This window comes from Genypterus blacodes, unplaced genomic scaffold (genome assembly GCF_046128005.1).
Source record: "Genypterus blacodes isolate CSIRO-AG114 ecotype Tasmania unplaced genomic scaffold, CSIRO-AGI_Gbla_v1 ptg000021l_1, whole genome shotgun sequence".
Lineage (NCBI taxonomy): Eukaryota > Metazoa > Chordata > Actinopteri > Ophidiiformes > Ophidiidae > Genypterus > Genypterus blacodes.
In genome coordinates, this window is record NW_027466834.1 from 9,629,156 (window position 1) to 9,773,334 (window position 144,179).

The 144,179-nt window shown below is 39.9% G+C and overlaps 4 protein-coding genes across 7 annotated transcripts in view; 2 read left to right on the forward strand and 2 right to left on the reverse strand.

Annotated features, from left to right (window-relative positions):
- Positions 1-3,194: 3,194 nt before the first annotated feature.
- On the forward strand, positions 3,195-43,535 carry LOC142991723 (NT-3 growth factor receptor-like). The gene is made up of 18 exons (XM_076141808.1): positions 3,195-3,730; positions 11,696-11,770; positions 13,858-13,929; positions 17,920-17,991; positions 22,657-22,811; positions 22,921-23,063; positions 23,566-23,707; positions 24,743-24,855; positions 25,519-25,702; positions 26,002-26,019; positions 26,345-26,391; positions 27,042-27,144; positions 31,023-31,205; positions 35,189-35,319; positions 35,532-35,704; positions 36,743-36,986; positions 38,103-38,261; positions 38,483-43,535. The coding sequence occupies exons 1-18, from the start codon at positions 3,474-3,476 to the stop codon at positions 38,666-38,668; spliced, it is 2,457 nt and encodes an 818-aa protein (XP_075997923.1). The 5' UTR covers positions 3,195-3,473; the 3' UTR covers positions 38,669-43,535.
- A 12,933-nt stretch (positions 43,536-56,468) lies between these two features.
- On the reverse strand, positions 56,469-107,937 carry agbl1 (AGBL carboxypeptidase 1). The gene is made up of 27 exons (XM_076142054.1): positions 107,884-107,937; positions 101,275-101,338; positions 100,794-100,940; positions 100,469-100,600; positions 99,230-99,323; positions 96,861-96,898; positions 96,362-96,570; positions 95,346-95,511; positions 95,041-95,114; positions 94,494-94,610; positions 77,981-78,170; positions 77,630-77,720; positions 76,993-76,998; positions 75,995-76,255; positions 75,780-75,863; positions 75,593-75,685; positions 75,367-75,515; positions 74,812-74,899; positions 74,450-74,582; positions 74,075-74,228; positions 73,699-73,879; positions 69,088-69,217; positions 63,108-63,239; positions 62,863-62,925; positions 61,938-62,051; positions 61,620-61,774; positions 56,469-56,964 (listed from the first exon to the last, which is right to left on the reverse strand). Exons 1-27 carry the CDS (start codon positions 107,935-107,937, stop codon positions 56,679-56,681), a joined length of 3,405 nt encoding a protein of 1,134 aa, XP_075998169.1. The 3' UTR covers positions 56,469-56,678.
- A 12,669-nt stretch (positions 107,938-120,606) lies between these two features.
- Positions 120,607-123,116, forward strand: ska1 (spindle and kinetochore associated complex subunit 1). Its single transcript, XM_076142385.1, has 7 exons — positions 120,607-120,678; positions 121,081-121,172; positions 121,410-121,525; positions 121,665-121,759; positions 121,879-122,016; positions 122,519-122,688; positions 122,775-123,116. The coding sequence occupies exons 2-7, from the start codon at positions 121,091-121,093 to the stop codon at positions 122,921-122,923; spliced, it is 750 nt and encodes a 249-aa protein (XP_075998500.1). The 5' UTR covers positions 120,607-120,678; positions 121,081-121,090; the 3' UTR covers positions 122,924-123,116.
- Positions 123,117-124,486: 1,370 nt separating this feature from the next.
- Positions 124,487-144,179, reverse strand: part of ppp6r3 (protein phosphatase 6, regulatory subunit 3) — a 24,739-nt gene continuing 5,046 nt past the window's right edge. The window contains exons 5-24 of one of the 4 annotated variants that reach the window (XM_076142231.1): positions 142,024-142,089; positions 141,707-141,819; positions 141,369-141,482; positions 140,813-140,939; positions 140,397-140,549; positions 140,051-140,200; positions 139,455-139,519; positions 139,086-139,201; positions 137,803-137,888; positions 137,433-137,519; positions 136,545-136,642; positions 133,368-133,422; positions 132,953-133,083; positions 132,744-132,859; positions 131,626-131,719; positions 130,725-130,822; positions 130,162-130,369; positions 127,429-127,458; positions 126,941-127,015; positions 124,487-126,786 (exon numbers count right to left, since the gene is read on the reverse strand). In XM_076142231.1, coding sequence (XP_075998346.1) covers positions 126,735-126,786; positions 126,941-127,015; positions 127,429-127,458; positions 130,162-130,369; positions 130,725-130,822; positions 131,626-131,719; positions 132,744-132,859; positions 132,953-133,083; positions 133,368-133,422; positions 136,545-136,642; positions 137,433-137,519; positions 137,803-137,888; positions 139,086-139,201; positions 139,455-139,519; positions 140,051-140,200; positions 140,397-140,549; positions 140,813-140,939; positions 141,369-141,482; positions 141,707-141,819; positions 142,024-142,089 — 2,034 coding nt within the window. In that variant the 3' untranslated portion in view covers positions 124,487-126,734. Of the gene's footprint in view, positions 126,787-126,940; positions 127,016-127,428; positions 127,459-130,161; positions 130,370-130,724; positions 130,823-131,625; positions 131,837-132,743; positions 132,860-132,952; positions 133,084-133,367; positions 133,423-136,544; positions 136,643-137,432; positions 137,520-137,802; positions 137,889-139,085; positions 139,202-139,454; positions 139,520-140,050; positions 140,201-140,396; positions 140,550-140,812; positions 140,940-141,368; positions 141,483-141,706; positions 141,820-142,023; positions 142,090-144,179 lie in introns of all 4 variants that reach the window. The other 3 variants (XM_076142230.1, XM_076142229.1, XM_076142228.1) reach the window with 3 other exon arrangements.

Sequence of the window (144,179 nt, forward strand, 5' to 3'; positions counted from 1 at the left end):
ACGGTACAACATCCACACTCTTTTGTGTGGCTGATAACACAATCTGTACTACAGCTGCAGTGGTTGTAGGGCATTTTGTCTTCTGTGCTTGTGTATTACATAAAGCTAGATTTAACCCTGTCCGCACTTAAACCATAGCCAGAAAGAGCTGTTCCTGTATCCTTGTTAGTGCGGCTGGGGCCTCTGATGTCAGAGATATGATGTTTCTACAGCACTATGAAGGCTCTGGTGTCACTGGGCTCATTCACTTAACACAGGCAGGTTGAATGTGTCAGTCAGGGCCGGGAGCGTCATCCAACCATGTTTCCTTATTTATAAACATCTGTTACCAGCCAGCATTTGAATTAAAAGAGGGTTACCATGGTATTCTGTAAGTTATAGCTGTATGAATCTTTCTTTTACATCTCTTTTTTTGCCTTATTGAGAAATGATGTAGTGTCTGTGTACGTGTGTACGGCCCATTTCCTGTCAGGAGTTTCCTGTCTTCCAGAGAATTTGACGCAGTCTAAAACTAAATATTTGTTACACAATAACAACAGTGTTTATAGCAGCGGTCAGTCTCTTCACTCTGCTCTTATCAATAAAGTACTGCTGGCCGCACCCCTGACCAAATGGCATTGTCCGCCACAAACAGAGCAGGGACAGAGGCTCCAACCTCAACCATACAACGCCACATTCTCCAGATTTGCACAATGTTTTTGCCCTTAATCCAAGAAGAAGACTATGAAAATCTGGTGCCTTGTTTAATGAATTATTCCCAAAATGTCAAACTTACAAGCTGTGGTAAATGCTGTACATTGTTTATGTTATAAACAATTCTAACCTCCACATTGAGCTCTGCTGTATAAGAAATCCAGTATGCAGAGGACTGAAGTGGTTACATGTAAGCAGCAGTTAAAGGGTGTGTGGGTCCACTGATACTGCATGGGTGTGTTTTGTGTGTGTACTATCTAGAGCAGTGCAACAGAGCAGTTGCTGACCAAACAGAGTTTTAAGTCAGCACATGGAGTGGGCAAGATTGATTCATCTGGATATACATCTGGAATAAGATTGGTGCTGGAGGGAAACTAGACACAGTTGACGTACAGAAATAAAAACAATTTCAAGAAATGCAACCTGTTTTCACGGTAATCATTTTAAATCTGCGTCCATTTAGTTTATAAATCCATTTAATTCTCGTGGTCATGGCTCTTCCTCAAGCATCATCCCCTTGCACGCACGCACGCACACTAAATGTACTAAAAACAAACACAAAACATATGCATCCCTCAAAACGTCAGAGGAATGTTATGAACAGTGGCAAAGCTTTCCTTACATACAAACATAAACACAAATAACTAATAATAATCAGGCCTTACTGATATAGTTTACTGCTGTTTATTGTGAAAAAAGAGGGCATCCAATCCTCGGTGTCAACATTCTCAATATTTTCAGTCAGTAAAAAGTAAATGTAATATTCCTGTCAATTTGTAAAATGATGCCCACTTCACTTTCAAGGGAAAAGTTTCAGTTGAATGTGCAGAGCTTAGAATGAAGTGAGAGACATGAAAGTGCTGAGAAAGGGAAAAGAGGAGCAAAGAGAACACACACACACACACACACACACACACACACACACACACACACACACACACACACACACACAACGTGAGCTGAACAGGGGGAGGAGCTGACAGGAATAAGATGGGAAGAGGGAACAAACACAATCTTGGCCTTTACTGTGAGGCAGTCCAGTGTGAAGATGGTGGTCAGTATGATGGAGCACGTCTCACTCACAGCTGTGATCAATCACCAGACTGTACCATGTAGGCATGAGCACACCCAGGCACATAAGCAGGGAGATGATTGGCTGTACAGGAGTGACCTCATCTCCTCTGACAGCCAGAGCGTGACCCCATGTGTGTCACTCTGGCCACCCTGTCCAACCTCAAATCATCTATCCACTCTGCTGCCATGTTTTCCGCAAAATCAGTAGAAAATGTCATTTAAGTTTGGACAGAAGGCCTAAACTGATAAGACATATAAGAACACACGCCATCTGCTGGTGAATGCTGTCCCTGCACATTATTCCAGGCTTTCTTTCAGGTTTAGACAGCTATCACTTCATTCCTTATGCAGGAAAAACCCTGATTATTGATCTTTACACCATTGGCCAATATGCACTCAGTTTGCAATTTCATGCTCTAATATCTAGCTAACACTAAGGTACGTAGTCAGAATCATTAAAAATATGTTTTTTTCTCTCTGGGATTAATCACTGGAAGCGTGACAGAAAACTATCATGGAGGATCTCTGACAAAACTGTATCACATACTCAATATACATTTTCCCTCTGTTAGTTCAAGAACCAAACTCACATTTACTCGACATGCTTACTGTAATATCCCATGAAGTGATGACAGAGATCTAGTTTGATATGGTAAAGACGGTTGTCATAGTCACCAAGGTGCAACATTTTGCTGTTGTGCACAAATGTCAGGCTTTTTAATTTTAATGTTGAATGTCATTGTTGTAATTTTAATATTGTAGCTGGGAATGATGAAAATTGTACAGATTAAGTGTGATATATTGGTAAAACATTAGCAGATCCAGGTTAAGGCGTTAGTGGATCACTGTGATTACCAACTGTTCAACTGATTGGACGCGCGCGCACCTGTGTCACCTCCCACTCTGGCCAGTAGGTGGAACCTGAAGCCAAGTGGATGGAGTTCTCTCTCTCTCTCTCTCTCTCTCTCTCTCTCTCTCTCTCTCTCTCTCTCTCTCTCTCTCTCTCTCTCTCTCTCTCTCTCTCTCTCTCTCTCTCTCTCTCTCTCTCTCTCTCTGCCCCCCATCCTTCTCCCTCTCCCTCTCCCTCTCGCTGTCCCCCCCTCTCTCCCTCTTGCTGTCTCTCTCTCTCCCTCCCTCTCTCTCTGCACCTCCCCCCCGCCCCCCCATCTCTGCCTCCTCTCTCCCTGTCGCCTCGCAGCAGCAACAGGGCGAGAGAGAAGCAGAGAGAGAGAGAGAGAGAGACAGAGGGAGGGAGAGAGGCAGCGAGAGAGTGAGAAAGCTCGATTGAAGGATGATATAAACGATGGAGCGAGATTAAAGAGGGACATCAGACGGGCTATGTGCATGCAGAGCATCCGTGTCACACTCTGGGACTCTGTGGGGACATTTTCTTCCTTTCTTCCTTACGTCGTTTTTATTAGCTTAAAGCGGTGACTGGCATCACTAAAACCTTTCTCTCTCACACACACACACACACACACACACACACACACACACACACACACACACACACAGTATATACCTTCCCAGCCACGGCACGCGGGGGGGACAGACGGCTTGAGTGGTCACGCAGCAGCGCGCGGATCCATGCACGGACAGCCAGCAGGAGCGCGCGCGCGGAGCGGCCGCTGACTAACCGGATTTCAGTCTTCCTCTTCTTCTGCTGTAAAGTTGCTTCTATCTGAGGGAGTCGACCCTGGATCATTATGAACGAGGCTGATGTCCGCCGTCCTCCCCCGTCGTGGTGCTGCTGGAGGCTCGTCCTGCTCCTCAGCGTTTTCTTTCATAACTACCTGAGCTCCGTGCTGGACTGCCCGCCCACCTGCACCTGCTCACCCAGCGACATCTTCTGTAACAAGTCCGACGACGGCAAGTTCTTCCCCCTGCTCACCTTCCAGGGCACCGGGAACGTCGGGAACAGCAGCGGGAGCATCGAGGACCTTTTCCAGAACATCTCCTCCATGTAAGTGCCCCTGTTAGCGGAGACCAAAGCTCCACAGGCTCTCGGTCTGCTGCGGAGACCAACGAAGACTGTTGCGGCGGGGAAATTACATTTAATATGGTTGTATTGCGTCTTTCAGTAGCATCATTCAGATATCTGCATTAGGCTGGAACACCTAAACACCATTTGCTTCGCTTCATGTGTTCTTCTCCCTTTGAATCTGGCTGAGATGGGAGAAATGCACAAGTAGCCTACAAGTGTCTGAGTGTTTACATATACAACAACTAAATCCATCTTCTAGACCCAAAATGTCTCCTATCGAAACGAAGAAATGACTCAATGTTGTGATAACATTCTGTCATCTTAATTAACCGCATTCTAGTGTTGATTATGTCATTATATTACAAATGAAATGCTTGGGGAAGATTTAACGCATTATTAATTTATGTAACGAAAATACAGTGATGATCAACAATTAGAAGACCCTCCTTGTTTATAAATATATTTAAAAGAATATAAATTGGATATTTAAAAGCAGTGATCATCTTTGAATTGATGAATAAAGCTCTTCTGTGGCTTCGCGACAGGCTACTGGAGCTATCAGGGCCCAAACTAAAGCAGCATTAGAGACAATCAGCACCTTTATTTAGTTTTTAGGTGTTTGTGATTGTAGGTTTTTTGGGGATTAAACCTGATTGTGTTCCATATTTGTAGTCCAGAGTCATTAAGAAACATCTAAGAGGAGACATTATGCTTCTGCAAAAAAAAAAAAAATGTTAGGAACCTTGCTGAAAGCTGCAGTTGTAGCTAACGAATCTGGATGAAATCGGGGGAATAAAGTAAAGTCTGAAAGATGGAACTGATGAGATGGAATACAGGCATTATTAGAATCTGATATTATGAATTTCTGATCTAATCTCATATTTATTCATATTTACTTTGTACAGACAAAAGCTGAATAAAGCAGACAACATTGGTATAATACGCACATCAATAGAAATAGATTATAGGGAGATGAAAAATGTCGTGGGAAAACAATCGTCTGATGTAAATGTATATTCCGACAGTAAAATTTATATCTGCGTTCTTTTGAGCTGGTGGTGAGTATCAGCTTCAGCGTATCACACTACAGTCTGACCGTGTCTCGCTCACATTCACTTCACTCACTTCAACATCAAGCTAGTTGTAGTTGTTGAGACTAAAAATGAAATCCTTTTGCGTCATTGCTTTAGTGAGTGTGTGAGTGTGTGAACAACTTTTGCGTTTGTGCATGATAGAGTTTCAAGTCTCTCCCCGTCGGTCTTGAGCTAATGTTTGTAGAAAGGCGTTGGGTTCTTCCCATGCTGTCTGCTGAGCCTCCCACATGTTCTGCGCTCCCAGGGAAGCCTGGCTGAGATGTGGGTGGCGACATCACGGGTCACTTAGTCAGCGAGTGGCTGTGTGTACCACACACTCGCTGGACAGTGGGGTCCTAGCATTGACAAGGGGAATTCGGCATTCCGACACAGAATGAGAAAGAAAGCCAATCAAAAGGAGCGCGTTAATGAGCTGCTAGGCCACATGTGATAACCGCTGATAAAAAAATAAAAGCTACATTCTCTGCGTTTGTTTGTGTGGATGTGCATGAATCCATTTGTGTGGCTTTGCCAGCTTGACACTTGTGGCAGAGGGAATGAGGGAACATTGCCCGGCCTCGGAAATATAAGGTCTGAAGGTTTTTCTTTGTACGCCCTCTCAAGTCCGACTTTGTCCTGTTGGATATCGTAGAAAGTGCAAACAACTCCCCTCCTCTCCACAAGGAGGCGCTGAGTGAGAGTTGATGTGTTAATCATGATTATAACTGATTGCACCCTAGTGTCCTGGTGGTTCGGGTCTTCAGTTAGAATCTCAAATCTGTACCGGTTAGGTTTTCTTGCCAGTTTACAATGCATGTTCTTGTCTTTGGGAGGCAGACGACTGGAAAGAGGAGCTGTAAATATAAAACAGCGCAAATAGAGGATCAAAATATCGGCGTCTACTACATGGAAAAAGACAACAACAAGTGAAAACAACGCCCACATTTGTATGCGATGATGTCAGGATGGGTTACATCATTTTTGTCAACATATTTCTTTCGTTCGCACTTCTCTCATTCTTTTCTTCAGTCTTTCGCGCAAATATAATACAGGTGTCCACAGAGATGTCATACAGTATATGATGAATCTGATAATGTTCATTCAATGTTGTGTCCTACCCAGTCACCTTGGTAGATTAAAGTAAACACAGTAGTGTGTCTGTCTTCTCTCTTTTGCCCCTCAGGCATGTAGGCACTGGGAATGAGCCACTTTGCTTATGCTCTTAAATGATCCAATAACATTAGTGACCATTATGCAGCGCGTTAATGTGACACATCCTGTCATCTGTGTGTGTGAGTGTATGTGTGTGTGTGTCAATGACTCTGCCATCATGAAAAGCCTAGAAAAGTCATGGGTCTGAAAAATGGGTTTTCCAGACCAGATATGTTCATCTCACACATTTTTTGGAAAAGTAATGGAAAGCTCACCTGGAAAAGTCAAGTTAAAACACATTTTTGATATTCCTTCTCATATGATCTTAGGACACTAGTCTGTGGTTATAAGGCGTCGCTTGTGATTCATTATTCTGACATCATGAGTGATTTAGGTAACCCATGATACACTGGAGATATGCGACACCTGGATATCTACCAAAAACATCAAACAAAGAAGTTGCTATAGAAACATATATAGAAAATATCCAATCACAATTAGATTTCCACAGATATTTATTGATTTATGTTCTGCACCTTTATTGCAGAAGAATATCTGACAAAATCCCCAAATAAATGTCTCAATTCACTCATGCCAGTGTAAATGCAAAAATTCTTACAAACACTGATATTATTTTGTGTGTAATTAATCAAAACTCATGTGAGTGTCATATTTTGCCACAGTCCAAAGCCACCCATGTGTTAGTGCAGCATCAAACTGGACACTTACTCAGGGTGTGAGGCTGCATGCGCCCCACAACGCATCAATGCATCTGCTCTAACCAACGCTCTCTGAATGAGGCCAACGCAGACAAAGCCTCCATTCAACAGAGCTGCTTTTGAAATACATTATGACAGAATGTCAATGGCTGAGCGTTAATGCTGTCCGTATGTCAATATTAAAATGCTGGCAATCATATTATTATGGAAATGAAAAAAAAAAGCCAATATTTTCTAATCCAATGTGGTGAGAGCGTCAATAATTTCCAGAATTATGGATTGTAAATAGGGCAGAGAGATATTTAATGAAAAGTATTAGTGTTTGAAAGGTCACGGTCTGCAAAATGTAGTATTATTTCTGTCCACGAAAGAAGAAAACTAAACTGTACATCACATTGTGTTGTAGTTGATCTATATGTTGTATTTGATATGAATTGGTTAACGTGAGCTACATACTACAGATATTTGAGGTAAAGGACCAGTTTTTGCCCAATCCAATGGCAGTGGCAGAGTCTGTTCATGGGCTTGGATTTCCTTAGAAATGCTTGATTATAGACTTGTGAATGGTTGTTTGTTGGTGTGTGTGTGTGTTTGTGTGAGTGTGTTTAAAAGAGCTCGAGTGAGGAAGGTTTAATGTTTTCTCGGATTGCAATAAACGTATCAAGTGTGTGTGGAGGGTTATGATGTGTGGTTTATAGTATTTCAGTATGCTGCACAAGTCTTAATTGTGTGTGTGGGTGCGCGTGTGTGTGACAGTGAATCACTTCCCTCTGCAATCCACACATTGTAATGTCTCTCACCTCTCTCTCCCTCTCTACCCCTCTGTCTCTTCTGTTTCTTTTCTCTCTCTATCTCTCTCTCTTACACACACACAGACACACACGTGCGCACACACACACACATACTCAACAAATAGGCATTGGATTGCAGTGTTCCATTCCAGTGACAAGGATATAATGTGAAGCATATCATAAACCTCCATTATCAGCCTCTGCTTGTGTGTTATTTGTTGGTGTTGTGTTCCTGAACACTCCAACCCTCCCCGAGTGTTTACACATCGAGTGCTGGTGAAACAAATGTGATGTCGAAGCAAACATTGCATATTGTGAAGCATTCAGGTAGATAAAGTGTATTTTGGTTGTGAGATAAATTGGTGTGTGTGTGTGTGTATTCAGAGGTTGTCAGTGGTGTTGCTCATTAACAAACAACTCACATTTACTCCAGCTTTATATCAGCTACAGTCTGTCTCCACCATGTTTTGGTCGGATGGATGGATGGATGGATGGATGGATGGATGGATAGTGAAATGAATGTATTTCATGGGAAGCTGCCTGTCCGTAGAAAACAGAGGAATTGAACCCTTGTGGCGTAGAGAGAGTTGACAGTTGAATAGAATGAGGGATGGTTTGACTGCGTGTCATGTTTCTTATGGCTCTGTACCGTCGAACATCGCCACCCTGCCAAATGTCACAATGCTTTTGTACTTTGTTTAATTCAAAGTCACAACTGGCTGTGGACTGCAGTAACAGAGAAACCTCATGCATACACACATGATTCCAGCTGCTGCATGTGTGCATGAGACAAAGACAGAGAGGAACACATGCATAAGGAGATGACTCTGCCCGTGTTGCTTGTTTGTGCTCTTCATTAGAATATTAATTTAGCACTTTAGTCTCACTCTATTGGTTGTACACTTTCCTCCATTTTGGATTGACAAAATATCATAAAAGACAGATTCACATATAGTATATAAAATTACACTATATGCTTTTTGGACACACCTTGTAATAATTGAATTATCAATACATCAATAGAAAACAATAACATGTTAAAATGAGGAAACACTTTAGGAAACTAATGAAAACAGAAAACAGAGGGTAAGCAAAGATAGAACTCTGGCGCAACATCTGGGTATGAAAATGGTCTAAAGTAGAGACTGAATCTATTTATTGTTACAGGAAACTTTATAAGATGCTTTAACCTGATTAACAGATGATACTCCTCTGCAAGAAGTCACCAGTTGAAAGAGCACTCGGAGGTTAACTGATCAACTCCTTTACAGTTTACAGCATTGCGGCCAACTGCACACACAACTACACACATATACACAAGCATCCTCAAATACACGCACACGAACACACACACACTGCCCTTGAGTGACCGTTCTCAACGGAAGAAATGAGGCTAGAAATGTTGCAGCAATTACCAGTCACTGATTGCCAACATATCTGTGTGTAGGGGTGAGTGTTGGTGGGTGGTGTGTGTCTGTGGGTGCATCGGTTGCAGTCTAATCACAGTGAAGAGAGAAGGCAATTTGTTCAGCCAGAGCCCCTGTTGTGTTGATAAGGCAGTCACACAAATCTCTCTCTCTTTCTCGCTCTCTCTCTCTCTCTCTCTCTCACACCTTCTCTTCTCCTCTGTTCCCTTTCTCTCTCTCTAACTGGCACCCAGCCCATCTTGGTTTCCAGTGTGTTTAGACCCAGGCTTCATAACCACAATGGCCACAATCTCCCACATGAAGCATTCATGCTTGATGATAGTGAAGAGAATCATTTCCTTTTCAAAACATTGATTTGAATGACTGCGACATGAAACTTCTTAATGTGACACAGAGATTCTTCACTTTAATCCGGACTGCTGCATTGTAAAAAAAACAAACAATATATTGCTGACACCACTAACCTCATTATACTCAATAAAATGGGTATGAACATTAGCAGCATACTTCGTAAGTAGCATTAATGCCAAGAACAACAGCAAGTTGGGTTGTGGCTGTGTCCTGAACAGAACCGGTCCTGGAGACAAGGCAAGGCAAGGCAGGTTTATTTATAGAGCACATTGCAGCAACAATGCGATTCAAAGTGCTTTACAAAAGAATATTAAAAAATATATCAAAAAATAAAAAAAATCAAGAAAATTTAAACAAACTAAAACTGAATAAAACAGGTAAAAAAAATCACGTTTAGGCTAAAGCAGACGTCTAGCAGATTAAGCCGTATAAATGAACAGAGCTCAGAGCAGAACAGGAAGCTCTTGGCCGCTTGTTCATACTGGATTGTGTTTACATGAAAGTGGTATCTCAAAACATCAAACTGTCTATAATCGCAGATTTTCAGACTCTGAAATGCATCTGACCTGATGTAAAAACGTCTGCAAAAGTCACCTGCAAGACACCAACATCTCCAAATGGACTGAGACCAGCCAGCCAATCAAGTCAGCATCGACTTAGAAATATAATAAATTGAGCAACTAAATGGCTTCTCTCAAATTTGTATGTGAATCTTCAGTTTCCCATTTTCAATCAAGCTTTGAGCACAAACTGAGCAACTGAATGGCTTCTCTCTTGTGGGGGTTCTGAGGTGTGCTGTCAGGGTTCCATTTTCAGTGAAGTGTTTACCTCCGAGCAACTAAATAGTTTCTCTCCTGTATGGGTTGTCATATGTCGTTTCAGATGATGATTTTGAGTGAACTTTTTACCACATACAGAGCAACTAAATGGCTTCTGATTTGTGTGGGTTGTCATGTGAATCTTCAGTTTCCCATTTTGAGTAAACCGTTTACCACAAACTGAGCAACTAAATGGCTTCTCTCCTGTGTGGATTCTCATGTGAATCTTCAGATTCCCATTTTGAAGAAAGTATCTACCACAAACTGAGCATCTAAATGGCTCCTCTCCTGTGTGGATTTTCATATGGAGCTTCAGATAGGAATTTTGAACAAAGCTTCTACCACACACCAAGCAACTAAATGTCTTCAACCTGATTTTCAAATTATCCTTCAGGCAGGAACTACTGGCTGGTTGTAAATTACTTTCTGGACCAATGTTATTAGACTGTTTTACAAGGTCCTTTCCACCAGCTTCTGTTCTTATGCTCGTAGTTGTGATACTGGATGGAAGCTCTGCCTCTGTGTTGCTCTGCTCTGCCTCCTGGACCAGACTCAGGGTCCACTTTTGCTGCACCTTCAGCTTCTGGATGTCTTCAGGTAATGCTGGATCAGAGTCCCTAGTCATGTCCGGCTGTCCACCGTCCTCTCCACCAGCTTCTGTCTCCATCTGTTCCACTGAGCTGCTTGAAAGAAGCTCTGTCTCTGTGTTCTCCTCAGTTTGGTTTTGATGAAGCTGTATGGACTGAACTTCCCTTTCATCGTCTTTACTCTTCACAGGGCCCCTCGTGATCTCAGCCTCCTCCGCACCATGAAGCTGCTCCCCTTCTTCACTTGTCCAGAGTTCCCTCTGTTCCTCTTTAGTGTGTGGGGGCTCTGGCTCCTCCTGGTCAAAACTGGGTCTGCGCTCCTGCTCCACCAACAGCTGCTGGACGTCTGCTCTGTGTAATCGACCTTCCGGGTTGAGAGCAGCACGCAGTTTTTTGTTTTGGTAATCGATTCGTTGTTGTGATCGACCAAATTCCTCCTCGTACTCTACTATCGTTCTTTCAAACAGTCCGAGGATCTCACCAACAGCCGCAGCGAGCCGCTCATTCACCTGTACTCTCAGCATTTGGAGTTTAGACATTTTCACTCGACGACGGGAACCTTTCCTCCAGACAAACTCCTCTGTGTTGACGAGCTAAACTCCACGGACTGCTGCAGGTGTTAGCTTAGCTTCAGTGGTTACCGGTAGACGAGACGAGCAGCACGCAGGCAGATCGATCTATTTATCGTGTTCCTGCGTTTGACACCAGGGATGAGTCGACATTGTTAGATGTTCCTTCTTGAGTAGGTTATACATCAGATTATTGCTTTTGTAGATACATATGATATACGTGATGTTTATCATTTGTAGTCACCTTGGATTAAATTAATCCTTCATTAAATTATGTAGTAAAGAAGAATAACTGTGTTGTGAAACGGTACATCCCAGTGGGTGTATACAGTATGTAATTTATACTTAAACTACTCTGAATTCACTTACAAGTTACGAAATAGTTTTCATCGGTGTGAGAACAAACACCTATAGTTGCCATTTGTACACTAATGTCCATGTCTGTCTTCCTTACCAGACACATTGAGAACTGGACTGGTCTGCAGACGTTGAAGGATGTGGATATGGAGCTCTACACCGGTCTGCAGAGGCTGTAAGTATCATGAGATGCTCTACAAAGATATTTACATGTAGTGAGTTTTTGTTTGTGCTGTGATGTTTTGCATGGTAAAACCTACTAGAGCAACTAAATATCTGAGACACAATGCCAATTATTATTGTTATTATTATAAGAGCAATTGTTAATACTCAGGCGCTGTTCTCATCACCTTGGATGAAAGCTTTCAGGCTGTTGGCTCTCTTTCCCCCTGGAGCAGGCTGTAGAGTTGGCAATTTGCAAACACTGAGGAAGGAGATGCCAACCTGCTCATTTTCTTGACCTCCCTGACCTTTGTTAATGGTTACTGCCAAAGCCAGCCTGTCAGGGAATTGCGGCCTGACAAAGGTGAAGGCAAGCTTATGATCTGTCTGTGTCTGTGTGGCTTCTTGCCGACAGTGACGATTGTTGGAAGCGATTGTAGGAACGGAGCTCAACACAACTCCACAGAAACAAACCACAAACAGACACATGCTGTCAATTGTGCTTGCTCCTTGATATTTCGTCCTTTTCCCCCCCGGCCGAACCCAAACAAGAAAAAGGGATGATTATCAAATTCATTATAACAATCGTTTGTATATTGCAGGTATACGAGAGGAGATAAGTCAAGTGCAATGCGTTTATTATTATTCATAAGGACGGCTTCTAAACAATGCAATAAACATTACAACCACACCTAATACCACAGTGTTCCATCCATCCAACTATACCTGCTTATCCTTTTGTTTTTGTAAATTTATTTTAAGAACGCAGAGTAATGAAGACACACAGAGTTGCTGGGCAGCTTCAGGTGTGTTGAATATGTGGATAGATCCTCAGATTATGTGCCGTGTGCTGTATCTGGTGTTGTCCATTGTAAAACTTGAAGAGACATGGTGACCTATCATATTCTAGTCTCAGAATATTAATGTGATAATAGTTGGTAGCAGGTAGCATTTTCCTTTTTTCGCATTCAGGTACTTAGATTGGGAAGAGTTGGTGAACACTTTGAGTAGTCTTGGTTTTCAACACCTGAAATATAACACCAGCACAAGCAGTTTTCTTCTTGGGCAAGGATGGATACTTTCTTATGGGGACGAGTCATTTGTTGTTGCTGCTCCTTCGTTGCACCATCTGCTGGGTCAGGGGTCGCCGACCCTTTGCCATCTGGAGTGGCTCCCTGTGGCGTTGACATCATGGAAATAAAATGGAAATTCTATGGACATACACAGTTTTAAAATTTTTGTGTGTTGTTGTTGGATACATGTGTATCTTATACACGGAATTATGTAAGTAAAGTTTTGGCAACTAAAATGTGCATAATAGCGTACGCCTGCCATCTGTGACTTTTTCATCTGGGGTGGAGAGAAAGAGAGCGACTTCAGCTGCGGAAAACAGAACAGAGCAAATATAGTTTAAAGAATCGGATCAAAACTCCAAACTCCTCTACTGCTGCTTGATGCTCAGGAGATAGTGAGGCTGAAAGGCTCACAGATAGTTCATACATGAAAGTGTCCTTCATACAAATATCACTATACATCTAGTCTCAGACAAAAACTAAGAGAAGGAGTTCTTGAGAACAAAGAGGTTAGGTTGATGAAGAAGAGAGGGGAGTGACACAGAATATGCTACAAGGAGTGTTAAAAACATTTAACTGATTGGCATTATTTTCACGTATTTTGTCAATATATTTAACTAGGCCCACACAAAGTAGTTAGTCAGAGGAGCAGACTAACAGAGGCCCTAGTTGAGCATCATAATGTTTATTGGTGGACCAGATGAAGAGCAAAAGAGGGGAAAGTTGGGCTGATATGTGACTGTGTCTCTAAAATTAAATGGGGTGTTTGCCTCTAAAGGCCTTTTTCAGCAAGGGAAATCAGTCTTAATGTGCTGTGGAACGCTTTGGTACATGGTCATCTTTCCTGTTTAAGGGAATGAAAAAGTGTCTCTGTTCTTCCAAACCTGAATATATTTTTTCTCACATTGTATTTGCTTTATTTTTCTTCTTTCATATGTTCCTTATGTTTCTGACCATCTCAACCATCTCAAATATTATTCAGTCACTGACCTGAAGACTTTTCTCTTGTCTTTTCATGTCTGAATAGGACGATTACAAAGAGCAACCTGCATACAATCCAGCCTCGTGTTTTCTCCAAGAACCCCTACCTGCGTTATATGTGAGTACACACACACACACACACACACACACACACACACACACACACACACACACACACACACACACAGAATGTGGCAAGTGAGGCACTGTTGTTGCAGTACAGCTGGCTGTAGGCTACAAACATACTTCAAGCAACTAGAAGCAATAGGATGCACAGGGGGTACATGTAAGCCGGGTAAGCTTCACTTTACTACTCACACTGGAGAAAGTAAAACCGACACCAACTGAATATAAAATACATAAATAAATGATATTGAACAGCATAGTATGAACTTAGAATGCTCAGAAGCTTGTTGGAAGCAAAGAACACCTTCAAAAAGGTTGAAACAAAGGTACGCCATTACATCAGCTACACTTTTCCAGCTGACATACAGAAAAATAGAATGAAAGACCCAACAGCACATGGGGTCTGTACTATGAAGGAGGCTCAACAGACCTTGGCGTTGTCTGTGTGAGGTGGCTTGACAAAATCTAACCCTGAATTCAGCTTTAATCATCATCATGATGCAGGTAATTTTTTTTGATTGGTGGAGAGGTGGTGCTTTATCCAGACTAAGCTCTAACAAATTCAGCTCCAGGCCACAATTGCCGTGGAGCGGTGTAAGAGTGCAATCAGAAGTGAGTCAGCATCGAAAAATCAGACTTGAGCCTCAATTTAGCCAAATAATCCCTTAATCATGCTTTGTAGTAGTAGTTTAGAGGTTCAAACTGATCGTGATTTCTCTCTCAGATGGAAGAGCGAAAAACTTCTGATCTATAAAAGGGGGGCGCGAAAGAAAAAGTTTGGGAACCATTGCCTTAAGCCAATGAAAATCAGCATGTTAATGGGCTGCTGTATATTTGAAAGCTTCCTCTGGTACAGAAGCAAATGGATATAAATCAGCAAAGGAAACTTAAATTCTCCTGTTCAGAGCTCAGTGCTTTCAGAGAGGTCTGTCTCTATTGTGTGTGTTGTACGTGTGCGAGCCAGATGCAGAGCACAGATGCTTGAAGAAGAGGCACAGCTCCACCAGAATGAGTGAGAAATAAGATCAAAGCCTTCTGTTTAAAATGAACATGCCATTAATTTATACTGCGCTGTAATGTTGTTTGTACCGTTTACTAACTTGTGAATGAAATACAGTTTACAACATGAGCCAGAATTCATATGAGAAACATTTACTGTCGAACTGAACAATTAAAATGTATGATTTTATTATAGTAAAATATTATATTTAATCATTTGAAATGCTTGAATAAAAATAAAAAAAGTGCAGTTATAGGCATTTATGAATGAGGGAACATGCTGCATAATTCTTGAATGAACAAATTGCTCACTCAGTCCTTCTACTTATTATTACATCTGTAGAGTGAACATGGACCAGGCTAATGAAACAATTAAAAGGCTATCTATTGATCTATCGAATGATCTATACTGACTATAGATCAGTAGATAGCCTTGTAATGATACTAGAGAGGTTTAGATGTGCATGCTTTACATTCAATGAGCTGTGTGTAAGATTGTGTAGTGGGTGGAATCCAGTCAACTCCCTCTGCCCCTTTATTATGTGCTGCACCCGAGTCCTGCCTCCACAACTCCTCCCTTTGAGAAAATGAGAAATTATTAACAACTGAAGTGTTGATCAACCTACGACCAATGGTGGTATTTTTGGGCATTTTGCCCAATGTGTTCAGTGTGAAACTAAACAAATGTATAAAGCTGAAGGAAAGGAAACAAACATCCTTTATACGTCCGTAATATTCAATAATAAATACCAAAACATGGGCAAAAGCAAAGTGCTAAAGCAAAAGACCAAAAATATCTGTGCTCTTGCACATAGCATGAAGAAATTAAACGTTTGTCTGATTGTCTCTTGTTTATTTCTTTTCTCTCCTGATCTGTGCTGAGAGGAATACTGATGAAGGCCATAATCTCAGTCGCAATGAATAATAAACACTGTTACAGCTGAAAGGAGAGTGTGGACACAGATTAAGTTTGAGGCGTGATGGAGAGAGAGAGAGAGAGAGAGAGAGAGAGAGAGAGAGTTATGATGGAGGCGTGGCTTAGGAAGATAGAGCGGTCGTCTTGGATCGGAAGTGTTGAGCAAGTTGGCCCCTTGCATGGTTTGCCCCTGCCTGAGAGAGAGAGAGAGAGAGTTGGGTTACCTGTTCCCTGTACCCACCGTCTTATCCACACATCTGTTGCTCATCAGCCATTTCATTACTCAGCTGCCTCCATTTAAGCACCAGATCATCGAGCCATCCTTTGCCAGATTGTTCCGTCAGCTTGTGCAGTACTTGTGTCGGGCCTTATTAGCCCTAACCCTTGAAATGCATGTTTTGGTGTTATGGCAAATTAGAGAGAAACGTTGAGCCTTGGCAGATGCTTACGCTGTTACAGTGCCAATGAAACGTGTTCTGTTTGACTTGTTTAGCTGTGAGTGAAGGAATAGTAATTATTCTTACCAAAGTGGGGAACTGGGAGCTATTGCGCTGTCCGTGGTGCTGATCTTTGTGCTAGCAGTACTGACAATGTTGCCTGTTAAATAATTTAGGTATAAGCCGTGTATAAGGTGTGTATTTGCATTAGATGGGAGAACACTTTGCACTAGGGCAAACGTGTTATGCTGTTATGTACAGTATAAACTGAAAGACACTGTGAATGTTACTACAATATTCATGCAAACATATGGAAGAGTAGAAGATGTGGGAAAAGAGAAACGCCTCAGTGAGTAAAATCTCTGTAAATCTCCTCTCTCTCACATACACACACACACACACACACACACACAGGCACAGGCACACACAGTATATCACTTATGGTGTGTGTTGTTTTAAATATGAGGCTGTCTTTTCTGTGTTATTGCAGCTAGTTTGACCTTTCCAGAGGACACCTCCTGCATGTTGAAAGAATTGAATTTGAAAGAGAAAGCAGTAAGCTCTAAGTGAACTCCTCCACACTCGCTGCGGGCTCCTGTAGAATACCCAATATGTGCCAAAGTGAACACTTCCCCTCAAAGTGCCTTCCAGTACTATTAGTATGCACATTTTTAATACCGTGGGCCAGAGGGGATTATAAAGTGTAGTTAGTTCTTTGCTCTAGCTGATGACCTTCTTTCAATTAGGAGAACACCATCTACAATGATTCACTCATGCTGTGCCGGGGTCATTTTTGAAACGAAGCCTAAGAAATAAGAACAGACTACTAACTAAAACACCATCATAACTACAGCTGTCAAAATTATACAGACGAATGAACTTTGTAAGCTTCATAAAGCAGAACTAAAGGCTACAGTACGTTTGATCTGATCTCACCCATCTAACTGTCACCTATCTACCAAGGTTATACATTTTCCGGTTGTGAGATGAGATGAACAGGGAGGTAGTGGCTCAGTGGGTAGTGCTTCCGCTTGGGAACCGGAAGATCACCGGTTCAAGCCCCTGCTGAGGTGCCCCTGAGCAAGGCACCGAACCCTCTGCGAAGGGTGGTAATGTAATGTAAGTCGCTTTGGATAAAAGCGTCTGCCAAATGATCGTAATGTAAGGTAAAGGTAAAAAAAATCTATGTGTGTGTGTGTGTCAGGCGCTGTGGTGCCATTATTATGAAGTGTTATGCAAATACTGCCCTCATTTGTAACACTGCAACAATAACAAGTCATCATGGAGAAGGTTTGACACGATGTGGTAGCGTTAATCGTCATAACATCAAATCTGTCCATGTTTCTCTTGAGAGTGAAAAGGGAATGAAATGACCGCCAAGCCGAACATTGATCATGTCAGTGTTTCCTGAAGTGTCCATAATAGAGCTCTGAGTCAATTAGCAACTAAAACCTAACCTTTTATATTTCTCTCCACTGATCTGTCAATACAACTTATCACAATGCACGACAAAAGCAATACTATAATACAACACAAACAATAAAAAAGTATTGAATTATGTCTCTCTCTCTCTCTCTCTCTCTCTCTCTCTCTCTCTCTCTCTCTCTCTCTCTCTCTCCCCCCCTCGCAGAAACCTGTCCAAGAACCCGATGTTGACCAAGTTGTCCTGGCAGGTCTTCGAGCAACTGCAGCTCTTCGAACTGTAAGTTGTATCTTTTTTTTAAGCGTAACCTGGCCGTTATAGAGGCCACTGAAGAAGTTAAAAAGATCCTCAGTGGCACGCTGCCGAGAATGGATCCCTGAGATGCTGAGGCTGTGTATTTTCTAAGGATGTTTTGATTGACAAGCCTTTCAGTATTGCAGTCGGAACTTGTTTTTATAATCTTCACAAAGGCATGGTTACCCTACACCGAGTGTATGAAGTCTTGAATGAGCAGTTTGTTGTGTGATTTATCTGATATTGGGCAACACAAATAAACCTGACTTGACTTGATCGACCAAGATTACAGTTTTACAGTATGTGCAGCTAAAGTGAACAAGTGTTAGTGTGTGTTGAGGATTTGGATGGCCGGAGAAACTCCTCTTCAATCTTTCAGTTTGGCCCTGTGATTGCAGAGGCGTCTGCATAACCTCAGCAGTCTGAGCAGTCCATTGTTCGGGTGTGAAGTGTCCTTCATGATATTTTGGGCTATCATCCTCACTTTCCTGGTGTAGGTGTCCTGCAGGGTGGGGAGCGGTGTTCTGGTGGTAAGTTCAGCTGAAGGTGAATGAAACCTTTCAATTCCGTAGCTGTCGGAGGAAGTAGAGCCTCTGCCTGGATGTTTTCTCGTCTTTTCTTGGCGTTTGCCTGGTTCAGGGGATCAGGCCTACTAACACTGTGTGACCTGGAATTTGATGAGGAGGCGGAGCTGTCAGTGACTTTGCAGTTGTGGGTGTAGATGTGACACGGCGGGGGGCTCTAGACGCAGCCTTGTGGAGCCCCTGTGCTTAGGGTCAGTGAGCCGGAGGTCAGTCCGCTTACCCAAACCACCTGAGGCCGGTTGATGAGGAGGTTGTGGACCCAAATGCACAGACTGATGCTTAGTCCCAGGGCATGACAGGCTGTTGTTCTTTGATATGGGGACGATGGATGATACACAAATAATGTGCATCACAAAAAGACAACATTTGAGTAATAGGTCATGCTTTCAAGATACTCATAGACTTTCAGAAACTATAAGCCAACACTGATCTGTTAAGAATGATCCAGGATTTATTGAAAATGTTATATTCTCTATCATTACATCATTTAAGTGTATCGCCATGAAACTTACTTGCCTGCCTAAAATGGATGTGGATGTTGTAGCCACTGTAAGCAGACTGTTTATTCATATGTGTCATGTGGGCTGCGGGTCAAGGTACGAGCTAAATGTGAAATTCTTCATGCTTTTGATTTCATTCAGTTGCAGCGATTAAAGGGTATATTTATATCGTGCCACTGTTTTGTTGAAATTTCAACTGTGAGTACTCAATCTTGATCATTCAAAAGATACACCATGAACTTTAACACTTTGTGGAGGTGTATGTTGTTCTGTAAGCATGTTGAGACTCTGAATGTATTCTGTTTGGAATGCTTCCAGCATAGCGGCTTAGATCCTAATTGTGTGATATTTAACGTAAGAGCTTGTTTATGGTTTTGGGGCTATCGAGAGTTCAGTGTGGGAAATGCTGACAAACATTTCTTTTTTGAAACACGCACAAGCGCAGATTTTAGGTGAAACACATTGTCCATTCATCCTATCCCAGTGGTCACTGGACGAGAGGATCGGGGCAAACACACAGAGACAGACAACTCAGTCACACAGTTACGTGTGGGAGTATTACAAAATTCATAGCCTCACAACAGATAATTAATAGTCATCACATGTTGTCAAATATCACCAAGTGCAAGTCCTAAGTGCTCCCTATTAAAATAATCCCGATTTTGAATGTCATTTCCTGATATTTTATAAGCGAGAGAGACACTGGCAAGTGGCAACTAGAGCTAGATTTGATTTGATTTGATTTGATTTGATTTGACTTGATTTGATTTCTTGATTGAACAGGAATAATGGGTACTGTTATGGGCCTTATTCAAGTACTCTGCAATCATTGTAAAGGACTTTGGAGAAAAGTGTCATATAAGTACAGTCCATTATACACAGTCCCCCATAAAGTTGGAATGATTTTTTGTTGCGTCTTTATGGGCGACCATGTAGTTTACAGCATCACGTAAACGTAACCTTTGCAGCAGTAGTAGCAGCATGTTGCCCACAGTTCCTTTGCAGTCAGGCAGCTTGCAGGCCAAGGCTCACCAATAATCTGGTCAGTTAACAAAATTGGTCCTGGTGCAAGACTAAGCTGCATAAATTACTAGAAATACGCAACATTTTTTAATTAAAGTATTGATTCTTCATCTATGCAATGATTCAAAAATCATTTATCTTAAGAGTAAGGATTTTTAACAGGATCAATATTTTTTCACACCCCTGATTGTCTTTTGCTGAATGGACAGATGATTCCCATCTCTATTGAGTTCCCTCAGACTCCAACATTTGTAATGTTTTGGCATTTACACTCAGTGTTTTCCTAGTTCACACTAATTCGTGCTAAATTTGTCGATAGAAACTTTTCTGTGCAAACGAGAGTGAAATGATGTGAGTACCAGAGGGGGTATTTTAGTCTTTTGGAAGCAGGACAGCTCCTCAGAGAAGAATATATGCCATCCTCTGTGTATCTGAGATGGACACAAACAATTTAAAAATCTTTCCCCACTGCACACCCATCCACACACAAACACACACAACCACAACACAAACTGTGTCAATAACATCTCACTGGCAAAGTAGAGTATACAGAATAGAGAACACAGACAAGGCACCCTATGCAAATGCAAATGCTGGACCCCCCTATAGACACCTGAACAATGTTTTTGGTAAGTTTGTGCGAATGGTCGAACGGTGCCCGCTGCAACTCACGAGTCATGTGGCAGATCAAAGGTGGGTGCCAAGTCAGTCAGCTTGGATGCAGACACTGAGTGAGTCAAGTCAGTCTATAGTGAACGACTTAGCTGCAGGATCAGGGGCTGGCGTTTTAGAAGCTGAAACATTTTGTTGTTTACTTTATTTATACTAATAGACAACGTCTAGCTTTATGTAAATGTGTTTGATGAAACCTTTGCTGCGTTTTATTTGTTTGATTCAGTGTAGCTTAGGCTGTTTTTCTTCTGCAGTCTCTTGCAGTCAAATCCTGTTTGTATTTATTTAAGCTGTGTTTAATTTGTAACCCTGTCTGTAATCATGCACGTATTGATCTCAAAGTTGGGAATAAGCAAGGGAGTTAATGTATTACTGTGTGCACATACAGGCACAATTGGCTTGGGGTTCCGATCAACAATTGTTCATCACTGTTGCCCTTAAACACACGCACACGCACACACACACACACACACACACACACACACGCACACACTAGATAGCTAACATTCATCACACCATGCCTGTAGGGTGGTGCTGCTCCACCTATCCCTTCTGTGTGTGTGTGTGTGTGTGTGTGTGTGTGTGTGTGTGTTATATTAACACTACAAATGTGCACAGAAAAGTGTGTGTATTTTGTATGGATATGTTTCTGTATGTATTGTTTTGTGTGTGTGGTTACGTTGAGTTCAGATCAAAATCAAATCAGATGTATCTGTGTAGTCCAATATCATGTAAAATGTGTCAGAGAGCTTTTCAGGCCCACAACAGCAGAGGAATACTGACCTTGCACAGAGAACTCAAGGAAAACGAGGAAACACTTCCAAAAGTTAGATTCTCTTCCCCTGCTGTGTCTGCTGTTGCCACAAAACCCATAAAGTCTTACTGTCTTACACTCTGTATCTTTTGTAAGCTACTAAACCACCTACTGACTTATTTTGTATACCACACAACAGCAATTATCTCTACAATGGCTTTCAACCCAGACTTTGCACGCTCCATTCTGTGCCTGTGTCCATTGTTTCACTAATTGACTGTCGAGTGTCATCACACACAAGTAGCACATTTGCTGCATGTTTCTGTGCACTCACATGCATTAGTGACGATAAGTGCTTTGACACAACCTTTTTTTTTTTAATCGTTCCAGTCCACAAGTGGCTTGGTCCTTAGAACTATGTCACCAGAAGAAAACAAAATACATCACCCTTTGCTTTACTGTAGCTCAGAGTAGAGGATAGTGCCTCGTTAACAAATCCTATGGGACACTTGGTTGAGTTCTGAATAAGCAGGGTTTAAGAGCGCGCCAGGCTCTATTTGGTTTGAATGTATTTCTGAGGACTTTCACTGCATCTGACGCAGTTTTGGGTACCTATATTGTGTGTGTGTGTGTGTGTGTGTGTGTGTGCTGTTACTTGTGAGTGTGTGTGTGTGTGTGTGCTGTTACTTATCTCATCCTCGCCTAGGGTGGTTAGATCTTCAGCAGCATAAGTTATGGGATTCATGGCTGGGGTGCTTAACTCATCCTTGGCACCGTGCCCCCTAGCATTGTGTTATTGTAAACGCTTCCATTTAGTCTGTTTCTCCCAGTTTAACGTTTGTTTTTATCCCAAACTTGTTCTTTCCACGGAGCTCCATCCTCTAACACAGTGACTACCACCCCTACAGAAACCTGCAAGACAGCTTAGATATGTTTATATGTCTGAATTTGGCACACAAGATGCCCATAACGTCAAACAGTTACATATTGTAGTGTTACCGTACCAACTCTGAATACAGACCTACTGCTTACTCATGTAAAGGTGACTTTTGGTGTATTGCTTAACTATTAGTGCGTTTGCTTATATTGTCTCTCTCTCTTTGTGTCTTTTTTCCAGTCATTTGGAAGATGTGCTGTTTAAGTGTGGCTGTGGGATCCGCTGGCTGCAGCTATGGCAACAGAGAGGAGAGGCGGGGCTAAGTAGCCAACAGTTGTACTGCGAGGATGGCGACAGGAAGATCCTGCTGCGGGATATGAATATCACTAATTGTGGTGAGGTTGTGCTGTATGCAAACGAGTTATCGCACACACATTTATATCAGTTATAAATGGTGTTTCTTCAGTGTTTTAATCATTTTCTGTCTCTCCCTCTATGTCGTAGACCTCCCAGATATCAGCGTGAGCCATAGCAACCTCACAGTTGTTGAGGGTGGTCAAGTAACAGCAACCTGTAATGGCTCTGGATCCCCGTTACCAGAAGTAGACTGGCCTCTTAATGGCCTGCGCTCCATCGGCACACAACACGTATGGAGGACACACATACACACACACACACATCACACACTCACAGCAAAACTGAGGGACAGAGAGAGAGAGAGAGAGAGAGAGAGAGAGAGAGAGCCATAACGGCGTAATGCACACACAAGGGTATACAACCACTGCTCTATTTAACAGGAAAACTGAAACACACCTACAAAACTCCAACCTTTTATAACATAACCTTCATACCTGCTGCAGGTGATTGATGATTAGAAAAACCACATAGCTTCCATTAGAAGTAGATATTTTCAAAGAAAGAACGTGGAGTGAAGAAAAAGGTTAAATGTTCCTTCAGAAGAGCACGGCTGGCAGTATTTTATCTTCGACTTTGTCAACAAATCCCATGAACAAAACATCATCAATGAATGTATATTGTTTACCTCAGTGCGGTGTGTCTCCTAGGCAACGGTGAAGAGCCATACTGGAGGTCTTCAGCTCCTGTGAAATATATTTGACCACCTTATAGTTTGTCTTACTGTCTCACTAGGCTGCCGTCTACGAAAAAATAACTCACTTCATCAACCTGACTCTGGTCAACGTGAGCAGAGATGACAACAACTTCCTGCTTACCTGCACTGCCACCAACATCGTGGGCATGACCAATGCTTCTGTCCAGCTAACTGTTCACTGTAAGTAAGTTTACAATAGAAAGCATTTTGTTTCATCATATTTGTGCTTCTGCAGCTCTATTCAGAGTTTGTGACTTAAGTAGGTGTCCCAAGTATGACTGCTTAAGTCCAAAGATCTGCTGGGGAAGTTACACATATTTAGTAGATAGGCTATTAACTTCATATCTGGGTGGAATATTAAGATGATTCAAATCTAACAAGTCCAGTCCACGCTTCTGAGGCTGTCAGGATCCGAAAAGATTCAGTCTGTAAAGGGACATTACATCAATACCAGTCAACGGTTTTGCATCTGCACCTATGCCTGCAATCATACAGGCTCACTAGTATGAATATTGCAGAGTTTGAGCAGAAAGTGTGAAAGAAAGAGTGTGATATGGATTCAGTCACAGTGCACATGTCAGGCTACAGCTCCCATTGATCCAGCTGGATCATGGATAGCTGTAGACGTGCTTTTTTGGGGAAACGCCACCCAATTCATTCACCTCAGGGATAGAATTGGACGTCGGAGTTCATCTTCTTCTGGCTTACAGGCAGAAACTCAGATCTGAGCCTGTGGTCAAGACTGTGAAGAGATGGAACAATGCATATATCTATGCTTGATATGGACTCCTGTGACATATTGTTTACTGATGCCATGGTGCTCAGCATCACACACAGCTCTCGTCAGAATGTTGTGTCATCATTGTTAGTTAAGCATGTTGCTCAGTCCAACCCCCTCCCCCCACCCTCATGCACAAACACACACAGCACCCCAGCCCCACTCTTCCTTTCAGCATCCCATGCAAATTGTGCTTTTATTTTGATCAGGTTTTGTCTCCTCTATGTGTCTTCTCCTCCTCCTTCCCTGTCCTCTCATTGTCTCTGTCTCTTTATTCTTCGGCTCCTTTTGTTGTCATGCTGTGCATAGTAACAATACATCAGCTGCAATGACTATATAAGCTTTGTTGTATGGCAAGTACATGTGGCAGAATAGGACAATTAAATGCTTCTATGCTGTCAAATACAGTGCTCATCTCTCTCTCTCTTCTGTTTCAGTCCCTCCCACTATTGTGAAACTAAAGGAGCCTGAGCGTCGCCATGATACTTGCATTGAGTTCACGGTTCGAGGTTCACCCCACCCAACATTGCGGTGGTTCTACAAAGAAAAGGTGCTTTTGCTTCATTTGTCAGTCACAGTTCATATATAAACAATCTGCTTGTGTTACTCTGTTTGTAATATACTGTGGCGAGTGTTGGATCCATACTTTTGGCACAAACCTGAGGAGATGTTGATCTTATCTGCAGAACTCTTGTATTGGGGTATAAAACTAGGTAAAGAAAAAAGAAAATACTCCAGTTATCCCCTCCGTGCTCCAACTCCGAGAAGGGTCTGCTTTACAACACTGGCCCCCACCCAAGCTGTCCTGGCGACCCAACAGTGAGATTGACAGCACTGGTCTATTTGGGAAGCACTAGTGTCTTTGATGGCCTTCTGTGAGGCAGCACGCCCCCTCCTTTCCATGGCTGCAGACACCACAGGCTTAATTATAACTAATATAATGATGCTTTATTAAGAAACATTTTATTTCGATGTTTATTTCGGTCATGGAAGTCTTCTGAAAAATAATTAAATATCCTTATGTTTAAGAAACACCATTGAAGTTTCCAATGAAGGTTTTAATCTCAAAGAGTCAAGCTAGACCGAAACACTAAAAACAAGATATCTCGGTCCAAACTGGTGCTTTTGTGACACATTTTTCTGTTAAATGTAGAAACCCTGTGTTTTTGCTGTTTTGGTGACTATGTTTGAATGCTCTGCTGTCTCTCTTCAGGAAATTTCGCATTCTGAGTACGTGCGTCCAGATATGGCTATTTACCAGGACTACTTAGAGGGATGCTTGACTTTTAAAAACCCAACACACCACAACAATGGCAACTACACTTTGGAGGCTAGCAACTTCCTCGGTGTGGCCACCAAGATGATTTATGGGCACTTCCTGGACAATCCCTTTGATGGTTAGTTGCAGTGTTTAGTTGATGTCAGATGGAAAGATTGACTGAAAACACACTAAAATCCGTGAGCTTGTCTTAAGGAATTCATTTTTCCAATGTGTGACTGATCCCATGAATTGGAGAGAAGTAAGATAAAGGGGGGAAGAGGCTAAATCAGCGGGTTGAAATGAAGAATGGAGGAAGGTATATAAGAAGGGATGGAAGAAAGACCTGGATGTATTTAACACGTTCTCATGTTGCTCATGTGTGTCTCTGCTCCTGCCTGGTCCTAAAAGTCTTTCTCTTTCTCTTCCCCATTTCAGATTTGGATTATGATTACAGTAAGTTATTTTTTCTCTTGGTTGAAACAAATATAAGCCTCATCATAGTTTCAACAACATCAAATGCATTTTAATTATTGAATCTTGCAGGCAATTATTTAGTTCTGCTTCAATGTTTTGCTACTAAAGTATTGAACCATGTTTCGAAATGTCTCTGCAAAATGGAGAGTTTTAGGAGGAAACAACAGAATATGGTTCTTTTGGAGTGTTGGATAGTGAAGTTATAATATTTCAATAAAGTCTGATCTGACTGCTGCTGTACTTTATTGTTAAACTGATATTATCATTTAAAACATACCTGTATCCTTTTGTGTCTTACTACCAGTGACCCCAACTCCAGGAACTCACAGACCTGATGAAGATCATTTTGGGGTGAGTGATTACAACGCTGAACATGAAGCTGATCAGAGTGGCTTGTAGCTGAGCTTTGGACATGCTCCAGTTGTCCTTGTCCTCCAAATGGAGAAGCATATCGTTAATCTGAAATCAATTTAAACAACAGCAAGTAGAGCAAATTGTATGGCGTACAGATTCATGCTGTTGTAAAGAATATTTGGCTTGAAAGAATGAACAAAACCCCACACACACAGATTACAATGAAGCCTGCAGAGATCATAGCAGTGGGATTTCACATATGGGAAAAATCTTTCACATGGCTTAACTTTACTTGAATCTTCAATTGTCATAAACTGAGTATATCAGCGTAACATACTTAGATTAAGCAATTGTAAATGGATCTATCTGGGAATGTAAATATTCGAGAGACCTCCACATTTGGCAAACTGTGGGATCCGATCCGGGCAGACTAAGATTTAAAATGGGAATATTGACGGCATGCGCCATGCCAGAGACATGACACCTACAGTATGTACCTGTATGTGAAGAGTTAAAAGAACAGAGTTGTCTGTTCAAAGGCAAATGTCTCTATCCCCTTTGACACCAAAACAGAAATAGAGACATGGTGATTGTTTCCAGTTACAGGTTCTACCTTACTCTATTTATGTTCTTCCTCTTCTCTCCAGGTGTCCATAGCAGTTGGGCTGGCAGTGTTTGCCTGTGTGATGCTGGTGGTTCTCTACCTGCTCATCAACAAGTATGGAAGACGCTCCAAGTTTGGAATGAAAGGTAGGAATCCTGCATCCATATATTCACTGCAACACTCATACAATGCTTCTATTGTTTCATTGTGAAATGTTTGTGCCGTTACCATACAACAGCTTACATTTAGCTCAAGAGAGCATTCAGCACCACGGACAGCTGCCGTTAAGTAGCTCCTAACACCGCAGGTGCAGCCCAGCAGTCTGTCAGCGGCCCCAACATGTGGACTGGGACATCATGCACAAACCCACACACTCCATGTCTTTAGGGCACAAAAATAGAAACACCATATCAACCATCTCTTGATTACATTCATCTGCTCATTTTAGTGCTGCCTAAGAGCCAAGCCTGTAGGACACCTGGACACACACATACACATATATACACACAGCCCTAATACTGATATTTGACTTCAGGCACACATGAAGATGAAGAGGGGTGATATGAAGTCCCAGACACTGAAATGGATGCTTTTAAAATATCATGGAACAGAGCAAAAACTTGTGATTCCATTAAGTCTCTGTAAATCCATTTCTTCTGAGGGGAAATTGTATATCTGTTTTCCCCTCTGAAGAAATATTGTCATCTTTATCACAATACAGTCTCCTTTTAGATCTAATGGTCTGGTAATTTCCAATAATGACGTCGAGATGTCCATCTGTCTGTGTCTCTCTGTCCCGAGCTCTTTCAAGGCTTGATTGACATGATAACATCTTTCTTACATATCAGAAATGTCAGTGTTTATAAGAGAGATCCTTCTGGTGCATCTCAGCTTTGGTTAAATGTCAAAACAAAAGCAAAAACAACCCCAAACGAACCCAACACAGAGAATGGATGATGAATGTTTGCTGGATCTTTCTCTGTAATTGCAGCATTTCATATTTGCCTGTTCTACACTTTGCTGCATAGGTGGATATATGTAATAGTTAACCCCAAAGATATCCTAAGATATCACATTGAGGTAACAGGTAACAGTGCCATGCAACCATAAGGAAAGTATTTAGATGCTATAAATACAATAGCCAGTCAGTATTGCTGTGATCCAATAGCTGACTGTAAGTGAGTTACAACCTTTTCTCCTGATGCGAACCCTGAATCATTCAGATGAAATGAGTTGATACATATCAACTTTAACAGCTTCCTGGTCCTGAATTGTCTGAATCCCAAGACCGACCCTTTTACCTTTCCCACCAGCAAATACTTTGGCACACAATTTTTCCCCAGGGTAGCATCAGCTCGATTTTTACCAAACTCCTAGATCAAATTTAGAATGATCAAAAAAGCTGGAAGAACTCACCACTCATCCTGATTGAATAACTATTTATAAAATATATGAAAATCTACTTCAAATCAAATACCTTCTTACAATGACCCCAATTCAACCCACATCCAAATGGCTTCAGTCTGCCCTTGGCCACTTCTATAGAAAAATAAAACCGCCTCTCCACACTACAGAAAAATAAACTTAAAAAATAAACCCAACTAAACCTAAACATGCAGCTACAACATGCCTCCGTGCTTCTTTGCCACGCATGCAAGTAGTGTGACATGAGCACATCGAAGCACCGAGTGATCTATACAGAGCTATCAGTGAGGAACAGGTGACGGACCGATTTTTAAAGACAGAAAATCTCTACTCAGTGTCAGCTGTAGTGATGAATAGCCAGCATGTACCTATATAATGATTTGACATACTGTATGTGCAGGTTTTGTTTGTCTGAATGGGTATTCAGGACCAGTAATGCAAATCTTGATCTTTACAGTTTTCAGTATGTTCAGCTATTGGGAGCATTGCATTTTCTTTGATCAAACTAGCATTTGAATGTTCCAACAGTAGGGGGCAGCCCGGGTGATTTTTATGCAAATAATAGAGGTCATGGTTTGCAAAAATGTTTAATTGAGTTTGGGTAGAAACATATTTGTGCTGCATCTTTGTTATAGTTGTACCAATCATGTCTCTAAAATCAACACATACATGGGAGCACTAGATTGGAACAAAATGCTACTCCACATGAGTAAATGTATGAAGGTATTCATCCTCTATACGGTCCCTAAAGGAAAGCTCTCTGTTCATTACCATTTAAACAGGACCATCAAACATGTACTGTATATAAAACGTAATTACAGTCTTAGCTTCTTTCCTGCACACTAATGTAGATTTAAATATTGGATTCTTACACTAGGCACAGTTTCAGCCCCTATAGTTTTCACACAGACGGACTCCCATGAGAGAGGTTTCATTGGCTAATGGTCTCTGTAGTGAAAGCCTATGGGAAAAGACACTGGCTCAGTACAATTAGAATTAAGTGTTATTATCTAGCCTCATGACTGACTCAAGGGGAAATTAGCATAATTCAGTCAGATGGAATATAGAATAATTTTGCTACAACCCAGAGCATCTTGAAGAAAGAAAACTTTACAAGTGAAAGAGAAGTGATGGCTTAGATCTACAGTTCTTTAGTTGTGTGTGATTTCTTTAGTAACACCAGAGGTACAATTACATTTCAATGAAGAGACCATTTGACCAGTTGATTAGGTGCTGTCACTCTGTTTGCCATCCTCTCATCTCACGAAACCAGTGTGAGTCTATTTGTGTCAATCTACATTTTTAATTAATTAGATGATGCACAATGAAAACAATGTAAACGTGTAAATGCTGTCTAAGCTACAGTTTCTTTTTGCAATATTTATAATATTTGATTGGATTTTATTCAAAACCTGGATGACAACAGCCAACATTGGGTCTGTCTGGGTCCACCACATTTTGTAATGGGTTAGGGTTAGGGTTAGGGTTAGCCAAACTCATAGCCTAACTCAACCCTAACTCATACCAGCTGTATGATAGTGAATCCCTCTGCCAAGGTAGACACATGATTAGTATACCTATTTAAAGAGCATATGTTGCAAGTGCATCTTGGAAAGTAAGTTAGTCAATTAAAAGCATGAATTCTGTAAAAGTATGAATTGTAAAACACATTCAAAGTGTATAGAGAAGGACCAACATCTGCAAGTTTTTTTTAAAATTCCCAGTTATCAAAATGCCAGATGCTTCAGGTTAGGGACCAAACAGTAAGGAGAAATAATAAAAAAAATAGTAACTTATTAAAAGTATCAGTACAATTCTGTCCTGAGTTTTGATGACATCATTGCTGTAAGGACATCACCATTGTTATGGTATCACTTGTAACTTTACTGTCATCATTGTTGTTAGTTCAACGGCTTCACCTTGTTATTTTGATGTCACCAATGACCTGATACTGGTGTAAGCGACGTTGGAAAATATATTTGACTTCATAATTTGGTGCTTTCTAGTCTCTGTATGTGTTTAACAAACGCTGTTTACAAAGCTTACCCAAGAAGTGACACGTCTAGGCTGAAGAAGGGGCAACAACGTGCCACTACACCACTTAAAGTGGAATATATGGCTTGAACAGTATGTGCAGACATAGCTTCTTTTTTCTCTGCCCTGTTAGCTTTATCTCTCTCTCCCAGACATTCAGATCAATATTTCAAAGCGTCGCCTTGTGATTAAACAACTATTACCCGTGCTGTGGTGAAAAATTAAAACTCTCACTCATCAAACATTGACTGCACTTCCTCTCATTACAAACTTGGCCTGGAGGGAGAAAGGGGATAGGGAGATAAAGGAAGAAGGATGAAGAATGAAAATGGGGAAGCTTTGGTTTCTAGAAACAGCTATCCTTCTTGTCAAAGTGTCTGTGAACAGGACAGCAGACTCAGCTGCTAGCTCAGACTGTGTGGCCCATTGCTTTAAAATGCAATTTCACTACCCTGTCATGTTAACTGGATATTGGCATCTGATGACTGAGGAATTCTACTTACACTTATTCCTATCTCTTACAGTAAAGACTTATTTATTACTCTATATTCCTTTTCCTTTTTAGGTCCAGTAACAGTGATGAGTGGTGAGGAGGACTCTGCTAGCCCCCTTCATCATGTCAACCATGGGATTATCAGCCCCTGCACATTGGATGCGGGGTCAGATGCTGTGGTCATTGGAATGACCAGGATCCCCATCATAGAGAACCCACAGTACTTCAGACACAACTGTAACAAACCTGCCACCTGTGAGTACACAATCAATGCACCCACACATCATACTTTAAATATGAGTTTGCATTGTGCTTTGACATGTTAGCCAACCTTATTTTGCAATTATCCAACTACAGTGGATGGCAGTGTGTGTTGTGTTGTGTTTTATCAAATAACACAGCAACGCTTGAGTAGCTCTGTGTGTTCATACCGCCTCATCTACTCTCAGAGTGAGGGGTACATTAGGGGAGAAGCTGTCATTACAGGATTTAACGGGTACCATCTTTAAGTCATCAATAACACATTTATGCACAAGGTATTGGCATATACTGGAATCCATCTAATCAAGTTCCTCCCTTGAAGTGAAATGGTTTGGGCCACAAGAGTTGCACGTTTGAACCACACATGGATGGAAGGAGTTGCTTTGGAGTGTTGTGTTGTGTGAAACTTCAGACATTCTGACATAAAAACACATTTACGCTGTTTGATCTGTCATTTCCTTAGCCTTTCTTCCCTCCCTCGTTCTCGCTGATTGCAATAGTCCCTCAACCCGCTCTGTTTCTATTGAACACACACACTATTCTGCTGCACGGGTATAGCACATCGCTTCTTGCCTTTACAGCCACATAAATCTCTGCAAATCGCTTGGGAGACAACACACACAAGCAGACACACACCCATACATAAACACAGCTCCCTCCTCTACACACAGGATTACACACTCCCACCTACACAGTACTGATGTCTTTGCCAATAGCGATACTGATCCATCACAAGAGTCACCTTGTGTGATTATCACAGCAATATTTCTACTGGTACTCTGTGTGTGTGTGTGTGTGTGTGAGTGTGTGTGTGTGTGTGTGTGTGTGTGTGTGTGTGCGTGTGTGTGTGTGTGTGTGTGTGTGGTGAGAGAGGGAGAGAGAGAGAGAACTGTATTACTTTGGCTTGTGTGGTTGTGATTGTAAATCCATCATCATTGTCTTCATTGTGTGAGCTGATTTGCAATTTGCACACATGTGGCCATGCTGTCATGCATGCACACACAAGCACACACACGGACACATGCACATACTTTATTGTTCAGATAAGCTCTATCAATCTGACTGGTCTCAACCATGTGTTGAAATAGTGTTCCTTGTTAGAGCAGAACAGAATGTATGAATCCCCTGCTTCTGACCACCTGGGGGCAGCATGGCTCGGGATGGTCAAGCGGTCATCTAGGGATCTGAAGGTTCCTGGTTCAATTCTGGGATCCTCCTAGAGCCTTTCAGTGTTGAGCAAGACACTGAACCCCTATCTGCTCCTGACGTACAGGTTGGCTCCTTGCATGGTGTGAACCTGCATCAGTGTTTCAATGGTTGTGAGCTTCCTGGGTGGCTCTTTTGTCGAGAGCCTCAACACATTAAATAAAACGTGTTGAGGCCATCCCGAAGGGAGCCGTTGATGTATGTTGCTGCTCCACTGCTGCCTTTGTAGTCTGTGATGTATTGTTTTCCTTGTCACATTGGTTTGGTGCCTGGTTAGTCTGTGCCTTTATTGTCTCTTGGCCTCTCTGATACCTTTCCTGAGGTTGCATCTTGCTGTTCTGTATGCATCTTCACAAGGTCTTTAGTAAGGATATGTCATTTATCTGCTTGGCAGGCACTATGCTCTCAACACAGAGCTGATGGAACCTGTCACATCTTCTGCATCATCTTTTGGGTTTGTTTTTTATGTTCTAAGTGGTCAACCCGTGTGGCTGCAGTTTTGAATACCTCCGAGTTTGTGCGTTCAAAACAGCCTTGCAGGGCCTCAACAGCATCAGCAGACCACAGGAGCGGAGTGCTTCAAGTGTTTTCTGCAGGTCGGGTCTAGAAACAGGGAGATGTGGTCTGAGTGTCCAAAGTGAGGGCGGGGTGCAGCTCTGTGGGCCTCTCAGATATTGGTGTACACGTGATCCAGCGTGTTTGAATGGTTCTTGGTTCTGTCTCCTTTAGCTGGTTACCTAATGGTTTGGGCCTCTACAGTGTTGGTGCAGCTTAATAATTGTGATACTAAAATGGTCACAAATCATTCTCCAGTGCAGTTTGCCCCCTGCCCTTGCTGCTTGTGGACCTCAGTACCAGCCTTATGTATGTCGCTGGATACTGTGAGTCCCAGAGCTCATTACTGACTCGCTAATTGCAACCTCATGGTGGAACGGTCAACTCCTTCAGCTAAATAGTGTGTGGGTGTTTGTGAGTGTATAGCAGAGGATGCATGCTTACTGTGTGTTTGCTTGCATACACATATGTACACTGGCTTGTATGAAAGTGTGTATGTGAGATCTATCGTCCGGATTTCACTTCACACTAAAGAGTAATCTCAGTCTGTGCTTAGACGAAGTTAAGGACCATTCTTGAGAGCTACTGACACGTTTTACACATGCTATATTGTTTTCTACCTGCTTGTTCAAAATGAGGCTCCCTCTCATGCATGCTGCAGTGGGTCTGTAACCATTCTAGCATGCACCCAGGTTGTGTTGTCTCTCACTAGGCTCACACATTAGATCTATGTAATGCTATGCCACTCAAGTACTCACACCACAAACTGTTGTGTTCCGTTTTCCCTGAACAGTCAACAAGATATCACAGTTTCAAACTCATTGTTGTGCTTCACATAGCAAAATGACACTGAAGATAAATATTTCAACATAATGTGTTCAGGGTTTTGCTTTTTCAGCAGCAATTATTCATTATGAATTTTGAGGGCTCCAATGCCTGAATGCCCACGCTGACAGCTCGTCCCCTGGGTCATTATTTCATTATGGCAGCCCCATTGGTAAGGATAGTAATCAACCCATCCGTCTCTATCATACATGATCACTTTACACGCTCCGAGATCATGGCTACAGTCACTCATTGTTTCTTCAGATTTACGCTTTGTTTTACAAAAAGAGATTTCCATTTTGTTGTATATTGACTAAACAGAATAAATGTTACCTAATCTAATGGGAACATCTCAGTGTTCTTACCAAATGGATGTTTCAGCATAAATATGTATGAGCTAAAGCACAGTGCTAAAAACAATAAGAGTCTTCATTTGTCTTTTTAGGTTTGGGACAATAAAGGACTTTTGACATCCAGTTTAATGAATAACATGGGAACAGGATGATTAGAGATCTTCAGGACATCATGGACATTGATTTGCTTATTTTGATATATTTTAAAGTAGGAATGACATACAAAGATAAGACTAGAGGGGCACTTCTGCAAAGGCCAAACGCTCCTCCAGTTCGGACTCTGGCAAAAATGAGAGTCCCCACCTGTAACCTCTGTTCTTCTATTACATTACATTACATCACGATCATTTGGCAGACGCTTTTATCCAAAGCGACTTACATTACATTACCACCATTCGCAGAGGGGGGAGCAATTGAGGGTTCGGTGCCTTGCTCAGGGGCACCTCGGCAGGGGCTCGAACTGGCGACCCTCTTGTTCCCAAGCAGAAGCACTACCTACTGAGCTACTGCTACCCCTGTGTTAATGTGAGTAATTATATATTCTGATAGTACAGGAGCCTCTTACCAGTGCTGCTGCACCAGCACCTTAAATGCGTGATCAAACAGCGCGAGAGAGGCTGTCACACATGTTGTGTCGATCTGGAAAGGGCTTTTCTGTCACCATCTGACACTTTGGATGAATCACACTTTGGGCTTTAAAAGGGTTGGTTTGAAAAGGATGATTGTTGTTGGCAGGAAGCTGTTGTCGCTGCCACCGGAGCAGCTCTCAGAGAGTGGGACAGCTCATGTTGTTGCGTGGAAAGGTTGGTGCTTCACAAGGAGGTATAGGCATAGATTCACTCCATCCATCACAGCCAGCTTTAGGATTGAAAGCACACAATCCTTCACAGAGACGTACGCACACATTTATAAAGACCGCTTTCACACACATGATGACAAATCTACTCAAGCTTGGTCACAGTGGACACCAACTGCACTAACTGTATTTCATAATGTATATTACCAACCCCCCCCTTGCTTTGTGTTTGTGTGTCTCAGATGTTCAGCATATTAAACGGCGGGACATTATTTTGAAGAGGGAACTCGGAGAAGGAGCCTTTGGCAAGGTCTTCCTGGCTGAATGTTACAACCTGATTCCTATAAAAGACAAGATGCTGGTGGCTGTCAAAGTAAGATACGCACACACACACACACACTCTAGAGAGAGAAAAATGGCTATGCAGATTAAATCACAGTATGTCTTCCCATGTGGAAATGTCCATCTGCACATACTCAAAGTCTGTCTCAAAGGCCTATAAGCCCACACTACAAACAGTTCCTGACCCAGCCCAAAGTTATCTAAGAAAATTAATAAATTAAAACTCAATCTGCCTCATTTCAGACCCTAAAGGACCCAACGCTTGCAGCTAGGAAGGATTTCCAGCGCGAGGCTGAGCTTCTGACCAACCTCCAGCATGAGCATATAGTTAAATTCTACGGAGTGTGTGTGGACGGAGACCCTCTCATCATGGTCTTCGAGTACATGAAGCATGGAGACCTGAATAAATTTCTCAGGTTAGTAAAGCAGACAAGGTGTTTTGTTGTTGTATTGTTGATAAGTTATTCATTATTCTTTCTCTTAAAAACTATTGGAGTTGGAGATTTTATAGTTTCTTTTTCTGATGTAATTTTTAAAGACCACAGGTTTAAATTTGTGTATGTGAGCACTACATTTTGTCATGCTTGCTCCCCCAGTGAAAGCTCCTCTTGACTCTTGACCCTTCACCACAAGCACAAGAAAAATTGTACCTAAATTGTAAATTGTGGTTGCTAAGCTAATGAGCTGCATTATGTCTGCTGTGATGTTATTTGCTCCCAGGATACTTTGCTCTGCAGAACAGCCCATTGGTACTTAGTCGACCGCTAGGAAGGGAAATCTGTCTGTGCTTATGTATGGGTTTGTGTATGCATGCTGGTATGGGACGATGTTTCTGGGTGTCTCTGACTTAGATGCTAATTTCAGCTCCGTAATTGTGTTTCCATTAAAGTGCTAGCATCAATTCCTCCAGGACACGCAGCTAATTTAACCAGCACCCTTTGCCCTCTAAACAACCCTGCCCCCCCTACCTACTTACACACACACACACACACACACACACACACACACACACACACACACAAGCTGCCACATCACTAGCATGACATCCTCTATTAGACACTTAAGTTGGTGAAGCTAAAAAAGACACAAACTGAGCCAGTGAGCATTTATCTAACTACACAGCTTTGCTTAGATACTATTTTACCTCCTCTCACTCCTCTCTTAACCTCTGGAAACAACACTGACACAGTATGCTGCACTGCATCAATAAAGCTGAGTCACACTGATGGCTCTGTCACAGCTGTAATGGAGAGAGAGTTACAACCTAGTATATCATCATAAAGTGGACATTTTGTGAATAAATGCAAATTCATTGGACATGTAGGACATTTTGTTATGGGAGATTACAACGGAAGGATGACAGGGAGGCTGAAGCACCCACTTAGCTTACATATGCACATGGGTCTATTTAATGAATTCACTCTCTAACTTGTCATGACTTTTTTTTCCTTTAGAGCCCATGGACCAGACGCAATGATTCTGGTGGATGGACTACCTTTGCAGACCAACGGGGAACTGGGTTTGTCACAGATGCTGCAGATAGCAAGTCAGATCGCAGCTGGGATGATCTATCTGGCATCTCAACACTTTGTGCACCGCGATTTGGCAACCAGAAACTGCCTGGTGGGCAACGGCCTTCTGGTGAAAATTGGAGACTTTGGCATGTCCCGAGACATTTATAGCACAGATTATTACAGGGTAAGTCAATTCAAGATTAGAGTAGTGCAGTTGTTGTTGTTCCTTTTGTTATGCAAAGCCAATTCCAAGGAGGACTTTAACCCCATGATAAGCTGATTGAGAGTTCAAGCAATGAGGAAGAAAATGTAAAGGATAGTTACGTGTAGGATAATTACAGGATATGATGTTGGCAACTGTTGCAGAGAGGGATTTTTAGCCAACTCTCTCAAACACTGTTACTGGCACGGTGGGAAATCATTTGTATTTGGCTGTGAATGTCAATGACTCCATCGAGTCCCATCCTCTGAAGTAGCTTAGATGGACTGTTTCCTGTTTAATGCTTCCAATGTCCCAGTAGACCTGCTGTTAGACAGTTGCAGAAAAAGCCGAGTAGCTCTTTTAATTTACGCCTTAACAGTTTCAGTGTTCATCTTATAGAAGTTATAAAGGCCTTAATAGCTCAAAGGTTATGGTAGCTGATGTTGCTCTGACCACTTTTGTGTTTTCTTTGAGATGACTATCACTGCTTAAAACCCATCTGACCTCCGATATGATCGCCACACAACGCATCACTGGGAACATCTGGGAATTACTATATGTAATCAGGTGCATGTTAATGGTTGACTCCATCTCAGTCTCTGTCATTGACCCTGTAGCTGATTCCAATCCCAAAATCACAAATATTAATGACGCCATTGCTCCTACAAGGATTAAAACCATTTACAAAGAGGCTTGACGTCTACAATCTAGAATTAATTAATTATTTAATTAATTTCTCTGATATTACCAAAAACTTACAAAAGAATTCTTAGTCTGTCACCAATAAACCCCTCTAAACGCTCAGAAACTAGAAAACCTGTGACGGAGGTAAGTATCTGCAGTTTGTGGTATTAATAAAAAAAAGTAATAACAATATTAAAGCTATTTTTGACTGTATAACCTTGGTGGAGTATGCCCTCTATGTCCTTCAAGTTTTCATTTCATGTCATTTCCACTCTTCTTCCATAGTTTGTTTTACCTTCACTCCTTCCTGTCCACCTGTTCTGATCTTCCCTAAAGGCCAGTGAAAGTGTACCAATGTCATCGTGCAGATTTCATTAAACATGTGTTTGTTTGTGTGTGTATGCGTGTGCACAGGTGGGTGGACACACCATGCTGCCCATCCGCTGGATGCCCCCGGAGAGCATCATGTACAGGAAGTTCACCACAGAGAGCGACGTGTGGAGCTTTGCCGTCATTTTATGGGAGATCTTTACTTACGGCAAACAACCATGGTTCCAGCTGGCTAATAATGAGGTAGAATCACTTATGTGGGGATACTGTATATGTGTGTGTGTATTTATATGGGAGTAGGTTTGTGCCATGCATGACCTGATTCCTGATGACCTGATTGTCACAGATTATTATGTACAGATAATGCAAATGTAAATTCAGTTCATTACACAGTACAGAGAAACTTCCCTTTGGGTTCTTGAAACTTTCTGCCAGCCTAATTTATTGATCTTGTGTCTTCACAGGTGATAGATTGCATTACTCAGGGCAGAGTGCTGGAGCGGCCTCGGCTATGCCCTAAGGAGGTCTACGATATGATGCTGGGCTGCTGGCAGAGGGAGCCGCAACAACGACTCAACATTAAAGACATCCAGAAGATGCTGTTTGTTCTGATGAAAGCTACACCTGTTTATCTGGATATACTGGGATAGAGATGAAAACAAGAGGAAAGGAGGAAATCTCAATTTTTCGGTTGGATTGGATCATCACTAGAACAGAAATGAGTGAAGTGGATCAGAGGATAATGGATTGGCATGGAGGAATGGTCTGTAATGGAATTATTAGCACTGAAAGTGGGGATAGGACTGTATTTAGTTTGCAACTGCCTGTTGAGCAAGGATTTGATTGATCTAAATTGTCTTCAGATAGGAATGGTTTGGAATTGATTGCATTGTTCTTTATAATCAAATGGATTGCCTTGGGCCAAATTGGTCAGACCTGGCCTTGTTTGCTCCAGTATTGCTTCTTTTAAGATGACATGGCTACAAAGAAGGATTGTGACCAACATCAGATGGATTGGGTCAACATGATTGTATTGGTCTGGCCTGGTTTGGTAGGTTAGTAGGTTTGGTTTCCTTGTCCTACAAATGTGGGTAGCACCATGCCACAGCCTATGCTTCACTCTCTGCAGAACAGTGAAGATTGGTTTAGTCCATGTCCTGCTAAAGCTTGTCTCATTTAGGCTTTATCTTATTTAAAATACCCTGATCTGGATTAGAGTATACTTAAAACATCAAGGTATGATTTCATCTGGGTCTTAACACGACTTGGTAAGACTAGGTGGAGCTAAAGTAAAGTTCCACAGTAATTTGAGTTAGTTATTCGGCTGATTTGATTCATGCCTGTTCAAGCACATAGCTATCCTAAAGTAATAAGTGATTTTAACTCTCTGAGGTTGGCCTCGTTGTCCCAATTGTAGACTGGATCATGAATGTATTAATGGGAATATTGTCTCTGCCATGTCACTAGAACTTGAATGTATTGATGGCAACCATTCAAGGATGTCCTCCGTGATAATAGCGGAGATGTCTCCCTCAATATGGAAAACACAAAAACACACCTGTTGCTTCAATCTGCTTTTCATCACAGACTTATCCGTTGTAATACACATGTATCTATTTTACATACACTGAATCAAATACCCCAAATGTAGTAAGTTCCCACCACTGATTGCGTTATTCTAAATAAGCTAGTGCTATGTCTGAGCTCTTCTAGTTCTTCTAGCCTTTGCAAATCTAGGAGGAAAGAGACTGAACCATTGCATTGCGGAGGCTTTGGGCTGAAACCAGGATTTCAAAAATGCCAACGACAGAATTCACCAGTCAGTATCATAACATTTACACAAAATTTACACAACCATCTGCTGAATCAGATTTCCTTTACGGCACCTGTTTATTCAGCAATCCAGGAAACGGGTCATCAATGGACACAGAGCAACTTTGTCGTCTAGGCCGCCCATGGTGAACCCTTTATTGTTCACACCTGCAAATCCTTTGTGGATCCACATTGGTATCCGCAGTCTTGGACTCCTGTCAGCCCACTGAGATATTCCCTTTCTGACTAACACTAACACTAACACTTGACCAGACCTTCCAATCCTGATCCTGTATCTGTGGCCTGAGTGACAGTCCGTCACCAAAGAGATGGACCCAAGTGCCTCCTACTTCTTTCTAAACACTGGAAAATATTCTTTCAAAACAAAAAGCACTTTTACATTTTGTTAACCTGCTTAAGATGTACACAAGCTGTAAACGTCCCTCTTTTTTCTTACAAACAACGTAGTTTCACTGGCTGTATTGCAAAAGAATATAACACAGGAATGAAATGAAGACAAAATAAATTCTTGTGGGCGAAGAAAATGTTTTTATACCCTTTACAGCTTAACGGGAACATGAAACTACCCACAGTGACGTTAAAGATTCAGTTTCTTTTCTAAGAAATATATATTCTATATATTTTTTATTTTTTTTTATTTAAAATCAAATGCTCCAAAGCCATTGGAATATTCTGCCACTGCAACGAAGCTTTGATGGATTGCTAAAAGGAAGTCTTGGAGCAGGATCCACTCTGGACAAGGTCAAGCAAAACCAAGCTTTATGGCAACAGAAAAGCTGAAACTGAAAGGAAATCAAAGGAGTTAGCAGTCAATGAATAATTGTATTATTTAAAAAATGTATATAATGTAAATCTCCACATCTTGAGATACTTGAGTTAAATTATTTCATTTTCCTGGTTTTGATTGTTTTTAGCTTATTGATGTGTTTGAATGTTGACAATGTTTCATTCCAGCTGTACTTTTATAATTTACTTCATGTAGCCATAGAATGTCTTTATCACATAATCTCCATTCAAATCATTATAATTTGAGGTTGTAGAAGTTTAAGTTGATCATGTGATAACAATGTATAAGTCAGGACAGTAGATAAACGATGTAAAGTGAAGTCAGCCTGTCACACATGTACATGTACTATACTTGATCAAAAGATGCCTTCCATTGTACGCCAAGCAAACACTGTATGGTTTCAGTCCACTATGTCAATTCAAACTGCATGTTTTTATCACCCATACTTAACTTACCCATACCAAACTTTGCAGTTTGATAGCCCAGTTGACACACGCTGTGGGGGGTAATTCATAAAACATCACAGTAAATACAGAGCTTCTCTGACTTCTCTGTTAATGAGTACAATGGTGTCCCATTACCAGCCGGTAATAAGTAAACCGGCATGTAAGTGAGCTGCTGCTGTTGCTGCTGCTGCATATTTAAGAACCACACTGTGTACTGCTTACTCTGGTGTTAAAGCTAAATGGATGTCAAACCAGCAAAGGAAACTTTCATCCTCTCCTTTAGAGTGTTACATATTAAGAGAGATGGTCTGTGTCGCTCCTTGCATCACAAAGCTCTAAAGTTGTTTTCATTTTTCTCTCACTTCTTTTCCTTGTCTTAGTGTCGCCTACTAAGTACACAGTAAAAGATTTGAGGAGAAGACTCAAGGTCAGAGATTTTCCTTAATATTACAAGTATCCACATATAAGCCACACTCTGACTGTAAGCTGCAGCTCAAACTTGAATTCAATATCCAAGTATCTTTCCGGTTCACACAGTTTAACTCTTCTTATATCGCCACAATCCCCAGTATTGATCTATTTAATAAGACATCCTGATTGGGAAAGGACCACTAATAAATGGTTGTGCGGATAATGAATAAAATCAGGATCATGTGTTAGAGGAGTGAGAAATGGTCTGGACCTTTGGGATGTGTGAGAGATCAGATCAGTTCAGGTCAGATCATTTAAATGAACTACATAATTGAGTTGGCTCAGATATCAGATCTATAGATCAATAACGTGTAAACCAAATACAGTTACAGTATGAATAGCTGATCTTACACACAAATAAGGAGCAACACCTCCTTCAGGGCAAATGCTAAGAAAAGCTTTTGTGTGATGACTATTACATCTATAAATCTGATGTCGTGTTTTATGAATTTCCCCCGATATGTCAATATTCAAGGGTAGCTAAGCTATGAATTTTGTGAAAGCTGGTCATGACTTGAAAACTGCAAGAGTACACAGATATTTCAGGAATCCATTTGATTGTCAATAATCACCCGACCAAAACTGAAACAGGCATGCACTGTGGTTTATCAAGAAAATTGTGTCTTTACTGTGTTAATACTGGGTCAAAATGTACCATGCACCATCACTGTACAATGAATTGTTCAGGGCTGGAAATGTGAGCTTGTTGTTAGAAGTGATAGTTAATTATACTGTTATATTTATGACCAAACTTATGTATGGTTAACCTCACTCTGAGCACCCTGTCTGTCTGTCTGTCTGTCTCCATCCTTACATTCTTATTCTTGATTCACTCACACAGTAGCATGAGTGCTGATCATTCTGAAAGGAAATGTGCTCACTTGCTTGAGTTGCCTTGACAACAAATCAATTTCAATGGATGGTTACCTAGACATGCTATAATCTAGACGTTTGATATACTACCACTCACAATGTCAGGTAGTCATGGATGGTAATTATTGGGTCACTTATCCCATTTTCACCTTGGGTCAGTTGGTAAAAGCTGTGTGCGTCTTTTTTTAGGGTATACCTTAAATCAAAAGATGCCATTGTGTCTCTCCCATGAGGTGTTGAACCTGTAACAAATCAGACCAACAGCAATGTCTCAATTGTGGCTCCAAATGAAAGCCATAAGCCTTTCCATCTATTCACAGGTAAAGACAGGACCACAGTGTGTCTGCTCTTCAAGGTAAAACAATTGAGAATGGGTTAGCATAGTCTGAAAGCTGTGCGATATCTACATGTAGCCCACTGTCATATTATTCCACTGTACTGCTGTTTGAATGTCATCTATCTGGTGTTGTCTCTGACCTAGTTTCTCACAAGTACCTTTGACTTAATTATACCAACCATTGCTACAGTTGCTTGATCAACTCTTGCACAAAAGATAGCCTTAACATTTAGATCAGCGTGCTTTCTACAGGCCTAGGCTTTAAAGTTATGATGATGTGAAATTTCAAAGATTCATTGATTGATTGGTTCTATTTTGGTTTGTAGATAGGTGGTGGGTTTTTTAGGTTTGTGGATTGTGGCTGCACTTGTGTTCCAAAGCATCATTATCACTAAAAGGATTCTGAGGTTTAATAGAACATATCAACAACACGGACACAATTCTCTTGTGGGACAGCTCCATGGTTGATGTATACAAATTGAGTGTATGCAAATTAAAAAAAACAAGGGAACAAATTTGTGGGAACAAGTGAATGATACAAGTTCTAATTGGTTAACTGTATTTCCTCCTGATTAGTCCCCTGCCAGGCTCTGTATTGATTTACTGTACATTACAAGGACAAAGCAAAGATTGAAAATGTCCAAATTATCTTACAGGTGCTTGTGTGGAACTTTGCCCAGAGTGTGAACTTTTCCTACCTTCCTCTTTCTAATACATACTGTATGACATCATTCCTGCTGTAATTATCAGTATAAGTTTTCAGATTTTGCAGTAACAACAATTAAAGGTTATTGATTTCAATGTATGAATATTTACTTTCTGAAGACAACAGTATATCAGTCATAGAGTACAAAAATAACAAATAGGGCGCAAAACTCAATGGTCAACTAAGAAATAAAGAAAACTCAAACTTATCACAACATAACTAAACAGTCTCAAATGAGGGTCACAGGGAATTATATACAAACAGACTGGTCCAAGACAAACACACAAATATCAAAGAAACTTAAATTTATCTAAACATAAAGTGTGGGAAGAAATGTTGGTCACCATTTTCAGCCATCAGGCCAGGTAACGGAAACAAAAAAGGTAAGTATTAACTACAAATTAAAGGACCATATGACAGAAAGTTAACTCAATTATGTGCACCCAACTCAGCAAATGTCATGATCCTGTTTTGTTGTTATTGTGTGAATTTCCTGTTTAATTCGTCTACCGTTATGTTTCCTGTTTACCTCCTGCCCTTGTGTTCCTTAATTGTTAAGCATTGGTTTCACCTGTGTCTGTTCAGATTCCTTTTGTCCCTTGTTCCCCTCACTGATCCACATTTCCATGTTACTCGTAGTGTATTTATACTTGTTTTTCGTTGTCCCTTGCCAGTGCATTGCGTCTCCCTCCCTATTCCACGTCTCTTGGTTCCTGGTTCTGGTCTGTAATAGTGATATACTCCTTGTTGTTCTGGTCCCTGCTCTGGTTTGTTCCTGTCTTCCATGTCACACTTGTTTTGTCACCTGTTCAATGTTTTATGTGTTTACCTTTGTTAGTTTGGTCACCCTTGTCTCTGTTTCCCCCGTTACCTTGTTCATCTGTATTTCAGTGTTTTCTGTATTTATTTCCCTGTTTACCCTGAGAAGATCACACTCAAGCATCTGTGTTTCCCTTTGCAGTAGCCTTATGCTTATTTTTCCCCCTTTTCGTCCCGCGTTTTGTATTCTGTTCCCATGTGTTTCCCGTTTCCCAGTATATGTCTTGCCATCAAGCTGTCTTACAGTTATCCTTGTCTGGCCCTGCAATGGAGTCCTCAACCTTTGTTTTCCGAGTAATCCTAGACTGCCCTCGTGATAGCAAACCAAACTATCAAATAAAGTGTGTAATATATGAACATAAAAGACATTTTATGGGAAAAGTCTCAATGTAAAATGAGACATTTTCCCAATCAAGAATAATCAGGATTCCAAAATAATTTCCCTTTTTGGAAAAAGATTATGATGTGATTAAAGTGATGAAAATTAATTAAATAATACCAAGAACAGTCATTGCATGATATGTTTTCCCTTTTTATATTGTGCCACACACACGCAGATATCTTCCCCAGAACTAGCTGGCTTGCCTCTCTGTCTCCATGTGAGACCTCTGACAACGTCGTAAATTTCAACAAATTCCTGAAGAGTGAACACACTCCCTTTTTCTCTCACGCTCATGTTCAATCAAAGTTGAACATGTTCAACATTTTATTATTCAGGAAATCATGCACATATAAATAGTCCAACTCTGATCTCTCTGCAACAGAAATGACTCAAAATATGATTTGAACAAATTTGGGTGAAACTTACCATAGATCATCACTGCCCCCCTTGGGATGTTTCATGTCATACCATGTTCTCCATTGCCATCTTCACTAATTAAATATTTGTATATGCATGTAGATAAATTAGTTTGTGTTGCAAATAAATGTTTACAGAAATGGAGTGAATGACATCCAATAGTCAATTCAAACATTTCAATGGGTGAATGGTGACTTTTGGATATGCAAGATTTGATCATGCAGCGTTTTTTAACCGTCATAAATCAAGGACAGGACAAAGGACTGAAATGGTTTTGTTGCCAAAAGACCCGCAGTCCAGTCCCTCAACCCCCCTCGTGTGAGAGCAGATAAAATAGACAAGATCTCCTCTTCTTGTCTCATTTCAACTTCTTTTTCAGCTCAGTTTTCTGTTCATCTTTCCGTTTTACTCAGTTTTTCATGTCCCTTTACGCAATCTTCTTTTACCTTGTTTTTGGCCGGTAAAATAATTTTTCATGTTAAATAATTTAATTTCCAGTAACTCAGATCCTGAATCAAAGACCTTCTGAGATCTCAAATTGTCTGCTGCACAATAATCCTGCCACAAGGATTACCAACTAAATTCTATCAACCAACTCTGCTGGACAGTGGTGAAGAAAAAAAATCACTGAAACCTGCCATCATTACTCTCAGCGCTCTCAAGCAGGGATCATCCTTGTTGGGTGCATTGAGAGAGTAAGAGAGACCTGCTGACCCCCCCTCACCTGCTACGCTGTGGTCAGAGAAGGACAACATCCCAGCAAAACAGGTACATATGCACCCTGAAGACAGATATGCAGTGTTCTCCTGTCCCTCCATACATAATCAATTATCTTCTTTGCTCTCGCTGTCCTTCACTCTTATCACAGTCATGTACTCACAATGGTGTTCCGTCAAGTGCTCACACTTTTCTATTTTCTATCTTCTTTGTCTTGTTGTCATATCCTTCTGTATCCACACATCATTTCTCATACATTTGCACAATGTTCTAAGTTATGATTACACAAGTAAAATTACTTTTTACAGATAATGGACTTGTCAGGGAAAATGTTGAGGGATAAAATGGTACGTCAACATTTTCCCTTACAAGTCCTTGATGGCTAGTGTCAGTTTCAGTTGTTCAGTGGTCAGTGATTTGCCAAAGTCATGAGGATTCATTTAGAGGTCTGGGTGGGACTGATTTGTAAGCCCCTATCCTGCCCAGTTCCACAAAGAATTTATCCTCTTTAGTGTTGCTCCTGTCTGCATTTTATGAGCCTGCAGTTATCAGGGATGATCAATAAACCAATTTCAGTTTCTAAATCCAGCTGTGAGTTTGTAAACATGCAGCCTTATTTGTTTCTCCATTATCAGAAGTGGCGCATCACAGGCTGCTGAATTGGACATTGTAACGTAGTGACAGTGTTGATGCATATGTATTATGTTGTGAAACATGTCAAACATGACTTTCAGACTTTTCTATGCACAACAAGAGCATTTACACCTACTTGAAAGGCACCAATTTCTGTCCCCATGGTTAGATTGCATTATGTGAGGTTTAATTCCAGTTCATTCTTTGTCTCTTTTTGTGTTTGTTACTTTGTTTCTCTGCAGAGATTTTGTTCTGAACCAGTGGGACAGATTGACAGACTGAGATGCACGTCCCTTCCTCAGAGAGTGTACAGTGCACCTGTGTTTGCCTGTGTGCTTCTATTGTCTCGTTTGTGTGTTTCTGTCTTATTGGCCAGATGTCAGTGAGACGTGACCTCTGGGAAATGAATCTCTGTCAAGGCAGGTTGGTCAATTTGCTCAGGAGAGACCAGGGTGTGTTTCGGTAAGAGTGTGTGTGTGTGTGTGTGTGTGCAAAAACCCTTATTTGTCCAGAGAATAACAACTAAGCCACATGCTATTTTCAGCCATGTCCTCAGGCAGTCTCACAGACTGATAACAGGAAGTTGCCAGGTAGTAGCACTCTTCTCTAAATGGTCAGTGTGTTATAGTGATGAAAAAAAGGTTTCTTTGTTGCAAATATATGAATAAATATATATATATATATATATATTATAGCATTCTAATGGGACAAAAAACTTTTTCAAAGTAGTCCCTGGATTTTTGACTTAGAGACATGTAATTGGTGTCAAATGATTCTTTGGAATGACTTGTTAAAATTAAAAATAAGCAAAAAAAAATGTATGACATATTATGACGTAGAATATGTAGATCCAAGTGGGATACAGCACAGATGTGGAAGTATGTTTCAGCTTTAATGTTTTGACTGTTAAATTCATATGCAATCGGCTATATATGTATTTGTGGTGTTGGGGTTCTCATTTGCCAACCAACCAATATAACTGTGTCATGGAAATTAAACTTGTTGCAGTTAATATGAAGCCACCTATTCTTGTGTCAGTCCTTACCATACTTATTTCTATAGCCCAATATCAATGTCAGTGATACAGATATTTAGCTCACATATCACGTTTTTCTATATTTTTTCTATGATCAGCTAGCACCATTGTTTAATAACTTGAAGTATAGTAGAATGATTGTATAGTCTCTTGTGGAGGGATGAGAGAACAGCATTGTATGAGGGTGACAGGTGACGTCATAGACCTCCTCCTCTGTTCAGAGATGGTTTATCTATCTTTAAATAGATTGCCTCTTTTGCTCTTCTTTCAAACCATCTGTCTTCCCTGTCCAGGATGTGTACATTGTTGTCCTCAAAGATGTGTCCCTCGTCCTTCAAGGGAAACACCTCCCCCTTTCCATATAACCGCTATATTGGATGGTTAGCAACACCGATACTACAAATACAAATATATCCCTCATGTGCGCTGTATCCCGTCGATAAAGTTTCCTGTTTAAGTTCCATTATGTTGTCATAAAGTTCCATTGTGCTGTGGCTCGCTGCCATTGTGTTTCTTTGAATTGCAGCTATTCAGCTACTGTTGCTTGTGTGTCGTCAAATTGATGTACTTGTGGCGTTGGTTTTCTACTGTTGCATATGGTGAGCTCTCTGTAGATACTTGAGGGGCTATGAAATATTAATTCCCCATAGTTACCCACAATGATTGACGTGGTTGTGTTCAGGGCATCTGTGACTACACACTGACACAAAATCAAATCTTTAACTGTAGCATTTTTGAGAATTTCAAAGTAAAAGTCCTTGAAATGGCTTGATGTCTGATATTTCAGGGGCTATAAAATATTATTTGTCCATTGTTACTCAAAATGACTGACAATGACTATTGATTACCTCAATATGATTTCAGACAGAAAAGTCATGAGTTCTTTTGGTGCAGATGTCTGAAGTTCCATGCAGATGCATAACAGAGAGATATGAAAAACATAGGGCAGAGATACACTTTGTGGCTCTTTGCCAGACAACTGGCTGTTATTGACGATGACTGTTATTGTGAAAACGATACAGCTGAAAACTTGATGAAACCTGAGAAACTAGAGAATGACTCAATCTTGGAAAAGGGTTAGAGAACATAATAGCTGAGGTCCTTACAGCGGGGGTCAGGTGGGTTACAATAGTGGAAAGTAATATGTACACAGAGACTTAGAGGAATCTCCTCTTTGTAGTAACACACACACACACACAAACAAACACACACACACACACACACACACACGAGGGGCGAGACAGAATACAATCCATATAAATGTAGCACTGGTAGAAGTTATGTGTTTTTGTCCATGGCTGTTAGTTGCATTGTTGTGAATGAAGGATTTACAGTAAATTGACTTCTGCCTTCATTTTGGATAACACTGCACTTAGCCACCTCCCAGCCATCAAATATTTACTGGACACACATTAAATATTCATGATATCAAATCTAAAGTCTCCTCCCTCATTGGTGCTGATAGAGTCACTACAAGTCCATACAGTATGTTCACCGTACAGACCTGCATTTACCCTGCAACAATATAAAGAATTACATAATCCATATAAGAGTTCCTTCGTAACAAATGTATTTCTTAGTTTGCATTCATTATTGTAGACATTTAAAATCGTCACTGGTGAAAATGAGAAATTCTGCCACAAATGTCTTCACATTCCTATACTGAAGCCAAAAATATTAAAGGCTCTTTCAATTATTATTTTGCTCCATCTGTTATATCTAACTTTGATATTCCCTCTCAACACCAACCATTTTGTTTCTTCTACATCCAACTAGTTATCTAAACATTGTATTCATTGTAATCATGACGTGTTTGTTGTGTTAGTGGCAGAGGGATTAAGTAAAGCAAATGATTGTTTTTTGTGTGTGTACTAGGAACTATATGCATGTTTTTTTAAATGATTGTTTTGTTTTGTTTTGTCTTTTTCCAGAAAAATGCAGAAAAAACATATACTGCCAATAGCGAAGGAGACGTTTCAAACATTACTGCATCTAACACTAGATCCAGATCAAGTGCACCAGAATCTAATGGGTAATTCCCCGTACGGTGTAGATTGTAGGGCAACCTAAGACCTAGGCATCAATTAAGATCATCTGATAAACAAACATCATTCCTCACATGAAACGGCATCAACACTGCCCTTCCACTATGCACACAAACAAGCATGATTTGCAATCAAACCCAGAACAAAAGTAACTTTGGGCATATCATGGTGTATAGTGAGTTCCAGTTGGCAACATCATGCCAGTTGTTGGACTTTTCTGAAAAAAAACACTAAAAGAATCCCTTTTAGAATCATGAATACGTTGAACTTTAAATAATAACCAGGGGTGTAATGATTCTGACAGAGGATTGGGGCCAAACTTATCTTTGCCTGACTTTGACGTGTTGTTTCAGTATGATTCTGCCTTACACAGAGTGGCTGTTGGTCTTTGACAAAAGACAGGATGGATCTTATCGTAGATTTCCTTTGATCCATTCCAAACTAAAACAAATGAATCTGTCAAGGGTTGAGGAATAAACTGTGTGATTCACTCGTGCTGATTGACAGGCGTCTGGAAAAGAAAACCGTTAACATTCAGCAGATAAGGTGGTCTTTGTGAACAGTGAGGGCAGACTTGATCACCATGAACATTCTGACTTCATACACCCCATCAGTTCAGTGTCTCAGCCAGAGGGGTTATTATATTTACATGACTCACATTGCCTCTTGGCAATAGGCCTTACCGTAGGTAGAGGGGCTTTCAGACTACTAAATAATTCAATAATCACAAATCATTGTACAGATTTCAGACCACATGCTCCAGTTTCATATTTTGTTTGTTAAAAACCTGATATAGGTGATATGAGGCCTCCAAGGAGCATCTTCCTAACCCCATGTCTGCCCCCATGTCTCTCTCTCCTGTCTCTCGTTCATCTTCCTCTCTGTCTCCTCCTCTTTTACTATCTGCTCCCTTTTTTCCCCTCCCTGTAGACTTTATGGCCTGGGTAATGTGATGCAGGGTGTTATCTAGATTTGAGCGTCTATATGACACACACACACTTACTGACAGACTGCTGAAATTAACACCAACACTGTGAAACATTCATTTGATGCTGTTTTATTTTCAAACGCAATATACAAACAGCTACTGACAAGCCACAGCTTTCATTTGGTTTATTTTCACAAACATCACATGCTAAATTGTGTGATGAAAGCAATGCAGAAAGAGCCTAGACAAAGTAGGGATGGAGGGACCTTTATTCACTTGTGCCCAGAAGAGAAAAGGACAAAGCCACACCTATCCAGAGTTTATCATGGGACTGTTTTATTAAGATGTGTGTATTACTTTGAAGTAATTGACAAAAATAGAAAAGCAAATGGAAAATACCTGAATCTCTCAATTTAATCTCCCTTGATTCAGATCAGCATAACATGTTATGAATGGTGGGGCCATGCTCTATCTTTCCACCATTCCAGTTTCACTAAATCGGTTCAGAACATGTTGATTCATCCTGTTGACAAATAAACAAATGAATGGATACAGGCGGAGGTAATGAAGATGAATATTCACACTCTGTAAAGCTGCATGAGGCTGTTCATTGTGGGGCCATTGTGGTTTTTGTGCATACCTATACTGTCACACATTTACACACACACACTGAAACAGTAGCTGTGTTGGTGAATGGGCCAGTGGGATTGGAGAGTTAAACGACCAATTAACTGAGTCGATCAATAAAGCTCCCCTCTGACCAACCTAATTAACTGCTACTGTAACAAGAGAGCTGTAACGGCTCTGAGCAAGCAACACTGCGCTGCACTGAACAGAAGGTACAAAGCCCTCAAATACTTGCAACTATAATTATTATACTCATACATTACAATCAGTTTCACTCACTTTTGCCAGATCCTTATTTCAATTCCTCTTGCAATTCTCTTTGTGTATGATTTCTTGATTTCTTGTGTATTACCTTGGACTGTTGATTGTTCCCTTTTCCTTTTGACTACATGGCTTTCTTGCTTGTGTTAGATTGTTTGGACTCTTTTCTGTATTTTCTCTCTGTCTGTTCTGGCTGCCTCGCTGACGGATGACCTGTGTGTGACCACTGCCTGCTTCATTAAACTCTGGATCGGGGATTAGACCTTGACGTCCGATCCTGCTTTTGGGTTTCTTCTGGTCTGTTGGCTATTTCAACTCCTCTAGCTTTGGGCCTGCAAGCGGGAAAGAAATGAAAGCCGGAGCTGGAGTTGATTGGTCTGTGTTGGGCTGATCAAACCAATCAGGGAGCAGCTCGACAGGGTCAGAATGTCATTAATGAGACCATTACAAAGGTATTTTGGGTATGGTTAGGGTTAGTGTCAAACAAAGATCTACTGGAATTTCTCATTTCCTCTCCGGCCATTTTGTAACTACTTTAGCATGAGTGTCTCCAAGCTGTAGTCGCTGCTGTCCTTCTTTGTAGACGACTTTCAGAAGTAATCAACAACATACATGGAGCCCATTCAAACAAAGCTGAGTCCTGCTGTGACATTGAGGAAAGGAAGCTTGGTATACCCATTGTTCTTCATTCTGAAAGCTTATGTACACAGATAACACATAGTTCACTTATTATGCTAACGTGTGCTACGTTCCCAATGCATTTTGTTTACACACACTCAAACACAATTGAAGGGGATTGTTCTTCGTACAGCTTACATCTATACTATCATTCACATACACACAAATAATTCATAGACACAAGAAGTGGACATGCACATGTACCACACTGCACACATTTACATATACACCAGTTCATACACGGACAGTCACATGAACACACAAACACACACACACACACACAATAGCCTAATCTATAATTCAATGCATTAATAATTAAAGAGGTTGTCCAGAGTTATTGATGTCTATGGCTCGCAAGCCGGCTCCCTGAATACAGAGTTGTACCACAGTGCATTAACCGTGCGTGTGTACTGTACATGTGTTGGGTTGGGGGTGGCAGTGTGTGCGTCTGTATCATGATTTAGAAGAGAAAATGACTGTACCGCATAGATGTGTGTGTTCACATAAACATCATCAGGAGAACAACACAACATATTTAAACTGAAATGTGCTAAAGCAGGTTAACACAGATAACAGGAAACTCAGGGAAGGGAGTAAAGTTAGTGAAATGCAGTAATGATGCAATGACATGGATATGCAGCTAGAGAAGAGAGAAGAGAGAAGCTCAGAGCATCATGGAAAGTCCCCCGGCCTATGGCAGCATAACTAGGGACTTTCAGTCACAGGGGCGATGTGGTGATAACAATAGAAGCCTCCTTTTACTAATCACCTGCCCCAGATTGTGCTAGACCCCTGGGACTGCACAGTAATGTTGGGTGGAGCTAAGCTGACAGGTGTGGGTGCTGACTGAAAACACTCTAGCAAACACCGTGAGCTCCACTGGGTGTGCTCAAATCAATCTATGGATTATGAGCCTCAAGCCGAGGGTTGCTTAACACATTGGAGACACTGGGAGAACAAATAATATTCAGACTAATGAGCTTGATGTGGTTAACAGATGCTAGAAGTGAGGGTCAGTGTGGGATCTAGCCAGATAAGGCCATGATCATCTGGTGCAAACAGTAAACTTAATGCTGCCACAGCAGTATTTTGAAATAAATTTTGGAGCAAATTGAATTGAATTGGTGTTCAAATGTTCTAGTCCTTGTTAGAAGTTTAGCCGAAGCATTCTGAACAGCTGTGAAAGACTTTTCAATGGTCTTACCTGCTAGTATAAAGACATGAACAAGTTTTCTCAGTCTTGTATGAATGTGAGTGCTCTGAGTCTTGCTATGTTTTCAAGGTGATTTTCTTAGTGATTTGTTTTCCCTGTTAAAATTTAAGTTGAAACTATGAATATGTGCTAATGTGGGTTATCTAACATCTTATTTTGTTTATCATCCTTCTCTCAAACCACTGATTGATACTGACGTGATTGTCTGATAGGGTAAATATGAATGTGCAGCTGGGTGTGATGGTGACATGTTTTACACATGTATTTTCTTGAGGTGTAAAGGTTTGTGTGGGACAGATGGACGGTGCATGAGAATGATGAAGGGCACATACAATGATACAGAGAAAGTGAGAAAGAAGGGTGTGAAAAATAGAGTGAAAGGCATGAAGTGGAGACACCAACTGTGACCATAGCCAAAGATGCAGGGAAGGAAGAGAAGAAAGAGCAAAGAAACCAAAGAGTGAAAGAAGAGTGGGCTGAGACAGAGGGAGAGGAGAGGGAGGATCGCACTCCTCAGGCAGTGGGATGCCATAGTTTATTTTCTGAGTGGCCATCGGCTGAGCCAGTGGAACATGAAATTGAATCATCTTCTCTATAAGTTACAAAGTCAACAGAGCTGAGAGGGGCTCAGAATGGAGAGAGTGAGGGAATGGAGAAACTGAGAAAGTAATAGGAGGGTAGAGAAGGAACAATGAGTTAAGACGGAGGAGGGAAAGAGAAAGGAAAAGGATATCGCCTCTACAACACTGTTAATCTGCTTGCTAACTTCAGCTGCCTGACTTGGTTCTAAATAATATATATTGTGTAATAGGGATTTTCAGAGTCGCTTAAGGTCTCAGGTGTCCAAGGAAACAATAATCCAAAAGGAGCAGGCGACATATTTATTATTTTGATACATGTAAATCAGCTAAAGGAACAAACAAGGAATTCGGGAACATGACAGGAATCAAGGGAAAAGGAAGCAAAAACAAGAAAACAACAAGCTGTGAACAACACCCTGCCCTCCAAGAGTGTGCAAGCTCACAGAATTGACATTGCTTTCCAGCACCATCTGAAAGAACAGCTGGCTCTGGGACTTTACTGTAAGACTCTCATGTTGTGTACAGTGTGAACGGGAAGGGAGCCAGTGTTGTTGTAGCAGTGGTGGGTGCCTTATTGTTTAGATTAGATTATCTTTAATGTTTTCTTTATTGTTAAACTTAAATTTTTTCTGTCCAAACCTTTCTATGAGATTTGGACACAGTTTGCTGGTGAGTCTTAATTTTGGCGTATTTTTGCTTTTGTATGGTCACAAATGGAGGGGGCCGTTCTAGGCTACAGAAAACATATACTGGCCATCTATTGATCAAACAGTATCTGTTTTCAGAGAAGGGCCATTATCAGGGTAAAGAGATAAGCTAGGCCCCAGAGAACAAGATCAATTTCCAAGAATAAAAGCCTAGGGACAGTGTAGGGGTAAGATGTTACTACGTAACGTTTTAATCACATAACCCTACAAATAAAGTATTATCATATTCCCTTCTTATTGTTTGATTGAAGTCACCTGTGCTACCAATTAAAGATCAATCAATCAACCCAATTATTTATCAGCACTTCTAATAAGTAGCAATAATTTTGTCAAGTATATTTGAATTTGTTCTATTAGCTAAAAAAATATTTGTATATGATGAAACATTCATTGCATCATTCTGTGCTTAATAAAGCTGCAGATTTGGTTCCTTTTCATTCTGCTTTCATCCACATTTGTTCCTCCCTCTTACTTTATGGCGGAATAATGATCACATTTAGTAAAGAGCGCTGTAATTAATCACAGTATATTGAAAGAATACTTAACGGTAAAAACTGTATCCCTCTATGAAGTACACATTTAATGACAATGCTTCAACTAGCAATGTGCAGCTTGACTGGACTGACCTGCCTCCCATAACCCCATAATCCCATAAATTTCACAAATATAATAACATATAGATTATCAGCTCTTCTAAATCAGGATTTAACACTCCACTGTGCTGTGTCAAAGTAAACAACACAACCTTTAATTTGGAACCAGAGTGAGTTTGAAATTATGAAAAGGAAAAGGAAATTCTGTTAAGGTAGGAAAATGTTTGAGGGATTAAATGTATGCCAATGGACGGCTGTGTCATCATACGGTAAGGTTTAGAAAACATCAGAGAAATGTTTGTGGCTTGTTTGGGTTTTGCATTCTTCCATTCCAAACCTGCCCACCAAATATCATGGAAATTGGTTCGCATATCTTCAAGTAATCCTTCTAACAGACAAACCAAAAAAACTATTTGGCTTAACAGACACCACTCTGCACAAATTTAACCAAAATGGTGATAATCCTTCATTTCACTGAGTATTATAGTGTACAGAAGGACAGGCTGCTATCTTGTTGTGTTTATATATGCAAAAAATCTTTCACAAGCAGAATATTTGACTCTGATGTCTGTCAGCAAATCTGTCAATAAAAAGAAAGTAGATAAGAGAGTTACACACATCAAATAGAGTTTAATAAGCTAAATAAGCTAATGTTTTATCATTTTAATTTGTTTCCTCATATGAGAGAGAAGCTGTTATAATGGTTAGTTAAGCCAGACAGGAAATTCTAAACTTTTAAGCAGTTGGAACATGACAAGCTACCAAACAACAGTCCAATCCTGGGAGTCTAGGTTTCTGGGGGGTTGGGCTTTGGAGGGGTCGACCATTCAGTGACACAAGTTCAATGTCAGTAGCTATGTGTCCATCCACGCTTAGAGTAAAATTCAATAAACTACGAATACTGCAAATGTAGCTTTCTCTCAGCAGCGTACATGTGAATAATACAGTGTACAAGCAAAACACAGAAATTGAACATTTGGCATTTGGCAGGCAATTCCTTTTGCATCTCATATTATGGTTATGTTCTTCTCATTCTCAATCTCACTCTACTGATGCCTGTCTCACATCCAAAACAGAAACAGCTGGGATATCGAACATCATCAACAACAACATTTTATTCAGCAAATGTATTTCCATTAGAGAATCAACACATTTCATTTGATCAAACAAAATATTCCATCTAGCACACAAAAAATAACAAAAAATATTTGGGAACATTGCAAATTATGTTATATGACGACAACTAAATAATTTGGGAACTCAGCAGGAAATTGTATATACATATACACAACATGCGTTTCTTTTTTTTTTATATGTACTGTACTCTGCATTTAGCTTTAATAAAGTAAAGTCTCGCACAAGCAACGCAATCGGGAGCAATCATAATGCACGAGCGGTATACAGTTATGTTCTCATCTGGTATAAAAGCTTTCTCCATGTGGGAACTCATGTGGCTTATGCACCTGTTTATTTTGTGTTTCCTTATGTTTCAATTAGGGACACTTATAATTCTTAGAAGATGATTGGAGAACAACTGAAGGAGAAGTATATTTATTACAACTTTTTAACTTTAGTTCATGAATTGTCCATTGGTGTTGCTCACACCGTTACATGTGTTTTTCTTCTCTATGGAGCCCTGATTAATCAGCTGAGGGAACATGTGGGTCTTGATGGTTGAATGACGGAATCTGGCTTGTGGATGTTTCACTCCCTTATGTCCATCTTCCTCCTCCTCGTCATCCTTTCTGGTTGTGTTGGCATCGACATCTGAATCCAGCTCAGTTACTGTAAGTCCAGGGTAGTCTGTGGAGTATTCGATCTCCTCAACACATGGAGGTTCGTCATCGTCAAAACAACTACAAGAAGAGAAGGATTAGGGATCAGGGTTATTTTAGAATCTGGACATTTTAAACAGACCCAAAATGAAGCACTGCCCCGGGAATAACGGGACATATGGTCGCCCTGCCCACCATTATACAGTATATGCCTTTGTCTTTAGTCTCCAGTGTTTCATACCTCACGGAACGTGTAGTGTGTGTGTAGCATCCCTCAGCTCTCTCAGGGCAAAGACAGTACTTGGGCAATGAATTTTTGCAGACGGAAATCATTTGTTTTACGATGTAGCTTCCCGTCGCCACTCGCCAAATAAAGGGAAGTCGCCTCACTTACACTCAAGACAAGCTTTGGTTTTCTTTCTTTGCTACATGCTCACAAAGGCAGATCATGTAGAGATACAGTACATAGTGACTCTACAATCATAAGCAGGATGTGGCTTGCACACTGATCTTCATGTTACTCTGCCTGATGCCAGAAAGGAAGGAACCAGATTGAGGGAGGAATCAGCAAGAGGGATGAATAGAGAAAAGGAGTAGAGGAGTAGTGAGCAAGAACGAGGAGAGATGGTTGTCAGATGGAGGCGAGGTTGAAAGGGAAAAGAGAAAAGAGACAGAATAAGCAGGAGTGAATGAGAGAAGGGCTACGTCTAGCATACTGATGACCAGACCCCTCTCTCTCTCTCTCTCTCTCTCTCTCTCTCTCTCTCTCTCTCTCTCTCTCTCTCTCTCTCTCTCTCTCTCTCTCTCTCTCTCTCTCTCTCTCTCTCTCTCTCTTTCTCTCTCTCTCTCTCTCTCTCTCTCTCGATGTGTGTGTGTGTCGTGAATTGCAATGAAGCAAAACAGCTTGTCTATCGGGTGCAGTTAATATCCTACAAATGCTGAAGGGCCTGATGTGTGTCTGTACAGCACCTGTCTGCCACTGAAACACCACCAGCTTTGTGTACACTGGGATTTATTTGATGGGATTTAATTCGGACAATTTTGAAATCAAGAAAACTGTGTGTAACCCTTGGCTGAATATTTGATGTGTGTTAATTAAGGAGGTCAAAACTGGAGGATACTTAAGTGGTGCGTTCTCTCTCTCTCTCTCTCTCTCTCTCTCTCTCTCTCTCTCTCTCTCTCTCTCTCTCTCTCTCTCTCTCTCTCTCTCTCTCTCTCTCTCTCTCTCTCTCTCTCTCTCTCTCTCTCTCTCTCGTGTTTAACTGGCAATAAAGATTTGAGAGGCAATATAAAAATAAAAATAAATGTTTTGAAGGATGGTCAATGGACACTGGCTGATGATACCCATGGTTTTTGGACAATACATATATAATGTTTGATAATATTAAGGAACACAAGGTTATTTCAATAGCCAGAGCCCTGTGATGCCCCGTCACCATCCCACTGATCTCTGAGAGGAGAACAATCATGAGCCCGGGCGGAGATTGCAGGGAGGCTGTACAGTGAATGTAATTAAAGCCCTTTGCACTCTCTCACACTGGAGGCACACACACACATACATCAACCACACACACGCACACACACACACAGCCCATCAACCGCATCACAGCATGATTCATGTAGCTAATGCATTAATCGGGACCTCACAATTAAATGTGTTTGGATTGATTATCAAACATGAACACATTAGTAGTGTCATAGTCTAAGCAGCCCGGCGGTCTCCATCAGCTAAATGTGCAGAGACAATGAGCTAACTGCATGCCAGCGGGGCATATGCATTACACAGGCAGAGGGACAGATAATGACACAGGAAATGTCAACCTCTAAAGCGTGCATGATCATACTAAGCCTGCTTATGAGCCAGGGGCAACAGGCACAAAGACATGAAGGCCCAGATGTACTGAGCCTTTTGCAGATATGATATATTCTGCTCTAATAACATGCCTGCTACATATCAGGCACAAGGGCTTGGAAGCGCAAGGGAGGATCCGAACAATAACGAGTTATAAGGAGGAGTTAAAAGTCTGTTTAATTACCTAATCTGTTGAATTTACTAATGAAACTACCACTATTGAATTGTCTGTGGCCCTCGAGGAATGGGTGCAAATTAGAGAAGGTGTATTAAAGTCTGCATTTTGTGGTACGCTGTCCCGGGTGCTCATTACTCTGTTACGGCACACAGGCAGATAAATCAAATTCTCCACATGCAACTCAAACATTCTCTGTTGTAGGGGAGTCCACTGGCTGAAGAGGCTTGGGATTTATTACATAAAACCTTTTCTTTTCTTTGGCCTTTTTATGTCATGCCACCTTCTGTGCTGTAATATAAATAAGTTGTTACATAAGTACAATGTTCCACATACATGTTACACTGAATATCAAGAGCAAAGTGTCAGTTCTATTAAATATGGACAAATGCCTGCCTTATTTTTCAGTTTCATCCTATTTCAGAGAAAATTGTGTGGTTTTTATGTTTATTTTAAAGGCGCAAACACAGAGAGAGAGAGAGAGTGAGAGAGAGAGAGAGAGAGAGAGAGAGAGAGAGAGAGAGAGAGAGAGAGAGAGAGAGAGAGAGATACATATACATAGATGAAAGAAGGATATAATAAAGGAACAAAGTAAAGTCTGAAGAAAGCAAGAAGGAGCTAAAGCGCCTCGTGGTGTGGTGTGTGTGTGTGTTCAGATGAGAGGACCTCCCCACATCATCTGCTGTCAGTCACTGGGGAGATTGAATAGCCACCAGGAAATCAATAGATTCATTCTACTCCACTTTGGCTCAAGATATCAATCAGAGATAAAAGATCTGCACTGACTAAGTTCATATGCACTCAATACTTATTTGTCTGTGCAGCGATTAACACAGAAATGTGATGAAGCCTTCTATAGGGACAAAATGAAGAGGATTCTGAGGGGGTTTGAGTATAGTGTGTGTATTCCTTGAGCAAAATGCATGTGGAGGTGATTTATAATTATAATTGCATAATATAGCTGTTGTTTGGAGGAAGCAAATTTTGATTTGATTTTTCTTAAAATATTTATTGCCTTGATATCATTATAAGCACACATTTAACTTGATTGTAAACTGTAATACTGATTGTGTGTGTGTAATGGTGATCACCCATAGTGTCCATGTGCCTGCGATGATAGGAGGTAAGAAACTGATTCTAAAATTGAAGCGAAGAGCAATCTGTGTTTTCGAATCTTAAAAAACTATTTAAGATTTTAATGAAATCTGGTGAAAGTTCGTGTATTAAAATAATTTTTTCTCTTTTTTATGTTAAATTTCGTTTTTATTGAAGAAAGCACTTGACATGTCAACACACACACACACACACACACACACACACACACACACACACACACAGAGGCTGGGGTGAACCAGAGGTAAACACACTGACTGTTTCTCATTCATTTGCGATCTGATAAAACTGGGTGAAAACAGCTGGGAGCAAAGGCAAAGGCTGGTATGTTACCATGACAACACAAACACTGTATACTGGTCCTCTTGGTCACATTGATGCAAAGTTAGCTAACTTAAAACACATATTACAAGAAGTACACACGTTAACACACCATTCAGCCCATTATTAGATTCCTCTCTGTATCGTCACATTAACCATTTGAGCCTCTTCAAAACAACATTGTTCCTTCTTTAAAAGGGAGGGACTGCATCCACATTGGTTTGCTGTGCCCATACTTAGAACAATTCTTCATGCTTTCTCAGTTTACGCATGTATTTCAAACTATGAAACCTATTTGTGACTCTCAGCCTATAGCTGCATGTAGCTCTGACGCCCCCCACAGGTATGAACAGTATACGACATTGACTGACCGACCCGCTCTCTCCGACCTCCATGAGATCCTCCTTACCTTTCTCAGCGTACAGCACTCGTGTACTTTCCAATTCCTTCTATGTCACATATATCATTTGTGCCAGAACTTCCTGACTGAGACCAAGTTGAAGTATGAAGAGGGCCTCTCAGGCTGTTTCATGAACTTATTACACTTTTACAATGAAGAATAAATGCTGTGCCTAAATGTCCTTAAGTTGTTAGAGTTGGTCCCAGTTTCTAAATTATTGAAGTGTGCTCAGGTCCGTTAGGAGTTTTGAGACAGTGTTGCATGCACAGGCAGAGACCTCGCCAACAAAGATACACTGTGGCCTGCATTCTGGAATCATAAGTGCATTCTGTGAGCATTTACACTTTGCATTAACATAAATTGTATCTTTATGAAGTTGCCAGAATTCTACCATCATAGAGACAGATCAACAGAGTCAGGGTTTTTCCTGCATAGTGAATTCTTTGGCTGATGCCAAAACCTTCTCGCCTGAACCAAAGTCACATATTTGTTGTTTTGTTTTTCCACTTTTAATTGGAGCGTGCAACCAGCAGATGGCTGGCATCAAAGAAAGAAATCCTGTAACTTCATTCCTTCACTGAAGCCCACTGCTCATGCTGTCATTCTTCCAGTATATGAATAAACAAACAACTCTCTTCAAGAAATCCTTGCCTGGTTCTTGCCTCCCAAGAAATCCACAATAGATTTTACTTTAGTTATAATGTTGTTGAGCTAATACTTGGAAGTTGTGGTAGAGAATAACATCAAGTCAGTCCTTAATGTCCATCTCAGTCATCTAAGAGTCACTTATCTAATATTTAAGTTCTTATATATATTCAGGTGATTGACACACACACAAACACACACACACTGAAGCTCTCATCAGAGTATCTTACTTGTGTGAGTTGTGATCTATGACGTTGTGGTCCAGGGTGATGTGGTTGATGAGTTTCTTGCTGTAAACTTCTGTCACATCTTTTGCTACAGACAGCAGACTGTGGCAGAAGTTGACTCCCATCTCGTCCATCTCCCTGGTCCCTATCTGTAAACCCTGGACACAAAGAGCAACACACACACTGGACATACAGAACTTCTAGATTGATTCCTAACAAATATTTAAAGAGTCTCTTTATGATGGCAAAAAGTCTCACACTCACACACTGCTGCTATTTCGTGTCATCATTATGAATCTATATTTACTGATTCACACTAACCTTATATATTCCCTGGTTACAGCCATTGTAAGAAGTCTCCATGGTATAACTTCTCAGTACGCCCATCTCCCTCCAGACGACCACCCGGGCTGTGGCAGAACGAGACTTCTCCACCTGGCAAGTTACAATTACAAATCAATGTATAGTTCAAAATGGAAGAAACTCTAAAAGTGTCATCTTATTTCATAGACTGTATGTTGTGTTATGGTTGTATTATCTGATGTGATAAAGTAGCAGATTGGATTATAGAGAGGATAATTACAATGATGATGTAGAGGATAATAAAGACAGAGTTCCACTCTTATTTACTAGTTAAACTCAGTCAAAAACTTTTCCAAAGTGCATAAACAGGCCCCAAGGTCCCCACTGTGTTCTATTGACTTGTATTGCTTTTGACATTTTGTCATTTCAGTCTGCATAGAAATTAAATTGTCCCACATTGATGTGTGGTGTAAAAGGATAAACAAAACAGAACTGAGTTTGTTGGATCGTTCTCCAATATGTAGGTAAGGAGAAGGGAAACATATTCCGCAGTGCAATAAGTAAAGCGAACCTTACAACACACCCTGCCTTCACCTTTTTTGCCTTTGTCACAATGACTAGAAGAGCAAACTAGGGCATCACCAGCAATCATGATGATCATCAACAGAAATCACAAGACATTAGGGGGAAATTAAAACGAGAGATAACTACTCAATGCCACAAGAACTAATTGAAGCACATTCAAAAAGTATGCCTTACTATTATGAGTGCACTGCTGTACCATTACTGAGACAGTGTTCTTAAAGGTGGCCAAAGATAAAGGCCAATATATATAGACAGATATATTTATAGACAGATTATTATAATGATTAACTTCATGATTACGATGATAGTGTGACTATCCTCCTCCAATGATGATGATAAATTATTCTTGTTGTGTTACCAGATAGTTGCAGCTGTTGAAAGAGAATGTTGGTGCAATACGATCAAGGGCCTTTGGGATGGTCTGGACAGAGAGAGAGAGAGAAAAAACGATGAGCCACAGTATAAGGTTGAGCAGATATTTGTTCAGTGGTTTTATGGCTTCAGAGCTTTAATTGCAAGTGGACTAAGAGTGCCATGGGGTGCAGGTAGGGAGCAATAGAGAATGTGTGTGTGTGTGTGTGTGTGTGTGTGAGTGTGTCTTGCCCTGTATCCAGGGTCCTCTTTCAATCCCACTGTATCAACAGTGGAACCAGACTGCCACAGAGTTTCCTTCACACTGCAGCCATAGAGGAAAACATTCTTCTTCCTTGAATGGCCATGGTAGTCACAAAACACCTGGAGAGAGAGAGAGAGAGAGAGAGAGACAGAGAGAGAGAGAGAGAGAGAGAGAGAGAGAGAGAGAGAGAGAGAGAGATTCACGCTCATTCAGAAAACTTCCAATCTGTTAGGTTGCAGATCAGTGTCCCTTTTACTATGTTGTTTTAAGGGGTGGTCCTGGTAATGGTAATGGTAATGTCACATTTAAAAGCCCTGATTTATACTGCCCTCTTTGGTGTCGAAGGAAAGTTGACATGTTGAATCAGCATAAATTCTTTTATTCAACAATATCTATTGTTTATTGATGGGTACATTTATACCTGGTGTATTGTGACAACTAAAAGGTCTTCATTAACAGTATATCAGTGTTATTTCAATCATTATATTTCCAGTTAAATTCATCGTTTTCATGATTTGATTCACTTCTTGAATATATGCAAATTACATTTCTTGAATATACAGTTTATTGATATATTTCCTAAACCACATGCCATTATATATACTGTATATACAGTGTATACATATTATATATACACAGTATAATTATATAACATATCTGGGCCAAATACACTTAACATAACCTAGATAACCTATTTAGCATACAGAAGAAATTTATTGTTACACTAAAACAGGTCTTGCATTATATGTGATGTTGTGTTTTATAACTATCTTACCCAATATGCAAATAAAAACAAAGTGTAGTAAAACATCATGTAAGAAAAACAGTAAAAGTGGCAGGTAACAGACATTATTGAATAAGGGAACGTGATTGTGATGTTATTTTCCCTCACCCCCATTGGTTCCAACTGCCATATTATGTGCAATTTCCCCCATTTCTTGTACCAATTCCTCTCTTTCAGAATAAGTTCTTGCAGCTGTGACCACAAAGCCCTCAGCTTGTTTCACGCTCAAGCCAAACTGAAAATGTCATCTTACTGCTCATTAGGGTGCAATACATCGATCCTGTTTGAGTATTCTTCTCAAGTGTAAAATACCCTGGATGTGAAAACGTCATTATGTGCTTTTTTCGCACAGCTATTAAATAAAGAACAGTTGGTAGTTAATTTTGTCAGTTACGCTGCAACGACAACATTGCTACTCTAATTTAGAACAATAAAATAAGGTAATAAATCCATTATGGGTTTTTCTTGTTGGCTTGGAGGCTCATTAGCCTACATTCCTGCTCCACAAAGACATTTACCAACTCACTCAAAAGGCACCGTACACCTACACTGCCACTCATGGACAGACAACATTCAATAAAAAATTTCTCCTCTTGCTGTAAATATGTAATTGTATACATATTCCCCTCCACAGCGCTGAAACGAGAGCCCTCATGTCTGTGGCCTTCCCTCACTTTAGTATTGTACAGTCTGCACTAGACTAACATGAAGCACTCTCCTGCCTCTTATTAATGAATCCATTGATGACACTCAGATCTCCTAATCAACCCACGTCAAAAGCTCAGGCTTCATCCTCAACAGCACTTTCAACATGGAACCCAACATAAAACATCTCATTCGCACAGCTGACGTTCACCTCTGGGAAGTGACTGAGGTGTGGATCAGGGTCCCTTTATGTGAGTGGGAGATGGAGCAACAGGATGTTAAAGATGTTTCCAAATGGTCTATTGCAACGCCCTGCTGCCCTAATCATCACTCACTCCTACCATCATGAACACATCACCCACAGCTTCCCTGACCTTCACCAGCTGCCAATAAAACGATGGGTTAATTTCGAAATACTCCTACTGGTTCATCTCCGGTTGTCCTCTTTATATCTATAAGCCATCATGCAGCCCCGGCTTCGGAACGTTCTCAAAACCCAACTCTCCATCCCATTCTCACACAAATTAGATGACTCAAAAACCACCTGTTTACATCCACCCACCAGTAACTTCAATCATCTTTCCCACCTGACAACAATTTGGAATGTTTTTGCGTTATTTGCAAGTTTGTGCAACATTTCAGTTTTTCCTTTTCATTTGGAAACTGTATTACCCCTGTGTTGGCTGTTAAAAATGAAACTGGTTCCTGTAATGTGACCCAGGGGTCTGGAATTATTATTAGGACACTTCATTCCCAAAAGGTTAATACATTTTGAGGGTAATGGTTAGAGTTAGGGGTAGGAGTTGAGCAGGGGTATAGGTTGTGTTTTATAGCTTACATTCCAACCATAAAAAAACCCAGAGAGCAATATATTTAATTTGAGGTTTGATTGTATTTTTATTGAAGACAGCATTTGAAGACATAACAATGAGCATGCAGTTACCAAACATTTTGGAGACTGATTTTACACATAGAGAGGGAAAAACAATGATCATTTGTAGTCATACACATGAAAATGGGTGAAAAAGGAAACACAACAACAGAGAAAATACAGCCAGTTATGATGACGTCAATGTGGACCTGGTATTTTAAATGACATTACTGCTGTTAGTGTGATGATATCATTGGTGTAAGTTTCTTGGATTTACCATTCCAGATCAAATCGGGTGATACGTAAAATGGACATGCAGTTATACCTAAAAAAAAAGGAACCTCTCCCTTCCCCCAGGCAGCCACAGAAAGAATCATGGACACAAAGCTATTAAAAAGCTGTTCGCCTCTCAATGCAGAAGGACAGTTACATGTTAGTGTTAACTGACCGCTTTAGTCATTGAGTTGAAGCAACACCATCAAAAGATCTAAGGTTACAGAAAGTGTTGTCAAGTTCTGAATGAGAGAGTGATTCCACGTTTTGGTATCCCCTCAGAGATAAGGTCAGATAATTGGTCAGCATTTGTGCAAAAAGTATCTACAGTAATCTTACAACACTAAAGAATCAAACAAAGGTTGGAATGTGTTCATCGTCCTTAGTCTCATTGGATGGTGGAACGAGTTAATGGGACTCTCAAAGCCAAACTCAACTAAATCTGTGCAAGCACAAAGCTCAATTGGGTTGCAAACTAACAGAAGCACACATTTAACCCAGCATGAGATGCTATCAGGTCGACCCATGCCAGCACCACCTTTGAGAGAACTCTATAACAGAGCCCAGCTTGAGAGTTTGCAAATGGAGTTTAAGGAATATATTAAACAATATACATCTATTTACAGGAAAAGGGAAAGGTTAAGGATTCTCGTTCAGTAGCAGAGAGCCCAGGGATGCCAGGGGACCAGGTCTACATGGACAGGTCTTCTGGAAAAAGTGGAACGAGCCAACATGAGAGAAGCCGTATACAGTCGTCCAGGCAACGCCAACTGCTGTCCAATTGATGGAAGGAAGGAGGCGTGACGCAGTAACATCTGAACCACTGCACCAAGACCGGACCCAGCAACGACAGAGTACGAGTCGGATCAGAAAGCCAGTAAATTGGAGGAACGATATGAAGGAAAAGTCTCTGATCCACTTGCTAAGGCAAGTCTTGGATCCATTTCCTCCAGAGCTTGATTTCCAACAGTCGGAGAGGTATGTGTTGAGGATCAAGGTGCCACCCAGACACTGAACCAGCCGTGTCAGAATGAAGCCAAAAGACATGAATCTGATGAGTATGATGCAACTACAAATGACGTCCGATTTTGTGCTGTAAGATTTTTGGGAAAGATAAAAGGGGAGATAGCGTATTGAACAAAAAGACATTGTGGAAACAAAATGACAACTTGATGACATCACTTTTCACTTCCCACTCTCATATTATAGTCTCTTTCCAAAAAGGGGAATTATTCAGTAAAATGATTATCTTGATTGGTAAAATGTCTGCAAAGGTGTCATGAATCCAGGTTTCTTGGCACATGGAGGTGAAAGTAAGATAGATAGAGATTTTGACGAGAGATGAGGTGGGAGCTTTTATTACCGCAAGGACAGACAGAACGTCCATTATCATTCTTGAGAGCTCAGTCTGAGTCACCAGATTCTTTCTTAGTGATGTGCCTGTCAAGATTATGTCCCCAGTTACCAGACCAGTTCCTCCTTTTCAGGATTAAAGTTAGTTTTGGTGACTGTGTAGAAAATTAATGAATGAATTGTTTTGTTATACTATATGTTTATTTATATTTGTATTGAAGATAGCTTTTGACAATGACAATGACAATGACAATGAGCATACAGTTTATGGGACATTTTGGAGATTGCTTTTTGATACAGAAAGAGGGGGGGGGGGAGAGAGAGAGGGAGAGAAAAGAAAGAAACCTGTGGAGTGTGATGCAGTGAAGTAGGTGGATTTGAAGAATATCTCCCGTGATAGTGCTAATGTGTAAAAATCACATAGAGCTGAAGTTTTGCTACATGTGCAGACATCGCACACAAGAGGACAACTATAAGACTTAATGTGATCTTTGCACTTTCTGTATCAGCATTTAGTATTTAGCTTGTGTTTTGTTCTGCCAAGCTTAGATTACATTTCTAACCTATTTTTAATAATCTATGTAACCAATGCAAGCACACTGCATGATCACCCACAAGTTTGAGAGTGATGAGGGCATCTTGAGGGAATTTTATCTAGCATACTGATGCTAGGTTCATCCAGAGTCAGGTTTGTGCTGATCTGCACGTAGTCTGTTGCCAAAAATATTAGAGGCAAATACCACTGAGCCAAAAATGTAAACAGCAGTTCTTTTATGGAGACTGTGGAGAGTTGGAGAGTTGAACTGTTACTGCTGTGTTGTCACAATATTTTTAGTTAATTGCAACAAACTCACCATAATAGGAAAAGGTATGTATTGATGCTGGAAGGACAGGGAAGCTTTAGCCTTTGGTTCCACTCACACCACACACACAACACACAGACACAAAATCAGTGTGTGTTCTTCCTCATGAACTCCACTGATTTGTCTGAGAATATAGAAGTTGATAACCTCTCATCTCTGCCTGTAATTATTATCAGCGAAACTTCAGGAAGACAAACCAATGCTAAAATCAAGTAAGCATTGTGTCCCTTTAAATATAAATATGATGGGGGGAACAGGTTTTTGTTACAAACTGGACCCAAGGGAGATGCAACCTTCAGCAAAGCGGCTACAGCGGCAGCATTAATGACCGTTTCCAATGGTATCCCCACTATTCTTATGTTGTTCGAAGGGCTTTGGCTTCCAGATCTTCACACTTCAGTTCTAATTTAGAAACCTCAGCAGTTAGCTGACCGCAGTGGCTCTTCAGCTCCGTAAGATCATCTGGGCAGAGTGAATCCTCTATTTCCCCCACGGCTCCTTTGAGTGTAGCTAATCCGACATCATTACCAGGTTTTTCATTAGCATGTTGTATTTTCATAGCTTGTAGCTCAGCTTTGATTGAGGCCAAATTATTCTTTAGTGCCGCATCGCCAGCAGTTTCAACTTGAGGGCCAGTCATTTCAGCTTCAAACGATTTCTATGAATAGTGATTCTGCCTTTGGCGAGGTTGGGCCTTGAGGCTTGAGGCTACTGATCACTACTACCAACCTAATAGTGAGCACGGAAATAATAAGGGGATCTTGTAAACCGCTAATAAATAACACTTTTATTGTGATTCTGCAGGAGACTCTAAACACATATCTTACTCCATAGGTTGCTCAATAGTGCACCTCAGTAGGACATTTCAGTGTCAAATGCAGAGATGTACTTTCAGATGCTCCCAGGCATGAGAGAATTAAAAACAAAGTATTTCCTCTCCTGCAGTCAACCAGCAGTGATTAATCAGTAGTACAGTTCACCCAAATATGTTCTCATAAGAGTTATTGTCAGTAGACTTTGAAGAGTATTTTATTGTGTAGAGGACTTTATTGACTCACTGAAAAATAATTCCTTCTCATATTTACTCAAAGATGATGTTGCGATGTCAGGACAGCCAATCGTTACTCTGCAGAGCATTGTACAAAGCTAAAACAATTTAACAAGCATGTGTGTCTCACCAGTGGAGTTCGTCCGACACTATTGAGGTAGTGGAGAAGTCCTTTGGTGTGGTAGATGGTTGGACTGAGGACGGGGTCAGGTTTACTCCACTGGCGATTCAGATCTTCACGATTCAGATCACACCGATGTCTGGAGGATTGACAAAACAAAAATATTTGCTCATAAAGGATTATCATTCAGGTATCATTCAGTTACCTGATTTAATAAATGTTAACCAGCAGCTTGAACAAGTAAAAGAAAGACACACGGAAACATTTGGGCGTCCTCTCTCTCTCCAGCCCCCTAACAAACAGCCGATGTTGTGCACTTCTTTATATATTCAGCTCTGCTTTTGTTATGTGAGCCATCAATGAAACTAATATTTGCTTCTATTGATGTCAAAGACTGTAAACGGTGTTGTTGTGTATTACAGCAGTTTCAACGCAGAATAAATTGAAATTGGCACCGTGTCAGCTTGCAGGAATGGTTTAACTCTCACAGGAATAAAAGCAGAAAGCATGGGTCACAGTGATTGATAAGCTATTTTAAGCCATTCAGGAAATATAAAACATTAAATATGAAACATTGTAGTTTACTTTGGAAAACGTAATCTGTGTAGTAAATAGACTTAACATACACAACATGAAGCCTCAATAGCCTACTTTCCATCCAGTGTTTGTGCATTCTTCTTAGCGATAAAGAGAAAATGCTTGTAAAAACACTTGCCTCCACCTCGTTTCAATCCAATTGCCTTTTTAACGGTAAAATAATTTGCATAATGACATCACATAAGTTTTATTGCAAATGATGTCCTTTCGCCTCCCCTTGTGATTGACCGAATAACAGATCAGAAGCCAAATGAAGTGGAAACTCATATTGACCAGCTTATAGTCATTAAAATCTCAACTGATCACATAGATCAAATAGCTTTGTCTAATTCCTTTGTCTAATTCCTTCTAATTCCTTTTAAGTGTAAACTTAATTGGCAATAAAAGCTATTCTGATTGTAATTCTGATTCTGATAGAAATAGCATTGTGATAGTGATAGCATAGAAATGGATCAATTGCCCAGCTGATAGCCCACCTGGTTTAACCAGGACACCCCAGCACTCACCCTGTGTCTCCGGTAACAGAAAGAAGAAATATTCAAATTTAGTTTCGAAAAAATGCCATTGGACACGGCCGCGACAAGTGCGGCTCACCAGGCATCTTTTTAAATGACTGAGGACAAACAGAATACCAGGGTGTGCCAGGGTCAAGGTGCTGTCGCTGTTCAGCATTCATGAGAGCATACATGCCAGTTATCTTTGTTACTGTTGTTGAATGTGGTAATTCACTTTGGGTCACAAAATGGAGGACAAAGATAAAGGCAAAGATAAAAAGGATTAATAAATGTTATGAAGAAGAGGGCTTTCATGCTTTTTCATTTAGTTTTTTCATAATATGTGTGATGAGAGAGAGGCATCCTAGCTTTCTCATCAGAGTCTGCAGCCCCCCGGGAAACTTTTCAGGATTTCACAGCCAACACATTAAATACTGCGTTATACTGTGTGGTGCTATATTGTGTATTCTAACCCATATCCATCTGTCTTTATAATTGCTGAAATATGTTGGCATTCCTTTGGAGTTTTCAGTCGTTTCCATTAGCTTTATCAACAAACACTCTTGATGTGCAAGAAAAAACATTGTAAAAAATCACTAGCCTAGAAACACAGTCCATGTGTCTTTTGGGATGTTTGCTTGACAGACAGTTGTCTAAGCTGACTAAATCAAATCATGGTAAAAGAAGCAAACAAGAGGAGTACTCATTAGAGCAATTATCAACAAATGAAATTGTACATTGTGAGTATAATTTTCTTCTCTATCAAAATGGATCAAGATAAATTTCCCAAAATTTGAATTAAAAAAACCCCACCATATCTCACGATGTTAAAGAAGGTAAAAAAACATGGCTCGACATGGATCTCCATGTCCTTCAGGATTATACTGAAGGAAGCCCAACCTGCCCACCAAATATGATGAAAATTTGAGTTGAGAATCCAGTTAAAAAACGCACAAACAACCCAACTTAGATGAAAACATAAACTCCCGGGAGGCAGCAAAGATAGAAGCACAATTAAAAAAAAGGTGGGGAACCAAGAACAACAAAAATGAAAGGATGGAAGGAAGGAAGAAAGAAAGAGTTGAAATAAGAATAAACAGACACACTGCACTCTACTAAATGCACTAAATGTACAAAATGTGATATCTATGCTAACGATCTCTTCCTACCTTCCCTTATGTTTCTGGTACCTACTTTCTCTGCTCTCTCACCCTCTCCCCCTCTAGCACACAGAGAAACAGAGGGTTCGAACACAATACAACCTCGTCCTCTCCATCTTCCACAACATCTGTACAGCACTACAGCTGCCTTGCCTCGGGCATGTGTGTGCCTGTGGTGGCTCTATCAATAATGGGTGCCTTTGGGGATTTCCTGCTGCAAGCTCACTTGTCTTGTTTGTCATGAAATTACAACAGGCAGCACTTCAGGTCATGGTCAGGTGGGAGGCAATGTTCTGGCTGTTGCTTTGCTTGATACAAGCAACTACTGGAACAAGAGACTCGGAAACTTATGATGTGCATGTACTGCTGCATTATGAATCATTTGAAGATGGTTGAAGGTGTTTGGCTTAGATAGGTAGGGCCTAGCCTTTGCATTGGTTTAGCTGATTGTATGTCATGGTACCCAGATTTCTTACTGCCACAAGATGTAGTCAAACAGGCCTAGCAACAGAGAAGCAGGCAGAAATTGCAGAAGCAAACTGTTTAATATTACAGGCAATGACATGATGATGATGATGATAATCGAGCGAGAACACCAAGAAAATGGCTAGAATTGAAGAGCATGCTTCAAAGAGCAACACTACATCAACAATTAAGAAAAAAAGGAAGTGTTTATGCAGATGGAAGGCTGATAAGAGAAGACTGGTTGGGTCATGGTTCATTTGTTCATTTGTGAGCCTGCTGATGTGTCGCATTTCATGGGACGCATCCTTGTTAGGTGTCATTTCAAGATCACTTTGACAATCAACGTCATAGACACTCAGGGAGAATGTCCCGTTTAAGAGCACCCATTACAGAGGACATTATGCCTCTGATTACTGGTAAGTAGCTGCTTTGAGATGATTGATGACATGTGAGATGCCCTGATGTAAACCAGAATAACGCCCCAACAACAGTGCAACTAATAAATAATCAGTAAATACATAAATAGTGATTGCACTTAGTAACAGTAACTGCATTGGATGGGAGGGTGGAATCAACACTTTGCCTGACATTATATTGAGAAGAGGAGAGGTGACAGACATCCTGTGTTAATAAAAACAACACCTGTTCAAGACACATCAAAACACGGAAATGTGATCTGAAGACCACATCATCCTTATTATGTGACAGTATCCTAATGCATAAAGGAATATGAATGATAATGAAATCTTTCAATATCTATGAAAAGAGCAATGTCCCTGAAAACCCAAAATGCATGTACAAGTACACAAACACTAATAAATAGAGAAGTCGATATGAAATAAAAACTCAGAGTTGTGAGTTTTTTTGCCGATTTTATGAGTTTAACCCCACAGACGATTGACCCGAACAAGAAAAAGAAAGCATATGACAGAAGTGATGGAGAGAAACCTGACAGCAGGAGGAGTAAAGCCCCGCAGTGCCAAACTCTTCAAGTGAAACATCAGTGTCATGTTACACAACTTCCATCAGACACTCAAACAAAGCTACTGGGACATGACTTTCACAAAGAAACAGGGCAAAATGTAGACTCATTCAGGGGGAGAGAGTGAGATCAACGCGCCTCCTTCAGGTTAGAGGCCTGTGAAGCTGCTATTCTCTTGACTTGGTGCTGTTTTTACTGCAATTTAAGTTTAAACAACACAGTTCTGCTGCCCAGAGTGTCTTAGTATCACTTCAACACTGCTTTATATAAAATGACTTGTTTTACTCCAGCTTCCCGGCCTATAATGAGTTAATGAGTACATTTACTGTTCTAGTGGAGTCATTGAATTGGAAAAAAAACAATGGAAATCCTGCAGGAAATAAGACAGAGTGACTCCATGCTGTGATGCTTATTTAGTAAACATCCAGAGAACGTATGACAGCTAACTAGCGTGTAGCCTCCTTATCATGATCACTCAGCTTACCTATAAGGAGCCTTTTCAGTTCCCGAATGACAGTAATCATGTTGTCATGCTGTCAGTAATCCACAATGCAATGCTGCCACCCAGAGGTGCTCCTACAAATAACTCCTGAACGCCACAGGTCTGTGGAGGGATGGATCATCATTCTTCTAAAACACAATCCCTCATTTAGTGTTGTGTTAATGGTGGTGGAGAACTCAGGGAACTGTAAGGACCAGTCTAACACATCAGTGCTGCTCAGTGGGGTTGTGATCTGGTTTCAGTTGAGAGAGGTTTCAAACTGTACTGTACATTTAAAATTCTACGTCTTAAATCGCTTAATTGTGCCATTTGCTGGATTTGACTGTTCTTGTGCAGCAGATACTTTATAATACAGGCATAAAGGCATAACATCAAGCAGACACGCAACATGAACCCAACATCACAGTACTCCCCACTCACGTGCCATTGATGACCCCATCAGGGTTGAGCATTGGGATGATTTTGAAGACAAAGGCCTCCCTCAGACTTGCGGCCACCGGGTCACTGCTGCACAGAAACTCCAGTGTACCCTTCATCACCCAACTGGCATTAGATTCACTGGGATGCACTCGTGCGGTCAGCACAATACAGGGCCGGTTACCTGGAAATAGGTGGTGGCAAGTATAGTCAAGTTTGAAAGTGTGTGTGTGTTTGAGAGTTTGATAGTGCATGAGTGAGAGTAAGACATGCGTGAGTGGGCAAGTATGAATAATGTCTTATACTGCCACCCATACTTTCTCACTGGTTTGACCTCCAGCGTTAAGATATTTTGTCACACACATACAGTATTACTCACGTAATTGGTGCATGTCCTTCCATCCCCTGCTGACAGGACAGGCAGTGATGGTGATAAGAGGACATGCGTTACCAGCCAAGCTGTTACACAAAGTCTGCTGCCGAAAAAACACTTTGGCGGGATCCACTGATTTCTGCAGAACCTCAAGGTGAGCCTGGACACACACACACACGCGCGCACACACACACACACACACACACACACACACACACACACACACACACACACACACACACACACACACACACACACACACACACAAAGTGAGGGTGGGAGATTCGAAGCAAACCCTCTTCATGTATGATGTTACACAAAAATGTATTTATTTTTGCCTTTCTGTCTTTTTACTTATTGTACAGAAATAGACAGACTTACCGTCATTGCTGAGTATGTGTACGGGTAATGATAGGCCAGGTAGCAGACATCCTCAATGTGTTTGAAGGTAACAGTGAAGGTCATAGTATAAAATGTTGTTCTCTTTCTGCCCTGAGCCGAACAAAATTTATTTCTAAAAGAGAAAATGGGTAAAGCTAAGGATATTTACTAAAACTGACAATGTTAATGAGAACAGTTGCAATTCAAGACAGCACTACACATGTGAGGAAGACAACAATGTTGCTCTCTACAGATCAACACAAAAGTAAGTCACTTAACACTTCCTAGAATTATGACAATGTTTTTAATCCGACAAGATCACCACTGCAAATTGATCATCCACTGAATCTGAGTTCCAATACCTGAAATAGCAGATTTCAGTTCCACTCCTAACCCAGTGTGGTCTCCCATCCAGAGCCTCCTTTACTGAGTACAGCACCGGCTGCATACCTGCAGACACACACACACACATTGTATAACAATTTCCCCATTTGCATAAAATACCTCATTAAGTCATGAAATAAAGATCCATTAAATAACACTGAGCTCAACTGTACGGAATACAGAGTTTGTATATACGAGATTGATGAAAATGGATGGTGAAAATGGGCCTTTGGTGAACTGCTTGTACTCCAGTGGCATAGCAATGTATTAATCAGCCTTACTGTTTTTAAGAAAATGGATGTGCGATAGGCTCCACAGTATTCTAGTATGAAAATGATTTGATTGGGTTTGACTGATTTCCCATGGATTAATAAAACAAAAACCATGGGGTTGTGCCCTGATACACTTACTGATAAAGTGCGTATTGATTAAGTGGCGCTGTTGTTCCGACATGGACTACTGTCTCTGTCTCTGCCTGGAATATTTCCTTTTGTATGCATGTCTGTTGTGAACACACACACATTATTTCTCACCGTAGTTGAACTGACTGTTGCTCTTCTCACAGTTGATGACATTGAACCGATAAGGGACATTGGCCTCCATATTACTGACTTCAAAGTAAAACCACTGGGTGTGCTGGGAGCAGTTTACATCTGCATTCAATATTAGGTCGTATTCATATCTGTAGAGGAGAGGAGAAAAATTAGGATATACTTCTACCCAGTGAAGCGCATTTTTTATTGATGTGTGTGTGCATACCTGCGAACCTGAATAGCTTTCCTCAGGTTTCCACATTCAAATTTTGAGAAAAATCTCAAAGAGTCTGATGTCCTCTCAGACAAACACTGAGGACTGACACAAAGGATGAGACAGGCAGAAATGTAAATAAATAAGTCAATCAAATCGAATGTCTCTTTGAGTGTGTCTGTCCCTGTTGTGAGCAAACCTGTTGTCTTCTAAGTCAAAGACCACCTGGTTGATGATATCATCAGGATTCAGAAAACGTTGTACATCCTCAAACACTTTCTGCCTGATGGAAATTCACAGGCATCAAATTATTTACACCGTGGACATTTGACTGACACACACTGTATTAACTATTCACACAGATTTGCGATTCAGTTGTGGCACATTGACATTGTCTAAAATAAGTTGGGTTACCTCTGTATGTGGGGTTTGCGTGGTGCCATGGGTTCATGTCCTGGCGGTGAGAGGTGTCCCCAGAAATCAGGGAAAGCCAAGATGTTGAATCCTGGAATAGATTTGGTTTGGATGGCTGCAGCGCGATACAGCTTTGGTTCGTGATTGGGAATCAAGGTTCCATGTTTCTCCAATAACCTGTCAACTATGGTGTGATGATGAGAATTGTGTTCTCCCTCCTCTTCATTATCCTGCTCATCTCCGTTACAACCTGGACACGGCGTGATGTCTACCCTGGAAGCCAAAAACAATGATGCTGCTAGCATCAGAATGTGTCACGTCTTCAAACTAATTGTGCGATTGGAAAAATCAAGTCGACTTTATTTGTATAGTCCAATATCACAAACAATGTCTCAAACATCAGTAAAATTCCTGACCCAGCCCAAAGCTCTCTAGGAAGAAGGGGAAATACTCCCGAGAAAACCTTAATGTACAAGGAAAAAAGAATGAAAACTCGGGAGAGGCAATTCCAAGAGAGATTCCCCTCCATGAACAGCTGGGTGTGCAATAGGAACTTCCAGTGGGATTATACAAAGATACAAGAAAGCATGAAGAGCAGTAAACACATGCCAGAAAGAGAGAGAGAGGGAGAATAATATAAGCACAATACAGTGCAGTCCTGTTAGTGAGAGTCTCTTTCCTGGGAAAGGAGAACTGGAAATGAGTTGTGAGGAAAAACAAGAATGTCGAACAGCTGCTAAGTTGATGACAGAGCAATGAGTTAATCAGGACAGCTGATGTACTGTACTGGACTGAAAATAATACAGATGATGTATTAGCTAATCCAAACCCCAATAGCCAGTGCCAGTGCCGCATCCTGTTCTAGGAAACACACTCCCTTCACCCCCTTCTCTGCGCCTCGGTTTCACCAGTTTCCAGCCTTGTGTCACCAGTGGCCTCGACTCAATTGCCTCCAGCCTACACGTTTGCAGTTCCCACTCCAGCCTCCAAGTCTGCATTTCCCGCTATAGCCTCCATGTCTGCAGTTCCTATTCCCGCCTCTAAGTCAGCCAGAACCTCTCCAACCTCCTAGTCAGCCTGCAACTGGGTTGACATCAGCTACCTCAACGTCTGGCTCGACATCAGCGACAGCCGTCCTTTTACTAGGGCTCCTGTCCTCGACCTGAAGTCAGCAGCAGTGGTTTCATTGCTGATCCTGCGCCGACAGCTTCTGTCCTGGCCCAGATGCCAGCAGCAGCCGTTCTGTCGACTGCTCCTGCTCTGAGGGCTTCTGTTCCTGCCCTGGTGCCAGCAACAGCCATTTCGTTGCCTGCTAGGTTCCCCTTCTGTGTACTGCGGCTTGTATTCTTTTGAACTTCCTCTTTCCTTCCTTGCGTGTTTGTTACCCTTTGTGTTGTAATTAAAGTCTGTCATTTGTTATAGCGATGTCGCCATGTATTTTGGGTCCTGCTTCCTTGCAGTAGATCAAGCTTGCAATTTACTCTCTCGGGCTAGATCGTAACATCCCCAAACAAGCCATCAGCCATTATAATGTGCTACACATAATTCAGTGTGATTAATTTCTTCTTCAAATAGTTCACCATAAATAATTCCATTTGATGTTTTCAGTTAGAATGGGAGGGAGTTTCACCTTACCCTGTCTCTCTGCCCTTGGTCCAAATGTTAGGGCTGCTGCTGAGAATGTTGGTGTTGCCGTGGAAATCACAACCTTCCAAATCTTCAGTAGCTGGAGAAATTAAACACTTTATCACTGTTTGATGTTTAGATTCACATATTCTTCTGAGCGCTGTATGCTGCGCCGATCCAAGGAATGGCAGATATTTTGCTTTGAACACAACACACATACATAGACTCATCGTGATGATTCAAAAAGCAATTATTTGTGATCGACAATGTCACCATCACAATTAAATGTGGCAAATTTTGCGCCTTGCACTAAATACAACAGAAACAAAGTCAAAGTGATTTTCCAGCTGGATCTCTGACCTGCTGCATGTCCTTCAGTGGGGTTTTCTGACTTAGACCAAGATGAGGACAAGGAGGACTCACTCCTGGCATTACTCCTCATCCTCTCCTTTCTGATGGGATGAGAAGGAAAAGTGTTGAACAGGAGAGCTTCTTCATCCGACGATGATGCTGTTGAGCTCTCTTCTGGCTCTGATGACAAATCCAGTTCCTGGGATGACAGACAACATTAAGATAGCTTTGACGTCTAACAAAATGGTTACACTACTACCCTAAATTATTCAGTAACATGCGGTGAGGTTCGTGGCTGGGGAGGCACTGACTCTTTCAAAGTCAGATTTACAAATCTATAAATTCAACAGAGTAGCATAAATTCCCACCATTCAACTGGCTGCTTGCACATTGACTACTGGATATGTTTCATATCCCATATCAGCATTCTTTACACACACATGGGTGTATATTTGGCCAAAGAAGAACACAAATTTATAGCGTGCTTTTTCACTGCATTATGTCGGATCAGCACGACTAGTAACAAGTCGGTTGAACAGGAAATTACACAAATTCAGCGATATTGACAAATCATTGGAATGATTGGAATCATACAATAATTACATTTCTTTTTTCTTGCTATTTGTTTTTATTGAAGCTAAATGTGTCCACTATCACTGATCAGTGGACACTTTTCTTTTTCTTTTTCTAATCATTATTTCTTTTTTACATTTCACGATCCCCGGCACATGTGTTTGTGTTATCTGCCCAGGCGGATACGATCGTACTACGGTCCGGCTGTGGCCCGCTGTGTGTTCCATCATCGCTCTATGAAACAGACATTCGTGTAAACATCATCTCGGTGTGAATAAGAACGAAGAAGCTCCTGTTCGTTCCTTCCCGCTATGGAAACGACACATGCGCATTAGAGTCTCCAGCTTGGCGCGGTTCCACAGCTGTCAGGTTGGCCCGTCTGTCATCATGTGTTCGAGTCTCCAGTAGGATTCTTATCATCTCACTCCAGATTGGAGCTTATTTCATTACACTCTCTCAATGTTTTTCACACTGTTGGATGTTAAACGCATCGCATCGTTTCGGGGATCTCACTGTGCCGTGAACGCGTCACTCCACCGGAGCTCCATCAGCTCCTTGGGGACGTTTAAACGAGCCACGGCAACCCCAAACAAATCGCAGTGCATTCTGGGATGTGTAGTGTGTACCAGTGTGGTGTGCGCGCGATCGACCGGCGGGGCAGATCTGATAAACTTCCGGTTTGATCTCACGGGACGGATATGATCTCATCAAGCCTCTGCCGTGCCTTCTGCTGTGAAAACGACGCATGCGCATTTGTGTCTCCTGAGCGCGTGTTTCCAGTTTGGCGCCGTTGCACCGCTGACGATGATCACGTGTGTGGATTAAACCAAGACAGGTGTGGACTAAACCTCGCTCGGCACATTCACACACAAACATAAACCTCACCCCAGGAGATAAATGTATGTAAATTGCAACTCTGACTTTTTAATAACTTTGTTTTAGTTTGTCATAGTTCGTCAGTATGAGCCAACCTTTAAAAAAGACAAAGCCTCTTCCAAATTGAACATGTCCTCCCCGCACTCAATCAGTCATGGTTTAACCCGGCTTAATAAATTTCACCTGGAACGTGCTGCTTTGTTTCACCCAACAAGATGACAGCAAGAGACAAGAACCAAACGCTCCTGAGCCCTTCACAAGACAGCGACAAGAACCTTAATACTCCTGAGCCCTTAACAAGACGACAGCAAGAGACAAGAACCAAACGCTCCTGAGCCTTAAACAAAACGGCAAAAAACTTGAACCAAACACTCCTGAGCCCTTAACAAGGCGACAGTAAGAGACAAGAACCAAATGCTCCTGATCCCCCCCCCCCCCCAACAAGACAACAGCAACAGGTGAGTATAAACACTCCTGGTCCCACAACGAGATGACAGCAACAGGTAAGAACAAACGCTGCTGATGGTTACTGACACATGGATGTATGTCATTGTCTGTGTATTTCAAGGTTTGCATATTTTAAGGTGAAGGTTATGTGTTTTAAGGTGAAGGTTTTGCATTTCAAGGTGACGGTTTTGCGTTTTAAGGTGACGGTTTTGCATTTCAAGGTTTTAAGGTGAAGGTTATGCGTTTTAAGGTGAAGGTTTTGCATTTCAAGGTGAAGGTTTTGCATTTCAAGGTGAAGGTTTTGCATTTCAAGGTGACGGTTTTGCGTTTTGAGGTGACTGTTTTGCATTTCATGGTTTTAAGGTTTTGCGTTTCATGGTTTTAAGGTTTTGCGTTTCGTGGTTTTAAGGTTTTGCGTTTTGTGGTTTTAAGGTTTTGCGTTTCGTGGTTCTAAGGTTTTGAGTTTCGTGGTTTTAAGGTTTTGCGTTTCATGGTTTTAAGGTTTTGCGTTTCATGGTTTTAAGGTTGTGTTTCAGGGTTGTGTTCAAGGTTTAAAGGTTGTGAAATTCAAGGTTTAAAGGTTGCGTCTAAAAGGTTTTGCGTTTAAAGGTTGCGTCTAAAAGGTTTTGCGTTTATAGGTTGCGTCTAAAAGGTTTTGCGTTTAAAGGTTGCGTCTAAAAGGTTTTGCGTTTAAAGGTTGCGTCTAAAAGGTTTTGCATTTCAAGGTTGCGTCTAAAAGGTTGTGATAACGTTTCAAGGTCTTGCGTTTAAAGGCATCGTAAGGTTTTGTGTTTTTCAAGGTTTGAAGGTGTCTTAAAGGTTTTGTGTTTTTCAAGGTTGTGTTTAAAAGGTTTTGCGTAGGTTGTTCAAGGTTTAAAGGTTTTGTGTTCACGGTTGTGCTTAAAAGGTTTAAAGGTTTTGCGTTTAAAGGTTGTGCGTTTAAAAGTTGTGCGTTTAAAAGGTTGTGCGTTTAAAAGGTTTAGCCTTTCAAGGTTTTGCGTAGGTTGTTCAAGGTTGTGTTTTTCAAGGTTTAAAGGTTTTTCGTTTAACGGTTGTGTTTTATGGTTGTGTTTCAAGGTTGTGCGTTTCAAGGTTGTAAGGTTTTAAGGTTAATGTTTAAAGGTTTTACGTGTAAACATTGTTTAAAGGTGGTTTGAAGGTTTGCATTTCAAGGTTTTGCATTTTAAGGTTTTGCGTTTTAAGGTTTTAAAGGTTTGGCATTTAAAGGTTTAAAAGGTTTAAAGGCTTGGCGTTTATAGGTTAAAAGGTTTGCGTTTGAAGGTTTTGCGTTTCAATGTGTAAAGGTTTTGCGTTTCAATGTGTAAAGGTTTTGCGTTTCAATGTGTAAAGGTTTTGCGTTTCAATGTGTAAAGGTTTTGCATTTAAAGGTTGTTCAAAAGGTTTTAAGGTTTTGTGTGTAATGGTTTTGCATTTAAAGGTGGTTTTAAAGGTTTTGCGTTTAAAGGTTATTTAAGTTTAAAGGTTGTTTAAAAGGTTTGGCGTTTAAAGGTTGTTTTAAAGGTTGTTTAAAACGTTTGGCGTTTAAAGGTTTTGCAATAAAAGGTTTAAAGGTTGTGTTTAAAGGTTTCGTATTAATGGTTGTTTTAAAGGTTTTGCGTTTAAAGGTTGTTTCAAGGTTTTGTGTTTAAAGGTTTTGCGTTTAAAGGTTTTGCATGTAAATGTTTAAAGGTTGTTTGAAGGTTTTCCGTTTAAAGGTTTTGTGTTTAAAGGTTGTTTAAAAGGTTTTGCGTTTCAAGGTTGTTTGAAAGGTTAAAAGGTGTGGCGTTTCAAGGTTGTTTGAAAGGTTAAAAGGTTTGGCGTTTAAAGGTTGTGTTTAAAAGGTTTAAAGGCCGTGTTTAAAAGGTTTAAAGGCCGTGTTTAAAAGGTTTAAAGGCCGTGTTTAAAAGGTTTAAAGGCCGTGTTTAAAAGGTTTAAAGGTTGTGTTTAAAAGGTTTAAAGGTTGTGTTTAAAAGGTTTAAAGGTTGTGTTTAAAAGGTTGTGTTTAAAAGGTTTAAAGGTTGTGTTTAAAAGGTTTAAAGGTTGTGTTTAAAAGGTTTAAAGGTTGTGGTTAAAAGGTTGTGGTTGTAAGGTTGTGGTTGTAAGGTTGTGTTTAAAAGGTTGTAAGGTTGTGTTTAAAAGGTTGTAAGGTTGTGTTTAAAAGGTTGTAAGGTTGTGTTTTAAAGGTTGTGTTTAAAAGGTTTTACGTGTAAACATTGTTTAAAGGTGGTTTGAAGGTTTGCATTTCAAGGTTTTGCATTTTAAGGTTTTGCGTTTTAAGGTTTTGCGTTTTAAAGGTTTGGCGTTTAAAGGTTGTGTAAAGGTTTTGTGTTTAAAGGTTTAAAAGGTTTAAAGGCTTGGCGTTTATAGGTTAAAAGGTTTGCGTTTGAAGGTTTTGCGTTTCAATGTGTAAAGGTTTTGCGTTTCAATGTGTAAAGGTTTTGCGTTTCAATGTGTAAAGGTTTTGCGTTTAAAGGTTATTTAACTTTAAAGGTTGTTTAAAAGGTTTGGCGTTTAAAGGTTGTTTTAAAGGTTGTTTAAAACGTTTGGCGTTTAAAGGTTTTGCAATAAAAGGTTTAAAGGTTGTGTTTAAAGGTTTCGTATTAATGGTTGTTTTAAAGGTTTTGCGTTTAAAGGTTGTTTCAAGGTTTTGTGTTTAAAGGTTTTGCGTTTAAAGGTTATTCAAAAGTTTAAAGGTTTGTTGTGTAAAGGTTTTTTGTTTCAAGGTTTTGCATTTAAAGGTGTTGCGTTTAAAGGTTTTGCATGTAAATGTTTAAAGGTTGTTTGAAGGTTTTCCGTTTAAAGGTTTTGTGTTTAAAGGTTGTTTGAATGGTTTTGCGTTTAAAGGTTGTTTAAAAGGTTAAAAGGTTTGGCGTTTAAAGGTTGTGTTTAAAAGGTTTAAAGGTTGTGTTTAAAAGGTTGTGTTTAAAAGGTTTAAAGGTTGTGTTTAAAAGGTTGTGTTTAAAAGGTTTAAAGGCCGTGTTTAAAAGGTTTAAAGGCCGTGTTTAAAAGGTTTAAAGGCCGTGTTTAAAAGGTTTAAAGGCCGTGTTTAAAAGGTTTAAAGGCCGTGTTTAAAAGGTTTAAAGGTTGTGTTTAAAAGGTTGTGTTTAAAAGGTTTAAAGGTTGTGTTTAAAAGGTTTAAAGGTTTTGTTTAAAAGGTTTAAAGGTTGTGTTTAAAAGGTTGTGTTTAAAAGGTTTAAAGGTTGTGTTTAAAAGGTTGTGTTTAAAAGGTTTAAAGGTTGTGTTTAAAAGGTTGTGTTTAAAAGGTTTAAAGGTTGTGTTTAAAAGGTTGTGTTTAAAAGGTTTAAAGGCCGTGTTTAAAAGGTTTAAAGGCCGTGTTTAAAAGGTTTAAAGGCCGTGTTTAAAAGGTTTAAAGGTTGTGTTTAAAAGGTTGTGTTTAAAAGGTTTAAAGGTTGTGGTTAAAAGGTTGTGGTTGTAAGGTTGTGTTTAAAAGGTTGTAAGGTTGTGTTTAAAAGGTTGTAAGGTTGTGTTTAAAAGGTTGTAAGGTTGTGTTTAAAAGGTTGTAAGGTTGTGTTTAAAAGGTTGTAAGGTTGTGTTTAAAAGGTTGTAAGGTTGTGTTTAAAAGGTTGTGTTTTAAAGGTTGTGTTTTAAAGGTTGTGTTTTAAAGGTTGTGTTTAAAAGGTTTTACGTGTAAACATTGTTTAAAGGTGGTTTGAAGGTTTGCATTTCAAGGTTTTGCATGTTAAGGTTTTGCATTTTAAGGTTTTGCGTTTTAAGGTTTTGCGTTTTAAAGGTTTGGCGTTTAAAGGTTGTGTAAAGGTTTTGTGTTTAAAGGTTTAAAAGGTTTAAAGGCTTGGCGTTTATAGGTTAAAAGGTTTGCGTTTGAAGGTTTTGCGTTTCAATGTGTAAAGGTTTTGCGTTTCAATGTGTAAAGGTTTTGCGTTTCAATGTGTAAAGGTTTTGCGTTTAAAGGTTATTTAACTTTAAAGGTTGTTTAAAAGGTTTGGCGTTTAAAGGTTGTTTTAAAGGTTGTTTAAAACGTTTGGCGTTTAAAGGTTTTGCAATAAAAGGTTTAAAGGTTGTGTTTAAAGGTTTCGTATTAATGGTTGTTTTAAAGGTTTTGCGTTTAAAGGTTGTTTCAAGGTTTTGTGTTTAAAGGTTTTGCGTTTAAAGGTTATTCAAAAGTTTAAAGGTTTGTTGTGTAAAGGTTTTTTGTTTCAAGGTTTTGCATTTAAAGGTGTTGCGTTTAAAGGTTTTGCATGTAAATGTTTAAAGGTTGTTTGAAGGTTTTCCGTTTAAAGGTTTTGTGTTTAAAGGTTGTTTGAATGGTTTTGCGTTTAAAGGTTGTTTAAAAGGTTAAAAGGTTTGGCGTTTAAAGGTTGTGTTTAAAAGGTTTTAAGGTCGTGTTTAATAGGTTTAAAGGTCGTGTAATAGGTTTAAAGGTCGTGTTTAAAAGGTTTAAAGGTCATGTTTAAAAGGTTTAAAAGGTTGTGTTTAAAAGGTTTAAAGGTTGTGTTTAAAAGGTTTAAAGGTTGTGTTTAAAAGGTTGTGTTTAAAAGGTTTAAAGGTTGTGTTTAAAGGTTGTGTTTAAAAGGTTTAAAGGTTGTGTTTAAAGGTTGTGTTTAAAAGGTTTAAAGGTCGTGTTTAAAAGGTTTAAAGGTCGTGTTTAAAAGGTTTAAAAGGTTGTGTTTAAAGGTTGTGTTTAAAAGGTTTAAAGGTTGTGTTTAAAAGGTTGTGTTTAAAAGGTTTAAAGGTTGTGTTTAAAGGTTGTGTTTAAAAGGTTTAAAGGTTGTGTTTTAAGGTCGTGTTTAATAGGTTTAAAGGTCGTGTTTAAAAGGTTTAAAGGTCGTGTTTAAAAGGTTTAAAAGGTTGTGTTTAAAGGTTGTGTTTAAAAGGTTTAAAGGTTGTGTTTTAAAGGTTGTGTTTAAAAGGTTTAAAGGTTGTGTTTAAAAGGTTTAAAGGTTGTGTTTAAAAGGTTGTGTTTAAAAGGTTTAAAGGTTGTGTTTAAAGGTTGTGTTTAAAAGGTTTAAAGGTTGTGTTTTAAAGGTTGTGTTTAAAAGGTTTAAAGGTCGTGTTTAAAAGGTTGTGTTTAAAAGGTTGTGTTTAAAAGGTCGTGTTTAAAGGTTGTGTTTAAAAGGTTTAAAGGCCGTGTTTAAAAGGTTTAAAGGCCGTGTTTAAAAGGTTTAAAGGTTGTGTTTAAAAGGTTGTGTTTAAAAGGTTTAAAGGTTGTGGTTAAAAGGTTGTGGTTGTAAGGTTGTGGTTGTAAGGTTGTGTTTAAAAGGTTGTAAGGTTGTGTTTAAAAGGTTGTAAGGTTGTGTTTAAAAGGTTGTAAGGTTGTGTTTAAAAGGTTGTGTTTTAAAGGTTGTGTTTTAAAGGTTGTGTTTAAAAGGTTTTACGTGTAAACATTGTTTAAAGGTGGTTTGAAGGTTTGCATTTCAAGGTTTTGCATTTTAAGGTTTTGCATTTTAAGGTTTTGCGTTTTAAAGGTTTGGCGTTTAAAGGTTGTGTAAAGGTTTTGTGTTTAAAGGTTTAAAAGGTTTAAAGGCTTGGCGTTTATAGGTTAAAAGGTTTGCGTTTGAAGGTTTTGCGTTTCAATGTGTAAAGGTTTTGCGTTTCAATGTGTAAAGGTTTTGCGTTTCAATGTGTAAAGGTTTTGCGTTTCAATGTGTAAAGGTTTTGCGTTTAAAGGTTATTTAACTTTAAAGGTTGTTTAAAAGGTTTGGCGTTTAAAGGTTGTTTTAAAGGTTGTTTAAAACGTTTGGCGTTTAAAGGTTTTGCAATAAAAGGTTTAAAGGTTGTGTTTAAAGGTTTCGTATTAATGGTTGTTTTAAAGGTTTTGCGTTTAAAGGTTGTTTCAAGGTTTTGTGTTTAAAGGTTTTGCGTTTAAAGGTTATTCAAAAGTTTAAAGGTTTGTTGTGTAAAGGTTTTTTGTTTCAAGGTTTTGCATTTAAAGGTGTTGCGTTTAAAGGTTTTGCATGTAAATGTTTAAAGGTTGTTTGAAGGTTTTCCGTTTAAAGGTTTTGTGTTTAAAGGTTGTTTGAATGGTTTTGCGTTTAAAGGTTGTTTAAAAGGTTAAAAGGTTTGGCGTTTAAAGGTTGTGTTTAAAAGGTTTTAAGGTCGTGTTTAATAGGTTTAAAGGTCGTGTTTAAAAGGTTTAAAGGTCGTGTTTAAAAGGTTTAAAAGGTTGTGTTTAAAAGGTTTAAAGGTTGTGTTTAAAAGGTTTAAAGGTTGTGTTTAAAAGGTTTAAAGGTTGTGTTTAAAAGGTTGTGTTTAAAAGGTTTAAAGGTTGTGTTTTAAAGGTTGTGTTTAAAAGGTTTAAAGGTCGTGTTTAAAAGGTTTAAAGGTCGTGTTTAAAAGGTTTAAAGGTCGTGTTTAAAAGGTTTAAAGGTTGTGTTTAAAAGGTTTAAAGGTTGTGTTTAAAAGGTTGTGTTTAAAAGGTCGTGTTTAAAAGGTCGTGTTTAAAAGGTTTAAAGGCCGTGTTTAAAAGGTTTAAAGGCCGTGTTTAAAAGGTTTAAAGGCCGTGTTTAAAAGGTTTAAAGGTTGTGTTTAAAAGGTTTAAAGGTTGTGGTTAAAAGGTTGTGGTTGTAAGGTTGTGTTTAAAAGGTTGTAAGGTTGTGTTTAAAAGGTTGTAAGGTTGTGTTTAAAAGGTTGTAAGGTTGTGTTTAAAAGGTTGTGTTTTAAAGGTTGTGTTTTAAAGGTTGTGTTTAAAAGGTTTTACGTGTAAACATTGTTTAAAGGTGGTTTGAAGGTTTGCATTTCAAGGTTTTGCATTTTAAGGTTTTGCATTTTAAGGTTTTGCGTTTTAAAGGTTTGGCGTTTAAAGGTTGTGTAAAGGTTTTGTGTTTAAAGGTTTAAAAGGTTTAAAGGCTTGGCGTTTATAGGTTAAAAGGTTTGCGTTTGAAGGTTTTGCGTTTCAATGTGTAAAGGTTTTGCGTTTCAATGTGTAAAGGTTTTGCGTTTCAATGTGTAAAGGTTTTGCGTTTCAATGTGTAAAGGTTTTGCGTTTAAAGGTTATTTAACTTTAAAGGTTGTTTAAAAGGTTTGGCGTTTAAAGGTTTTGCAATAAAAGGTTTAAAGGTTGTGTTTAAAGGTTATTTAACTTTAAAGGTTGTTTAAAAGGTTTGGCGTTTAAAGGTTGTTTTAAAGGTTGTTTAAAACGTTTGGCGTTTAAAGGTTTTGCAATAAAAGGTTTAAAGGTTGTGTTTAAAGGTTTCGTATTAATGGTTGTTTTAAAGGTTTTGCGTTTAAAGGTTGTTTCAAGGTTTTGTGTTTAAAGGTTTTGCGTTTAAAGGTTATTCAAAAGTTTAAAGGTTTGTTGTGTAAAGGTTTTTTGTTTCAAGGTTTTGCATTTAAAGGTGTTGCGTTTAAAGGTTTTGCATGTAAATGTTTAAAGGTTGTTTGAAGGTTTTCCGTTTAAAGGTTTTGTGTTTAAAGGTTGTTTGAATGGTTTTGCGTTTAAAGGTTGTTTAAAAGGTTAAAAGGTTTGGCGTTTAAAGGTTGTGTTTAAAAGGTTTTAAGGTCGTGTTTAATAGGTTTAAAGGTCGTGTTTAAAAGGTTTAAAGGTCGTGTTTAAAAGGTTTAAAAGGTTGTGTTTAAAAGGTTGTGTTTAAAAGGTTTAAAGGTTGTGTTTAAAAGGTTTAAAGGTTGTGTTTAAAAGGTTTAAAGGTTGTGTTTAAAAGGTTGTGTTTAAAAGGTTTAAAGGTTGTGTTTAAAGGTTGTGTTTAAAAGGTTTAAAGGTTGTGTTTTAAAGGTTGTGTTTAAAAGGTTTAAAGGTCGTGTTTAAAAGGTTTAAAGGTCGTGTTTAAAAGGTTTAAAGGTCGTGTTTAAAAGGTTTAAAAGGTTGTGTTTAAAAGGTCGTGTTTAAAAGGTCGTGTTTAAAAGGTTTAAAGGTCGTGTTTAAAAGGTTTAAAGGTTGTGTTTAAAAGGTTTAAAGGTTGTGTTTAAAAGGTTTAAAGGTTGTGTTTAAGGGTTGTGTTTAAAAGGTTTAAAGGTTGTGTTTTAAAGGTTGTGTTTAAAAGGTTTAAGGGTTGTGTTTAAGGGTTGTGTTTAAAAGGTTTAAAGGTTGTGTTTAAAAGGTTTAAAGGTTGTGTTTAAAAGGTTGTGTTTAAAAGGTTTAAAGGTTGTGTTTAAAAGGTTGTGTTTAAAAGGTTGTGTTTAAAAGGTTTAAAGGTTGTGTTTAAGGGTTGTGTTTAAAAGGTTGTGTTTAAAAGGTTTAAGGGTTGTGTTTAAAAGGTTTAAGGGTTGTGTTTAAGGGTTGTGTTTAAAAGGTTTAAAGGTTGTGTTTAAAAGGTTTAAAGGTTGTGTTTAAAAGGTTGTTTAAAGGTTGTGTTTAAAAGGTTTAAAGGTTGTGTTTTAAAGGTTGTGTTTAAAAGGTTTAAAGGTTGTGTTTAAAAGGTTGTGTTTAAAAGGTTGTGTTTAGGGTTGTGTTTAAAAGGTTTAAAGGTTGTGTTTAAAAGGTTGTGTTTAAAAGGTTTAAAGGTTGTGTTTAAAAGGTTTAAAGGTTGTGTTTTAAAGGTTGTGTTTAAAAGGTTTAAAGGTTGTGTTTTAAAGGTTGTGTTTAAAAGGTTTAAAGGTTGTGTTTAAAAAGGTTTTAAGGTTGTGTTTAAAAAGGTTTTACGGTTTGCATTTCAAGGTTTTGCGTTTAAAGGCTAGGCATTTATAGGCTAAAAGGTTTGCATTTAAAGGTTGTTTTAAAGGTTTTGTGTTTAAAGGTTTGGCATTTAAAGGTTGTTTAAAGGCTTGGCGTTTATAGGTTAAAAGGTTTGCGTTTGAAGGTTTTGCGTTTAAATGTGTAAAGGTTTTGCGTTTCAATGTGCAAAGGTTTTGCATTTAAAGGTGGTTTTAAAGGTTTTGCGTTTAAAGGTTGTTTAAAAGGTTTAAAGGTTGTTCAAAAGGTTGTGTTTAAAAAGGTTTAAAGGTTTTACGTGTAAACGTTGTTTAAAGGTGGTTTGAAGGTTTGCATTTCAAGGTTTTGCGTTTAAAGGTGGTTTAAAATGTTTGGCGTATAAAGGTTGTGTGTTTTATGTTCGTGTTTCAAGGTTTTAAGCTTAAAATGTTTAAAAGTTATTTAAAGGTTTGCGTTTAAAGGTTTTGCATTTAAAGGTTGTTCTAAAGGTTTTGCATTTAAAGGTTTTGCATTAAAGGTGGTTTTAAAGGTTTTGCATTTAAAGGTTGTTTAAAAGGTTTAAAGGTTGTTCAAAAGGTTTAAAGGTTGTGTTTAAAAAGGTTTAAAGGTTTTACGTGAAAACATTGTTTAAAGGTGGTTTGAAGGTTTGCATTTCAAGGTTTTGCGTTTAAAGGTTAGGCATTTATAGGCTAAAAGGTTTGCATTTAAAGGTTGTTTTAAAGGTTTAAAGGTTTGGCGTATAAAGGTTGTGTTTAATGGTCGTGTTTCAAGGTTTTAAGCTTAAAATGTTTAAAAGTTATTTAAAGGTTTGCATTTAAAGGTTTTGTGTTTAAAGGTTTGGCATTTAAAGGTTGTTTAAAGGCTTGGCGTTTATAGGTTAAAAGGTTTGCGTTTGAAGGTTTTGCATTTAAATTTGTAAAGGTTTTGCGTTTCAATGTGTAAAGGTTTTGCAGTTAAAGGTTGTTTAAAAGGTTTAAAGGTTTGGCGTATAAAGGTTGTGTGTTTTATGTTTGTGTTTCAAGGTTTTAAGCTTAAAATGTTTAAGTTATTTAAAGGTTTGCGTTTAAAGGTTTTGCGTTGAAAGGTTGTTTTAAAGGTTTTGTGTGTAAAGGTTTTGCATTAAAGGTGGTTTTAAAGGTTTTGCGTTTAAAGGTGGTTTAAAAGGTTTAAAGGTTGTTCAAAAGGTTTAAAGGTTGTGTTTAAAAAGGTTGTTTAAAGGTTTTACGTGTAAACATTGTTTAAAGGTTTTACGTGTAAACATTGTTTAAAGGTGGTTTGAAGGTTTGCATTTCAAGGTTTTGCGTTTAAAGGCTAGGCATTTATAGGCTAAAAGGTTTGCATTTAAAGGTTGTTTTAAAGGTTTTGCGTTTAAAGGTTTTGCGTTTAAAGGTTGTTTAAAAGGTTTGGCGTTTAAAGGTTGTTTTAAAGGTTGTTTAAAACGTTTGGCGTTTAAAGGTTTTGCAATAAAAGGTTTAAAGGTTGTGTTTAAAGGTTTCGTATTAATGGTTGTTTTAAAGGTTTTGCGTTTAAAGGTTGTTTCAAGGTTTTGTGTTTAAAGGTTTTGCGTTTAAAGGTTATTCAAAAGTTTAAAGGTTTGTTGTGTAAAGGTTTTTTGTTTCAAGGTTTTGCATTTAAAGGTGTTGCGTTTAAAGGTTTTGCATGTAAATGTTTAAAGGTTGTTTGAAGGTTTTCCGTTTAAAGGTTTTGTGTTTAAAGGTTGTTTGAATGGTTTTGCGTTTAAAGGTTGTTTAAAAGGTTAAAAGGTTTGGCGTTTAAAGGTTGTGTTTAAAAGGTTTTAAGGTCGTGTTTAATAGGTTTAAAGGTCGTGTTTAAAAGGTTTAAAGGTCGTGTTTAAAAGGTTTAAAAGGTTGTGTTTAAAAGGTTGTGTTTAAAAGGTTTAAAGGTTGTGTTTAAAAGGTTTAAAGGTTGTGTTTAAAAGGTTTAAAGGTTGTGTTTAAAAGGTTGTGTTTAAAAGGTTTAAAGGTTGTGTTTAAAGGTTGTGTTTAAAAGGTTTAAAGGTTGTGTTTTAAAGGTTGTGTTTAAAAGGTTTAAAGGTCGTGTTTAAAAGGTTTAAAGGTCGTGTTTAAAAGGTTTAAAGGTCGTGTTTAAAAGGTTTAAAAGGTTGTGTTTAAAAGGTCGTGTTTAAAAGGTCGTGTTTAAAAGGTTTAAAGGTTGTGTTTAAAAGGTTTAAAGGTTGTGTTTAAAAGGTTTAAAGGTTGTGTTTAAGGGTTGTGTTTAAAAGGTTTAAAGGTTGTGTTTTAAAGGTTGTGTTTAAAAGGTTTAAGGGTTGTGTTTAAGGGTTGTGTTTAAAAGGTTTAAAGGTTGTGTTTAAAAGGTTTAAAGGTTGTGTTTAAAAGGTTGTGTTTAAAAGGTTTAAAGGTTGTGTTTAAAAGGTTGTGTTTAAAAGGTTGTGTTTAAAAGGTTTAAAGGTTGTGTTTAAGGGTTGTGTTTAAAAGGTTGTGTTTAAAAGGTTTAAGGGTTGTGTTTAAAAGGTTTAAGGGTTGTGTTTAAGGGTTGTGTTTAAAAGGTTTAAAGGTTGTGTTTAAAAGGTTTAAAGGTTGTGTTTAAAAGGTTGTTTAAAGGTTGTGTTTAAAAGGTTTAAAGGTTGTGTTTTAAAGGTTGTGTTTAAAAGGTTTAAAGGTTGTGTTTAAAAGGTTGTGTTTAAAAGGTTGTGTTTAGGGTTGTGTTTAAAAGGTTTAAAGGTTGTGTTTAAAAGGTTGTGTTTAAAAGGTTTAAAGGTTGTGTTTAAAAGGTTTAAAGGTTGTGTTTTAAAGGTTGTGTTTAAAAGGTTTAAAGGTTGTGTTTTAAAGGTTGTGTTTAAAAGGTTTAAAGGTTGTGTTTAAAAAGGTTTTAAGGTTGTGTTTAAAAAGGTTTTACGGTTTGCATTTCAAGGTTTTGCGTTTAAAGGCTAGGCATTTATAGGCTAAAAGGTTTGCATTTAAAGGTTGTTTTAAAGGTTTTGTGTTTAAAGGTTTGGCATTTAAAGGTTGTTTAAAGGCTTGGCGTTTATAGGTTAAAAGGTTTGCGTTTGAAGGTTTTGCGTTTAAATGTGTAAAGGTTTTGCGTTTCAATGTGCAAAGGTTTTGCATTTAAAGGTGGTTTTAAAGGTTTTGCGTTTAAAGGTTGTTTAAAAGGTTTAAAGGTTGTTCAAAAGGTTGTGTTTAAAAAGGTTTAAAGGTTTTACGTGTAAACGTTGTTTAAAGGTGGTTTGAAGGTTTGCATTTCAAGGTTTTGCGTTTAAAGGTGGTTTAAAATGTTTGGCGTATAAAGGTTGTGTGTTTTATGTTCGTGTTTCAAGGTTTTAAGCTTAAAATGTTTAAAAGTTATTTAAAGGTTTGCGTTTAAAGGTTTTGCATTTAAAGGTTGTTCTAAAGGTTTTGCATTTAAAGGTTTTGCATTAAAGGTGGTTTTAAAGGTTTTGCATTTAAAGGTTGTTTAAAAGGTTTAAAGGTTGTTCAAAAGGTTTAAAGGTTGTGTTTAAAAAGGTTTAAAGGTTTTACGTGAAAACATTGTTTAAAGGTGGTTTGAAGGTTTGCATTTCAAGGTTTTGCGTTTAAAGGTTAGGCATTTATAGGCTAAAAGGTTTGCATTTAAAGGTTGTTTTAAAGGTTTAAAGGTTTGGCGTATAAAGGTTGTGTTTAATGGTCGTGTTTCAAGGTTTTAAGCTTAAAATGTTTAAAAGTTATTTAAAGGTTTGCATTTAAAGGTTTTGTGTTTAAAGGTTTGGCATTTAAAGGTTGTTTAAAGGCTTGGCGTTTATAGGTTAAAAGGTTTGCGTTTGAAGGTTTTGCATTTAAATGTGTAAAGGTTTTGCGTTTCAATGTGTAAAGGTTTTGCAGTTAAAGGTTGTTTAAAAGGTTTAAAGGTTTGGCGTATAAAGGTTGTGTGTTTTATGTTTGTGTTTCAAGGTTTTAAGCTTAAAATGTTTAAAAGTTATTTAAAGGTTTGGCGTTTAAAGGTTTGCGTTTAAAGGTTGTGTAAAGGTTTTGTGTTTAAAGGTTTGGCATTTAAAGGTTGTTTAAAGGCTTGGCGTTTATAGGTTAAAAGGTTTGCGTTTGAAGGTTTTGCGTTTCAATGTGTAAAGGTTTTGCAGTTAAAGGTGGTTTTAAAGGTTATTTTAAAGGTTTTGCGTTTAAATGTGTAAAGGTTTTGCGTTTCAATGTGCAAAGGTTTTGCATTTAAAGGTGGTTTTAAAGGTTTTGCGTTTAAAGGTTGTTCTAAAGGTTTTGTGTGTAAAGGTTTTGCATTAAAGGTGGTTTTAAGGTTATTTTAAAGGTTTTGCGTTTAAAGGTTGTTCAAAAGGTTTGAAGGTTTTGTGTGTAAAGGTTTTGCATTAAAGGTGGTTTTAAGGTTATTTTAAAGGTTTTGCGTTTAAAGGTTGTTCAAAAGGTTTAAAGGTTTTGTGTGTAAAGGTTTTGCATTAAAGGTGGTTTTAAAGGTTTTGCATTTAAAGGTTATTTAAAAGTTTGGTGTTTAAAGGTGGTTTAAAACATTTGGCATTTAAAGGTTTTGCAATAAAAGGTTTAAAGGTTGTGTTTAAAGGTTTTGTATTAATGGTTGTTTTAAAGGTTTTGCGTTTAAAGGTTAGTCGTTTAAAGGTTGTGTAAAGGTTTTGCGTTCAAAGGTGCTGTGTTTAAAGGTTTTGCATTTAAAGGTGTTGCGTTTAAAGGTTTTGTATGTAAATGTTTAAAGGTTGTTTGAAGGTTTTCCGTTTAAAGGTTTTGTGTTTAAAGGTTGTGCGTTTAAAGGTTTGGCGTTTAAAGGGTTTAAAGGTTGTGTTTAAAAGGTTTAAAGGGTGCGTCTTAAAGGTTGTTTTTCAAGGTTGTGTTAAAGGTTTTGCATTTAAAAGGTTTAGGTTTTTAAAATGCAAGATGTTACAGTGAACATTTACACTTGGTCACTCAAAGGGGTAAAATTAGCATAGGTGCCTCCCAAAAATCCAACCCCTCGTCCTCGCCGTGGGAGGTGGAAACGGGTCGAGTCCAGGTTTAAGTCAAGACATGTTTGCATAATGCTGGGTTGCTTTGCTGCATGGCTGCTTGTCTTGACTCAAACCTGGAAACGTCCTGGCTAACGGGGCTCTGGTCTGATTAGTTACTTTTGCACTTTTTAATGAGCATTGAAATTGGAACACTTAATTTGTGCACTGAAATGTTTGAGTGTGAACATTTAGAGCGGGCAGGCTCATCTTTAGCATTGACCCCTGTTTTAGTTTGACTTCATTACTCTGCCCAGTAACAGTCTTGGGGTCAAACTTATTTCCTCCCAGCCCGTCATGCCTCCATTGCAGGGCGCTGTAGCAACCTCTCAAACTCCTATGGTGTCATGTGGTAACACGTCCATCTCCCCAGATGGAAGTACCAGGTTCAACTCCTGGTGGGAGTAAAATGGTTTCTACTACAGCGTCCAGCAAGGACCAGCACAAGGCCCAAACTAATGATGTCATCTTCCTAGATTAAGTTATCTGGGTCTTTGAGGCTGCATGAGTCCTACCCATGAGTCACAGCCCCACTTTGAAACAGATTTGTCTTAAATTTTCAAATGCGTCTGTGAAATGTAAAAATGTTAGAAGCTTCCTTTACACTTCTGAATCTCATTTTATATAAAACCTGTGATCGTGTGAATTGTAAAATGTGTCTCACACCGAGTTTGACTACTTTCAGCTCAGCTCAACTAATTATTCATTAAAGAAATTTGAATAATCTCCAGCACCAATCACTGGAGCAAGCTGTGGGTGTGTATGTTTGCAGGACATGAGTAAGGAGTGGGAGTCAAGTCCCCACTATCCTCAGCTGCCAACAATCACCAAATCTGCCGCTCTTTTCTTCAACCCGAAATTCAAGGAGAACGGACGTTGATGAAGTCTAACAATACTGAGCTACTCCAGGCACCAGAATATTCCATTGACCTCTATACAGGCAATTTTGTTTTACTGCTTGGGCACAGAAAGGGAGGCCGCATCAACCTGACCTAATGTACGAAGAATGCTGCACAAAAATGAAAGCAGAAATATGGGAAGGCCAAAGACTCCTTTTTGCCTACCTGAAAGTTATGCGAGAGTTCAGGACATAGTTGGCTGTACCCTGCCAGCAGTCCTTTAGGTTTGTCAGGGTCAGGACGAAAACAAAGGTTCTTCAGGTCTGTCTCTAAATCATCATCCTGGATGGATTTGAATGCACACATGTAAAAATTACTCAATGTTTGCATTCCATTCATTAAGACATCCTGGGAAACAACTTTTGATGGCTAATGGCCATTTAAGATCAACTTACTACTTTCCTTCATAGTGACAACATGTAAAGTTCTCTTGTTCACCTGAAATGTCCTCACAACTGGCCCCATGCCGAGGCTTTCTGATTCTTGTCAGGGGGCTTGGACCCCTTTCAAACTTGCTTGAAAGTCTAGTGATCATTATTGAGTACTTATGTCGAACTCAAAACCGAAAGTTAATACTGCCAAAAATGATGCATGGTGTAAATTTTTATCTACTAGTTCATGAGCCAATAACAAGCAACACACATGTCCTCATCATGAAAGTGCATCAAATGCATCAACTTATCCCAGTTTGTGTGTTTGAGATTCTACTTACAAAGTCTTTGTCTTTATTGTCTTCCTCTTGGTCACCCTCAGCCATTTCATCATCACTCTCCTCCCAGCTTTCGTCTTGAGCCCCCAGGCAAAATTAAAAAATACAATTAGAGTAATTATGTGTTGATGACTGACAAATGAATTCCATTTACTGCACGGCTAAAATAATTCACTTTTAGAAATGTTGGTGAGAAGTGAATGACTACCACTGCGCAAATATTCTACTGCTGCATCTAAGTGAAAAGTATAGTATTGTACAAATGAAGTATGTATCTATACAATACTGTCCTTTCACTTCTAATTTACCTGCAGCAGCATCATTGTCAGGAGTGTCCTGAGGCCTTCCAGGCAGGGGGAATGAGTAGACTGACTGATCTGATGTCAGTGGTAGAGGGGTTTTAGGAAGGCACTTCCTCATCAGCTGCACAGAGAGCTCCACCAAGGACTCCAGGCCTTTACTCAACAAACATTTCTATAATAAAATAAACCACAAAGTATTAATATCTAACCTTTTAAAAAAGCCATTAACAAACAGTAAAAGACAAAAATGTGATGAGATTGCGGCAGTAGCTCAGTCCATAGGGATTCAGCTTGGGAACCGGAGGGTCTCTTAAATCTTATGATAGAGTAGCCCCCTGGACTTAAATGAGTAGGCGACTGTTTGTTGAGCAGCTTATGGTATGATGATTAAAGAATTGAAATCAGGAGTTCGGACTCAGGAAGGCATTTCCGGGTGTGAGCAATTTGCAGCTAAAACTTCTCTCTAGCTTTATTTGCTTTTTAATATCGTTATAGCTTAATATTCATCATACACTTATAATACAATTCGGAGCCTTGCAAAGTGAAATCTACCACATGAATTGACCGTTCCATCTTGTTCCTCTTTAGGCTCGTCTTTACAGACTCCGCCCCTTCCATGGTGCCGTGGACATAGCCACATAAAGAGAGCCAGTGTTAACCAAGCCAGTTAATTAACAGCGCTGTGATACCGATCGCGGCCCAACTGTGGTGTTTAGCTTTGTCAAGCCCAGTTATGTTAAGCTTCCTTCTAGCTGGCTTCCTTGGCAGTGCAGCCCTCTGGGAGCAGACCCAGCATGGACAGGTGTTTGGTATCTGTCAATGTGTTTGTGGCAAGTGTAGGGTTATTCACAGCCACGCTGCAATAAATTAAAATGTATTATAAAACTTAACTATCATACTTTCAGTTAAAACGCACCAGTATAATGTATTCCCACAGAAATTCATAAAATAAAGAAATCAGAACAGACAGAAATAAATCTTGAAACAACGAAAGAAGAGAATAAGGGTTTTTCCCACTTTACATGTGTAGTTTGATACAGGATCCTAATGCCTCCATGGGTTATGAAAGTCTGTCTGGCTCCAGTGTTGCGAGTGGCCTTATGGAGGCAGCGCAGCAGTGCTAGGCGAATTCCGATGGCAAGATGTCCAGTGTCCTTGCTGTGCCAGTCCTCATAAAGCTGTAACAAGCCACAGATGAAGCCCTTTGACACCACGGCGCAGACATTGGCTTCTGTGAGAAAGAGAAATCGGAGAGAGTAATAACCATGTTGGGTTATGTAAACATCACTGATACTGAGAACATGCACTGCTCCAAAAAAATGAAGGGAACACATAATCATCACAGTACAACACAGTCAGTTAACCTTCAGGTATCAATCTGTCCATGTAGGAAGCACAGGTGATCAATTTCATCTGCTGGTAAACACAGGTGCGATGGAGAGGCAAAAACAAGACAACCCACAGCCCAGCACCGTTTTATTTTTACTTGTATGAGGAATGTGGAAAAGTGAAAGAACGTACTTGTGCGCAGCAGAGCAGCAAGGGTATCAATCCCTGCCCTAGAAGGGGGCAAGGAGGAAGCAGTCAGTTTCAGTCATTCAACTCCATGTACAGTCGCTGATTATAGTGAACACAAAGACAGTTAGGATCACCTGTATGGATATTGCAGATGCGAAACAATTTACCAGCCCCGCCGATATAATGTAGTTAACAGGTCGACAATGTGTTTGGAGATTTCGTTTGGAATAAGCGATCTAAATCACGCAGAAGAGAAAAATGTGTCGTCCCTCTCTACTGTCATCTTGTATCAGTGTCCCCCTCCTTCAGTGCTTTTATATGGGCAATGCTAAAGCACAAAGGAGAAGCCATGCATAAAAGTGTTTTCAGCAGTGAGCTTCAAATACTGACAAACAAAATCACACTGTGGTTTTTGTTGTGATTTTAAAGTTTCTCACATCGTTTGGAAGATGTCCTTATAAATAACACCAACAACATATCACACATATTGCACTTTATCTATCCTACAGGCTTTGGCAAGAGGACAGGCAGGTGTTTGTTTTATAGGAAGGGTCACCAGACAGTTCTCAGAAAGCTAAACTCAGCATTGGGCCTCTGTGCAGCCACGACCACAATGTAAATGCAGATAGGGCAATAAGAGCAACCTAATTGATCCCGTGCCTTCCCTGACATATTGCGGTGAGATTGGTGTTGGGGATTAAACAACTCAAGAGGTAAATGATGTGAAGGACATGGCAAGTGCATATAAACTTCAAAGGACCCCAACCAGTATTCACCAATGCAGTCATTGGTGAATAGTGTGTACCGAATTAAGTCCTTAAAACCCTGAAGTACTGTAGCATATAGCAGTCTAATAGGTTGTACTGAGGGAGTAACTGCTGCTGACAGGTGAAAATGGTTTAATTGTTCAGCCTTAGAGTGACTGACTGACTTAACTGCTTTAAATGTGTGGACAGCAGCCAAATAGCTGATTCAACAGCCACCGTATTACAGCTATAACCGGACACATCAGTGTGACAGGCATGTCTAAGCACCTCTTAACTGGAGGAAAACGTCATGTCTCCTGCCTCATTGCTCCCATTGTAAAACAGTAATTTACAGCTGTGTGGCATCTGGGCTGTTAAATGTGGAATCCAAGACTTCTGGAATTGCATTACAACAATTAACAACCTACCAGTGTCCGCACATTTTACAGAAAATGTTCCCTGAGGGCTACAGATTTATGATAGCTCAGGTGTAAGCATCCAATTACCACACACCATTGAGGAGTTTCATATTCCCTTATAGATGATCCAGTGTTACCATACCTGGCATCAAGCCATGCAGAGTGGCCAGTGCCACCAGCCCTCCTGGCATGCCGGACTATTTGAGCCAATGCCATCAATTCTGACAGAGACAAATGAGAAAATGATATACGAGCCAAGAGGTGAAGGCACACAGCCTTTGCCAGAGCTAGAAATTATGCAGTTCAGTTGCAACATGATGATGTGTTGGGTCATCATTAAATGAACATGTTTATTTACTGCTGGTGAGTGTAATTCAAGCCCCTCATATGTTAAAACAGGTTTTGCCATTTCATAACTGATGTGCTGCGTTTGCAGTTATAGGGAAGACAGTTGGGCTGCTCTTTGGTGTTTGGGTGACCATACATCACAGAGGCAACACTATAGTAACAGACTATAAAAGATTTCGCTGTAGTGGACTAATTTGAAGTAATGATTGTGTTCCATCCACGAAGAATCAATATTCAGAGTCTAGATATGTGTGTGTTGAGTTGCAGGTCAACCCAAAACTGTACACAGAGGCTTAAGTACCACAGAGGTTAAGCAGCTGTAAAGTAACAGGTACAGGTAACTCAGACAAACAACTGTGTGTATTCACAAAATCTAGTACACGCTGGAAGACATTCCTTATTGCCTAAAAACCAGGTTTGATTGCAGCATAATACACACTCACGCTACAACCAACAACAACATGGCAAATGCTCCCTCCGTGTAGCAATGCTTTTAAAATGCAGATGCACTAAGCATGGATTGAGTGTGTGTGGTCCCCTGCCACATGCAAACCCTAAAAATTGGATAAAAATTAATTAAACAAATCAATATACCCACTGAAAATCTGATTATAAATACGTTTAACACTATGTAATGCTTCTTCCTTGTAGTGGTTCTGTTTTATGACTTTTACACTTATTGTAAAACTGTACTGTATTATATTCTATTTTCTTGGTGATTGTATTGGTAATTGTGCCATTTTAATGTAAATGACAGGCATCCGTTTTTGAATATTGTATTGTACTGTGTGTGTATGTTGCCATGAAAGAGAAAACAAAAATGTTCAGACTGTTAAGTGACAGATCTGTGTGTACATACTTGATAGTGTGCAAATGCGTGGTGGTATAAGGGGGGATAAGGTAGTAGATGACATCAAGCCCATTGTTCTGCCCAATAAGGTTTGCTGTAGAAACTGTAAGGAGAAAAATAACAACAAACATGTATTAACTGCATCCAGATGATCTTCCTCTAGATTCCTCTTTGCTCTTCCGTGGTTTAAGTGGAGTGAAGTCTCCTCCCTTTCAGTGTTGGCAGCGGGATGTGCTTTTAATGGACTCGTAAAAATATCACCCATTTAAATGCCTGCTGTCCAGCCCGGAAGACACGTGTCATTCCATCACTCTCACTGCTTCAAATGTAATACTATACACTTTTGTTGGTGCAGATAAAACTTTATTGGATGTAAATGTGATGGATTAAAATTACAGGCGCTTCACATATTGACCATAGTTAGACTGTAACTATGGTCAATATGTGAAGTGAGGTATGACAGAGAAATATCTTACAATACATTTAAGTACATGAAGTTTCTCTCCCACAGGAGCCTGCTGCTAGTTATCTAAAGAGCAAAGGTAACTCAAGGGCCCTGACCTCTCCCCAGAGTTGAGTTGATTTCTTTTACAGCTAAAGGAAGAAGAGGTTCAGTTTTCATTTTCCTTCTCTCCAAAAGGGTTAGATAAATGTGTGTGTGTGTGTGTGTGTGTGTGTGTGTGTGTGTGTGTGTGTGTGTGTGTGTGTGTGTGTGTGTGAGAGAGAAAGATGACAGAGGCTTTGCTGTGCCTTGAGTGTGGGAGAGTGTGTGTGCGGGAAAATCTTCTCCTTGGCCAATTCAGGGTTACAGGTTTATAGTACAGGATACAATATCACTGACACTGTGTCTGAGTCTGGCTCTGTGTTTGTGTTAATGTCCACACAGCTGTCTGGCATCGGTCAACAGTCTGTCTAAGACAAGAGACTGAAGCGAGTTGTTTTCAATCTACAATCCCCTTCCTCAAACATGCTGTCAGGCCCTGAAATGCTGTGACCCTGTCTGTTATTTGCATAACAATTTTTGTAACCTAAATTTCCCATGATAACCGTTTCTTCCAAGAGACTGAGACGTGTCCACCATCAACATTTCTCATAAAAACCATCTAGCCAACAATTACATAACATTGAAGTAACGTTACATTACATAAAGTATCCAGAGATTAAACATCAGCCCGCTTTTCCTGTACAAGTACAAGTACAAGTCCAAGTGGCCACTGTAAATGGGACGCAGTGTGTTTATGTTTGTACCTGATGAGGAGAAGACCTGGATGACCCACAGGCAGGCTGCAGCCCGTCTGGCATGTTTGATGTTCTGTTTGAGCAGATTCAAGGTAAGCAGCACAGCTCCAGCATCCTCTGCCTTCACTCCTATACGACGGTCTGTTTGAATACAAACACACACCTTACCATTTCAATCTCAACTGTATGGCTTCAGAGCTGAACACCAGAACACTGGCTCTGACTGATCAACTGATCTCAATCACTCTCAAATAGATTTTAAATGCATGCTGAGATAGCAAACCCATGTATCCAACTATTTCACGTATCTATCAATGAATCCATCCTTCCTCACCTCTGTGTCCGACTTTGGCCAGGAGGTGCAGCAGTGGCAGTAGTACGGTGTAGTCAGGACTTGATCTGCCGCCAGTGTTGACCAAGGCTGTGAGCAAAGCTTCACTGGCACCTTTACTGATCATGTTCTTGATACGACGGTCTGTACCTGAATGAATGAATGATTTCATTCAATAAATGAAAAGTCTTTACACTTGTATCTTCCTTCATATTTTAAGTTACAATACCAGCATCCCATTCAGTTGCATTTTGCGTAATTTGAAGCTACAAATTGAAAAATTGTGTTGAATTAAGGACACAAATATCACAGAAAAGTGTTGATGTGCTTTTGGATATTGCTGTAAGTCAATAGAAAAGTAATTGGCAAAAGTGCAGTGGAAACATGATTATTAATTCTCTGAGAGCCGTAGATCACTGAAAGCCTGCTACACATTCATGGCCGTAGCCAGCTATGAGGTCACCGAGGTCAGGTGTAAGCTTACCAGCTGACAGCAGTTCATCCAGTACATTGAGGATATTCAGCATGCTGTCAGCATCCCCTGCATTCTACAAAGACAGAATGAAAGAATCAGCTTCCTGGACTAAACACTGATTCAGTCCAATCATTTTTCAGAAATGAACCGACAGGAAGAGAGCAGAGACAGGATCCACTTTGTCAAGTGCTCCGGTTCATTTAAGTATGTGTCCTGGGGGATTGGATTGGATGAAGCACCCTGTTCACATTAAACCACACAGTTTTCTGTTATGTGTCAAATACATTTTTTGAAACACACAGTAAAAGCCAACCCACATTTTTAAAAGGTTTACTGCAATGATCGCCTGTTGGGATAGTCGAACATAAGCCTTATTAAATTATGCAGTTCAAACAGAAACTCTGGCCAAACATCTCCTTCATTACAGCATGTGTTGTATGAAGTATATGTTGTATGAAGCCAACTATCTGCTTGATATAAATAGCTTACTATTTTGGTGCCCAGCAGTCTGCGTGTTTAACACAAACAGTGCACAATTGTGTTGAGCTACTGTAATGAGACTCTAAACAGAGGTGTAATTGCTTCTCAGACTCTGGGTGATGGCATGTAAAGAGAGAGTGTTGAAAAGGACCTTTCAATATGCAATTGACAGAACAATGTTGTATGTCTTCCTCACTGTGCTCAACTGTCCTGAAACTGTCCTCTCTATCTTTTGTGGCCACATTTCAAGCTTATTTATTATTATTATGAGGCTGGTCCAAGTCCCCATAAAGCAACCAAGATCAATTCCAGACAGGTTCCTTATGCATTTTGGTTTTTTTGCAAGTGATCTTCCTAGAGAGCTCTGGGTTGGGTCTGGAACTTCCTCATGTTATGGCTCTTTGAAACATTGAACGTGATATTGGGCTACAGAAATCATCTGGACTTAACTTGACTTAGGTTCAGGCTAGTTGACCATAACCATGCGGCTCTTAACTACACAGATTGTTTTGGCTGTATTTTGGTTGGTGCCACATTACAACATTCTCCATCCTCAAACCATTAACAGTACAGGACTGTCATTTGTAGGCTGGAATGCTTTGACCTGAACATGAACCTGAACTTGAAGCTGACATTGCGGCAAGGGGGTGGGGGGTCGCCAGCTGGAAAAAGTATCACAAATCACCGGATACAAATTCTTTATATTTGTTCCCCTGGGAAAAAACTGTGTCACTCAACAAGGAGGCAATTATGGTGCAAGGCCGCAGGAATTTCCGGGATTTTCTCAAATGAAAGATTTGTTGGATTTCCTTTCCACAGTCTGAGCTGTGAACTACAACAGCGAGCACAGGCATCCTGCATTGCAAATCCTCTGGCTTCAAGGTCTTTCGACTGTATTTTGATGATAGTTTACATCTTTAAGATTCTCATTCAGTTTGTGTTTATGTGAAAATTTTCAGTACATAAGCAATTTCGTAATACAGGACTCAAAGTTATTATTTTGCTTGATTCAGTCTCAGCAGACGAGCGAAGTGAACAGAACAAATAGACCTCACTAACACCTATTTGCTCCACTCATTCACCCTACGCTTTAGGGAGGCTTCACTACGGTGTGCTGGCATCCCAGTGTGAATGTTGTTACCTGTCAATATGGGCACCGAACAGAGCAGCATATTCTCTGTTATGCAAATAAATACACATTTTCCGGTTCAATGAGTAATTCCTCGCTTTCGTGTGGGTTTTCGTATTTTCTTTTCTTCTTTTATCCTCACAGAAGAGGTAGCTGATCTTTATTCTTGATGGTGCACCCTGGAACAGGTTACTGTAAATTGGTCACCTCACGAAAAAGAGTGTTTATACTGTATCTGCTATCAATATGAGAGTCTGAGTGGGACTCAAAGATCCTCGTTGAGGGCAACAAATCCCCTGGCAGCTTTTAAGTGAACAGGTGTCCATGGCTTAACTGCCCAAATGCACGCTTGTTGTCTCACCCTGCGGTCTGATCACGTTACATTAAGAGGGAGAGCGCTCATAGTACAACCACATGGCAGGTGGACAGGGATTTTAATAACGCACATCTCGGATTTCAGAGCTCCATGATGGACTGGGGCCACTGGAGAAACTCAGACGCTACAGCGCCCACAATCCTGCTGCAGACCTGTAGGGTCATGGAGTCTGAGTCTGTCCCCAACGCTGAGTCAAAGACAAACTGGTGCTTAGACCCCTAATAATAATAATAATAACAAGAAGAGGAAGAAAAAGAAGAAGTATACTTGATATTTTTTTCTTTTGTGAATGGATGTTTGCATAAATATTTATTATTTTATTCTCGCTCTTTTTTCCATCCTTTTAGTTGCACTTTCATCCATGTTTTATTGTATTTCTTTGTGTCGATTCCTTCCTCCTTATTTCATTCATTTCTGTGTTTGGTTTACACTAACCTCATCATTACTGCTTAACTCATTTAAAAAAAAAGTAAACTATTGATTGATAATAAAATTGAAAATAGCAAGACAACGTATATCAAATGTTCTTCTAAAACATTTCACAAAACCCTCATAAAAGTAATTAAAATACAAACCCCTATCTGTCTAATACATGAAAATGACTTTTTATACTACATAAGTTAAATGAATTTATCCTGTGTAGACGTTTGTTTTTTGGATATGATAACGCTTCTGGCGCAAAGCTACATCTAAGGATAAAATATAGCTAAGCTCAGCATTATAATATCAATACTTGTCACTCATCGGGACACCTGCTGCGGCAAAGGTGCCACATTGTCTGCAGCTCAGGGAGAAAGAACTACAACTGTTATCACTTCATTATTCACCACACAGGAAACAGCCCTGAGATGCAGCCCTGATGAAAGGAGAGGAGGAGAGGAGAGCGGTGAGCTTGGTTTGTAGTATGACAAACAAGACAGCTGGGACGCCCACTGGGAGAGCACACATTTATCCATAAGTCATAAATAGCAACGCACAACTCATGAAGCACAGGTTTTCAACAACAAGTAAAGTGGGTCTCAGGTTGTAATTCCTTGTCTCATGGAAAATTACAGGCTTGGATTTAAGGTTAAACTGATTGATATCATTTGGCCAAAAGCAGATCAGATATCAACCAGGCAGAGATGTCAACCTTTAATCCACATTAATTCTATTGAGATATTTTGATTGGACACTGCATAACTAATTCTATTATCTGCAATAGCCAAGAACAGCCATTACTACATATTATCTTGAGATAACGAGATAATTAGGTTATGATTATGAGATAACAGCTTAATACCTCAAGATAATGAGCTAATTAAGTCCTCAGCTCAACAGTAGCAACACAATATACTAGGAATAAAAGATCTGAAAATGTTTCAGGGAGTTTTCACACCTGCATTGTTTTTGTACATGTCAACCAAACTTTTTCTGTCATTTCATTTGATTCATCAGGTGATACCATGACAAATCAAAGGAAATAGTCAGTATTCCTTTGCCAGTCCACCCTCCAAGGTAGATGTTGCAACTATCGTCTCCTCACGGTGCCATCTGACCCTGGCACCACACCAGTTTTCCACATTTCCCAATCTGTCCAGTTTTTCCAGAGTCTAGTAACTTGTTCATACATGTAAATAATTAATGAACGACCATACTTTATAATATCTGAACTCCACATCAAAGGACAACTCACAAACAAAAAACAGCAAGGAAACTAAAACTAAAACCAATTATGAGATGTTGTTGCATTCATTACATGAATAGATTTTCAATTAGGCAATCACATTGTGTGTGTGTTCAAATCCTGTATTGTGTCTGTCCTGCCCTGTCCAATGCTGTATTTGTTCTCCAAACACTCAGCATGCCACAATATACAGTAATATAGCATGCATTCAGAAAATAGATAAATGTTTCATGAGAATATGTTATGAAACTCGGAATATATAGATAACAAAGTGACTGCTAACATTCTGATTCCTTGTATCATTTAAGTACAAATTTAACAGAATTAATTAGTTAATATAAGTGATAGCAAAATGATAATTAAAAACAAATACTCAGTGATGGATGAGTATTGTTTATAGTTAGTCTTGGTTTCAAATGTCCCCTCTATCAGCTGTGACAGACAGAGAGACACTAAAATGAATAAGATTAAGTTATATTTTATATTTCTTATATTATTCACTTGTTTATTTGTTGTCTAAACTCCCTTATCTAAAGTATAGCTGCCCTGTGGGACTGATATTTTCTGAACTCGCTAACTTCTATGACTTTTAATCACCATAACACATGACAACGTTTACGGTAAAACCAAGCACAGAGCAAGAATATTTATGATGTCATAAAATATGTACAGGATTTTATTTTCCTCCGTCAGCCTTCATCTGCCTACTGATCAAGGCTCCTGTGTCAACCACAAACTAATTCATAAGAATTTGATATACAGCTTACGTCAGGTTTGATACTGCGATACCTCAAACCAGGATAGCTGAATGTCATGCAGCAGGTCAGATATGATTCTGTTTATTGAATGTCCCTTTAATAACAAAGTTAATAGCATCTGGATAACTGCTTTAGCCTGTAGACTACTTGTTGCATATACTGTACAGTGCTCACAACAAACTGATATCAGCCCTTCCTCCTGCATCACAGCTGAGTCTGCAGAGATCTTCATGGCAGAAGAAAATGATATTAATACATTGGACTAGATTTGTGGTATAGATGACAGCAGTCTGCGTGTGTGGCAGGTCCAATCAGTTATGCAAGGAACAGAAAGGTAATGAAAAAGAAATAGGAATGAATGTGTCACGTATTCCAATGTAGCCTGCTTCTGTAGTTGTCCTGTGTCCTGTTGTGCATTCTCACTGATCTTCTGAGCACATTCTTCATGCACCATAATGATGTCCTTATTTTCACTTGTTGATTGCTTAAACAATCACTGTGGCTCTTAATTGATGTTACTGTAACAAAGAAATCAGTCCATTGGTAAAGCAGCTCCAGGATGTTGACTACAAGCAGGGGTAACATGCTCACCTGCTTATCACCAGCTAACAAACCCAGCCGTCTGTAAATACAAAACTGGAGGTTTTGTTGTAACCTCTTTGTTTTTGTTTTTTGTTTCCACATCTCAGAGCAGAGCCGGGATTTTTTTTTAAATGATTCAACTATTTAATTTTAATTCATTTACAACTAATTAATTTTAATTTAAATCCTATCCACTTTCAGAACTTCCAATGCTGTAGAAGTATTTCAAAGCAGTCAATTTAGCGTTTATGAAAATAGAACAAATGCTGGCTTGTTATGTCATGGCAGAGGTATGAGCTTTATGGGAGCCCTTAACTAACTTAACTTAATAAAACATTTTCATGTAATTATTTTCCTCCATATATGTAAAGATTTACAATCTGTGTGTCTCTCCTCTAACCCCCCTCATTGTTGTAGCTAGTTGTAGGTAAGATGATAAACCGGTGATATACGGCTGCGTAGAGAGAGGTGAGATCATTCTCACACATATGAAAGTGCCTATATATGTCTAGGTTTGTTTACACTGTCCTGATCAGCCTCTGCTTCATGTTCATTCTTTTGAGGAAAAGTAACCGATGTGCTTTTCTGAATGCACATTAGTTGGAGGGGTTGATTTCACCACCTAAGTGCAACGAATGACTCCAAATTAGATTTCCCACATTAAAGTATTTAACGTTTTTTATGAAATATGTTAAATATGAATTCAGCACCTTAACACATGTTGAGGGTGCTTCCATCACCAACAGCGATGGCGCATGCAGGCACACAGGCTTAGCTATATGGCTCCCAAGGCACAGTTTGAGATGAGCGTGATGGCGTTATTGAACAGCTGTGCAGGTAATGCATGCATCCTAATGATTTGACCCAATCTATTCGTTTTAATTATTATTATTTGTATTAACTAGACAGGTGTGTGTAAATGTCAGTCCATGTCACTCAGTCCATTGTGGTCTCACCTCCACAATAGTGCAAGAGTTTCCCTGCTGTTTGGGAGTTGTCTTTGCATGAATCTCAGGCGATACAAAGTTTCCCAGCACATATCAGACAGTAGCACAGGATTCATACAGCTCCTGTCTGTCTGAATCTGAATCATGGATCGCTGCAGACTCTCCTCTTTTAGGAGAAACCCATATTGTTCCATGTGATAGAAAACTGCAAAAGGATCTCTGACAACACTGTGCTCTTCCTCATTTAGTGGCTAATAACTCACTCTGCTCACATTCTCCTCTCCAGCTAATATACCATCAGGTACAAAACACTCTTACACAGAATATTAGCACATCTGCCTCACCATTAAAAGTGTATATAAAATATATCACAAATACAATGTTTGCCTCATAATATTTCAGGTTTCCTAAAGATAATGTTCTGTTTATTTGGGTGGATTTCTGCTTCTTATTTCATTTACAAATATCACAGATTTCTTTCAATATCACACAGCTCTGAATCATAGGAGTGTATTGTGTAAATCCACAATAATGTCACAGTAATAATTATCATGAACATTTTTAAATTCAGAAAACAGAAACAGAAAACAATATGAGAGATTTATCACTACAGCTAATAATGTTATTTCAGTATCACAAAAACAAACACACATGCAGAGGCAGACACTGTGGATCCCTACCTGCAGAGAGGAAAGAAGGACCTCTAAGCCGCTGGAGCTGGAGTAGGCTGCCATGCTCCCTCGTGTCCCTTTGCCTGAGCCGGTGGACCCGTCAGTTAGTCAATCAAACAGAAAGAAGGTGACAGAAAAGTAAAGAGACGGTCAGACAGTTGAACACAGAGCAGCACAGTCCAGTATGGAGAGTAGCTCCTCAATCGGAAGGATGCATACTTCTAATGGAGAGAGTGTCTCACCAAGCAAAGTGTCACACTGTACAGAAAACCTCTCTCTCTCTCTCTCTCGCTCTCGCTCTCTCACTTTCTCCCTCGCTCACTCTCTCTCTCTCTCTCCCTCTGTCTCTCTCTCTCGGTCTCTCTGTCTCTCTGTGTCAGATAGCATTGCTGCTGCTAGGAAGAAGAAAGGGAACTGATATTGAGTCTCGCTCCTACAGCTCCCCAGCTGATCCCAGCAGGCGTAGGAAGGGTGAACAAGGTTTAAGCGTATCATTTTGTCACCACTTACGTGTTTGTTTGTTTTGTTTTTGTCTGGCAAAAGTGTTTGTGCTTAAGCTTTTTTTTTATTGTCTACTCCTAACTTCTAAGTAGTTAATGTGTGTGTGGGGGCGGGTGTGCATGTGCTTGCGCGTGTGTGCGCGTGCGTGTGTGGGTGTCTAAGTGTAAGCCCGTGCCTGTGCATGTGTAACTTTAGCCCTACAGGATCAAGCGCTCAAGAAAGCATTTGTGCCATGGTGATGAGAAGGCTACCACTATAAAAAGGCCACACCAACACAAACTATATACAGTTCAGTAGTGGACTCCACCAATAAGGGACCTCATATGATAGAGATTCTGACATTTGAATGGCAAGAAAGCACTCAGTTACAAACAAGTCCTCTGGGCAAACTCAAAGCACAGCACAGCATTCAATCTTGAAACCCAAGTGCACTTAAACTACCAAAAGACTTCATACATGTGGCAGAAACAAACAAACATTCTCTACCAACAGGCAGATCGGAAATCAATTGTAATTGCTGACCAAAATATCTACAAATATACAGGACATTTATGTGTGTTACTGCAAATCTGATCTGTGTATCAACAGCAAAGTTAACCCCGTCAGCTGCATTTGGCCATAAGGATTCATCTTTATCATACTAAATGTTCTCTATACGTCTGGTGTGACCTCTCATCACCATATATAGCCTGATGTAATGTTCACTCTGGTCTGCTTCTGTCTGTAATCTGCGACAGCACACAGTATCAGAACCAGGCAGATATATTTCTAATCTAATTGCATTTCCATGTGATGGAGAGAAGACGAATAAAGAATTATTAGAGTTATTTCATTCTAATAAACAATATGATGTATATATAGTGTGTGCGTGTGCGTGTGCGTGTGCGTGTGTGTGTCTCGGTGTCAGTGTCAGGCCAGGTCAGGTCAGTTTTGCTCATTAGACGTGTTGACAAGATGAACTCTAATAAACTTCTTACCCTTTCTTACATCTCATCTCTCTCTCTTTCTCTCTCTGTCTCATTTTCAAGAAGATTTCTTTGCATAAGCATACAACAAGCACAGTATGACTGAAGCTCTGCCAGTCCCCTCTCTGTCTCTCTGTCCTCTCTGTCCTCCCTGTCTGTCATTCAACATGAATGTACCGACAGCCCTGTCCACCACAGGCTCCTCCATATCCCTGTGGTGTCTTCCAGGCTGGAGCCCAAAGGCTTCAGTTGTCAGGGACATGCGTGGGATCCCAAATGAATCATTGCGTAAAAACAGAGACATGCCGAAAGTTTCCAGCCCCTTTAGTGCTTATGTAGCGCTTAGATATGACCCATGAGCTTTTAAGCTGCTGTCAGACCGTCACTCTCTCTCTCTCTCTCTCTCTCTCTCTCTCGCTCTTTCTCTCTCTATCTATCTCTCTTTCTCTCTCTCTCTCTCTCTCGCTCTTTCTCTCTCTATCTATCTCTCTTTCTCTCTCTCTCTCTCTCTCGCTATAACACAAAGATGCCGGTCTGCTTCAAAGCTATAATGCTGCGGCCCAGCGGGGATGAAAACTGGCAAAGGACAATTTTACAAAATGGAAATTTCAGAGACAAATAAAAAGTTCATGTTCAACCCCAAGTGTTTCAGCTTGATGACACGATTCCTCATTACTGCAATATCTCTAAAAGTTACATGGAGTTAAATGTAGAGCAGTGTTTAACCTTTGATCAGTTCTGGTAAAACTAGGTTTAATACTTTCTTTTATTGAAATAATACAAATATATGCTCTCCATCCTGCTCTCTGTGTGTGTGTGTGTGTGTGTGTGTGTGTGTGTGTGTGTGTAAGAGAGTAAGTAAGACAGAGCTCAGGTCAAGTTGAAGGACACACTGATCATGAATTCCCATCCTTAATCCCAATTTTCAACCGGTGAGCTCCAAGCCAGTTTTCCAGCACCCATGAACTTTAGAGCAACCCACCGGTCCTCATAAGGTCACACACAGTAATCCATACATGGCCTCTCACATGAAATATGCAAACGCAAATGCACACACACACATACTGCTAAACACATGTAAGCACACAAATAGGACTTGCCGCCCCCATTGGGGATATTATGATAATCCACAGATGACATCATACACACACTTCCATCCTAGACAAGATTCCCCTGGCTCGATACACACGCACGCACATACACAGACAAACACACACACACACACCATTTCCTCAATAACAGGGGAGACCCTCTGTGTTGTTTCAGCTGTCTGGTTGATCTGTCCCTCTGATGCCGGCAGACACACACTGAAACCGCCACATGCATCTGTGAGCCTTTCATCTATAGCTCTGCTCACATTACTCTTGAATGAAAGCAACATACGTAGACTGGGTCAATCTGACACCAATCGAGTTCTACTGGTATTTACAAAGTGAATAAGTGTCAAAATGCTGGGAGTTGTTTTTTGTAGTTTTGTCACCATCATCGTTATTGCTTCCATAAAAAAGCAAAGACACCGAATCACTCAGAAAACTGTTTGAATCCAATTACTTAGTTACTCAATTATATACAATGCATGATTTATAAAGGTGTTTGAATAACATGTGTCATGTTTGAGTCATGTCCTGCCATGTGTTTGCCTGGATTATCTCTCTACATTCAGTCACTGCAGACACTAATGCAGCAGGAGGACTCACTAAGTCAGTGGAGGAGCTCTCATAAAGTGAAGGGGTCATCTTTCCTGTTAAATATCTGCACTCTGCACACAGAGACTGGGAGAACAATGCAGTGACGAAGGTAAAACTGGAGCTTTATCTGCATGACACAAATAATTGAAAAACTGAAAGGAAACATTCCGTTCACTTGATTGATGTTATAGCCATAAAATAAAGTTAAGATCAATCAATTTTGTTTCAAAGAAAGATCTCTAAGAAGATTTCTACAGGAAGTTGTTAAGAGTGTTAAATCTAGCATTAAAATAAGCATCACACTTCCTAATGATTGAAAGAGCTCTTAAGACAATGAAGGTTCTGCTGGAGGAGGATAAGCAGCAGCCACATGAAGTGCTCCCCATATTGCAACACAACAGCTCCAGTTCTCTAAGAGGTAAATGATCAGTAGGTTGCCTCTATTGCTTGGAACATGGATGGGTTTGTGTGTTGTAATGATTACTCCAGACTCTAGATGTCACTAAACCTTTACTCTTGAATAATAAGGCAGATCCAGGTCAGTGGTCCTGGGCCTTTTCTGTTGTAAAATGTCCCCTTGGTTATAAATCAGACTGCAAGTGGGTCTTAGGGGACAGAGGACACAGAACACAGGTGATAAAATGTGCACATAAATCAATCACATGAGTGAATAGATGCAGAGCAGCAAGGCTTCAGCTCTGTAATGCACACAATGAGCCAAACTGAGAGAGTGAGAAACAGTGAAAGAAAGCTTTTGTGGCGATACACATTCTGTCAATGAACTAATCCAAAATATCATAAAGTCCAATTGGATCCCTTCTGGTTTGCTTGTTCAAATCCTCTGGGGAAAGGTAGGAAGGTAGGAAGTCGTGTTTTTCAGCTGAAACATTGAACAGCTGCAGCATTTCTCTGAATGAAAGAATGATGTATTGGGAAAAGTCTATATATAAATATAAACAATACATATAATAACTTCAGGGTCTTTCTCAAATGTTTCATACAGAGAGGGTTGCTTATGTGTGCTAATGTCACCACTTTTGTCAATGTTCATCTACAACAAGTAACTTTTCTTCCGGGAATGTTCCTTTTTTTCTGTTGCTTGTTTCGTCATTGTTGCCTTGGCTACCTGGCCAGTTGCCTGACTGTGTAACCTGTACTGACACTGACTCCCTCCCCCCCCCCCCCCCCCCCCCCCCCTCCCCTCCCCAACCCCCCTCCCCTTCACTCTCTCTCTCTCTCTCTTTCTCTCTCTCTCTAATATTGAATTGCAAAATTAGCTGTAAAGTCTTCGTATTGAAACATGTGACTGCTAATCAACAGCTCACCTAAAACCGTCATTCTTCTCTGACTCTTTCGCTAAAGAGCTAAAGAACTCTTTTTGACTCTCTGCTGTTCTAGACTTGTATGCATCTGTCATGATGGCCTATCATGATCAGACATGCTGGAGCTGAGGTAGAATGAGCAAATTTACTAATCAGAATGTTGAATGTTGAATTTGTGCTGTATTTCTTCAAGCTAAATTTAGCATTCATTGGTTTTTCCTCTGTTTATTTTTGCCGAAGCTACATTTATCTGGCCACTTAAAGACTTATAGCCTGGGCCACTGACAAATCGCATATCAATCACTGATTTAGTGATCTGCTATTGCACATAATCAGCAATAGCTTCTCTTGCCACACAGAGTCTTGTCTGGTTCCACACTGGGCCTCACCCTGCATGGAGACTGAAGGGAGGAAAGCAGCCGGTGGAAGCACTGCTGGAAATGTCATCTGGATTCATTTGGAGCAAACAAATATCCTGTTGCAGGCATCAAGCCACATAAATAAATGTTTATCCAGTCATACTCCCTAGTCCCAAGTCCCTCAGTCTTTTTAATGATACATAGTCCATCATATCAGTCCTTGGACCCATTTGAGCCGTAAAATTAGCATCTACTTTGTATATCACTCTACAGGAGGCATTAGCTGCCAGCAGTAACCCACCTTCACCCTCAAACAAAGCACCTGCGCTCCCCTCTACCTGCTGCTGGCTTATATATATATGTACTGTACATCCTATATGAATATCCCAAAAAGTTTACTTATTTATTTTAGTCCTGGCCACCCCTTAAGTGTTCATTGTTTGTATTGATGATTGAACTGGGAGAGTTTCATGTTCATAAAAGCCTTTGAAATAATTCAGCTGTGATTCAGTGTCTTTGCAGTGTTGAAGAGCCTTTGCCACCCAAAATAACTCTCCTGACTTCAACAATCTATTAATACAAAGGAAAGCTTTTACGAGCGCTTAGTGCTTCTGAGGGACACAAGCAGACAAACACTCACACTGGAAACAGCATTGCCAGTGTGTGTGTGTGTGTGTGTGTGTGTGTGTGTGTGTGTGTGTGTGTGTGTGTGTGTGCTGCTACATTACACACTCATGGCACACACTGCAATACACACACACATTTCTTCTCTTTGCCCCCACTCTCTCTCACACATAAACCTCTCTGTGACATTGCTTTGGTAACACTGTGGGTGAGGAACATTCATGCACAACCAACAGTACTTTACCACTTTACAGCTTTTTTAGCTAAAGACCACTGTAACCCACACCTGTTCCCACATCCTGTGATTATAAACATATGAGCTATATGATCCTGGATAGATCCTTTATGTTCTTTGTCTTTTTTTGTTGTCAGCAGATGAAAGTTATTACTTCACACAGCAAAGACAGAATCAGCTTTTATTTAAAATTTGACAGTAACTGTCACACATTTACAAAGGATTTGCAGCCATATTTTAAGCACAGTTGAGTGAGCTTATAGAGAGCCTCTATGCATTTGCTTAAGGGCTGCCTGCTCACTCTAACCTCATTATTTGACTGAGATTGTTGGACATTTCATTTCTCTCCATAAATCTCAATGGACAGATAATTGTGATTGAATTAAGACTAATGAATGAGTGACCTCTGATTGAGCTTGTAGTTTGGTTATTCCACTTGGACTGATGAATGTATTCAATTGCATATTGTTGCATTGGCGTTAGAGTTGAAATGGAAAAACTAAAACATGATCTGTGCTTGTGGTTCGGAGAGCAGTTGCTTGTAGCAACACAACACGATACAGCAGTTAGGCAACGGGCCATTCAAACCCCTGCCAGCACACACACGTGCACACACACACAAGCATGATATACTACATGTGCCGCATAGATCTGCATGCAGCACATGTAGTATATTATGTAATACATACAGCATCCAGACACCAGCAGCAGCAGCATGTGGCTAAAGCACTCAGAAGACATCTTCTCATGAATGTCATTTCATTTTGGGATGGTTTTGCCATGGAGTGAGACATAAATCAATAACTCATCGACTTTGTATTCTTGGGCCAGGTCCAGATCTATGATTGTTTAAATCAGTTCTTACACAGGAAGTTGGGTCCTCGTGGAACTATGGAAACAAGCTCATGTCTCACTTGATCTCAGTGTGTATGTGGTGTCGTTTTCAAACATTTGTAAAGGTTTCACAATGCACCAAATGTTCAATTACATGTTTTAGTCAATGCAATTAAAGATTTGTTGGAGGTTATGATGGTTGATGCCCTTCGACAAACTTTTCACTGTAAATGATGTATGTTTTTATATTTTAAGAATAATTGTGTTTTATCTTATTTTATTATTGCAACAGAGTAAACATCAGTCCAGTGGTAGAGTCGCTGAAAAGCCCTGTGCTCCTGGTGTCTCTGACCTTCAATCACCTTGCATGGCTGAGTGTGTGCTCACATTCAGGACATAGCAGACTGAGCTGAAGCATCGGTCCTGCTGCACACACACACTCGATGATCAATCAGGACACAACAGGTTACAGACAAAAAGCTTTGTCTCAATTAAGAGGAAAGCCTATCAGGTTAGACAAGAAGTGTTGCATATAAAGAAGTAAAAACACTACACTCACTCATCAGGCACAACTACAAATAAAACGTGAAGTTACATCAAACAGTTTGTAACACACAGAAAGTTCTAGTTAATCTGAATTTGCCTATTTGAGGAGATGGAGAGCTTTGACTGTCATGCCAACTTTCTCTCTCTCCCTTGCTCTCTCTCTCTCTCACTCACTCTATCTCTAGTAGAGTTTCCATCAACCTGTGCTTTGTGTAGTTTGAAAACTTGGGGATGGAAACTCTCTAAGAAAAAGCACTCAAATGTGTCAAGTGTTTTTCTGCTTCCTTAAGGTGGATTTTGTGGGAAATGACACTTGGTGTTTCTTTCCAGGGTTGGGATTGACGAATGAAGTAACAGCCGCACTACACAGAGAGCAGCGCCACAACACAGCACACACAGGGATTGACAATTATGTCACTCAGGCAGCATTGACATCATTTCTTTGGCTGAATGACAAAGCAAGACACATGCAAATATCATCATTAAACACACACACACAGTCTATTCCTACCTGCACAAAACTGTGGGCAGCTCGCCTCCAGCTCTCTCAGAGTTCCATTCCAGGTGAAATTATTTTGGCCATACTTAAACATAACAGCTGCTTTTGAGATGAATCACCTTTTCTCTGTAGGTATTTGTGGATCTGGTACTTTCTAGCTGTCCTGTCTGATCTGGCTTCCCTCCCCTCTTCCTTTCAATGAGAGTGAGTGAATGCGAGGACACCCCAAGCTGAGTGTGAGTGAAGAGAGAGTTAGTGAGCAAGCACTTCTTATGAGCACCTGGCTGAGCTTTAAAAATGAACTTGTGCCGTCCCCTTACCCAAAATATCAAACAGCACTGTGTGTGTGTGTGTGTGCGTGTGTGTGTGTGTGTGGAGGGGTGGGTGAAGTGGACTGTGTACGTAAATCAACACTGTCAACAGTTTGGGTCAGAGGCTCCACTGTTTCCGACTGACGGCCAGCTGAGAAAGATCTGTGCATGTGTGTGCATGCGTGTGCATGCGTGTGCATGTGTGTGCATGTGTGTGCATGTGGATGCATGTGTGTGCATGCGGATGCATGTGTCTGCATGCGTACATGTGTGTGCATATGAGTGCATGTGTCTGCATACGTGCATGTGTGTGCATGTGTGTGCATGCATGTGTGAGGTGTGGGAGTGACTGACACAGAGGTCAAGAGATGAAGTGGAGAGAATGCTTTGTGGTTTTCGTTTGTCTTTGAAAAGATTCCAGGGGGTTAGTATTGCGCATGCACACACACACACACACACACACACCTTCCTAACTGCCTAACTGCCTGTCAGAGAAAAAAAGTTATTCCTACAAAAACACTATCTACAATGATTGTAGATTCAATGGAGCCCAGTCAGCAGAGAGCGTGTGACAAGTGTGTGTGTGTGTTTCAGTTTGTTACCATTGCCTTGAAAAGAAGGTGCTTATTATAGAGATAAAGAAAAAAACAGCTGATGATATGTTGCAATGCAGTAACATTGGCTTACCGCACTGCTCGCACTTTCACCCTGTTCATTTTACTAGAGCCGGGGCGCCGGGGGCCATTTGCTTCCTTCCTGAGTCAGGACAGCGTGTGCTGCAAACTGCTTGGCTTCATTACTCAAACTTATTATCAGTATGCCACTAAAATCAATGAAAAGATATATCCAAAATGATGCTTATGAGCCTATTTCAATTGCTGAAATGCATCAGTGCTGAGGAATGTTAGAAAGCAAACATGCATAGATGACTTCTGAAGAAACATTTACTCCAGCTGATTAAACACTTACTCAAACTGAATGCAAATCATTTTGTAACTTGAACCCAGACAGCTGGTCTTCCATTAGTGACAGAAACAAGGATCAGAGTAGGAAAATTAAAATTATACTTCTGGTAAACTCTGCTGACATTTAGCTTTTGTTGGTTTTGTTTTTGTTGAAAGTATCAGGCACCTGGCACCGTTCCCCAGATACCGTTCTACAATCTCAAGGCAAGATTATAAAGCTCTCATACTGTGTGTGGCATTCACATCCACGTGCAGTTTGACTGACATTCCAATCACAGTGCCTCCTGCAAGTCATTACATCTTGTCATCACCAGTTTTCTGTAATTTTCTGGATTGCGAGGTGAAAATGGATGTTTTTTTTGATGGATGCCTATTATTTTATATTTTCTATATTCTACAACTCAGAAGCTTTACTTTGCAGCCCAATTAGCAGACAATTGTATATTAATTGATATCAATCATATACTGTACAGAACTAAGAGACTAATAATCCTTATCTTCTCATTTGGATATTGAATTGTGCTAAACGTTTCTCTGTTATTGCATCCATACTTGTGGCTCCCTTTGTATAATCAGTCACAACCTCCATCATCGAAGACGAGGATGGAATAACTCTTCATGTCATGGATATGTTCACTAACCTCTACCTAAAGTGATGTATTTGCAGTAAACGAGGGTTGGGGTTTTTTTGTAGAGTGGATGGCATTTAGACATTGGACAGAGGTAAAGAGAGGACAGACATACTTATCATCTCCAAGGCTTAACAGAATATCATCTTGGCATGTGAACGACGCTTTGGCCATGTCTCACGTTGCCTCACACCTCACAGTTTGATTTAACAGATGCAGGTCTGTGGCTTAAGTTGCTGACGGAAATTCAGATCAATGAGTGTTAATTCTGAAGATGAATGAGATCGTTAGCATAGAGTGGAAAAAAACGTATCACAAAGTAACACCACAGGTTGGAAGAGGGGAAAACAAGCTTGGGCTTTAACGTAAAACGTGCCGTGTGGTTGCTACCCCTTCAAATTCCTCTTCATGTACCCCAGGAGAGCAAATACCCCTGCTTCATCACTTCATCTATACCCACGCTTCATCACTTCATCACAACTGGACCCCTGTTTAGTGGAGCAGATAAAATGGTGTGTGTCCACCTTTAAAGTACATGCACTGAAAATGGACCACACAGCAGGAGCTCAGGGTGTGAGAGCAGAAGCATTACATACACACTATGCATATGACTGCTGATGACCAGAATGCACTGCAGCTACATGGACACCATTGAAGTCAAGTGAAGTATAAAATCATCGCTCAAACAGAATCTAAAGGGGCGAGGAATAATAGTGAATGTTACATTTCACTACAACACAACATTCCCTCAGTACTTTCAGAGCTTGGCTGAGATGCGGAGTGAATCATTGACATAATTTATGTTTACAAGGTAATACTGCATATACACTACAGGTGTTTCCAATAAACCTCACAACCCCATCAACCGCTGATTGGAAATAAAATGCTGCCTCAAAATAAACAAAAGAATTTATGGTCAACTTAAATATTTATAGCGTGGAATGAAAAGCAGTTGCCATTGTCAAGTCGCCAAGAAGAACTTGAACAAGTGAGGGTTTCCATAAACAAATGAGGGTTCATCATTATTACAAAAACTGTGAAACGCTCTGCTTCCCCCTGGATAAGAGGCTAAAGCCCTGTGTGTGTATGTGAGTGAGAGAGTGCGTGAGTGAGTGTATGAGTGTGTGTGTGGTGGTGGTGGGGGGCGGTGTGTGTGTATGTATGTATGTGTGGGTGGGTGTTTGATGTTTGTGTGTATGTACAGTATGTGTGTGCGTGCGTATGTGTGGCTGTGTGCGTCTCAGTTTGTGTCATTGGTATCAGGTTTGACTATTTTCCATTGGGATCCGAGGTTTGTGGCGTGTGTGTCCAATGGGAAACCTGGAGCAGTTTCATCTTGGCCTCACACCGGTGTATGCTGATGTTTGAATCATGATGAATTGCATGTAAAATAAATGTTGTTTGTTGGCTTCTATATCCTTTGTTTGTCCTCTTTTTCCAAAATCAAGCATTTAGTTGTCTGTTGTTTTATCTGCTTTACAGCTTGGAACAGTTTGGAACACTATCAGATCTATTTAGAGAGAGAGATTTGTTTGTTTCATCTTTTTTGCTTTCCAGACATATTGAAGCTGCCTGCTGTACCACTTGATCAAGCAGTAGAATGTGATGGAGGTGCAGGGCAGCTCTTCTGACGGGCGCAGCTATCCATCACTGCTGAGTGTGTAACATGATCTTACACTCTCTGCACTTGCCATTCTGCACATGTCTGAAATAGCATTTTCCAAAACGCCTGAAACCCAAGCAGCTCTCCAGGCATACTGCCCAGCTCCAACACACACACACACACAGACATACACACTGGTAAACACATCTGTGACAGCAAACACACAGCCAAGTCAGTTATATATATTACAGAGGCCTCAAAAGACATTATTTTCACTGTACAGAATGGCAAATGTGCAGATTGAGCAGTATGTGCAGATGAAGAAAATGAGGATTCTGTCTCATTTCTAAAGAGAGAGTGTAGCAGGTGTGTGAATGCATGAATGGCAGAACACCTACAGTATGTTGATTGTAAGCAGGTGGAGGATCTATGATTGAGTAATGATTAAACTGTACCAACCCATTTGTAATTTATAGACATCAAGATTTATTGTGATTTCAATCTGATTATCATGTGTAAGTGATGTTTCAAACAAATCTAGTAAAATCAATGAATCACAATAAAATCAAAGTTGTAACATGCATTTGGATTAACACCCACATGCATAACAGACGCTGTATTCAGAAGAAACATTAAAATTCCATAACTACCAACTGTTCTAAACCTTAGAATGCATCTGTTTCTCCCCACACATCAGCTATTTATGGCACAGCACCACTTTCTCCCAGCTGACATGTCGCCTATAAGTGATGAACCGAGTTTGCTTCATGGCCCTAACATTAGGAGGTTTGCACATGTTAAGCAAGGGTAATACTACAAAGGACAAGTATTTTAGAAATGCAGCCATAAATACCACAAATGGTAACCGTGGTCATTTATTTGATCATTTAAAGACGTACTATGTACTTCAAAGAGCAATGGCAACGTCTATACTGCATATAAATGTTACCAGCCTCAATCTATCTATATGTCTGATTCTGTATTGAATGACTGAGCTCAGCTTACAAGCACCAAGATTCCCAAACGTACAGTATGTCTCAGTGTTCTCTGATGTCAAAGGTGTGTGTGTCAGTGCATTAAATGGGGACCTGGTATAAAGGTGTGTGTGTGGCTGAAGAGGGTGCTGCGTTTGGAACGTTTGGATAAATGACCTACTGCATCTGCAGTGGTGTGAAAGACCACAATTGTGACAAATGTGTATGAGGGGGTTCTATACATTTCTTGTTTTATTACATTCAAAAGGCTTAGGGCTTCCTAAGCTAAACTAAAGCCATGTCTCAGGGATGAACTGCTGACGTCCAAACTTCTCTTTGGTTGCTGATGCTCCCTGTAATCCTGATACTCTCCTATCACAGATGTTTGCAGCTGTTCCTACACATGTTAAACACCTTCTACAAGTGCAGATTGTTTACCACCAACCAATGCTATAAATGTCTATGTTTAACCCCAAACTTTGACTTGCAGATCACATGGGTGATCAATACATAGGCGGAACCTCATATAAATAACTACATTTACCTTAAGTAAATGTTCTCAGTAACAGATGATAATAATAATAATAATAATAATAATAAAGCTCTTTTCCCGCCCGTGCACACTCCAGTCCAGTTGGTGGCGGTAGTGCGCCACTAAACTGGTTTCTTAACTGCCAATAAACTGCGAAGAAAAAGGAGTTTGGATTTGAACCGGGAACACAACAGAACGGAACATAGAATAACAAACCGTAAGGATTCTTTATCAAACCGTTTTATATCATAACAGCTATAAATGTAAACAACATAAACGAGAGAATACAAAGTAGTCGCTGTGTTAAACGAACGAGAGCTAAATTACACGCTTGTTATGTTGGTTGTTAGAAAGTAGCTAGCTTCCGTGTCAAATTTATTTAACAACAACGCAAAAAGGTTGATATTGTATTCGCCAACATCACAACAACGTCAATAAAGCAGCGCGTCTCAAATGGCAATTGACTTCAGAATGTTTTTTTGTTCTGTGACTAAAGCGGAGCCAAACAAACGCACCTTAACATAGTTATAATTATTTTAACAGTTTATATACAAACATTTGCTCATTCTTTTCTTGTGATTTGGTGAAATGTTGTAAAAGTTGATTATTGTCTTCACAGTTTCAGGACCATGAGTGACCTGGAGCATCTCAGTGGGGACATTTATGACAGGATCTCAACCCTGGAACTGATGCTCAACCTCTCTGCTGTTGGTATGACAACCACTGGATTAGACTGGACCCTTATTTAATTTAGATCGGACATGAATGTAATATAATACATATTAAAATATAATATTGAACATAATTACATTAGCCAATTGATTGTTGTATATCGTTTTATAAAGGATGCAGTTGTAAGTTCTCTATATTCAAACTTTTTATTTATTTAGTCATTCAATTGTATCTTGGTGAAGGTGTGTCATGTGTTTAATGTTTCTCCCTCTTCAGATTTACCTCAAATCCAGATTAAGAAACTTGGACAAGAACTTTTTACCCTTGACAACCTTTTGGATGATTTTGAACAAAATGTTGGCCAAATGAGCGACAAGTTAAAACATTTAAAGGTAAAAAAAAATATCTATCAATATTCTCTTGTTTGAAGAAAATATAAACAAAGACATTGGTGCTCAGTCACATCTCATATAGGGAGTTGGTGTTTAGTGTTAGAGCTGTAATGATAAAGCACTTGCTTGTGTGTTACAGGAACTTGAGGAGTTAATTCACAGTCATTTGGAAGATGTCCAGCACCTTCATGACAACATACCTGCACACATGCCCAGGTGTCAATACCCAGCAAGGTGAGGAGGCAGAAGAGGCTCTTTTAGCACAACCATCAGTGTTTACCTGTGTGTCTTTGTGTCAACAGGTGTTAGGGCCTGATGCACTTACTATGTTTACATCCCATCTCATTTCTTAGCGGAAATCAACCTGTATTAAACCCAAATGAAGAAGTCGATGTAAAGCCAGAGCAGCCAGAAAATGCCAGAAAGACCCGGAAGAGCCAGATCAGAACAGTGGACTGCATCACCGTCCCAGAGTTTGAAGCCATCCCTCAGTAAGTATGATCCAGCTCTACTGCCCGTGACTCTGTATGTATCTGTTTGCATAATTTAGTGATGTGCTATAAACAGGCCTGCACATGAACAGCATGCAGTTACACACGTGTGGCTTAAGATCAGCTCTCTATAAATGTACATGTGTGCACCACTGAGCCAAGAGAGCACATTTGATCATATTTCCAAAGGGATGCAGATATGGACCCCACATATACGGCAGATAGTAGAAGATTTGATTCTGGTTCTCTCATAATTAATTTTCACCTGTCAAAGCCCAGAATCACAGTCTGTAGGAGGCTCTGTCCGTATTAGGGACGTCTGTTACTGTTGAGAAATGGTGTAGCAGAGATGGTAAAGCCTGTGATGACAGTTCTTCATATTGGCATCATTGAGCTGTTTGCCTTTTAAAATAGACTCCAGCTTGAATCACAGGTTGTTTATGTTTGCATTGTAATGAGATGAAACCTTTGTATTTAAGCCTCATTGTTGTGTTCTACTCAGGTATATGAGAGGACGTGTAACATATGATCAGCTGAACACTGCGGTCCAGAGCATCAACACAGCTGTGACAGCCAAGTACAAGATCCTTCATCAGTCGGTGAGAGCACTGAACAACCACTCACGGAAGCTGCACCAGCGCTTTAAGGATCAGGAGACCAAAAATACCAAAGGTACACTGATGAAGAGCCTCGTTTAAGATGATAAGGATGGCATTGATCCATACAAACCCTTATTAACGCTCGTGTTTGTCTTTCAGGTCAGTATTTTGTGGTGGAGGCGGACATTCAGGAGTTCACACAGATGAAGGTGGACAAGCGTTTTCAGGGCATATTCAACATGCTGCGGCACTGTCAGCGCCTACGAGAGCTGCGGGGGGGAGGCCTCACCCGTTACGTAGTGGCATAAATTATGTCATTCATTATCGTAATCAGTAAGCAGGTAAAGTAGACGTAAGAACACTTCAATCGCTGCATACCTGCAAGACAATTTTGTACATTTTGAAATGAATTTGCATTGACAGGTCAAGTTCAAAGCTCTGTCTGTCTGGATGTTTGATCTGGATAATGACATCTGTTGTCAGGACTGCTTTGATTAAACAGTGTTGGTTCTGCCTGTGGTGTGATTGAATCTCATTTGCTGGATTGTTGTTTGGTAGCTTTATTATTCAGGTCAAGTCTTTTATTGTTGTTTCCACTTGGAACCAATTCCTAACCTAATCCCTGTTCTGCCATGAATTTGCTGAACCTTACCTTCTCTGTAGCAGTTTACTGATATTTCAAGTTGAAACAATGTTGTCTCCTTGTTTCAGATTGGCTACCTACCCATTATACAGAAAGTCACAACCCCCTCATTGAACAATAACTTAATTCAGAAGAGTGAGTGGGGAAGATGAGGTGGGTTTTCTTTAAAATTGTGGGTCTAAGTTGTATTTGTTGAGTATTTACACCTGGATAGATGTGAGACAGAGCTCGGGAGTCTACTCAGTCATTCACAGATACAAGATCAATCGAGTTATACTGGATCTCCCAATCTAAACACCCAGTCTGAATTTGAGAAGAATGAGAATTCACTTATCCATAATAATAGCATGCTACTGTGTCTCGATATCGACGGTGGAATCCATGATCAATAGTGTCTGATTGGCTGGTGGGATTGAGTGACACATAAGAGGTCACATACTGTAAGTCAGCCCGTTATTGTCTGCAGTATCCGATCAATACTAGTGGATTAGTTGAAAGTTGCAGTAACTGGTAGAGATGGAGCTCGATCTGCCTGATGTCAGACCATCTGGTGGAAAAGATAAGCGCTTTTTATAACTTACAATCTTTTGCTGCAGTTATAAATGCATCCAAGTTTAGAGGGATGACATTTTGAAATGCCACAGCAATGGACTACGTTACAGAGCCAAAGCCCACTCTACATAGTGTGAGGGGTTTGTTTCCTCTGTGATCCAGTTAGGTGGATTACACGGCTCCTTCAGTGACACTGAGGCGCAATGGACACGGGTGCACACTAAAATGTATTTAAGGGTATTTTTGACAAGGGACACCTGTTTTAATATCATGGTGGTTGGTTTATTAATTGGTGCCTGGGCTTAGAGAGGGAGAGCACAGATATTAAACAGTTTGATACCAGAGTTCAGATATAAATGATAAATCTTCTCTTATATCCATTCACATCACATCAAATAAACTGTGTCTGTGTTTTCTCAGCTTGCCGAGCGTTTCAGCAGAAAGTGGAGCCCTGCTCAATAAAACATCTGATAACCGAGTCGGCTAGTGTCAAAAATATCCCTTCACCTTGACTTTGTCCCCTCCAAAACTAATTCCAGAGCATCTTAGAAGACCTGCAGCCTTAATACCTACCTTGTTGGGTGCACAGCAACTGAACTTTTTCGACATCTCAACAAATATGAACGCTCCATTCACACGCGTAATCACCAAACAAGTCAGGCAAACAACAATGGTCTTGGTTTGCTCCCAGGTGAACCCTTCAGGTTGTTGCTGAGGAGAACACATTTTATTGTCAAGATCCTGACCAAAGCGCCGTCCACACCATGCAACAATATGGTTGTATTGTGCTGGTAAGCCGTTTTCATTACAAGTCTTACTATGTTCCTGATCACTGTTTGACTAAACGGAGAGGAATGAGTTGTCAGGCAGTGTCACAGCATCAAATCTCATCTTTTAACTCTGTCTTTGTGCTGTATTATGGAGTGTATAATGTACAAGCTCAGACATCTGTACAGATGTTCAAACAGTTGCTTCATCAGCCGATTGTAATGCCGTAAGAGGAGCAATAACATGTCAACATAGTAAACCTGAGGGAACATTTTGGGAATCTAGAACACGTTAGATCCATCACAATCCTTTAATGCAACGTGAAACCAACCCAACTTAACAAAAAAAAGATACATTTTAACAAAAGTTTGAACTCTAGTGTGAAAAAGGCCTTGTTTCATGACTATTTAACAGTAGTGAGATTTGAGACTAAAAGTGGTGACATCAACAGCATCATTACTTGGAATCGAATTCTCATTTTTATTCCACACAGCCGCCTTGAGTTCCATCACCTCATATGCAAGTTCCCTCAGATAATGAACCTTCTCCATGACGTCATCAGCTTGTGTGAAGGCACATGGTTGCATTGATTGGAATTGTTCCTGATCTAATGCAAGCAGCACATCACCATGGTATTCCTACTTAATGAACTCTGTGTGGCATGCTGTCCTATCAGAACACACTGTACCTTTCATATGCAGTGGAATAACTGCGTTTGCATGCACATGGTAGCCTGGGTAACGCCTGTAGTCTGTCAAACACACCAGGCCACATATTTCCGGGAGCTGTGATCATAAGAGAAGAAACCACATATGGTCACCAATGCAGTGGAACATGTTCTCCACCTATAGTCCATTCATAAGCCAATTTACATTGAGGCTCCTCAAGTATATCCATTTGACTTGACACCAATTCCCCATCCATGCAGTCAGCCCCTGGAATGCTCATGTCCTTCAACCTGTCCTTCAAAAGCTTTTTAAAAATAAGTCAACATTTGCAGCCACCTTAATAATTCATATGCATCTCTCCTAAACTCTGGCAGCTTTGTCTGAATCTCACTCATGTCACCTGGTACCTGACTAGCCAACTGCTGAATGTATGGTATCTGAAAGAGCTTGAAAATGTCACTAACACAGGTGTTTTCAAATAAGCAGGCCTACATCAGCCTGGAGATCATCTCCTAGCTAGACTGACTGACTGATTAAGCCCGAGCCAGACGTGTTGCGACCATCCTTTCTTGTCCTGCCTAATGGTCTCGCAACAGTCAGACAGAAGTGGGACCATTACTGTGCATGTCAACGTATCTAATGATGTTATCTGAAAAACTGGAGATTGGCAAAGGAACCTTGGGCTGGAGCAGAGGAACGTTTCTCAGAATGAGTTGAGTTCCCACTTTAGGCTGAGCTGAGGACATGTCTCCTGGCTTCTATCTGTGAGGTAGCAAACTTCCCAGTTAGCATGAATGCTGAAAGCTGAGTCTGTTGGCGTGGCTCTTTAGTAACAAAACATCTGGCTTCCATTATAAATAACATAATGACCTACACAGCTCGTCAAATCACGTCCAATACAATAAAAGGGGAACAATGACATTAGTCCTGTGGAAAAATAAGTGTTTGTGGTTTTGAAGTGTGTTCCCGTGAGCGTGTGTGTGTGCTCAGACACAGAGGACGTGACCACAGGTGAGTGTTTACTTCAGTCTTAGGCTGTTTCAAGAAGAATATCAACATAGTGTCCACTCAGGTCACCAGTCTGCTACACTGCGTTTCTTTTTTGTGGTAATTCAGGTTACGTTTCTGTATACATTTTTCTTTTTATAAAATATTTTATTCATACAATCATTTCTTTAACTATAGCAACATTACTATTTAACTTGAGTGGCATGGTATCAGTCGCACATCACCTCATAAGAACAATAGTATATAAACAACTACAGAAAAAAATTATTTATCCATTTGTCTCATTTTGCTTTTCAGTTCATCCTGTCTTTGTACATTTGTCTGTCCATGTGTCTGTCAGTAATGAGCCATGGGAGTATTGCTGGTCCAGGTTGGGGGTTTGTGATTGGTACAGCTTTGAGCAGTGGCCTCCACTGATTGGCCAGGAGGAGGGCCCTTCAAGGCAGAACAGGCTGGCCATTGACAGGCACTAGGTGACCCTCACGCTGGCCCATTCACAGCTGGCTCTGGGGACGCAGCATTCTGCTCCGGCCTGGAGGGACAAGCACAGGGACGGAACCGTTTGACAGAAACTTAAGTGTTCAAATAAACTTTTACTTTGGCTAAAATGAGCCAAAAAACGTGATGATGATGAGGTGTCATTTATCTCGGTTAGGTGAATTGTGTCATGAAGCAGTCCCACTTACTTGGTCTCCTCAACAGCAGACATTTCCTCTACAGGACCGTTGGGAAGCTCGGCAGAGGACCAGCTCTTGTCACTGCTTACAAAGGGAAGAGGCAAAAACACGTTTGGGAAACAGTGGGAGACACCAGAGGGATTTTTTGGGGAAAAACATTTTCACCGTTCAACAAGACGGAGAGGATGTACTGAATGCAAACAGGTGTGATGTGGGACGGTTCAGAGTGAGTCCCGCCTTAGCAACAGTGAACAAACCCTAATTCACGCACACTATTAAGTATAAAATACTCTTAAATTACATTAATTTCACAGAAAAAATATTGTTTGGATTACGTTCATATGTGACCAAATATGTTTTTAAAAGGTTAAAGGTTTTGACGCTTTTATGATCGTGTGTTTCAGTGTGTTGCATCTGTCCCAGTTTGAGGACAGCAGGTTGATGCTGGACTGCTGAGGCCTGTTGTTTCCATATTCCCACCCTCCACCACTGCGTACCTCTCTGGCGAGACACTCTTCTCTTCATTGCTGGAAGACAACACACATACACATAAAAATGCACATTAATACCACGTTAGGTGACCCATGACGACCACTTTGTTGACAAAAACATTGAACACAGATGAAAACAGTGATGCATGCAGAATGGAATGAATGGAGGGATTCTAAGCACATGCTAAGAATGTACAGCAAATGGAGAAAGGCACCAGTTTGATTTTGTTTACTTCACAGCTGCCGTGGCAACAGCCAGCAGGCCTACTGACACATTGGACACTGCTTAGACCAAAATTGATTATGTCAGCCGTCAGTCTTGCTTTGTCCCAGAGAACCACCAATAATATTGATGAGGCCTCAATCAAAGCAAAACACCCACACGCCTCCACATACAATCTAGACATCTGACTGTCTCAAAAGAAGCTCCCAGGTTACCAAGAAACTGAGTCTAGGTTAAAAAAAAAAAAAAAAAAAACTACACTCCCTGCTTAGGAAGTACCCTCATTAATAAATTTCTAATAAGAACTGATTAAGAAAATTAGTTCCATAACTTAGTGTGGTTGGGTTAATCCATAGTTTGTCATCTACATTTTGTTTTGTAGATCACTCTTGCACACACACTCACTATTGATAATTACAGACATCATTTGTTTCTTCCTTTTGTCACTCTTTGGACAGTTTGTGACAGCTTTAAAACTAATTCTGACACAAAAAGGCAACGTTCATCCTTTCAGGCTACAGTTAAGGCGAACAAAACGACGAGGAGCTAGAAAATGAAGCGGATGGAAGAACAGTCAGTCTAACATACTGTAGTGAGGTTTCCATTGATCTGTGTTTTGCACAATTTCAAGCTGCAAACTTAAATATCGGTAATGGAAACAAACAAAAAAGCTGTACTTTGCAAAACTGTGATGGACATAGCAAATTAGTGAATTAGTGGTTACATATGACATGATGTCTCGTGTTTCATTTCTGGGTTGGGGGTAATGAATGTTTACAGAAGAATGCTACACTGTTTGGTGTGGGTTAGGCCTGCTAAATACGTAATGTCAGCATCAACAAAGTATTTTTGAACAACTGTCAGATTGAATAAACCGACATAGTCCAGGCCCTTATTTTGCTGTTGACTGAATAAGCACTTGCTTTAATTTTATTATCAGCTAAGGCCGGGTTAGTTTTTGTTGTGGAATAATGCAGTGCATACTTGTTTCCAAGATAATATGATTCACTAAAATATTGAAATATTAATTAGACAAGTTTGATATTTGTATTGGGGAAAAGGAAATGACTATACTTTAGCCATGCCTATCGGTCAATAATGCAGAGCTGATCACTCATTCCAAACAAAAACTCATTCAGCTTTACGTCTTGTACTCCAGCTGCATTTCTCATTACACGCTGCAATGTTCTCAATCTTAAATGTTCTTTTAAACAAATGTTATTTTTCTGCTAAGCTGTAGCCTGTTTCATCAGAACAATATCATCTGTGCCTTCATGTTTTGGAAATCATTCTTCAAAAGACCTGGAACTTAAGAACATGATACACCTACTACCTCAACCCATATGGAAATGTCAGCTAATGAATTCATTATTAACTGTTAATCCAAATTAAATTTTGGAAGGGGCTTCATATGGACAAAGCCCCTTTTAATAAAATGTATTTTGAAAACACCACTAATTAAAAACACATGCAAAATGGAAGGCATGGAATAAAAACAAAGGAGCCAAACAAACCAAACAAGATTGAAAAAAAAACTGGGAAAGTAAAGTTGGTGGTTGACGTGACAACAAGACTACATCGCGGCTGCAGGCTGATCTCTGATTGGCTGTACATACCGATAAGATTTCAACACCCTGAAGAAGACCACACCCACAACGCACAGCAAGAGAAAGAGGAGGGGAAGCTCAGGTTGTAAGTGTCGCTCCATTATTCAGACAGTTGTTATTTACTCAGACAGACAGTATTATGAACCAAAAAAGGACAGACAAGGACAGAACTAACTCATCCACTCCAAGTAGACAAGCATCTCACTACGGAGAGCAAGCAGGGCTCATATTCAGAATTAAAGGTTGTCAGACAGGCTTTTTGGTCTCAGCCATCACATTATCAGCATAAGGTTTTAGTCTGTTTTATATATGAGTTAATAGAGAAAGATATTGACAGTGCACATTGTACATTATTATTCTTCCATGGTCACATGGTGTGGTGGGAGGTTGTACAGGTTGAGCTATATGCAATCCTAACTTTCCTTGATTTAGGGCCATCTTGTTTTTATTTCAAAATTACATTTTCCAACTGTCAATCTTACTGTTCAAAGGATACATGAATGATGATTTATTATAATCAAATCTGACCCTGGCCTAACTGTCTTAATAACTGCCTCAAAAATGCAGCATCACTCACATTACATTTTATTTTCTCACTTCCTTCCAATTTTCTTAAATGTTGTTGTTTATGAAAGCTTAGCAAGACAGACGCACTGAGTGGATAATGTGCCTGAGAGCTAAATAATATGCACCCATAACATACTGGCATTCATAACCAGAGAATACAGGTCCATATTGGATGCGTATGTGCAATTTGCAAAATGAACTAACACCGTTTCTCAAATTAAGCTGGCACTCATTTGATTATTTCAAGGCCAGTAGCGATAGCTGTGAACTGTAACTGATAATGATATTTAATCAGGGACTGTAGAGATCTGCAGTGCTTGTGTGTTTATTTGTTTAGCAAACCTTTTGAAGACAGCTGTCTCTGTCTTGGCGTCAACAGTGAGGCTGACCGTTTCTTTCATGGAACCATTGATGACTGTCTCTGTGATGCTGCGCTGCTCACAAGAGGCCTCCTCCTCTGCTTCAGAAGTCCCACAAGCCTTTGAGGAGGAGGAGGAGGAGGAGGAGGAGGAGGGAGGAGCCAAATCCGTGCTCAACCAGCCATCGCAATCTGGAGGGTTGGAAGAGATCCGACAGCACATTTTAAAGCACAAGGGCTGGAACTAAAACCAGTACCTCGACGCAGTCTAATTTCTTTCAGGGATCACAAAGCAAAGCAATCAATAAACATTGGATTTTGCTCAAAGAAAATTGCTTGAAAGATCAATCCATTTTTTTAATCATCACTTCTAAGGAGTATCAATTCATCCAGGCCATTTTCAATTGTTTTATTGTTCAAAATAATATGCTAAATAATCAAAAGCTAGTGTGAGTTCTCTTATTTATAGACTACACTTTATCAGTTTCAACTTATTTCATGTTTTTACTTCACGAGTATAATGGAAATGCTTAGCTATATCTCTCACCATCGGGCTGCACTGGTGCATTGACCCCAAGAGGATCCATTGTCTCAATGCTTGTTTCCATGGCGTCGGGGGAGTTGCATCTTAGAGGGTCTTTGGGGCTGATAAAGAATAAAAGTTAACATTTATTATGTAATTCAATTAATCAAACACATTTAGAAATACAGTACTTCTCTTGCAGAATTACACTCCTCAAACAGAACTATGCAATATAATGAAGCTCCAGGCACTGATAGATTTCCTATAGAGTTCTTATTAATTTTTAGACTGGCGTCTACTCTTGTCGATGTTAAACAAATCCCTGGTTCACATTAGACACTTTTCTTCTAACAATGTTCAAAACTTTCCTTCCACTCCCTCTCAACTAATGTGGGAGGATCTGCTTACGTTCAAGAGACCCCTATGTGGGACCGTTTCTGAGATAAACCGTCGCATCCTGGTTCTAGGGGACAAATCCAATTCCAAATAAGGGCCGCATGGGAGGGTGAGCTTGAACGCCAACTCGAGATGGACTGATGTGATGTGGCTATACGCAAACTACATACTTTCCTAGGTACCATTCAATATTTCTTTTCTTTTTCTGTCTTTCCTTCTCCTTTTTCCCCTTCTTTCTGTTTGTTTTCCCTTTGGCTTCATTCACATGTACATCACACATCTTGCTTCCCTTCTGCATGTATGACATAATCCCAAAAATTGTCCCATAACCGGATGCTCATTGTAACGCACAAACACAGGGAATGAAATCTAAAATCTTAGAGTGGTTTATTTCAATATTCTGATATGTGTATATGATTGATGATGAGGTTGCAGTTGTAAAACAGCTGACTTTCAGTAAACTTAAACTCCTGTTCCCAACACCTGCCAGCTTCCTGTCTAGAATACAGGATATATGAAGTTTTCCTACCTGACAGGAGTGAAGTTGGTGAAATCAGCCCAGCCTGATTCAGAGTTATGGGTGGCAGCAGTGGAGGAGTTCCAGGTTGGCTCAGGGATGACTTCTGTGGAGGAAGAGGACAGCAGGGGAGAGGGAGTAGAGGTGCTGGGGCTCGAGGTTGGAGCTGTGGAGGTACCCGTATCCATGGGGATGTCATCAAAGGTGGCTGTCCACACTGGGCCTAAAAACACACTTTTGTTTTAAGTCCTTGTGTGTGTTGTTTTTTTCTTTTAGGGATATCGAATAGCAAACTATTCGGCATATTTGTATACTAGAAGGTCTTTAGAATTAAGCAATGGAGTAAGTATGTTTTTACAATAGTTTAATCTGCAATGTCAAATTGCCATTCGACATTTAGTCCAAAGTCTGGAGTCACCTTTGAACCCTTGATTAAGAACCTCAAGTAAATGATTTAGGACGAATACCTGACTTGAGTTTTAATTCAATATCATGAGCTTTTTGCTACAAGTCTGCAGTGTCAGAAGACAGCATGCATCCTGCTTTCCTGCTCAACATCTGACAGTCAATATGGGTATCTCTCCAAATTAGACTTTGTTGCTTGCACAGTGCAAAGATACAGAATATTCCTATTCCCATTGTTAAGTTTTGATCCGATCACACACAGTCTAGTGGCGCTTTGCCATTCATACGCCGTCTGCCTCTACGCTACAGTTGTCCAACACACAGCATAACCACACACCAGAGAAAGTAAAGTAATGACTCACTGGCTTTCACCTGGTACATCCCTCACAACACCACCTTATTTGGGGGGAGGGGGGGTAATGGAAGCTTTATGATTGGGTAAAATGATTGTGGTGCGTACTTGGCACCTTGCCCTGATACTACGATTTTTATTTAATTTTTTTAAACAAGATAATTGCTCCATGCTTAGCCAATTCCATGACATTTCCAGGTTTTAATGACTGTAAAAACCCTGTAAACCTGCATATTCATTTTACACACCCTAAAAATATCAAACTTTAATCTTATTCCTAAATCTATGGTTCAATCCTAGTGTAGCCCAGGATCCCTCTTTGTGGCCATTTGGTTTTGTAGGACATGGGGTCCATCTCCAACTTCGCACTCACCTGTGTCAACTTCCATTCTGTCATCAGTGTTGGGGTTGGAAGCTTCAAAAGAATCCCTCTTCACATCTTCCTCCTCCGAGTCTGTGCTGTCCTCGCTGTCTGTGCTGCCTGAACTCCTACAATGGCAAAAAGATAAAAACCATTTCAATAACTAATAAGAAGCTTTGAGAACATTTTTTTTTGCAATCTGTGAGTGTGCATTTTCAGACCTGGGACGTCTCTGTGCCTCTGGTGCAAAGGTGACATCTTTCTCATCCCAGATATCCTCTTCATCAGAACCAGCATCTTCAAACTGCTGGATTTTTTCCTTACAGCGTGCCTCGAACAGAGCTATATTTGCCTAGGAAAGAAGAATACACAATTCAGTATTTAGATTGACTTTGCAACAGTATATGCTTAATTTTAATCATTAACCATTTTGTTTTGAGCTGAAATGTGAACATTTCTATAGTTTCTCATCTTCTCCCACTTTGTGACCTCCACTAGTGAATTAAATGTAGGTGACATCAGGAAATACAAAGCATGCTCCTCCTTTCATGAAGTCATTTACACTTTCCATGTCTATTTTCCGTTCTGCTTTCATTTACTGACAATGTCAATGAAATTAATAATCAAAATACTTACACTTTCATTTGTATTCAGTGAAAAATTGATGTCTGATATTCTATCAAAGGGAATACTGCAATGTTAAAGAGAACAAAGTTTAGTTTAGTTAGGGTAGTTAGGCAACACAAAGACTGTAGCACAAATGGAACCAGTTTTTTTTTCTATTCTCCATAGCAGCGAATAACAAACTTCTCATTTCACCCCAGCATGAGTCAGTCTTATTTTAAGGCAATTTGTTCTTCATATAGATGCGTACATTTATTTTGGACATACTGTACACAGAGGGCAGAGTGAAAAATTCTCCATTTCTTTATAGAGGGCCAAATCATCGCTTTATTACTTTGGATCTTTACATCAACCGTTGTAAATAAGTAATTCATAAAAGGTGGTCTGATCTCCATTTAATTGCAATAGACGCACAGTCTCCCTAAACATATTGCTCAATTATTCAAAATCCAGGTAGGAAAAACTAAATTCTAATGGGATATAATACACAAGATGAAACTCTAAAATAAACTTTAAATTTTTCTGCTATTTTGCAGTAATCAATACAATATCTCGCCCCCATCACATTTTGTGATTTCCCCTCTTCGGACCACGGCACAGCAACTGAGCTAGGGTGGTTCTTCTCAGTGGGAGGCCAACTTCCCCAGATTATTCAAAGTGGTGCAGGTGATCTCCCCCAACAGATGGAACTTAAGTTGAAACAATCTGTATGACCACACACTGGCTATATAACATTGAACATACATAGATAAATTGGTGAGACGTCCGTTTCATAAAAACAAAACTCCTCAAAGCTCAGCTGCTCGCTGGACAGGAGCAGAGGGTCTTGGGTATGGATGTAAGTGTTAAGGCTATAATGGTGTGTGATCAGTTTGAATAGCGGTAGTTTCCTCAGCAGGGTCATTCCATGAAGACAATTTCTTACTTCAGCCCTATGAGGGGGCACTCAAGTTTTAGAGGGTCATTCTTCTCATCATGGGACTTCCCATGATGCACTGAGCTCCTCTTTCCTCCCCTCTCTATCTGTGCATATCCATGTCATTGCATTACCCCTGCATTACACTAACTCTACTTCTCCCCCAGAGTTTTCTCACAAATTGTGTCCATCTATGATTCTGATGCACATGAAGATCATACTACATTTTATCAACACTTAATGCCTTAAACCAGGAAATATCTGTTCAGCCTTCTTTTGCCACTGACGCTTATTTACAAAGGAAGAAAAATTGTATGCACTTTGATTTTGGTTGTTTTACTCTAAGGTCATTAAATGTCAAAAAGGTCAAGAATTATTCACCCTCTTACGCAAGTGTTGGTTTGACAATCGTCAGGCACATTTCATAAAATGAGTTTTAACTAAGCATAGTCAATAAGTTCACTACCACAATAGTATTTGATTGATCAAGTCACATTAAAACAAAAACTTGATCTCTTGAATGATGTGTCCATAAATCTACCTTAACTATATTTTACTCTCCATGCCAGGAAACATTAAAAACATAATGAGATTGGAAACTGAGAATGTACACTTTTGCTACAACACAACTACAATTGAACCCCACTTAAAATTTCACCTTATATTTACACTTGGGTGTTAATCACAACTGGGAAATCTTTGAGCTGTGTAATATTTGTCACATGTCCAGTGTAGATGACACTAGTTTAGCTTCCTTCATTGTTGGGCCTTTGAGATTAGGTCAGGGTGTTTTACAGTGCACAGATGTAAGCCTCCAGCAGACAGGCCTACAAGTGTTTTCAATGCTCAGTTGTAATTACGACTCAAGTGTATACTACCAAACCCAAAATCAATTGAAAAAAGGCAACCTCATTAAGCCCTTGCTTAACATGAAGCAGACTACCAATGATATCTATAAACCCCCAGCAGTCTATAACCCCCAAACAAACAAGCTCCCAGAAATGGACAGGAGAAGGGACAGCAATCCATCACACAATAGCTGGATTCAGTTCCTCGTCTTCAAGTTGTGTGTTGTGTTCAAAGATTTATTATAGGTAATTTGATACAAAACTTAACTGGTCATTTCTGTCAAATGGAATAATGCTCATTTAATAGAAAGACTCTGCTGTCTGGGCTGATCAGTAAGGCCAGATTTATCAGAATGTTGATGTCATTGACAGCCAGCTGCAACACCAAAGGCATAGAAGTAGAAACATTTACAACAGAATTCAGAGCATCATTAGGAACTGAGACCCCTTCACCATTTCCTCGTTTTGTGAATTATAGCTACACTCAAAAACAGGAATTGATTGTGTTTTCACTCAACGTGAACAGAAACCAGAAATATTTTTTGGGGATTTGTATTTTATTTCCAAATTTCTTAAAAAATTAAAACTGAATGATCACTTTTACACAACTATTGGGAGCTTCCTAGGTTATTTGATGAAGCACCACTGGCAATGTTTTCAAGTCGGACATTTCAAGTGGGGAACGCCTTAATTTCATGAGCCCATGCTTTGCAGAACCTCAAACAGCCTGAGTGGGAAGCCACACTGTACAGCTGTTTTACAGATGTTCATTTGACTAAGGTCTTCCTCGGACAGCTTCACTGAGGACATTCACAGACAGGTCCTGAATACATTTGGCTTGGCTGTGCATTTATCACCATTGTTTTTATCATGAAAGATCATTAACTCAGCACTGAAGGCTTTGGCATTCAGGCCACAGTTCAATCCGTTCCATCACATGACTAAATCTTGTTTCTTGAACAACAACCCAGCTCCCAGGTTGGGATCAATAACTGTGTAACTGTGATTTTTCAGTACCTTCTAAAGCTGTTTTAGCTTTCCCATCATGAAAGAAGAGGAAAATGAATCCCATTTAGAGTGCGACTGTAATGACCAAAAACGAGAAAGAAATGAATACTCTCTGGATGCTGTATACGTCTCTGTAGACTGGTTAGGTACCCTCAACCATCACTGCACTAGTGTTTTTGGTGCTACACACATAAAAAGATAGTTAACTGAAACAATCAAACATACTAACACAACTGGAAAATCCTTCTAATTTCTATGCCATTGGTAATATGCAGATACGTTGTCAGTGGATGACAAAGGGCCATGACTTGGATTTAGAGGGAAGTAGCCTCACCAGCTTTGCAATGCGTCCTGTCCCTTCAGTGTTATGCAGGAATATTGAGAAACAAGTTGCATACATGCAGTATGAGTACTCACTCCACAACATCGTCCTGATCAGCAAACTCTTCATCATTGAAGCCGAACTGCTCAATAAAATTGGACGTCATTTGTTGCATCTGATAATCAGAAAAGGCCTGGCAAAGCCCAGAACCAACGATAATGATATAGTCTTGGCTCTACACAAAGCTCATACTTAATACATACAGGAAATAGCAAAGGAATATATAGTATATACTTTTGTTGATCTTTTTTTTTAACATTGTAACTTGTATGCTAAACGGGTACAAAAGGGTTCAAACATGCATTAGTAGTCAGCCAAAATACTTCTGTTTAGTTTTTCAAAATTCAGTCAAACATTTAATTCTATTTTAAGCAAAGCTGCCTAAGGAACATTAGTTGTTAAGTTCATTAATACAAAACGATGCAACTGTGTGGAGACTGTAATAGGGCATGACCCATAGTCACAAAGACTTATTAATTATTCATCTTAATTAATGATTGGTTTTCTAGTAAACCACCAAAGGGACATACGAGAGTCTCACATTAAAGCCTCTCAGAAGCAATGTGTTGCATCTGAACTGGCAAACGTACATAGCCTCAATCTGATCCAAGAATCCTAGCAATCTGTATGAACAGTCACCTGCTGGCAGTCCACACTGCATGGACAGCTTGAATACAGGGTATTGGCTGAAAAAAGCAGCTGTCACTCCATTTGTATTAACGGCTAACCACTTCTGTTGCATGCTATACATATAAACTATGTTTCATTGGCATTTGTTTTGTGCACATTTTGGGTGAAGGAATATGCTTTTAAGTAAGCACCAACAGGGACCAGTATCACAAAAACAATCCTTAGCATGTGTAGATCAGCTCTGTCTGTGTGGCTATGGGTCCGCCTCGTTTGTGTGTGTTTATGGGTCTTACTTGTTGTAGAGATGAGTCCTGGTGAAAGCTGCTGTCTTTGAAGTCCACCTCATCATCACTGGAAGAGTGGATGTGGTGTGTGTTCACCTGCAGAGAAAGACAAACAGGAATCAACTTCAACTCATCAAGTAAGTGTGCTTTACAGATTAAATGGAGAAAGTCTGGGAAAAAAACTGGTGTGTATGTAGTGAGAACTTCCAAAGGAATCAATGACTAACTGAACAATTGAAGAGTTTCCCATTAGATTCATGGTTTGCGCTGACTATAAATGAATTCTGTTTTACAAACTTAAGTATATTTTGCAAAACAAACACCCAAAAGTGTGCAATGAAATGATAAAAAAGTACCACCTGTACTTGAGGTGACTCACCAGGTCAACTGTATTCCTCTTGTTTGTGTCAGCCAACTGACCAGAAATAAAGGCCTCCCATCTCTCTCTGTCCTCCACTGAAAGCTCTAAATCACGCGCAAACACACAGACACACATACACAAGAGTTCATTTTCAAAACATTGACACTGTTGTTGGAAAACCTATTTTATGTATTTTTACAGTAAGACAAAGATCAACCCCAACCAATGTCTTATTACATGGATTTGACTTTGGTTGGAGTTTTATGATTAACATCACGTAATTGTCTTTCTTGTGCCCTCTGAGGAAGAACCTCTTCTCTATATCTGCCATGACACGAGAACCCTTGGTGGTGAAGTTGAGAAGCCAGTGACTAAAAGTTAAAACAGGTATCAGAGATAGTTTCAAGTGACTAACCCTACTTTCAGTAACTACATCTACTTTCAGTAACTACACCTACTGTTTCCCTCTTGATATCATATTGACTGATCTTCACCTCAACACATGCTGGTAACGTATTTGACAATCTTCTTTCATCTGAACTTTGTGTTAATTAAGATATGCATTTACAATAAATAAGTCGCAGCCTTAAAAAAAAAAATGCAATTTGTGAATGCAAATTAGAAAAATGCTTATATATTTATATTTTTCCAAGGACAACTTTGTATAATTACACATAAGTTCTTTATGCATGAGTCTTTTATGACTGCTATCCCTCTCATCAGTTTGCATGTATTTTTCCAACAAACTTGACAAATTCCATTTTCAGGCCAAAGGAAGCATTGTACCTTACAGAGCAGAATACAGGTCAATAGGAAAACAAAAGGAATACAGTACTTGCAAAGAAGCTGTACGATTGGCCAATTTGTGGGTGTGGCATAGACACACTTCTCCCTCAACCTTAATAATGGCCTGCTCTACAGCCTGTCGGAAGGTAACTGTTATAATTTCCGAGTAAAATAGAAGAGAGGGTTTTGTGTGAGTGTCTCTCTTCTCCAGATAATAAATCATATAAAACGGGAAAAATGCACAAACTTTACGTTTAGAGGGGGCAGAAGTTCTAATTGGAATTGGGTGCTTTCGGTATGTTATCTTTATGTCTACATGATTATGAAAGGGGACTTCCTGTATAAGGGTATACCGGTGCATATTATAAATTTTTTAAAGAAATAAAACTTAAGAGTATTCTAGCCCTACCTAACGCCAAACGCTGCATAAAGCTGGCAGAATCGGCCCTAAGACCAATGGTGGAAAGGGGAAATTAAAATTGATCAAATAAAACAGTGTTCAGAAGAGCCCATACCAGAGATGAGTTGTTGTATCTGTGGACCGTTATGACCTTTGTCACAGTTATGAACTATAGAGTTAGCTATTCTTGTGAGGTGACCCATATAGCCTCGCCGCCGACCACCTTCTGCCCTAAAAAACAAACACACACACACACACACACACACACACACACACACATGCACGTATATTTAAGCTGGTCGAGCTCAGCATGACTGGTATGCATGCAATCTTTTTTTTTGTTGTTTATGCAAGTACATTGTAAGAACAATGTTGCATTTAAAAAAAACAATGGCATTAAAAATTGCAACACCAGTACACAATAACACTCATTATGCACGTTCTTTCACAATTTATCAGTTTGATCAGATAACAGAACACTTACTGTTCTTTCTCATTGGTGCTCCAGGCATCTAGAATTCGTGGTATAAACTGGCACTTTTGAAACAGCTGGAGGAGGTAAACAAAAATAATTGAAGTAGTCAATGGATGCATTTTAGAATTCTGTGCCTTCTAATTCTAGTGCTGCCTGATCGCATATCATTGCTATGATTTATATATGATTTAGTGTGGACAGAATGCCAAAACAAATCAAATAAATTGTTTTTTCAAAACTATCGATGTTGTAATGAATACTTGTTGCCTATATCACACAGTCCCAGTGCTGGTGGACAGGCACCGATCAGCTGTACTGCTGTTCATGCATAAGGAGTGAGTCCTCTGCCATGGAGTCATTTGTGATGGATGGTGAAAAGAGATGAAACAGGTTCACCTTGGACTTGATGGTAAATTTGGGATTTTCTTTCAAGTTGTTTCTCATTTTATTAAAATCTTCTTATATGGCTCTCCTCCAAACATATTATAACTGATATGAAGCTGCCACTGGAAAGACTTTCCACCAGATTTTGGAATGTTGCTGCAGGAATTTGCTTCCTTTCAGCCATAACAGGGAATTTTCGTTGGAAAGTATTCAAAACTTACATGTTTGATGAGAATGCTCTCCCTTGCTTGTTTCTGCTCTGTGTCTGGTTGGATATCTGTAGGTGCTGGGGGCATGGCTAGAATCAGGGCTGTGCAAATTTCCACCTGAATATGGAGGAAATTATTCCAGATGTATTTGAAATACATATCCTGTGGGAGAGACAGAGAAGGAGACATGTTAGTTAAAAAAAGTCCAAAGTCTACTGTTGAGGTTTTACTATAATTGTCAACAAAATGTTACAGGTTCTTTATCAAAAGTCATATGGAAGCCTGCAATGCTGACTTCAAAAGTGTTTTTCAAAAAATAAGAGAAAACAAAATATATTATGTATGTTTTTATACTCACTAGTATGATTCCCAGTGTGTTGAGGTTTATGAGTTCTGTGTTGATGCTATGAGTGTTGCTCTGCAACAGGCTAGCCACCAGTCTGACCACATTGAGTCTGGTGTTGCCCACAGGGGGGTCCAGCACACCCCATGTTGTCTTCATCACATTCTTCTGTGGGTAAAGACAAAACCAAAATTACAACAGTTGCAGAGTTGCAGTTTGTATAAGAGCAGCTGTAACTCCTGCACCCTCACTCTATTGTCAAGCTAACAGTCTCAAATTTAACCACAGCTTGGTTCGATTTTTATTTTAAATCCATTGTTGTGGTGCATAGAGCCAAAAATGAATAAAATAAAGTGACAGTGCGAATGCTTTTAAAAGGTTGCTGTGCGAATTTGTTTCATCTGAAAAGGTATGACTGAACAGGCCATTACCTTTGGGGGTTCCAAAAGAAGCTGGTGAACATCTTTAAGTCGGGGTCTAACAGCCTCCAGAATGCTGCGGTTGACTGAGAATGAAGGGTGCGACATGCCAGGGGCACACTCCATGTGACCCTCAAACCTGGAGCAGGGAAGACATTTCCTAAATAAAAATCTGCAATTCCAATGATACACAAATACAATTTTCTATTGTAGTAAATTGAAACTGACTGAATTAACTGGCATCCAACATTCTCTATTTCATATTTAATATAACAGACATGTTGCTTTTGATTTTAGATGCAACATATTTAAAATAATAAAGCAAACTAAAATGGCCAGGAAATTATTGTTATCCCTTAGAGGTGACAATAAATAATTAGACTGTAGTAATATATCAAGCACACCTTTTCTTTCATTGTGATACAGCCGACTTAAATCTTTTAGTAAGTGATTTGGCCTATCTAAATGGGGAAATGTTCCAATCAATCAAAACCTTGCTGGCATGATTGGGGTGTATTGAAGTTGCAGTTCCTTGTATTGTATACGTTTCTATCTTTTAAGTACATACGCTGGTCTCCTCGTCTCAAACAGAGTGAGGAGGATCTGGATAACACTGACGATTGCAGATTCATTCTTCTCCTTGTCAAAGATGTTGGACAACAGCTGCTCCACAGTCTCCTGTCTGAGAGAGAAGACAGAAATGAAAATAAACGCATGTTAGGTAACCAAGACAATAATTTGTCTTATAGCAATTTGCCACAGAATGTTTAATATATACATCAGCAAAATGGTGAACAAACACTGTATGAGTAATCTGCCTGGCTAACAGCAGCATGCTTGATAGGACACATGTATCAATTTTAACCAAAGGATCTGTAAATAAATGAACCATAATTGAAATCATACTTCTCCAGTGTGGCCAGTAGGGGGTCAGGCTCTGAGCAGCCCTGGACCTGGAACATCTGGTCTCTACTCAGTCTGATGATCTCACATAGTGACTGTGAGGCATTGGAGTGTCTCTGTGTCAAGAAAGATGGTTGACATGTAAAAGGGAAGATACAATTCTTAGACAACATTTAACAACTGATTGATAACATGTCATCAAATGTACAACTTATATATCAAAATAGTGGCATTAAATTCCACAAACTTCCTTTTCATGCAGATGACTACAATATTCTATCAATAATATCCATCTAGAGAGAACAATGATATGAACTTACATCTTCATCCTGAGACGGTTGTACCATGTCCACTAGTCTCTGGATCACCTTTTCCTCATTCAACCACTGAAAGAAGACAAAGGCCATGGTTGAACAGTGTTCCCTTTATTCCTAAGAGCAGCCACATAATCACATTACTGAGAAGTGATACTGGTGGAGACTAACGCTGGGCCGTAGCGTAATATTTTTCGACCTTTGGCGATATTTGATGTATAGCTTGATATCAATTCATGACCCACAAAGTTTCATGCATTCTCTGTACTGAGAGGGATGCCCTTTGAGGAGGTGGAAAAGATTGCTTATACAGTTCTTCAATTCTGGTAGCTATTTAAATCCCCATGCTTTGCTGAGAAACCATTTTCTTAAACCTAAACCATCTTAATGTCACATAGTATGCTTTTATTTGGGTAAGTCTACAATTCTTGCTGCACCTCGTTCTGCTCTACACCAACAAGGATCAACAAATCTTTTTTTTCCCAGTAAAAAAATCTGTTTACCCAGAGTCAGAGCTCATAAATATGCAGATGTCACACAGCCACGCAATTCATGCTCTGAGTGTAACACAAAAAAATGTGGTGAATGAGCACGCCAGGCTGTTCTCTTTACTTTCTATTTTGATTGCTTGTTTGGCATTATATTTAGCTTTATGCAACACTCGAGCACAAAACCCAAAATGCCTTACAACCACAGCTGCTGCTGTGTGGATTGCAACAAGCTCAGTGCCAAAGAAACACGCCAATTTTAAACCAGGTCTGGATGGACCAGAGTCTGTGTGTACCTGACAGTCAGGTGGTAGGGCAATTGTGCAATTTCAGGCAATGTGGAAAGCTGAGTTCTCCAATACACTTTGACAATACAAGCATGGACAAAGATCATTTTCAGTTGCAGACGCCATCTTGCAATATCATTGTCTTGTGCAGTGGGGCAAGATCATATGATCTCCCACCTGGGGCCTGTGCTATGAAGGAAGCTAAACTGACCTTGACCTTGTTTGCGTAAGCTGTCTTGACAAAATCGAAACCCTGCAATCGGGCTTAAAACGGTATATCAGCATGATTTGTGAATGCCGGCCTTCTTGATGAGGAGACGTATAAAAGGGGGAACAAGAACGTGCAAATACGTAATTCACGTCAGAGAAATGTGTGCGTGTGTATTGTCCTATTTTCTATGATTCTATGTAAACTGTAACTGGCTTTAAACAGAAGCTAAACACTGCTCTGTTCACTGCCTCCATCTAATCTTGCCTGTTTATACCATTATCTATTTCATAATTTGTCTTCTTTTTACTACTATTTTTTTTACTTTTATTTCTTTCATTTTCTGTGAAACACATTAAATGACCTTTGTGTATGATAATGTGCTATACACAGTACATTTGCCTTGCCTAGAGTGTATTCAGCCATTCAAGTCAAATGCATTTTAAATAAAGCTGCATTTGAATCATTCATTGGCAAAATACAAAGTTGTCTTCAGTGTCATTACTGTATAAAGTTAGCAATACATTAGACTACGCATTATTCTTGTCATTATCGTTTTAGTTGCAATCCCGGCAAGAACTGGTGGAGCAAAAGTTACTGTGGCGACAGTGTGCGATCAGAACTGAGTCAGCTTCATTCATAACGGCAAACTCAATGTAATGTCAAATGCTTTCTTCAATAAAAATGTTCAGCTACAAGAATAAAGTAGTGAGTCAGCTTCGTGACATTGAAAAATCAGACTTGAGTTTCAACATAGCTGACTAACACCTTAATCAATCTTGGCAACACAATGAATTGAGAATACTTATGAAATAGCCCTGCGCTGTCTTTACAAAACTTAATTGGCCAGGCTTATGAATGCAGCGCTCCTCTTGTCAAAGTCATGCTCACCAATCACAAGAGGCCCAAGGCGGCTCTGCATACACCCACCGACAGACACACGAAACCCAAGCAATACTTTGCGGTTATGGTGCAGAGTTATGGCGTCCACCAAGAGGGCAGTGTCATATTGCTCTGTTTATTCAAATATCAGGTGAAGAGTGGCAATATTTTGGTATGATATTTATCAAACATACTAAGCATGTCAATTCTTTTAAATGTGAAAAAAGAAAGGTGGACACAAACGAGGACTTCCCAGTCTCAACGTTCAGAGAATATTGTGGGAGGGTTAAGTGTATC

Excerpts from the sequence above, each read along its gene's own strand:
- agbl1 (XM_076142054.1), bottom strand. The coding sequence starts at position 107,937 with ATGGCAGCCTACTCCAGCTCCAGCGGCTTAGAGGTCCTTCTTTCCTCT. Across the intron at positions 62,052-62,862 it reads TCAACAGCTGCAACTATCTG|GTGGAGAAGTCTCGTTCTGC; the intron begins GTAACACAACAA and ends GTAACTTGCCAG. Across the intron at positions 61,775-61,937 it reads GTAACCAGGGAATATATAAG|GGTTTACAGATAGGGACCAG; the intron begins GTTAGTGTGAAT and ends CTTTGTGTCCAG.
- ska1 (XM_076142385.1), top strand. The coding sequence starts at position 121,091 with ATGAGTGACCTGGAGCATCTCAGTGGGGACATTTATGACAGGATCTCA. Across the intron at positions 121,173-121,409 it reads GCTCAACCTCTCTGCTGTTG|ATTTACCTCAAATCCAGATT; the intron begins GTATGACAACCA and ends CTCCCTCTTCAG. Across the intron at positions 121,760-121,878 it reads AGGTGTCAATACCCAGCAAG|CGGAAATCAACCTGTATTAA; the intron begins GTGAGGAGGCAG and ends CTCATTTCTTAG.
- LOC142991723 (XM_076141808.1), top strand. The coding sequence starts at position 3,474 with ATGAACGAGGCTGATGTCCGCCGTCCTCCCCCGTCGTGGTGCTGCTGG. Across the intron at positions 3,731-11,695 it reads TTCCAGAACATCTCCTCCAT|ACACATTGAGAACTGGACTG; the intron begins GTAAGTGCCCCT and ends CTTCCTTACCAG. Across the intron at positions 17,992-22,656 it reads CAACTGCAGCTCTTCGAACT|TCATTTGGAAGATGTGCTGT; the intron begins GTAAGTTGTATC and ends TCTTTTTTCCAG.